The sequence below is a fragment of the Staurois parvus genome, unplaced genomic scaffold (genome assembly GCF_062004578.1).
Source record: "Staurois parvus isolate SC_StPar_1 unplaced genomic scaffold, SC_StPar_1.0 ptg000548l, whole genome shotgun sequence".
NCBI classification, from domain to species: Eukaryota; Metazoa; Chordata; class Amphibia; order Anura; family Ranidae; genus Staurois; species Staurois parvus.
In genome coordinates, this window is record NW_028318344.1 from 9,920,027 (window position 1) to 10,039,541 (window position 119,515).

The 119,515-nt window shown below is 42.4% G+C and overlaps 2 protein-coding genes across 2 annotated transcripts in view; one reads left to right on the forward strand and one right to left on the reverse strand.

The window, feature by feature from the left end:
- LOC149451163 (neuronal pentraxin-1-like) overlaps window positions 1-12,976 on the forward strand; it is a 35,620-nt gene extending 22,644 nt beyond the window's left edge. The window contains exons 3-5 of the mRNA XM_089690998.1: window positions 2,531-2,778; window positions 4,968-5,147; window positions 8,023-12,976. Of these exons, the coding sequence (XP_089547124.1) occupies window positions 2,531-2,778; window positions 4,968-5,147; window positions 8,023-8,232 (638 nt within the window). The 3' untranslated portion in view covers window positions 8,233-12,976. The remainder of the gene's footprint in view (window positions 1-2,530; window positions 2,779-4,967; window positions 5,148-8,022) is intronic.
- Window positions 12,977-40,620: 27,644 nt separating this feature from the next.
- On the reverse strand, window positions 40,621-108,099 carry CYTH2 (cytohesin 2). The gene is made up of 12 exons (XM_089690999.1): window positions 107,900-108,099; window positions 79,375-79,522; window positions 77,018-77,084; window positions 71,097-71,215; window positions 69,366-69,446; window positions 65,243-65,355; window positions 64,539-64,687; window positions 55,739-55,850; window positions 50,912-50,988; window positions 46,870-46,941; window positions 46,603-46,757; window positions 40,621-41,470 (listed from the first exon to the last, which is right to left on the reverse strand). The coding sequence occupies exons 1-12, from the start codon at window positions 107,916-107,918 to the stop codon at window positions 41,362-41,364; spliced, it is 1,221 nt and encodes a 406-aa protein (XP_089547125.1). The 5' UTR covers window positions 107,919-108,099; the 3' UTR covers window positions 40,621-41,361.
- Window positions 108,100-119,515: the final 11,416 nt, after the last annotated feature.

A 119,515-nucleotide genomic window follows, 5' to 3' on the forward strand; every position in this document is an offset into this window, starting at 1 on the left:
GTTTGCAGTTATCCCATTTAACCAGGTGTGTCAAATAAACTGAGGTTGTTCGGGAGCAGAACAGTGAACTCAAAATTATCAAGTGGCTCCCGAGGGGGTAGCGCTACACAGATATTCAATAATTTATGTTTACCTGACCAAAAAAGAGAACTAATAAAACAGTATGTAATAGTCCTATTTGTGACCATAAAGAAAGAGGATATGAACAAAACTGCTACATACACTATATTGCCAAAAGTATTGGGACACCTTCCTTTACACGCACATGAACTTTAATGGCATCCCAGTCTTAGTTTACAGGGTTCAGTATTGAGTTGGCCCACCCTTTGCAGCTATAACAGCTTCAACTCTTCTGGGAAGGCTGTCCACAAGGTTTAGGAGTGTGTCTATGGGAATGTTTAACCATTCTTCCAGATGTGCATTTGTGAAGTCAGGCACTGATGTCGGACGAGAAGGCCTTGCTCTCACAAAGTTTGGAGCAAGAAATTGTACAAAATGTCTTGGTATGCTGACACCTTAAAGCAAAGTTACACCTAAAAAAAATAAAATAAAAGTCAGCAGCTACAAAAATTTTAGCTGCTGACTTTTAAAATATAGTCAATTTCCTGTCCCTCGGTCCAGCGGTGTCTTCATCACCGCTGATTTCACCAGCCGTCTTCTCTCCCTGGCTCTGGCATCTTCAGTGTGGGCACCTGGCTGTGACAGCTTGCAGCTTGGGTGCCCACTGTGCATTTACGAGAAGCGCTGTGCTTTGCGAATGGCCCCGTAGCTTTCTGGGACCTGTCTCGTGTCCCAGAAGACTACAGGGAGGGAAGGGAGGAGGACAACTTACACTTCAGATCACCTAGGCAATCGTAGCGGAAGTTGGAGCAGGTACCTGTCAAATTCGGGTACCTGCTCCCCCTCCCCCCACTCCCCAAAGGTGTCAATCCTTAATGAGGAGAGGGGGACAAAGGCTTAAAGAGGAACTTCCCCTATTGGGTGGAGCGTCGCTTTAAGAGTTTCCTTCACTGGAACTAAGGGGCCAAGCCCAGCCCCTGAAAAACAACATCACACAATAATCCCCCCTCCACCAAACTTTACACTTGGCTCAATGGAGTCAGGCAAGTACTGTTATCCTTGAATCCACCAATCTCAGACACATCCATCAGATTGCTAGACAAGGAAGCGTGATTTGTCACACTCGTTGTGGTGTGCTTTACACCATTGCATCTTATGCTTTTCATTGCACTTGGTGATGTAAAGTTTGGATGCAGCTGCTCAACCATGGAAACTCATTCCATGAAGCTCTCTATGCACTGTTGTTGTGCTAATCTGAAGACCACACAAAGTTAGGAGGTCTTTAGCTATTGACTCTGCAGACAGTTGGTGACTTCTGCGCACTGTGTGCTTCAGCATGCGCTGACCCTGCTCTGTCATTTTACGTGGCCTACCACTATGTGGCTGAGTTGCTGTTGTTCCCAGTTGCTTCCACTTTGTTATAATACCACCAACAGTTGACCGTGGAATATTTAGTAGCAAGGAAATCTCACGGATGGATTTATTGCACAGGTGGCAACCTATCATGGTACCACGCTTGAATTCACCGAGCTCCTGAGAGCAACCCATTCTTTCACAAATGTTTGTAGAAGCAGTCTGCATGCCTAGGTGCTTGATTTTATATACCTGTGGCCATGGAGGTGATTGGAATACCTGAATACATCGAAGGGGTGTCTCAATACTTTTGGCAATATAGTATATATACTTTCAGTAATAAAGATATGAACCTAAAAGAAAGAGAACCACCTATCTGTCATTGTTGCCCTTCTATTAGCCTATACAGAAAATTATTCAGCCTTAAATTCTAACAAGTTTTAGGTTTAGATAGAGTGGGGTGGGGTTAGAACACCTGTCAGGTTATTGTTACTGTCTGTGCCTCCATTAGGAAGATTTATCCTCTCTATTTGTCCTGTTTACCTTTATTACCGAGAGTGAAAGTGAAAGGAAATTCCAAATTTTGGTTTGTCACCAGAACAAGAATAGTGTGGAAAACTTCCAATGGGGACTCTAGCTATAGCTATGGTGACCCTGGTGACAACCAGGAATTCCCTCACTTTGGAGGATTTCCTCCCACTCTCTGTATTAATTATGGGACAGGAAGGGAAAGCTTCTGTGACAAACACATATCCTTAATGTGACAAATATAGCATAACAAAACCTGGGGGTTACAACTCTCCCTTACTCTATCCAAAATTAAAGCAGCTTTGCCTATAGGTCTACTTTAATTCCAACTTAGTATTGGATATTTTTGTTAAATAACAGGTAAATATTCATACATTTTCTGCACAGTAGTATCCAGTGCAGTTCTGTGTCATTTACAAAAGGTTAATTATCCACCACAAGAGTTTAACTATTAACTAGACTACAATTCATAGTTAATCACTCAACAAAGAGTTAGCAATGGTTTTATGGATTGTAGTATTTGATGATGATATTTGTTTAAGGGTGAATAACAAATGTGTTCTTCCTTATTCTCTATTCCATCCAACAGGACATAAATCAGACAAGAAGTCCAATGACTTTAGAGTCAGTTTCCCTCTCAGAACAAATTACATGTATGCCAAGGTCAAAAGGACTCTTCATCATGAGATTTTTGCATTCACCATTTGCTTGTGGATAAAGTCTAATTCATCACCTGGTGTGGGCACACCCTTCTCATACTCCGTTCCAGGCCAAGCCAATGAGGTGGTGCTTATTGAATGGGGTAACAACCCAATGGAATTGCTTATTAATGACAAGGTAAAACTCTATGTAGCTTTGATAAACTATTCACAACAAGATAGAGATGGACATTTAAACACTTGAAAAACTTCTACTCTATTTGCCAAGGCCTGTGCAGGATTTTTGGTAGACTTGTTCAATCTGAAAGGTGAACTACATCCTAGGGTGTCCACAGAGACCTTACTGAGATGGGAGGTGATGGGAGACATGTTCACATGTGCAGTATGACTTGGAATAATAGGAAAGAAAGCATGTCTGATGTCCAAAAGAATGCAAGTTCAATGGTAAATTAAGAGGCATTTATTGAGACTAGCGACAAGAATATCAAGGCAACACATTTTGGGACAAAAAGGCTCTCCCTTCTTCAGGGCTGCACACTATTAAATGGGAATAATTCCTACGCCAGTTATATACAGTATTTGCAAAGTATTTGCAACGTTTCGGAAGTGACAGCTGAGTTTCCAGGGGCAGCAAACCCATTTAACAGCGTGCAGTAACAGCCCTGAAGAAGGGAGAGCCCTTTTTTCCTGAAATATGTTGACTTGATATACTTGTCGCTATTCTCAATAAACTCCTTTTAATTTACCATCAAACTTGCAAGTTGACTGATAGGTCGACTTTTGTCCAAACGGGGTGCCCAAACATGGATCAAAATTCAGCCGGTACCTGCTCTTCTGGCCAAATTTCTATCCATGTAGGGCTGGCTTTAGGGGTTGATTTATAAATATCTTCTCACCCAAAATTTACACATTTTTCTAAATTGATGCAATTGCTTTTCTTTGGTTCAGTGTTATCCTATCTACGAACCTGACCCTGGATCACAGGTCCAGACTGTTTACAAGACCCTTATCTTCTCTCAAAGTTGACATTTTCACTGCACCTTCAACTGGTTCTAAATCCTAAACACTTTTTACCTTAATTCATTCCTTGCTGTCTGCGTCAATGGACACAGCAGTGGGGCTCAGCAGCAAGCACGCATGAGTGCTCCATGGAAAGCAACTTCTCATGGGGGCACTGGACAGAGAGGAGGAGCCAGAAGCACCGGTGGGGAGCCCAAGAAGAGGAGGTTCAAGTCCGTTCTGTGCAATTCCATTGCACAGAGCAGGTAAGTATAGAGATGCTTGTTATTTAAAAATTAAAAAAAAAATCCTTTAGAATCACTTTCAGGCACATTTCCGACACTAAGCCTCATTCAGCTTTCAAAATTTTAAAGCATCTATTGGTCACCACCGTTAGGACAGATTTACTGAGGGCATAAAGTAAAGCTGGATATACACATATCGATTTCTTTAATTCAGAGTGCGGGATGGACAAAAGAAATCTAACAGATTCCTCCATCCATGCTTACAGCACAGATTGACGGATCCCCTCTGCTGGGTTTCCCTGCCAAAATACCTGAATAGTGCCTGCATCTGATTGGATGTATGCACTGTTCAGTCAACAGTTTTCTGACAGGCTCTTGAGACAAAAGTTTATTGAACAATTGACTTTTGTTGAATGGAGCAGTGCCGGAAGGACCATACGGTGCTCAAATTTCAGCTGAACCAAAATTAGCCAAAATTCAAACAGTATATGGCCAGCTTAAGTGTTTTTTAATGTTAAAGCTAACGCCGGCCATAGAAAATGCAATTTTCTTTCCTGCAACCACTGACTGTGTTGGTGGGGGAGTCCCTCCTGCAGAGCTATTGCGTTTCTCCTGGCAGGGGGGCATGGAGGGGGAACCATCTCATCTGGGAGAACACAGTAATTGCTGCTAGAGGCAATAAATCACATGAGAAATCTGACAGCCTGGTTTTACCGAAATCAGCTTCTGTTGGAAAACCAGCATCTGATCAGTGCTGGCAGCCAATGGCTGACGTGTGTTCTGGGGGGGGGGGGTTCCCCCTGTCAGAACACAATAGCTCAGCAGGGAGATCACTGTACTAATATTGTACAGTTAGTACAGCGAGGTCTTCCCGAGCTCTTAATTTTTTTTTGTTCAGCCTGCTGAGTTGAACGAAAAAAGATTGATAGTATGTACCAGGCTTAAGAATATTTGTTACCTAGCACTATGTTGAGCTGCCTAATAATAAAATAGTAGACATACTGTATGTTACAAAAATGTATTGAAGTATTTTCCAGGATCCTGCTTTTTGTAATATGTTTTGAAAAATCCATATGTACAACTTATAACACCCAATCTTTCAATTTGTACATGTTATTTACAGGCTGCCACGCTACCACTGGCCATCAATGATGCTAAGTGGCATCACGTATGTGTCACTTGGTCAACCAGAGATGGTGTATGGGAATCCTACCTGGATGGTGTGAGGCGAGGAAATGGAGAAAACCTGGCAGCTTGGCATCCAATAAAACCTGGTGGAGTTTTTGTCTTGGGACAGGAACAGGTATTAATAGTAAATTAAAATTTATAAAGCTGCTCATAGACTTGAGATGACAGATGTCCATTTCATTGGCTCAGACAATGATTAAATGGCTGCTATCTTAGGGAGACATTGGTAATAGAACTACAGTATGTTAACATTGTTAGACAGAGACTGATATACCTAAAGAGTATAGTCGGCCATACATGGATCAAAATTTGTCTGGGTCAGCAGGGCCCAGTCAAACTTGATCCATGTATAAGCACTGTGGTTGTACAGAAGTTGATCAACTTCTGTACAACCGCCCTGGCAGATTTTCCTTACTTGATCAGCACTGCAGGCTATAGTGTTTTACTAAAGGAGTGGAACTTTAGAAATTTTCAAGTGAAATTGCACTTATCTTAGTAAATCAAGAGAAGCCAAGTGAAAATCAAAGCGTCATTAATCACTTTCCAACTGCACTATAGCCGAATGATGGCTACAGCATAGTCATCCAGTTCTGGGAGGATGTCTATAATAGGTCCGGCACACACCAGACGCTCTCTGTGATCGCTGTGTTCTTTGGACACAGCTGATCACAAATCATAGTACAGGGCCAATCACAGTGGCAGTTTACTATGTGTGTAGCACTACCCCTTAGGCATTTCTGGAGTTTTGGGTCTCCCTATAGTCCTCAGCCAAGCAACATGCATTTTCTCATCCAGACCTTCATCCAGGAGACAGTAACCAGTCTTTTAATAGGGGATTAGAACTTGGGTATGGAAAAGGGCTGTATGGGATGTCCAAGGGTAATGGCAACAGAGGACAATCTTCCTGAACTATGTACAAGTCTCTTTAACAACAAAGAACAGATCCTTCTTCTTGGAGAGCTAACCAGCATCTCCTGTAGTACCACCCTAGACCCTAGACACTCCTTATACAGCTGTTCTGGGTGAGTCCTTAGGTAGGGGATACAGTGCCTATCCAGTAAGCTAATCCAGATTCCCACTAGAGTGCTCCTTCCCCTTACTGGCCCAGGGGGTGCAGGCCTACTCACTCAGTCCTATGAGCGGATGGATCGGTGGCTGCTACCAGGCCTTCTAGCTGGGCTGCTGCTTCTCAGCTGCATAAGTGGTCCTTGTTCTGGGAGCCAATGAATTCCCAAGATTTCTTCCTTCCAAGCTTCCCTGCCTGTAGGTGAGCCCCTTCTCATCTGGGCTCCCTCCCAGGCTCCTGTTCTCCAGCCTTACTCCTCCATCTTCCACCCGAAATCTTCCTGCTACTGAGCAGACTCAAACACTTTTAAGAGCTGGCCTGGCTACTTGCCAAGCCTCCTGTTGGGGATTGGCCAGGATCCCTTGAGAATGCAGACCAGCCACTCCTCAACTCTGCCCACTGCTTCTAGATCTTTCTCCAAAGTTTTAGTGCAGGTGGAAGTTCCAGAAAGCTGGTCTGCAGAGCCTTTCAGCCCTGACCACAATTTGACCTCCTGACTACAACACCTGGGCTGCTATTCAGCCCCTAGCTATAAATTAGAGCCTAGCTCCCCCTAGCTGTCTAGGAGGGTGATACATGTGATCAGCTGTGCCCAATCACAGCTGATCACGATGTAAACCGACTTGCTGGTTTATCGGCAGTACTTTCATCATGCTGTCACAGTCGGCTGTGACAGCGTGAGGAAAGTATTGCCAATAACCGGCAAGTGTGAAAGGAGACATCTACACTGATAATCAGGACAATGATTATCAGTGCCCTGATTATCAGTGCAGCCCAACAGTTCCCATCAGTGCTGCCTATTAAATGCCAAACAGTTTCCATCACTGCTGCCAGTCAGTGTCCGTCAGTGCTGCCAATCAATGCCCATAAGTGCATCCAATCAGTGCCAATCAGTAATACCAGTCAGTGCCACCCATCAGTGCTGCCTATCAGTGCCTTTCAGTGCTGCCTATAAGTGCTCTTCAGTGTTTCCAATTAGTGTCCATCAGTGCCGCCTATCAGTGCCGCCTATCCGTCCCCGTCATTGCTTCTTATCAGTGCCCATCAGTGCCACATATCAGTGCCCACCAGTGCCACCTCATCAGTGCCCATCAGTGCAACCTCATCAGCGGACATCATTGAAGGAGAAAAAGTACCTGTTTGCAAAATATTATGATAGAAACTAAGAAAAACAATTTTTGATCTTTTTTAGTTTGTTTAGCAAAATATAAAATACCTCGATGGTGATTAAATACAGTACCACCAAAAGAAAGCTCTATTTGTGTGTAGAAAAATTATAAAAATGTCATATGAGTACAGTGTTGCATGACCGCACAATTGTCAGAGTGCGACAGCGCTGAAAGCTGAAAATTGGCCTGGGCAGGAAGGGGGTAAAGGGCAGGAAGGGGGTAGAAGTGGTTAAACCCAAAACCAAAGATGTATTATATTGAAGCTTACCAATTATTAAATGTAGTGGCTGCATTCGTTTTCTTTTTTTAAGCCTTTTCCCCTCAGGTTTTCACCTGGTGATCTGCCCAGTATCTCCATGAACATCAGAGTTAGAGTGCCCCCGCTCTGGACAATTGAGCACAAGGGGGAACAGCAGACAGCAGCATTGTCAGTATGGAGGGAGGGGAGTATTAGATGAACTAGCAGATTTAGTTACACTAACAAATTAAATCAGTTTATAATTTGTTAGATATGCATTTCTTTTGAATTTTTTGTTGCTATTCTGTCTCTCAGTGTTACAATACACCTACCATTCGATTTTTAGACTGATCATTTCTTTGTGAGTGGGCAAACATTCAAAATCAGCAGGGGATCAAATACTTCTTTCCTTCACTGTATATACCATGACAATAATCCAGGCATTGTTACACTGTTAAGTAGATATTGTACAATGAGTTTATCTTGCCAATAACCAAACTGTCCTTTTAATAATTAGGACACATTGGGAGGAAGGTTTGATGCCACACAAGCCTTTGTGGGTGAAATTTCTGACTTTAATATGTGGAGCCACATCCTAACTGCAGGTGAGATCTACAAGCTGGCCACATGTGCAGCCCATTCCACCGGCGATGTCATAGAGTGGGCGGAGTCTTCAATGGAGCTCCACGGGGGTGTATCCAAACTCCCATTTAATTCTTGCCATTGACATGAGGAGTCCCTCCACATACAGCAAGCTCTGATAGGGGGCCCAGACATGGAAGGGGCTCCCGCCACCCAAAAGACTATTGCTTCAATTGGAGTAGTAACCTTTGTATGTCCTATTTTTCCTATTATATCACTGTTTTCATTGTTTTTGTGATTCGGCCTACAAATATGTTTTTTTTAATAGGCTTTTATAATAAGGTAAGGCAATACAAAGTGCAGTAACCCAAGTACACTAATTAGGTTCTCAGTGTGATCAAAGTAGATCAATAAAAGAGCAATATTGATTAGTTGTTATTGGATGCAGCACTTTGAAAATTGCATTTTTGTCTTATTAAATCAGCCCAATAAAGTGTAATATATTGTAGATAAAAGGCAGAAGCTGGCTTAGAAGTGTTGTCATTAACCATTGTAGATCTGCTGTTCCAAATCAGTGGATGTTGGTGTCTGTACAAATGCTTAGGGAAAAAAGAATAGGCACCCAGGTTTATCCCTTCAAGGAACAAGCCTGTCTTGGAGCTCTTAGGTGTTACCAGACAAGTTATAGACTTTTCCTAAAAGGTCACCTGTTGGTAAAATCTATACCTGAAACTTGACTATTCATGTCTCTTTCAGATGGGTGGTCGAGGAATGGTAAAAACGGGCAGCTGAGCCGTGGTTTTATAATCCTCTGGTCACCAACCTGGACTGTAAAATGACAGACAGTTGGGTCTGTTCACATATTGTGGCTGTGATGCTTTGCTTTGTGGGCATGGCATTTCTAATTCGGAGTGCAGAATTTGACAAGCAATACCGCCATTCAGCTCAATTAGGCAGCACCACAACTGTGTGCAATGCATGTTTGCGGTGTGGTAGTGCCACGTTATAAGGTTAAATCAGGCATTGAGGAGGTGTTATATAATACCTCCTCACCACCTGTCAAATGCCCTCTGAAAAGTGATCCAAATGCAGATTGCTCTTCAAAGGGTATTGCACTCCACTGCGAGTGTGAAAGAGCCCTAAAATAAAATGGGGCTCGATATACTAAAGCTTCAGCTGTAAACTTTAGTGTATCAATAGTTATAAGAGGTGAGGACGCCAATTAGAATGGGTTTATATTTTCCCAGGTAACCTCCTAATCTCAATGTACACTTATTGCACTGACAACATTTGGTGCACATTTATCATGACAGAGATCAATCTTATGTATGATTTATTTGTACTATATTGCCAAAAGAATTGGGGCCCCTACCTTTACACACATATGAACTTTAATGGCATCCCAGTCTTAGTCCGTAGGGTTCAGTATTGAGTTGGCCCACCCTTTGCAGCTATAGCAGCTTCAACTCTTCTGGGAAGGCTGTCCACAAGGTTTAGGAGTGTATCTATGGGAATGTTTGACCATTCTTCTACAAGCGCATTTGTGAGGTCAGGTACTAATGTCAGACAAGAAGGCCTGGCTCGCAGTCTCCACTCTAATTCATGCCAAAGGTGTTCTTTTGGGTTGAGGTCAGGACTCTGTGCAGGCCCTCCACCCCAAATTCGCTCATCCATATATTTATGGATCTTGCTTTGTGCACTGGAGCGCAGTCATGTTGGAACAGGAAGAGGCCATCCCCAAACTGTTCCCACAAAGTTTGGAGCATGAAATTGTCCAAAAGGTCTTTGCATGCTGACCCCTTAAGAGTTCCCTTCACTGGAACTAGGGGGCCAAGCCCAACCCCTGAAAAACAACCCCACACCAGAATCCCCCCTCCACCAAACTTTACACTTGGCACAATGCAGTCAGGCAAGTACCGTTCTCCTGGCAACTGCCAAATCCAGACATGTCTATCAGATTGCCAGACAGGGAAGCGTGATTTGTCACTCCAGAGAACACGTCTCCACTGCATCTGATGCTTTGCATTGCACTTGGTGATGTAAGGCTTGGATGCAGCTGCTCGGCCATGGAAACCCATTCCATGAAGCTCTCTACACACTGTTGCTGTGCTAATCTGAAGGCCACACAAAGTTTGGAGGTCTTTAGATATTGACTCTGCAGAAAGTTGGCGACTTCTGTTCACTGTGCGTTTCAGCATGCGCTGACCCCGCTCTGTCATTTTACGTGGCCTACCACTTTGTAGCTGAGTTGCTGTTTTCCCTGTTGCTTCCACTTTGCTATAATGCTACTAATAGCTGACAGTGGAATATTTAGTAGCAAGGAAATTTCATGGATGGACTTATTGCACAGGTGGCAACCTATCACGGTACCACATTGGAATTCACGGAGCTCCTCAGAGTGACCCATTCTTTCACAAATGTTTGTAGAAGCAGTCTGCATGCCTAGGTGCTTGATTTTATACATCTGTGGCCATGGAGATGATTGGAACACCTGAATCCAATGATTTGGAGGGGTGTCCCAATACTTTTGGCAATATAGTATATATATATATATATTAAAAAATGATGTTGGGTAGGAAAATGTTAATGAGGGACTGTCCAGGGCATGGACTAGAAGAAGCGGCTGTTTTCACCAGCTGGTATGGAAGCATTTGAAGTGCCAAGCTTGTACACAGGTACTGGGAGTAGGGGTTCGGGGACATATTTTTCTTCTGCTCCAGGAAAAAAAACGCATGAGGAGGTTGTTACTGCACAGGTGGCAACCTATCACGGTACCACACTTGAATTCACTGAGCTCCTGAGAGCGACCCATTCTTTCACAAATGTTTGTAGAAGCAGTCTGCATGCCTAGGGTTGATTTTATACACCTGTGGCCATGGAGGTGATTGGAACACCTGAATCTAAAGATTTGGAGGGCTGCCCCAATACTTTTGGAAATGTAGTGTATGGGAATACATAGTGAACTGCTTTATATTCACATAAAAACTGGCATAATCTTGGGCTGGCCAAGTATGGGGGTTCCTTAATGATGTTGGGAAAAATCAGAGATCCGCACATGTTCTACACTGTACTGGAATCTGCTTCTACTTCTTGAGATTCTCTGCCACTGACTTTTGATTCATGATTATTATTCATTTATTAACCATTATTACACATTTATAATACAGCCATCTATGTTTTGATCAGTTGCAAAACTGGGTATGGCATATGTGTACATATGGCCATCATTACTGTATTTAATTAGGTGTGGTACTGGAATAAAGTAAATATCTGGTGATACAGGGTGCACGGTTTTTCTTCCATTACAAGACTAAATGTGATCTGTACTGCCATAGTGTTGCAACTGCTGTGGAGAATTGCCACCTGTACACTATTCTAAAGTTGGCCTTAGTTGGCCCTGCTGAACCAGCTGAATTTCGATCCATCTATGGCCATTCCTATTTGAGAGGAGTTGATTTAATGACTGACTCCTCTCGTGTTGGTAAATGTTTGTTCAATCAGTGCCTGCAGCCGGTCGGCTGCAGTGCTGATCAGTATATTCTGACAGTGGAGCTGTCCCCACTGCACTATAGAATAGCGCAGCGTGAAGGATTCCTCCATCCACCTCAAATAAGTGTATGAGGAAGTCAGTTTTTCTTTTTGGATCAGCCTTCTGGCTGTTCAAAAAAAAAAATGATCCACGTATGGCCAGCTTAGGACATGGCACAGATAAAGTGCCGGTACAATCCTGTCTCAATGCAAAATGTACATCATTGTCAGTTTGAATTTATATTTGTGTTCAATGAACCTGGACAGAAAAATGGGAGAAGGCTTGTTGATTATTTTTATAGTACAGACTCTGGAGATTTCAACTTGATTCTAGTTCAGTTCCTAGATGGTCACTGACCCCAAAACAAGATTTTGCTGACAGCATGCTTATTCCAGGTCAGTGACTTGAAAGTGAAGCTAGGATGAGAGTGGCAGTTCTGGAGCTTGCTACCATAAAAAACAACCATCAGCTATAGCTTTCATATTCCTGTCCTCACAGGTTCTTTAAGGAAAATCATTGTAAATAATTATTATTGTAATAATGCTTATTTACACGGTTGGCCAAGAAGAGGCCATTTAGACCTGGTTCACACTAATGCGTTTTTTTAGCGCTTTTTGCAGAAACGCACTACAATCCATTTAACATGGTTTCCTATGGGACATGTTTACATCTATGTGTTTTTAAGCTGCTGCATTTTTGCAAAGGGTCAGGGACTTTTTTTTAATGCAAGAAGCTGCTGAAACGCATGTCGTTTTTGCCATGTTTTTTTTCTCCATTTTTACCATTTTATGTGTTTTTTTTCTACCCAGCAACAAAAAAATTCCAATTAAAAAAAAAAAGCTGGAAAAAATGCAAAAAGCAGTATAAATGTGTGAAAAACACACATGTAAAAATGCAAAGCACAATGCAAAAAGCATTATAAAAGCATTATAAAACATATCAAAAGCAAAAAGCATAGGTGTAAACCAGGCCTTAAACCTTGGCGGTTGGTGTATGGTGATGAAGTATATATTCCGCCTGTACATAAATGCTGCAGCATAGTTTGCACTTTACATTTACTGAGATGTTTTGATGTGGATATATATTTTGGTAGATTATTTTGGTAGATATTATATACAATCTGATGTGTTGTGTGTCTCTTGTATTTTGGGGTCGACTCAGAGCATTTTTAAATTCAAACCACTATTTCCAGTGCTACATCTGCAGGCCACCATCTTCCAGTATGCGCTGTATGGTGGAGGATTGTCCATGTACTGTATATTGTGCATATTGACTGCATTAATTGATGTTTTTGTGTGTTTTATTACTGTGCTTTAGCAACCTGTATTGCTGTTTACATAATACATGTGGATAACTTCTATCATTGTGCCTTTCTTAGAATTTGATTAGAAAGTGTGCTATTTCAGATGGGTTCACTGTTTACTTGCAAGAACTCCAGACCAGTTCCTGGCATCATACTGGTCGCCAGTGTCCCAATCTCTGCACTGGGCATAAAAACATGCATGATGGCATGATTCAACAACACATGTAAATGCAATTATTCCTTTGGGAACAGAATACCTAATTGTTGGAAGGAGAAATTTCTGAACATTTCAGCAGAAGAAAATTGGACACCATGCAGACTTGCCAAGATAGGCAACATTTCCACCTATTTTGACTAATTTAATACACCATAGCAAAAGGCAGTGGTTAATAGTAACAAACTGGATTTCAAGTAACCATGACTAAATGAGGATAGTGCTGAAATCTGATTAGCTGCAAAGGGTTATGGTCCTAAGCACTGACTTAAAGTAACACTAAACTCTGGTTTAATATATTCTATTCAGGTATTCTTAACTTACAAATGTCCCTTTTATTGATATCAGCTGCCTCCAAATCTCCAGATTTCTTTGCTGCTGTGATCTGACTCCCAGATAGAGAGTGGCTAAGTTCATTCTCCATGTTCCCACTATATTAAAAAATCCTCTATCTGATGTGTTTGAAATTTTGACTCGAACCTTACAGAAACGTAAGCAAAGGCACAAAGGATACAGTAATAACATTTGGATGAGTTGCACCATGTTCACTAGGCCTAAGCTGCTTGTGCCATGTGGTGTAACTGTTCAGCTTTCAATAATACGAGCCATATATTATTCAATTTTCTTTATTTCCGCCATGGGTGGAAGGAAAGAAAATGACTTGATTTCCCTATCAACACAGTCAGTGGTGATGGGGGATTGTATTCTGCTGGCAGGGGGGGCGTGGGGAGCTGCATGCAGAAAAAGCTTGCCCATACATGGATCAAAATTTGGTTGGTCCCTGCTGAAGAGGGGCAAAGTTCGATCCATGTATGGCCAACTTAAGAGTGCTTTCACACTGATGCAGCATGGCTTTCCAACAGAGCGAGTGCATGGTTTTTGTGCAAGTTATTGGCACTTTGCCATAGACTTCTTTTAGATTGGGCTGTTTGGGTGCTTTTTCTGACAGCGCACCAAAAGTCCTCAATGCAGGAACATGCAGATACAAGCTGCTGAATCTGTGCTGCATGAAAACCCACACCACATCAGTGTGAATGCGCTCTAATTGATGTTTAATAATTTCTAGTTAAAATATAAAGTGTCTATTTCACTGGGTTAAAATATGTTCAAAGCACAACTTACAAGAAAAGATGGTTTATACTTTCCTGTCCTGCCATCTGTCACGATCGCAGTGTCAGACCCCAGACCTTCTCACCAAACTCGTGACCGAAGGACTAGCCAATCTAAAACCGCGATGTCACGTGCGTAACAATGCCACACCCAGCTGCACCCTGCACAACGATTTTCCAGCTAATTGGACCACAATCGATGTACCGGCAGCCTAAGCGATTGTTACTGGGTCAGGTTAATTATGCAATTAACCCTTCACACTGCCACCACCTCCTTTTTGTACAGAGAAAGAGGAAACTCGGCAATCTCAGCAATAACACTATAATGGTTGAGGTAATCGTCTGCATAACACGGTTATACAGAAGGTTAAACAAACACAGTAGCGTTCTCTTTAGAAGTAAGAATTCGTAAATTGCAATAAAGCGCTATAGAAACAGTTCAACACTTTCAGAAGGAAAGATTTATTATTAAAAGGTCAAACGGGTGCAATAAAAATATTTACAGAAAAGAGGTAACTAAGATATATACAGTATATAAACCTAGAGAGATCAACAGCACAGCAAAGAGATATCAGTGAGAGGTGAAAGGTTTAAGGTACTTGCCAAAGACCTGGGTTAGCAGATCCAAGTTTCAGAGCGAAAGGGCACGGGTCTCCCCAGGTGGTATTGATGTTAAAATGGGAGACGTCTTCAACTCTTCTCTTAGGCCTGACAGCCCAATTTGTAGTTCCCCAGCAGGGGGTGTCTCTGACGTCAAGGACCAATACCCCGTGTAGGGCGTGGAAGTCTGGGTGTCGACCTAAACTAGAGCCAAAATCTCGTTTAGTTCATATTTGGGCTCATAACTTTTCCTATGCACAAGTGACATTCCACCCGCAGGTAGATTATTATGCAGACACGTCTGAGGATTGATTAGACATGAAATATGTAATTCTATACTGAACGGTTCACGAGATCTATTTTTCTGCTTTCCTATGTATTTGAGACAAGGCAAGTGACCTATCAAACTGTTCGCCTTCTCGTGGCAGATATGCCCAATTTTTATGTAAGTCTCTCATATTTCAAGATATATGAGAAGACATATTTCAAGACATAGGGGAAAAGTGGATTTTAACAAAGGTTATCTGATTCTGTCACCTACGCTGAATTAGCTTTATTAGGTTGGAATCTCTTTCAACTCCTTGTAAAGCTTGCCTTATCTCTTACGAAGTGTTACAATTTGCAGGTTTTTCGGACAGGGAGGCCCCCGCTCCCTTGGGGGGCTTTATAGCTCCTATGACCCTTCTGTGACACACATACACACTGGCCAAATGTCACTGGGCCTCTCAGAAAGGGAGAGGGGAAGAATGAGGGAGAAATATATTTGTCAGGATAGTTAATCCCTTTGCCAAGATGGAGGTTGAAGCCATCTCTGGGTATACGCTGTTACACCATCTCTTCCCCTAATATTTGTTCTCAAGAGGTAAATGTGCTTGAAAAATATTCTTGTTGAAGCCTTTTGAGAATACCCCACAATGCCCTGTGGTTTCTTCTTACTCTCCATATTACTGCAGGTCACAATAGTAACCTACGTTTCAGCAGAAGAAAGCACAGCACACAGCCGGGACACAGGTATCCGAAACTCCCAGAAATGTTTAAAGTGCAGATTCTTCAGGCTACCTTTGCTCTGGAACAGTTAAAGTGTTACTAAACCCACAACCGTAAAATCGGTCTGTATATGCAGTAAAGCATGCTTGGTATACTCACTGTGGAATCTAAGGGGTTAATCCTCCACATTGTGTAAACAGGATGTTTGATTCTGTCTTCACTGATCCTCCCCTTCTTCCAGTGTTCCCAATTCATCTGTTGATAGAACAGAACTTTGGGGGCAAGCTGCACATGCTCAGTTTGGTGTGTATTGCTAGAGAGGTTTTTTTTTTTTCTTAAGAGAGTGTGTGTGATCAGCTCAGGGTCAACCAGTGCTGTCTAGGCAGAGGATCGGGGGTCCTGCAGCCTCATAAGGCAGTCAGGGGAGAATGAAAACTCCTTCTACCAGTACTCTGCTGGACATTGATAGAAGTCACAAGACTTATATACTGTATACTGCTGATGAGAAAAGGTATTTAGCAGTTTATATTTACTAACATATTTGCTTTTCCATGTTGTGTGTACTGTGGGAGACCAGATAAAGTGTTATTAAACCCAGGACCCTACATTCACTATAAGTATAAATCCTTTTCTTTTTAGGAGGGGATTGCATATCTTCTAAACAGTTAAAGATGCTGGTAATGATAATGAATTATCATAGTCATAACATAGTACAATTGAAAGGTTACATTACATCAAATAAAAAATGCTAAATTGTAATTAATTTATACAAGTTTTCTCCTTGGAGTGGGCATCACGTTGCTGAGCATGGTGGATTACATCGATTGGAACACATACGGAAGAGGGCAGAACCTTTCCATCCTCACGTTGTGCTTTCAAACCACAATTTTACATAATGTTCTTCAAGGCCGTTTGTGATGGAAAATTAGAATAGTTGTGCCTATGAGATTTTACAAGTTTTTAATACTGAATTGCCATTGAATTGTACATGTTAATTCTATAGATGTCAACATACCTTACAATCATATCATAGGAAAACTGGTTTGGATTGTAAGGTGTTTGGAACGATAAAGGTTTTGTTTTCAGATGATTTTGTAAATCCAAATTTATCTAAAAAACAAAAAAAAAAAGTTAAAAATGGTCATAATTTGATTCAACACTGTTTCTTACAATGAAAATATATACATATATTATCTAAGTATCGTTTTTTTTTCCTCAAGACTGTGGTTAGGAAAAAATACCAATTTGTGGTTTCCGGATTCTATACTGAGAATGGAGGTCTATAAATAATGCCTGTTACCCTGTGTAAATACCGTTCAAAACTAAGTACGTAAAAGGCCCTGTATCTGTAAATATTATGCGCTATTAGTTTTATTTTGTTATGAGCAAAATCTAGTTTCAGTTAAAAGTGACCCCCCCCACACACACACACACGTAAGAGAAGGTTTAGGCTTATGCAGCTCTGGACACTGTTGATTTTCCAAGTATGTGTTGGGCTGCTGAACGTATAAGTAATAACCTTCTTTTACAGGGGCTACTGGTTTAACATTTGGCACCTACAGTTGAAAGAAAAAGTATGTGAACCCCTTGGGATTACGTGGAGTTTTGCATGAATTGGGCATAAAATGTACTCTGAACGTCATCTAAGTCACAACAATAGAAGAACACAGTCTGCTGAACATAATACTACACAAACATTAGATGTTGCCATGGTTTAATTGCACATAACATGTAAACATTCACAGTGCAGGGAGGAAAAAGTATGTGAACCTTTGGACTTAATAACTGGTTGACCCTCCTTTGGCAGCAATAACCTCAACCAAACGTTTCCTGTAGTTGCAGATCAGACCTGCACAACGATCTGGAGTAATTTTGGACCACTCCTCTTCACAAAACCATTTCAGTGTAGCAATATTCTTGGGATGTCTGGTGTGAATCGCTCTCTTAAGGTCATGCCACAGCATTTCAATCAGGTTGAGGTCAGGACTCTGACTGGGCCACTCCAGAAGGCGTATTCTATGCTGTTGCAGCCATTGTTTTGTTGAATTACTTGTATGCTTTGGGTCATTGTCCTGTTGCATCACCCATCCTCTGCGAAGCTTCAGTTGGCGGACAGATGGTCGTACGTTTTCCTGAAAAATGTCTTGATAAACTCTGGAATTCATTTTCCCATCAATGACAACAATCCGTCCAGGCCCTGAGGCAGCAAAGCAGCCCCAAACCATGATGCTCCCTCTGCCATGTTTTACAGTGGGGAGTGAAGTTTTGATGTTGGTGTGCTGTGCCTTTTTTTCTACACACATAGTGTTGTGTGTTCTTCCCAAACAACTCAATCTCGGTTTCATCCGTCCACAGTATATTTTGCCAGTAGTGCTGTGGAACATCCGGGTGCTCTTTTGCAAACTTCAAACGTGCCGCAATATTCTTTTTGGACAGCAATGGCTTCCTCCGTGGTGTCCTCCCATGTACTCCATTCTTGTTTAATGTTTTCCTTATTGTAGATGTGTCAACAAAAATGTTAGCATGTGCCAGAGATTTCTGTAGGTCTTTAGCTGACACTCTGGGATTCTTCTTTACCTCATGCAGCATTCTGCGCTGTGCTCTTGCAGTCATTTTTACAGGACGACCACGCCTAGGGAGAGTAGCAACAGTGCTAAACTTTCTCCATTTGTAGACAGTCTGTCTTACCGTGGACACATGAACATCAAGGCTTTTGAAGATACTTTTGTAACCCTTTCCAGCTTCATGCAAGTCAACAATTCTTGATCGTAGGTCTTCTGAGAGTTCTTTTCTACAAGGCATGGTTCACATCAGACAGTGCTTCTTGAAACCAGTAAACCCAAAACAGGTGTGTGTTTTTTAAGGGCAGGACAGCTGTCAGCAACACATCCAATATCCTCACACTGATTGGAGTCAAGGTTGGCTCACTCCTGGCTCCAATTAGCTCTGGGAGAAGTCATTAGGCTAGGGCCTCACATACTTTTTCCTCCCTGCACTGTGAATGTTTACATGTTATGTGCAATTAAACCATGGCAACATCTAATGTTTGTGTAGTATTATGTTCAGCAGACTTTGTTCTTCTATTGTTGTGACTTAGATGACGTTCAGAGCACACTTTATGCCCAATTCATGCAAAACTCCACGTAATCCCAAGGGGTTCACATACTTTTTCTTGCAACTGTAGTTGCAGCATAGCTCTAAAGCTAGCATCCTACGGGGCAAACTTGAAAAGCAGTTCTAACATTCCCAAAGCTACCATTATACTTTTGCATTTTTCATACAGTGCATAGAGCTTAAGCCCAGACCTTTGTTTCAGGGGGAATGCAGTTCTAGCACCTCCAGCATTGAATGTATGTACTGGCATGGGGTGGTGGGGTGTACTGGAGGGTCTATTCATGCTGGCTTCTGGGGGATCGATTATTGCTGGGGGGGCTTATTACTGCTCTGAGGGTCTTCTGTTGCTTGGAGGGATCTACCGTTGAGGGAAACATACTGTATATTGTTGGGAGATCTATTGCTGCTGGTGGGGGTCTATTGTTGCTGGGGTGGATCTATTGTTGATGGAGGGATCTACTGTTTCTGGCTGCAAGGGGTTCTATATGACTTCTTTTCTTGTTATCATTAACACATTCCATACACGTTACTTAGCACCACAAAATGAATGGTCAAAATGAATGGCTGGGAGGTGGATAGGGGGTGGAATCAAGAAAGAATGCTCAGAGGTGGGTAGGGGGTGGAGACAGAGAATGACTTGGAGGAAGGGGGAAGTACCTGCACCTATTCTCTGAGAGAAAAAAAGCAGAGCTCCACTCAAAACAGGAAGCTACTCTTGTTTGCACCCCCCCCCCCACATTTTAACTTTTTTGGGGGGGAACGGGTACCTGGTTTTTAGCCCCCTCCTTCCCCCCGAAGTCTTCAGGAACACTTCACAAATCCCAGAAGACTACAGAACCAATCACAAGGCCCATCACAAGTCACACATGTGCAGTAGAAAACTGGCTGTGAAGCTGCAAGGCTTCCCTTCCGGCTTCCCTTACTTGCAATATCGGCAGCGGGAACCCAGAGGTCAGTGAAGAACTAGCCCAGATGAAGACGGCCATGGACCCCTGGACAGGTTTAGTGTCCTTATACTAAAAGTTAGCAGCTACAGTACTTGTAGCTGCTGACTTTTTTTTTTTTTTTCTGGGGAGCCTGGAACTCTTCTTTATGCCACATTTTTAATGTATTTTACGTTACCATTCTTTGCTATGGAAGGTACATTTTGCTGGTAAATGCGTTATATATGCAGCAAGCATTAAAATGTAGAGATTGAAACATACCCTTATATATACCAAGCACGCATGCATGCTTAGTGCATATTTATATTCAGCCAAAATGGCTCTGTGGGCCTATGCAAAATGTTTGCCTGGTAGTTTATACGAATGAATGAGGGCTCTGATTCACATTTCGCCACTCATTAAAGTGTATTTCCACTTTTGCAGTCAAATAACACCTACTTTATATTTGTTACATGTTCCCATTAACAATATAACATTAAAAATATTTATAAATTGCAGGTTACCTTTTTAAGTGCTTTTTTACTTAAAAATCCTTAGATATGCACCCTGCTTTGCAATGTTTAGGAGGGGGCCATGGAGTAATGTTTAACATAACTAACCCTGTCTTAACTGCGTTCGCAGCTTTTTATTATCAGCTGTAAACTAGATTTGAACACTGTCTATATCCCATCAAAAGATTCAAAATTTAGAAACCACCATCCTTCATTGAATGTTAATGTTGAGTGTGAATGTCCCCACGATCTGTGTGGGTACAAAGACACCGGCCGACTATCCCTAAATTCTTAGAAACAGCCATAGCACCTTCTCTTTAGAAACATCTAAAACAGTGTTTCTCAAGTACTGGGTCGTGACCAGGGGCGGACTGGGCTGTGGGGCAAGTGCCCCCCAGGCTTCCCTAATGCCCCTACCATCACCCCAGACTTTGAAACACTTATCCGGAGCAAGAAGAGTCCCCAGTTTTCCCATAAGTTCTAATTAATTTCATATGTTTCAATTGCCGTTTATTTTATTGTGTCTTTACCTCAACAGCACTTTCATTTTCTGTGCTGTGATTACGGCACTGTCCACTTTTGAAGGAAGCCGTTTGTTTACGGTTGAAAAAAGTGCATATACATTGTAGAATACTGCACAAGTTGTTTTGTGGAATAAAATATAATGTTTCGGAAATTAAATTAGTTTTGGGTCACAACTTGACCAAGGACAAATGTGAGTCCTGACGTTCCACAGGTTGAGAACCACTGATTTAAAAAAGGTAGGAAATTATTATTATTTTGTTTTTTTTTAGGTATGCTGTATGAATGGAAACAATGAAATGGGTGTTCCTCAAATTTGACTGTAAAAGTGGAAATAAGTTTTCTTGGTTTTCCCGAGCCATCACCATGTTTAGAACATTGGTTCTTTTTATTTTAAAGCTGAACTTTAGTAAGACAGCTAAATATACCGTTGAAATACATTCATGAAAACCTTTTATCTGCAAAGGATGTGCAATTCTGTTCAGCCAGTCTTTAGATCCAGACATCATTACCACTTTGAAGAGCTCTATTCGCTGTAAGGCGAGTAAATGACTTTAATGACACAGTGTAATTCAGTACACACAGAAGGCAATTCCTGCAATTTCTGTTCACTGAGGATTGGGTTTATAGTAATACTGTCATTGTTATATGCAGATCTTCCTTTTACCATACAGGCAGACATAGTGCTCTTGACTCCTGGAAAACTGGCCAATGTTTATATGTATGGCACTCACAAAGTATCATGTACTGTAAGTGTTTGAAGTCTTACCTAACCTTCAGTAGGATCCACTGACCCAATTACTGCACTTAGTTCAAACTATTTTAATACAAAGTTCAGAAAGATACTATTTTGTAACTCACTAAAGAGATCAGGCATCGCCCTTGCAGAATAATGTGCGTGTATAAAAACAGGTTTTTCTGGTTGTCAGACAATCTCTATTCATTCAATATACTGTACTTCCAGAAGCATACAAAATATAGATATATAGAAACAGAGAATTGTATGTGGGCCTCACCATGACTGACCAGAGAGAATGTTCTGATATTTGACTTTATTTTACATTGCAACCCAACCAATAAACCCTCAGCTATTAAAATTGAAAGGTGTCTGCTTATTCCAGATGGCCATGAACACCTTCACAATCAAAATCACAATGGTATGTACATTCGGGAGTAACCATTGACAAGACAGTAAAACTGGCCATAGATTGTTTTCATTTAGCCAGTGGGCTGAACAAAACAAACCGAATGGATTCCTCCATCCACACAAGTGAAGTAAATGGAAGAATCCCCCTTGGTGGGACTTTTTATTCTGATAGCAGGACTCTGCTGTCAGAATACATTGAGTAGGCTGCAGCAGCTGATTGACAAACGTTTCCAACATTACCTTTTGACAGAAGTTGATCGAGCGATTGACTTCTGTCAAGCAGGAGAGGTCAAACATGTATCAAAATTTGACCAGTCCCTGCTAAACCGGCCAAATTTCAATCCATTTATGGCCAGCTTTAGACTCTATGTGGCTGACATGCTAAAGATGTTAAAGCAGGGCTCCAGTCTCATATGAAAAAAAATAAAAGTCAGCAGCTACAAAAACTGTAGCTGCTGACTTTTAAAAACCAGCCACGCACCTGTCCTATGATCCAGCAGTGTGTTCACTCCAGCTGTCCTCTGTCCCCGCTGCTGGCAGCTTAAGTGTGAGTACCCGGCTGTGACAGCTGCAGCTTCAGAGCTGGGTGCCCAATGTGTATGTGCAAGTAACGCTGCGCATTGTGAATGGTAACACGACAGATCCCAGAAGACTACAGGGAGAGAGGGGGTAGGACAACTTCCGCTCTGATTGCCTAGGCGGTCGGAGCAGAGGTGGGAGCAGGTACCTGTCAAAATTGGGTACCTGTTCCCCAAAAGGTGCTAATTCCTCACGGGGAGCAGGATTATTTAAAGTGGGGCTTCCCCTTTTGAGTGGATCTTCACTGAAAAGCTGTGAGAACACTCAGCAATCTGATTAGGTGTTCAAAGTGAAGTGAAAATTCTCATTTAGTAAATCAGTCCAAATAATTCTGAACATTAAATTAATTTAAAAACTATTTTTCATTCTAGGCCATTCCCTGGGCCAGATCTCAAATATATTAAATAGAAACTTCTTAAAAATATTATTTATCACTGAATAGCGGTAAGCAAATACAAGCAAATCATGTATTTATTACCAGGTCAACAGAAACAATTTACTTTTTTAAAACTGATTTTTCTGCATTTTACATGCGAATACATTTACAAATGTATGGAAAACTATTTTAAACATCCTTCCAAGAATATAAGGGATAAAAGATCTGATATCTCAACACCAGACATTGAAGGATTAATCACTTGTATTGCCAAAGAAAACATTTTTCTAAACCCAGCTCCAGTCATCCTCCCACCCTTCTTCCCCTCATCATCTTTGGAGCTCCTGTAGTACTCTTTGCAGAAAAATTAAATCGATAGAATTACCGTACTTTTTAGACAGATATCTTTGCTCCAGTCACAGGCCCTTTTCTTCCAGCAGTGAGCAGATCCTTAATGCAGAAGCATTCTCCTACGAAGATGAGGAGGACCCTTGATGCCATCGGTTCAGAAGATATTGACTTAACGCTGGGTATTGAGTCTGTAAAAGGACACTGATGTAGGCTAGGTGAGTATAGCAGCCAGAGCAACTTTTTTTATTTTTAAAATGCTGTAGGGAATTCATTCTTCACTTTTGCCCAATCTGGAAATGGGCTTTACCAATGCAGATTAAAGTTAAATGTGGCAGGTAGGGAAAATTATAAAAAAAAAAACAACTTAATCAAGTGTATGCAAATCTTCATCTAGAACGTTGTTATGTAGTCCCGCTTCCCTTTCCTCAGAGGTCTCTCTATTGGGTCATTACCGCAATGGGCAGTCTCATAGTCCAAGAAGTTCAGGGGGTGAGGGGGTATGGTCAAACGTCAACATACATGGAGGAGAGATCAATAGTAGGGTGCCTTTGGTTTCAGGCTTCTAAGAGCTCTATAGATGTTTACAGATGTGCATGCACCTTTGAGACTCCACAGTCATTGTAAAAATCTTCAGTGTGGTAAGTCATTACATAATTTACAAGCATTAATAGTTTTTAAACATAAGCCTACTATAGTCATATGGTTTAGTTGTCTTTTAACAGAAAGTTGCAATCTGGCTATGTTGGAACCCCTTTGGATGTATTCCTGTTTTGGCAGCTGTAAAGCTGAGGGAATCAAACTGTAGGATCAACGTCTACTTAAGATTTTGGCTTTATCCTTCACTGAAAGCAAAACCTTGTGCTGATTATCTCATTTGCAAGAGGATCAGTGCTGATGTCATCCCATGACAAAGACAAGGTCAAGACAATATATCCATGTAAGCTATTCTGCATTTTTCAAACTCCATTTGTTGCAGCTAGAAGAATTTACCTGGCGTTGCACAAAATAAATGGAAAATTGAATCTTTTATGCGGCTAAACAGTAAAAAAACATCTTAAAGTTGAAGTGAGCATGTCAGCACAACATAAAATAAACCTTGCCTCTGTAAAAAAAAAAAAAAAAAAAGGAAAAGGAAAAGAAAAGAAAATATCTGCTGCCTGTGCCAAGGAGTGACGCTTTGATCAAGCAAAATTGCCAGTTAAAATCTGTGCAGAAACCATCATTCCAGGAGTGTCAACATCCTCTACCCTTACACTGCGCTCAGTGGTTCATTCCACTGGCCCCTATATCACTACTCTGGCATGTCCTGATGACAGGGTTGGTTTAATATGGACAATACTTTGACATAGAAAAAAAAGGGGTGTTCAGACTTCTTCATAGATACAGTGAGCAAGTGTTGTTACCTTGGGACAAGCTGGGGGATGGCAGTCATCATCTAGCTCTTTTACTCCTAGCCTTACTGTCCCTCGCCCGCTCCTTTCATTCGTTGGATTTCAATTCTTGTGAGCATTACCTAAGACTGTCTGCAAAATCAGCCTGCCAAAGAAGTGTGTTACTGATAGGATCACTCTGTGAAAAGGATTAAAATAAAAAATAATAATAATGCAGCCACCAAATTTAAGGACTGATAAGCTGCAAAATATGATTTTTGACTTACTGTAAAAAATACTTGTCTTGGAGTACATTACAGGACACATAATAAATATTCAGGTACATAGCGTTATCCCGCTGCCTTTAGGAGATTGGATATTGGCAAATATGAGGACATCCCAGTAGAACCCCTCTCACTCCCAGCATGGCTTCATTTTGCAGCAACAGTAGGAGTGGATCACAAAAAAAGGGGAGGGACCTGTGTTCTGTAATGTACTCCAAGTAAAGTATTTTAAGGCAAATCAAAACTAATATTTACTTAGTCCTACATTACAGGTCACAGAAAGCTTATTCAGGTACATAGGGACTTCAAAAAGCAGTCCACCTGAGGTGTGAGCAAGACAGCAAATGAAGCCAACAGGTCTATAAGAAGTATAATGGTAATAAAGGGAGCTCAACAGCCAACAGGGGCACCTGGAGGGCCAACACCAACTGAGACCTGAACTTCTACCTGGTAAAACTAACACATTTCTAACTTGTAGCCTCTGGGTACAATGTTCTAGATCCAAATGTACAAAATGTCCCATTACCAGATGGCAAAGCATAGCAGATACCCCCCCTCATTTAGACTAGGACTTGTTTGTGGAGCTGGAAAACTTGGGGGTACAGGACTTATGGTAAAACTGAGTTCCAGGCTTTGCGTTGGATGCTGTGAGAAACGAAAAGGAAATCTTAGGATCAGAAGCCGAGTTTCCAAAAAGAGAGTTTTGCTTTCCTCTCCTTGGGCAAAAGGGTACCTTGCCTTTTGTTGACCTCCTTGATAAAATGGTCTAAGGATTTGCCAAAAAGGTATGCCGCAGCAAAGGGCATACACACAGAAGCTTTGCAGAGCAACATTTGAGCCATAGGGTCCCTTGCAAGAGCATCAAAATAAAGCCCGTTCTGGATATTTGGTGAAGTGTATCAGCTAGTCTGTCAACCTACAAAATCAGGGCCACAGGCAAAAGCTCCATTTGTTGGAGGGCAATCAGGAGAGAATCAAGATACCAAGCCACATCCGTGGACCAGACAGCTAAGACCTGGAAAAAGACAAAGTTTGCAATGGCAGGTTGCAGGGCAGGGTCTACAAGGAAGAACAATGTCTTTGAAAGAGTTTTCTGCCTCTTATCCAAAGGGTCTTGGAACACTGGGATGTCTTTTACAGCAGGAAAATAAAGTCCTGGTGCTACAAAGCACCTTCCACAGCTTTATAACATAGTGACTTGGTGATATATTGCTGAACTTGACAAGAATTGGTGATGTGTGCCGTCACTCATGCTCTCCCTTCAGAATCTCACCACAAGATGCTGACCCCCTATGTTTAGGTAGGTCAAAAGCGCTTTTGGGTGCTTTTTTTTTTTTCATCAAGCCCCTGCAATGTACCAACTTCCTATGATCTCTTAAGTCCGCTGAACCAGTCACTATGTTATAAAGCTGTGGAAGGTGCTTTGTAGTGCCAGGACTTTATAATATGAACTGGCACATTCACCGTATTAATTTTTTTTTTTTTTTTAAGGTCACTTTCATTCATAAGGATTGTTTCAGCACCATTCATATAGTGTGGCACTTTCAGGGAAGGTGTTCTGTAGTCCCCACCACATTGTTATTTTGATTTTTAGGTTTCACTTCAAGGTATATGTCATATTTCCAGTCCCATTAAGGACACATTTTATTTGCACTGTTAACTTAGTGTGTCAGCTATAGAGGGAAAGTGTGTTGTAGTCCCCTTATTATTCACTGCTTGCAATAGAGGGGTTTTCATTTATGGGGACAATTCATATCCCAAGTACACCATTTACTATAGAGTATCACACAAATATCTTTATTTAAAGGGGAAGTGCATTGTAGTAGTTTGCAGCATCACATTTATTTAGAAGACAGGTGCATTGCATATGCTACACCCCATTGGTATTCTTGTTTATTTTCAGAGTTGAGTTTACACACCACAGAGGGGAGGTGCTTTGTAGCACTACACCCTTACCCAATCACTGGTTTTTCAAACCACACACAATTATTTCTCTCACCTGTGTCCCACTGTTGTAGGATTGGCAGCGCAGCATGCCAGTTGCCTATTAAGGACTTTGTGTCAAGACTTCAAGGAGGTGTGCTGCAACCCTTCCCCTCGCATTGTTAGATCGTAAACTGGTAAGGCCTACAATGCTGCCCTCTTAAACATAGGATCTAGAATAGGCACTGCTAGAGCAGAAAGGATTAATGCAGTTTGTGACTAGTCACTTCAGGCAGGAAGGAGCCCGACCATGTCTTAAAGGATTCGGGCATAAGAGTAGCTGAAAAGATGGTGGAAGAGAGTGAGTTAGCCCACACGTTTGTTTATTTAAATAAATAAATAAAAAAAAGGGGCATACACCGTATAACCAGATGGCGGCACACAGGTTGTTAACCCCTCCAATGATGATAAATAAAATAAAAAAAAAAAGAAATGAAGGCATCCTCTCCTGCCACCAACAAAAAAAAAAAAAGGGTTGCAGCCAATAACCCTGAGCGTAACCCCTTAGGGGATTAGGAGACTCAAGCCCAGCACATCCAGGCTCACAAAAAGGCTGAAGCCCTGACTTACCGCAGCAGTGGTTTTAAGACTTTGTGCAATCCCCACCATGTAGGGAGCATGTCCCTTACAACAACCTTGACCCTCATGGTGGATATACTCCCCAAGTCTGGAAGGGCAGGGTTCCCTTGGATAGGTGGACAGTGTCCCAGGTAAAGCATCTTGTGTCTAACTAAGTTTGCCTAAGTGAATGCCTAAGCCAATGTAGAGTGCAGAGGGAACATTACAGGCAGGCACTACTTCTTCACAGCAGGGTCTAGGTATGCTCCTCAAGCTAAGATGAAGAATAGCCAATCCAGGAGCTGCAAATATGAACTCAAATGGTCCTGCAGCAACTCTAGAAACTTGCTATTAGAGGTTTTTATATTTAAAAAAAAAAAAAAAAAAAGGATGTAGGGTACAACCCAGGGGCAGCCTGTTGGTAACCAAACCATCCCTCTGCAACACAGATTCAGTTAGTAGCCATCAGTATCATATAGAAAACCAAGATAAGAACCCATTTTAAAAGGGCATGTGCTGTTTCTTTCTCGGAGAAAAGGATGTCAAGTACAATATTTTAATTTTCTTTTTCGTTCATTGAAGGACACTGCAAGATAAGTAGATATTGACCATTTGGATGTCCCCCAAACATTGCGAGATTAGGGTGAGGACAGAGATAAAACAAAAAGAATCAGAACTAATCCACAGCAGTTAAAGAGATTGTAAAAGTATGCCTATTCTAAAAAAGAAAACCACCTTCTGCTTGCCCTGCCACCTTTTCCTAATGAAGAAACAACAACTGGCAGCCAGCTCAGAGACCCTGTGCACAGAAGTTACTAAAAAGGCCACCTTTTGTGAAAAGTGTCAGACTTAATTCCCCAGTGTTCTCAAAAGGGAGGTTTCTGGAGGATAAAAAGAACAAAAATCAGGTACCATGGCATGGATGGAGGCCTAGGAAGGGGATGGGGACAACACAAGTAACACTTTGAAGGAAGGTGTGGATCAAGGAATAAGACCAAAAGGGCGTTGAAATAGAAAAGACATGGCAGAACCCTGGGCCTTCACGGTACGGAGGGCCATCCATCAGTCCAGACCAAAATAGGAGCCACAGAAAATCTGCAAGGATGCAAACCAAGCAATTCAAACCAAGGGAAATAGGCCTTCCAGGTACAGTAGTAAATTAATTAAAAAGTGAACTACCTAGTTCATAGCATAGTGAAATGTCAGCCAAGGAAAGACCTCTAGCATTCAACTCTGCCAATAAAGCCAATGACTGTAAAACAGGGTAGAATATTGTACCTTAAGATAAAAGATCTTGGTGAAGTGGAAAACACCAAGGCACGCCAGAAAGCAGCCAAGTCAGGTCTGCAAACCAAGCCTCGCTTGGCCAATCCAGAGCTACCAGGAACACAGGAATGCCCTGTCACTCTATCCTCTACAATAATCACTAAAAACCTTTGCAGCACAATCTCAGCGTGTCTGCAAAGAAATTTATTAGGGTGTACTTGCCCCAGGGGGCCACTAGAGCATCTGCCACATAGGCCCAAGGATCCTCTGTTCTGACCACACATTTGGAAACTTGCAGATTACGTTTGGGCACAAGTAGGTCTACATCTGATGGCAATCTGAGGAAAGACATCTGGCTGGAGAAACCATTCCTCTTAATCTAGGCACTGATGAATGAGATCATGCACCTGACAACTGTCCACTCCCAGGTTGTGAACTGTGGAAAATGCTGGAACATGACATTCCACCTAAATCAAGCATTCAGGCAACCTTTAGAGCAGCTGTCAAGATCTTCGTAGCGCTTGGCGATTGATGCAGACCATGGCCACAGCATTGTCCAAAGGTATCCAGATTGGGCAGTTTTCAAGGAGAGACATCCAAGGACGGAGAGAGAGAAAGACTGCTCTGAGTTCCAACACATTGATGGAAAGTTTAGTCTCTTCTTATTGGCCCTAAACCAACAGCTGACTTAGTACTCCTCCCAAGCTGAACAAACTGGCATCCATGGTGAGGATCTTCCATTGGAGTGGGAAAAAGGATTTCCCAAACAATAGCAGAGGGGAGCAAAGCTACCAGATCAAGAATGGCTTCTGCTTGGTGAGAAAGGCGATTGGTCCTGCCCTGAGTTCGATCCTTGTTCCTTTTTGTCAGAGTCTCTTTCTGTAGAGTTGGTGTGATGTTGCACATAAGCGACTGCCTCTAAGAAAGCGACCATGTGACCCAAGACTCTCATGCAACAAAGAATGAACACTGTCAAAGGAAAGGCAAAAGTTGTGAAGATGGAGTTTTTGAGGCTTCTCCAGGGGGAAGAAATGCCTTGGTATCCAGAATAAGTTCTGGGGGGGGGGGGGTTGGGGGGAAGGCAGACTTTAGCAGTTCAGGATCCATCCGAAATCCTCCAGTATCTGGATTGTGATTGAGATATCAACAGGTCTGACACAGGCTTGGCTCATGGCAGCAAATCATCTAGACAGCCCACAATTCAGATCCCTTGGGTTTGCAGCAGTGCCAGCACTGATATCAGAAACTTTCTGAACGTGCAAGATGCAAACACCAGGCCCAAGGGAAGAGCCATGAACTGTAGCAGGGCAACCCCACTGCAAACTGAGCAATTGATAGATGTGGGAAATGGGGACATGGAGGTAAGCATTCTTGATGTTGATTGAGGCTAGAAAGTCTCACTGATACAGAGGTCACAAAGCACTGCATTGACGCCATGCGAAACCTTCACACTTCTACAAAAGCATTAAAGACTTTCATATCCAGGATTGGTCATACTGCAAATTTTTGGCATTATGAAGTTTGGCATAAAAAAAAAGTCTCTGAGCCTTTCAGATGACAGCACCAGAACTATCACCCCTTGTTCTTAAATTGCTGAATGCAGATCGTTCAAACTTGCAGCTTTCTCCTTTTAGCATTTAAAGGAGAAAAAAAACATTCCAGAAGAAAAGACTGGAACTATATTGTAGCTGGAAGCATTACACCAGGACCAATTTGTCTAAAATAAGCTAGAGACAGCCACCTATCCACAAAGGATAGACGAGTTGATGGAGTGGGGGAGCACTTTCATGTAGAAGCCAGGGTTTATGCATAGAGGAAGGGCCAGTCTTTGTTGCGATTCCTTCCTCTTGGACTGCAGCAGAAAGGTGCTCTTACCATTTGTGATTCTTAATCTCTTGGAAAGAATCACCAAAAAGGCATGCACCAATAAAAGGCATTTCTGTCAAGGCTTTTTTGGATGTCTGAACTGCAGACAAGCACTTAACCCAGAATAGACATCAACAATACAATCAAAACAGATAAGCAAGAAACCATCTGCCCTGAGTTCAAGGTCGCATTGCAAAGATATTGCAGTCCCTGAACTAATTGATTTGCCAATCCAACATAAGAAGGGGAACCTTCTTCAGTAGCCAAGACTTGGCATAACAATTTTGCACACATTATGTCAGGGTCTGAGACACTTGGGCAAAAGCTAGAACCAGACAAATCAAGGCTTCGGTGCATGAATACAGGGAACGAGCGGTGCTCTCCAACTCCCTATCTAATGGGTCACTGGAAGACTCCTCAACCAGAATAATGATGGCTTTATTAAGTCTATTAAAAATTGGTCTAATCCCCTAGTGGTCGACCATCAAATTTCTAAACACCTCTTCAAAAGGGTCGTATACAGCAAAGCATTTAGGGAAGGTAAAATGCTTGGCCAGACAAGTCCACTCCTCATATAAAATAATAAAGGAACCACGGGGGGGGCGGGGGGACATTTTTTAGATTGCCAGTGCTTGTGGGTCCCATAGGGGCAGTGGAATCCCTGGATGTGGAAGGAGACTTTAGTTAAGGTCTCCCTAACAGCTTTAATGAGATCCACCTCCAGTTCATTTCCACGTACTAGTTTAGCTACTGGCAACCCTTTCTCACAATCAGAGCAGAAATAAGGAGAGGGAGGTTTATAGTTCAAGAAAGACGCAGACAAGTGGTGGAGGGTGTGCTTGTTTTTTCTTAGTGGCCTTTTGTAAAAAGTCTCTCTCCATGGGGGAACCAAAACCTTCCATAACAGTGGCAAAGTTATCAAAAGTTAAAAGGCGCTCAAAGGACCGTGATGCTACTTGGACTAGAGCAGAGGCTTCAAGGACAGATGGGCATTGAGGGCCAATGCAGAGAAGATCTAGAAGGAAAGGTCCCAGCCACACCACAACTTGAACGAGAGGGAAGTCTCTTTCAATAGTGTGCACAGTCACCTGTTGTGACTTGGCCATTGCAATACAGAAAGTAAAAAGGTCTGCAGACAGGGATAGTTCACCCCCAGCAGGTAACACTTGCCCTCTGGTTGCAGCACCCAGGAGTCAGCAGCAGTGGTACATCCTCTTTCAGTTCCAGCTGTGTCTGCACAATAAAGGGCCATCCTACTAGCTCCCCAAGATGCAATACTCCCAGCAGGAAGTAGCGAGATGGCACACCCTCAAGTAAGATGGCTGCTGAAAGAAATCCTGCCCAAATGTTCTGGCACAGGAGCCTTGCGGGCCTGTCTCCAGAGCATTCCCTGGTTGACGCACTGGAACTGCAGCTATGTCTAGCTAGCACCTTGTAATATTGATACAATATTACAAGGTGCATAGTTTGCATCCACGGAGTACACACTCTCTGAGCACTAAACGCAGTGTAAATGGTCACAGAGATGTTGCACCCAGTCCGCCAGGGCAGGGAACTGCATGTGTTGGGAAGCAGGGCTGGGGAGACTACCAGGTTCTATATATCTGGCCTGTCACCCAGCACCACAGTTTATCAAAGACAAAAATCCATTGATAGGAACAAAACCTGAAAAGAAGAGCATAAACTTTTTTAGGTCCTAACTTCTAAAGGCTCTCGACCATTCACAAAGCGCAGCACTTCTCACGCATGTGCAGTGGGCACCCGGCTGTCACAGAAGCCAGCGCAGGAAGAAGGAAGGAAGGACAAGTCCGCGGAAGAGAGCGGGTACCCGCTCCCTCTCCCTCCCAAAAGATTTGCAGTCTCTGGTCACCCCTGTACCGTGTCCGCAGTCTCTGGTCATCCCCTGTACCGTGTCCGCAGTCTCTGGTCATCCCCTGTACCGTGTCCGCAGTCTCTGGTCATCTCCTGTACCGTGTCCGCAGTCTCTGGTCATCCCCTGTACCGTGTCCGCAGTCTCTGGTCATCCCCTGTACCGTGTCCACAGTCTCTGGTCATCCCCTGTACCGTGTCCGCAGTCCATTGGTTCAGAATATTTTTTTCTTGTTTTTCTCCTCTAAAACCTAGGCGCGTCTTATGGAGCGAAAAATACGGTAAATGGTTAAATGGCCAATTTGGTTGTTTTGCAGGCTGGCAAGTGAGATGGGAAATCCTTTTATATGTGTTCTACCAGCAGGGGCTTCCCCTAGGTGGTTTCTTCTTCTGGTAATATCTAGCATCCTACTCCTACAGGTGGCAGAGTACCCAATGGTCACAATCTACTGATCCAGCTGTGCCCTCCAGTGAATAAAAGACAACAGAAGTTTGCATCAGAGGAGAGAAGACATCGGTTTTCCAAAAACACTAGCAAAAACATCTGGAGGCATGCTGGAAGTGGAAAAGGTTATACTTGGCTGTTCTTACACCTCTTGTTTGATAGTGTCCAATCTCCTACAGGCAGCAGAACAACTTAATAAAAAGGTTAAACCAAAAAAAAAAAAGGGACTACATAAAATGACCTCACAGACAGCAGAGCACATATGTGCAGTGTTGGTCAGCCTTGCAGTCCAACCATGTAAGTTAGATCACTGCTGTTTCACCCCCTCCCCTTTCCACTTGGACCGCACCTGCAGAGGGCCCCATCCCAAAGCTCACCTGAAGCTGCCGGTAGTCTCACAGCTTCAAGTGAGCTCCAGTGTGAAGTCCACTGCAGGTGCGGTCTTATCCAAGCCACCCGGCTGTTAGCTTTCCTGAAAGTGGAGGGGGAGAAACAGCATAGCTCAGCACAGCAAACCTGCAGCTCTTGCCGCTAGCTATAGGGTTTAGCTTACACTCTGGAGTGCATGGCTGTCCAAGACTGCACCCATGGTTCCTTTGAGTGCATTTTATGTAGTCTTTTAGTGACATTTATTAAGTTATTTTATTGTGCAAGACCTTTGTGCTCCTATCTTTCATTATTATTAATATATCACCAACAGTTTGCTCAGCGCTTTACAATATAACGGGAGACAATACAGCAACAATACAGTTCAATACAAGAGGGTTAGGAGGGCCCTGCTCCTCGGAGCTTACAATCTAGGAGGGCTTTCATAACCGTATATACCTGAATACTTCTCCTGCGTCCTGTAATGTACAAATAAGAAATTTTCGGTTTGCTCTTGGGTTTAGATACACTTGAAATTTTTTTTTACCTTTAGTTATATTTTAGTTTTGGACAGAGTAGAGATGGATTAGAAAACCTATTAGGTTTTAATGCAGTCTGTGCCCCCATTAGGGAGATTAACCATCTATTTCTCGTTTATCATGATCATCAAAAGTGAAAGGAAAGAAAACCCCAAATTTTGAGTGGTCTACAGAAAAATAATAATTTTGAAATTTTCCAGTGGGGGTTCTGGTGATCCCCAAAGAATTCCCTTAATTTGCGTGGATTTTCTCTCACTTCCTGTTGTGGCTATGGGACAGGATGTGAATGTAAAGCTCCACAATGGGACATAGATGGCAAACAAACTAATAAGGGTCATAACCCTCCCTTACTCTATCCAAAATGGGGGGGGGGGGGGGGGGGAGAGAAAAAGAATTTCGGTTGGGTTTTAAAGGAAAAAAAAAAAAGACCCTTTATTTATTCACCCAAGCTTCACCAAGTTAGAATTTACTATTTGAATCCTCCTAAGATATGCAGGTGCTAGGGCACACTCGCTTCAGAAATTGGTAATTTCAGATTAGGTTATTTGGATTTGCTCTTTCATAAGCATCAATGTAAACACATGACAAACATTTAAAAAGTTTGAGTATGCTAGACCCTACATTGATTGTTTTGGGTACACTTTAAGGCCTCATTCAGACGGGCGTACGTCATCTGTACACCTACATGAAGTGCCATATCTATTGGGATGCAGCAGGTACGTGGATACAGCTCCTGGTCCCAATTTGACAGCCGTGTGGGTGTGTTCAGAGACACGCACCCGCACAGCTGTGTCTGTGCAGTCGTTGCATCCCAAATGACATGAATGGATGTGCCTTCACGTGGATGCGAACAACATGTGTGCATCCCAAGTGGGCAAAGACAGCCCTTTGCATGGCTGTACAGATGGGTAAATGAGGCCTAAAATGTAAAGTGTATCCACTTAAAAGTTATTGTTGCAGCTAAAAATGTAAATTACCAAGGCCTGCTGCTTTGGTCTAAAAAAAATGCAGTACTTCCAGCTATGGCTACATTTGACATTCCAACCAGCTTGCCAGTCAACATGGGGCAGGGGGAATATTCTGAATTTCATGCAGGTTTAAAATTCCAGAAAAAGAATTAGGACAGGTAGGGAATATGGGAAAGGCTATACAAGCAGGTTTATGATGCCCAGTAAAAAAAAAAACTGTACTGTTTACTTCATGCTATGTTTTCCCTTTACACAGTGACTCAACATTTTTCTTCAATACAATTCATTGTGCACATTGTGAATTGTGGGCCCTGGAGAGGAACTTGGCAAGTTCCATTCACTTTGACTTGTTATAAAGCTGGTTGCAGGGGAGAAGAGCTGCATCCTGGTGACACAAATGTTCTGGATGAGGATCAGAGTGGTATAATTAGTAACAGACTTCATAGTGAAGTTTGAAAGTTTTTATTAACTCAAACTGTGTACATTATAATATTAAATAGAAAAAAATACAACAAAAACCAACCCAATAATACCCAGTCTTACCCCGTACAAGGAAGAGGAGGTATTCAGTTCTGAATCATTTTCACAGTACTTCCTTTTAGAAGGTAACAGACAGGCACAGTGCGGTGGGGTCTTCCCCCACTTTGGCACAACAATTTACAAAACCTGCCAGACATACCACGCTACAAAACTCAAAACAGTTTAAAGTTAATGCCCTATAGCTTACATATTCAAAAAGATGTGCTTTAGATTCCATTCGATTGTCGCACTGGGATAAGCGAAGAGTGCATTATCAGTGTTTGATCAAGTCTAACCACCTTTTTATCAGCCGTAGTGTTTTATTGCCATTTAAAAACTGACAGTCTGAGAGCTCTGTATGGGGTATTAATATCCCCGAAGCAAATCCAGCACACCAATAATATCCTCAGAAGAAAAATTTGGCTCTCTGGTCTGGTGGGCCCAGTCGCAGTAGTGCATTGCATTAACGCATGCATGTTACCTGCATGTGTGCAAATCGGTGCTATTCATTTCGAATTACACCCAAACACACGATGTATATAGACATGTGTTGTGCTGCCAGAAATGCTACCTGCACCTCTGCCAATACAAAGCAATATTGTGAATGAGCCTAAAACGCTGGTCTCATATGAAAGATTTGATTTACAGCAACAAATTATTAAAATTTTTAACAAAAACCGCTATTTTGTAACCAAACTGCTGTTATTGCTCGGGAATAGCAGGATAATAGACACAAACAGTCTTACTGAATAAACAGTGCAAAGAACAAAGCCCTAATGCAAATCACAGTAACCCTCCAGAATTCAATCTACTGAAGTCACACCAGTACAACATGGATTCTGACTGACTGCTGCGAGTACTGCATGGATCAATAAACCCAATACAGACCTTAAACACACAGTGGGGATTAGAAGCATAGAAAATCACAGCAACCAGATTTCACCTATTTAAAAGCAAATTAGGATACTTTTTATTGGTTGCCATGGGCTAACCAAGCTGCTATAAAACATACCTGTACATTACTGCAGGGACCGGGCAAATTTCAATCAGGGTGTGGTCATCCTTGCTCCACAGAAGCCAATTGTTTGATTGACCTTTGTTGAAAGGACATGCTGAAATCATTGTGTCAATCAGTGACTGCAACTGCTCATCAGTGCCATTCTATCAGCGGCAAGTTTTGCTGTCAGAATTCAATCACCAGGAGGGGGGGGGTTATATATAATAATATGGGCAGCTTTAGCTCAGTTACAAAGAAAAAAAAAAAAATAATCAAGAAGGTGACACCTTATTTGCAGTACAGCAAGAATACAGTGCCTATGGATATTTGGCATGGAGGCAAATTACCGTGTAACACAAATTATTCAAAAACAGTAGTGCAAACATCTCAGTGTATGGAGTGAAGATGGTCATAGCACAACTCAGGTAATTCTTTATTGAGCATGGCAGGAAAATTTTCAGCTACTTTTCTGTGGCGACAAGACAAAGCAAATCCAGACCACTATGGAGTGTCTGAAATGTCCTACTTCCATGTAGGTATTTGGTGGGTGCAAAATAAGGATCTTCTAAAGGTCTGATTAGTCACACAGGAGGAAAGTAGCTTCTAGGAGTGTGGGTACCTTAAAGAAGATTTGAAGTGCATCCTCCATGTACCAGCACAGAACCCCACATCACCCTTAAAAAGCCCTTGCCGCACTAGTATCTATATTAGTGGAAAGTCTAAAAAGGCACAACTTTCAGATACAGAGGTATGAATGGTCAGATGTCCAGTGGCACTGAAACTCTACCTTCTGATCCAGGTAAAACCAGCAGCTGTGAGGTAGAGGTTTCTGTTTTTTTACATGGAGGACACACAGTTATAAAAAGGGAAATTTCTATTTAAAGTACATGAAAAGAAATTAAAATACACCTGGTGCCTATGCACAATAGACGGACATTTTGGAATAGCAAAACATTCCTAAAGGATTGCTGGAATAAATATTTTTTTCAGCCTAAAAACACCTCTTTGTGCAGGGTTAACACATGTTCACTTCAACCAACCAATCTTGTGAAGGAAGAAATATGGTTTATTAAATTCTACTTCACATGATTGGGGTTTTACAAGAACACTGGGGCACTTCTCTTTGCCCTAGCACAGTTCATCACATAAATCCCCATCAGTATACAACCACCCCCCAAATCAACAAAGAATGGTTTCGTTTCTGAAACTGCAGACTTCATGTTTTGGTGGCTAAGGCGAATTCCCCATTGGACCTGCTGCCACCACATACAGCTGGTCACTGATATGCATTGGAAAGGGTAACCCAGATAGTGTGCGTTCAGAGCATAAATTAGTGCACTTGTGAAAGCCTTAGACAAACCCCGATGCACAGCTGCCTCTTCTAATGCATCTCAATGGCCAACTGTACATGGTGGTAGCAGGTCCCAGGTAACTCATTATGCAGACTCTGCCTGCTCTACAGCTCCTGTAAGGCAGTGAGCATGAAGTTAGAACGTTATAAAAAGGTATCTCACTTCCCACTTGGATTTTATAATCAAGTTGCAGGCATTAAAGCTGGACAACGAAGACTCCTCCTGAAGTGCCACAGTTGGATTTGCAAAGCCAAATTCTCTAGTGATGAATTCTAACCAGACGCATACGAAGCCAAAGGGCAATTCAACACACTGATATGTTTAGAAAGCTCTTGATTGCATTACTTTACCCTTTAAGTTGCACCAGAAATTGAGTTTCTGTGACAGATTTTGTAATATTTTCATATCAAAATGGAACATCAACCAAACATTTGGATCGTGGTGGATGCAAGTGTGTTGCACCCACTAGTATTTTAGATCTCTAGCTGAACTCTCCAGTAAAGTCCCTGAACCAACTACTTCCCAATGGTCCTGACTACACCCCTCCAGAGGTACAATCTCCCCATTGGGGTTCCTGGCTCCACCTCTGCAGAGGCAATAACTTTCCAGCAAACCTTCCGCCAATTAATCTGTAACCAATGAATTTTAACTTACCCATTGAAAACTAACTAGAGAACCCAGCTGAGAGAGTCCCCACAAAATGACAAGGTAGGCGGTGCAGAGATCTTGCTACCAATGTCCTTGAGAAAAAGCTTTAGAATACCTTTAGTATTTGTGTTTGCAATAAAAGTATCTAAAACCAACCTTTAGGCTTTGGAACAGAGCAGGGAATGGTTAAATCCCTGTAAGTATGTGCTGTCTGGTTCCCACTGTGAATATTTTCCTTCAATTCTTCTCCCGAAGACACAACAAATGAGATGGAAATGGAAAAAGTACAAATAGCAACATACCATTATTGACATGATGCAAGCGATTGAATTAAAAGTGTTTTGTAACATACAAATATAACAGAGTGGAAGATATTTCAATGTAGATGAGAGGTTGGTCACATCTGGCAGTGCATTGTGTTATATCTGACCACACTAATTATTCTCATTGAATCAGATGTCGGTCTTGCATGTTATCCTAACATACATAAATAAATTTGGCAGAGGCCTAGCTGCTAGATTAAATTTATAGAGCAGCTCATGTGTGGCCAGCTGTACTCTATACAGTGTCGAGTTGTTACACCTCCGTGACACCACTCTGATCCGGCTGTGCATCCAACTGTGCTCAAAAAGCATTTAGCATGGACAACTACATTAACACTTTAAACAGGAGCCAGGCGCTGTGTAGTTTTGTGATAAAAATAATACACCTTGTATGGAGGTGTGACTTTAATAATTCACATGGTAAAAAAATAACCAGCCTGTGGCTTTAGGAAGCCAGGTTCCAAGATGGACGGCCCGTCCGCTCAGAGGGAAGCAGTGGAGTAGAATGCCTGTCAGTGCAGGGACCACGTGTACCTGACGTCCCAGCGTCCTGGATGACGTCACCACGATGTGGAGAGACGGAGGGGGGGAACTCTTGCTGGAGCCGCAGCTTTAGAAGGAAGAGGCCGGTTGCCGGGACAACATGTTTCGCACGCAAGTCTCTTGAGATTTGACAAAGCGCATGTGCGCGAAACATGTTGTCCCAGCAACCGGCCTCTTCCTTCTAAAGCTGCGGCTCCAGCAAGAGTTCCCCCCCTCTGTCTCTCCACATCGTGGTGACGTCATCCAGGACGCTGGGACGTCGGGTAAACGTGGTCCCTGCACTGACAGGCATTCTACTCCACTGCTTCCCTCTGAGCGGACGGGCCGTCCATCTTGGAACCTGGCTTCCTAAAGCCACAGGCTGGTTATTTATTTTTTTACCATATGAATTATTAAAGGCACACCTCCATACAAGGTGTATTATTTTTATCACAAAACTACACAGCGCCTGGCTCCTGTTTATACCTCCCACAAACCGATGTGTTTTAACCATGGCAGCAGTGAGTTTTTTCTCCACCAATCATAGTTGACATATACCATTCACTTATTTCCTTTGGGACACATCTGTGCGCTTTTATCCAGACCGTTCTTACATTTTACTCAGCTCAACCACATTATGTGGGAAGGGGGAGGAAAATCTGGCATTACTATGATCTCTCTGAGTAAATATTTAGACCGGCTTTGAAGAAAAAAAAAAAATGCTGTAAAGCAATCATATAAGTTCCTCTACACACTATACACATATAGGGGAACAAAACCAAAAACTGCTGCAGGTATGGGTGTCTGCCAAGCCAACCAAACCCTCTCATCACACTAAAATAACAGGCTGTTTTGATGGGAAAAGCTTAGCACTCCTGGCAACGTTGTAGCTTGTCTGATCCTTCCGACCTCCTTTGCATTCCTATTGGCCACTGAGGTCTTCAGATTTAAAGCATTCTTTGGATTATTGATACCCAGTTTGCTGATTTCAGAAGGAATGACTAGAATGTCTATAGGTATTCTCAAACCAATATTTACGCATACTTTAAAAAGAAACCTATACTGAAAGAAATTTGTAGGCTGCCATTGCTGACCTGATAAAAAAAAGGCTGCCATTGCTGACCTGATAAAAAAAAAAAAAAAAAAAACAAACAAACACACACACACACCTGCACAGTGGCCATAAACTGCTTTCCAGAGCAGTAATATAGCTGGTACTGTGTAGAAGTAATCCTGCTCCTGGCCAGTGGCAAGACTAATACAGCCCGGACCTGGTCCACACACATTGTGTCACGGCTTTCCATCAGCTGTTTAGATATCCAGCCTATCCACCCCCAGTATAGGTTTCCTGGACCCATAAAACACCTAAGAGTCAGAAAAAGAATCAGGAGATTTGGGCTGCATGGTGTCTTGAAATGAAAAACGTTTGGACCTCCAGGAGCTACAGTGCTCTACCAGCTCACATATAAAGCAATCAAGGTTGTTAAGAACATTTCTGCAGCAATTGTTCTATGACCTTAACACCAAAATTTTCTATATGCATACAAGCGGTTTCTATAAATACTAAACAAAAGATATTGTAGGGTAGAATGACAACTGTCTTTCGGAACCTTCAAGCACCATCAGTGATGAGTGGTAAGAGTTCAAATGTTTTTTTGTTTTTTTTTGGAAGAACAGAATATTGTTTTAACAAAAACTGTGGAGTTACAGTCCTTAACATTTTGTGCTGTTGAAATGCTTAGGTTGTGGGTTGTATTGCTCTTCCATGCAGACTTTTTTTTTTTTTTTTTTTTAATTTATCACAAAAAACTAACTTGCCAACGTGGCTTCGAGTCCTAGTGAACCAAAATATTTTACACAGAGAGAAATGGCAGACGCCCAAATACCACAAAACTCTGTGGCTATCACTGCTAAACACAGAACTGGATCCTTGAACGAGAAAACTGTTAGGATCTTGAAAGTTGCATCACTTGCAGCCACAAAGATCCTGTGTCTGATGCCATAGCCCTCCTGGTTTTCACATTACACAGCCAATGGAATACCATGCTCATCACTGTCCTCATCTTTCCAAAGAGTGCCCAGAAGTGGCTGCAGGCCACAAAAGGCAAAACTGCTCCAATATCATATCTGCCTTTAAGACTGTTCTTGTTGCTGCTGCTGCATCTGTTGCTTTTTCTTGACAGAGATCCGTTTTTTCCTGGCAGCCAGCATTTCATAGAAGGGATCCACGCTTACAGCCGCTCTAAACACAGAAATAGAAAAGATATAAAGTCATTGCATTTACTGTATTATAAAAAAGGTATTAGGATCATAACACATTGTTACACAATATTTTATGTGCCTCTTGGTGAAATACAAGTATAACCTCAGAAATGGCTTAAAATGAATTCTAGTATATAAGATTAGGGATGCATCAAATTCCGGTGGCCAAAACGTTTCGCCTTTCGGCTGTCGGTTGAAAATGAAAAAAAAAAAGCACTGATACAGATGCCGAAAAAACCTGCCCCTCAAAGCCGCCGGCCGCTTGGTAATTCAGTCTTACCTAAGAAACCATCAATCCCAGCGCAGGGCATAGAGATGGGTGAAGAAAAGATGGCCACCACACATTTCTATACCCTTGGAGGACAGAAGCGATGTCACTTCCGTTTATTTAATTTTTTAAAGCACTAGATCAATGCTTTTTTGATCCAATGCTTTACATTGCAGAGGAGAGATGTGGGGTCTTATTGACCCCACATCTCTCCATAAAGAGGACCTGTCACTAATTATTCCCATCACAAATGATGCATGAATTTCTTGTGATAAGAATAAAAATGTGTTTAATTTTTTTTTGCACTGTTCCTTTAAAAAAAAAAAACAAAATTGTAAACACATTTTTAAAAAAAAGTTTAAAGTGCCCCGGGTCCCCCTATTAGCACATAGTGGTGAACACATACATAGGCCATGCCCACATATGTAAATGGTGTTCAAATCACACGCGAGGTTATCGCCACGAATGTCAGAGCAAGAGCAATAATTCTTGCACTAGACCTCCTCTGCAACATTACACTAACCTGTAGGAATTTTTAAAGCATCACCCATGGAGATTTAAGTACAGCAGTTTCATGCCATTCTACGAGTGTGCGAAATTTTAAAGCGTGACATGTTGGGTATCTAGTTTAACGTAACATCCTCTTACATATTTTACAAAACAATTGGGGTATATATTGTTTTTTTTAATCAACGTGTATTTTTTCCAAAAAAAAATATTCTTTTTTTAAAAACTGCACATTTCGGTTTTCGGCCAAGTGCATTTTGAATTTTCGTTTTCGGCACCAGAATTTCCATTTCGATGCACCACTATATAAAATGTGTCTTCTAAAGAATGATCATGCATAAACAGAGGATACAGATCTCTGAAAAACCATAATCGATAACGTGTTGCATTCAATCTGTCCAGCACTAATAGAAGAAACAAAAAAAAGTGGAAGAGAAAGGGGGAAAATGCACCTCCATTAGTTCAAAGCTGGCCATAGATGGATAGATTCTTTTTGATCAGCCAGCGGATTTCCCTCATACAATCAAGGTGTATAGGGGAATCCTCCCCACTGATCTATTGAATTATGACAGGGGTCTCCTCTGTCAGAATATACTGATCAACATTGCAGCACTAACCGAACAAAAGATTTCCAAAATCCCCATTCTAATGATAGACTTCTCCCGAGCAGAAATGTCCAAAGATGGTTCAAAATTCAGCCAGTTCCTGTTGAACCAGCTGAATATTGATCCATCTATGGCCAGCTTAAGTGATCACATGAAAACCTGAATGCATGACAAAACTGTGTAACTTCATCTTGTAACTAACACAAGCAAATTCATAAATGAAGCAGAAAACCCAGTAAATATACAGCAAATTTTCCCATTCCAAATCCTTATCACTGAATGCCTATTGTAAGTAAGTTTAACCACCTCACTTCCTGCCCAGGTCAACTTTCAGCTTTCAGGACTGTCGCATTTTGAATAACTACTCAGTCATGCAACACTGTACCCATATGAAATTATTTTTTTGAGACAGAGCTTTCTTTTGGTGGTATTTAATCACCCCTCGCTTTTTGCAAATTTGGGGAAAAAAGTATTAGTTTTGGTTATAAAATTTTGCAAATAAGTTATTTTCTAAAATTTATACTGCTACATTTCTTTGGTAAAGAATAACACAAATCGGTGTATACTACAGTATTTGGTCTGTGGGAATGTTATAGAGTCTACTAGCTCCCCTCTGTCATTCCCTCCACTGGTTCCCGGTTGCCCAACGCATCAAATTCAAACTACTCACTCTGACCTACAAAGCCATTCACAACACTGCCCCTAACTACCTCACCAACCTGATTCCCAAGTACCACCCTACCCGTACCCTTCGCTCCTCACAGGACCTCCTATCTTGCTCCCTGGTCTCCTCATCCCACGCACGACTGCAAGACTTCTCCAGGTCCTCCCCCATCCTATGGAACTCACTGCCCCAATCCATCAGATTGTCGCCTTCCCTCCTCACCTTCAGGCGCTCCCTGAAAACCCACCTCTTCAGGGAAGCATACCCCACCCTCCCCTAACAGCCGTCCTTCATTTCTCCAACTCCATCCCCCACAGCCACTTCCTCCTGTGCCACTACCCCCTCCCTCCTAGATTGTAAGCTCGAAAGAGTAGGGCCCTCGAACCCCTCGTGTGCTGTTTGTTGTTGCTGTGCTGTTTCATGTATTGTCCCCCCCTCTATTGTACAGCGCTGAGCAAACCCTTTGGCGCTATATAAATTCGATGTAATAATAATAATACTACAAGCTATGGTACCAATCATTGAAAATTGATCACGCCTGATGTACTGACAGCCTCTCTCTCATTTCTTGAGGCCCTAACATGCCAGGACAGTACAAGTACCTCCCAAATTACCCCTTTTTGGAAAGTAGACAGTGCAAGGTATTTAGTAAGAGGCATGGGGAGTTGTAATTTTTTTTTTAAGAGATCGCAGCAGAAGTGGGAGCGGGTACCTGTCAAATTCGGATACCCACTCTCCCCATCCCCAAGAGTCCGCAGTCTCTGGTCACCTCCTGTACTATGTCCGCAGTCTCTGGTCATCTCCTGTACTGTGTCCGCAGTCTCTGGTCATCTCCTGTACTGTGTCCGCAGTCTCTGGTCATCCCTGTACTGTCCGCAGTCTCTGGTCATCTCCTGTACTATGTCCGCAGTCTCTGGTCATCTCCTGTACTATGTCCGCAGTCTCTGGTCATCTCCTGTACTATGTCCGCAGTCTCTGGTCATCTCCTGTACTATGTCCGCAGTCTCTGGTCATCTCCTGTACTGTGTCCGCAGTCTCTGGTCATCTCCTGTACTGTGTCCGCAGTCTCTGGTCATCTCCTGTACTGTGTCCGCAGTCCATTGATTCAGAATATTTTTTCTGGTTTTCCTCCTCTAAAATCTAGGTGCGTCTTATGGTCAGGTGCATCTTATGGAGCAAAAAAAATAAGGTAAATAAAATGTGTTTGTTTTTTTCCACAAAAATGTCATAAGTTATTTCTCACACACGGCATAGTCATACTTGCAGCTGCACTCCAAAACACATTCTGCAAATCCTCCTGAGTTTGGGGATACCCCATGTGTGACTTTTTCACAGCCTCAGGCATTATCCACCAGGTTGCCTTCTGACACTTTTTATTTACAAGTAAAAATCAGTACTTTTTTCTAGAACTTAGAACCCTCAAAAACATTATATGTTTTTTTAGCAGAGGTCATAGAGAATAAAATAGTGGGTTTTGCAAATTTCAAAGTCACACTGTATTTGCGCAGTGGTTTTTCGAATGCAATTTTACACACCAATGAAAAAATACACTTTGTATACATTAAAATATACTAAACAATATAATACCACTTTTTTTGTAAAATAGAAAATATAGTGTCTCACAAAGTAAATAGATATCAAACACGCCACGGTTTAAAATTGTGCTTGTGAAATGGCGCCAAACTTCGGTAATTAAAAGTCTCTATAGACGTTTTACAAGCCTTTACAGGTTACCAGTTTAGAGTTACAGAGGAGGTCTGTTGCTAGAGTTATTGCTCTCGCTCTGATGTTCGTAGTAATCCCACACGTGTGGCACAATCACAGTTTACATGAGTACAGGACCAACATGCACGTGCGCCTTTGCACGGGAGAGTATGGGGGGTCTTGGCGGGGGTACTTTACATTTATTTATTAGTGGGAAACTGGTACACCGACAGATGTTTTTGTGCATTTGTACATTGTGACAGATGTTGATCGCCCACCAGCAGGCACCGACAGATGTTGATGTTGCAATGGGAACACTATTGCAGTTGTTTTGTGAACCGGTATACTGTGACAGATGTTGATGTGACACTGGCACAGATGTCAGCTATGCAGAGAGCATAGTCACAGGCTTACAGCATCCCCCTTCTCCCTTACACCCCCCACACTGAGCTTGGCGGGTAAAGCTGACACAGAGGCAAATGTCTCTGCTTATACTGAATGATGGCTGTGATTGGACACAGCCATCACATGATTGGGTCAATTACAGCACCCATATCTCGATCTGTGATGTGCTGTGTCCGGACGAACACAGCCATCACAGGAACGCACCCTGAGGCCCGCAAGGCACATGTTCTGAAAGGACATTCAGGAACGTCCTCTCAGAATGGGAAAGCTCCCACCAAGCTGTTTATGTGAAGTTTTCGGGTGGGAAGCAGTTAAAGTAATCTTGTTATGATACATACATAGGAGGCTGCCATTTTTGGACTTCGGAAAATAATATTTACCTGGCTCTATGTAGCATCAATACTTTTTAAATTACTGTACGCACATCATGAAAGTCTGATAAAGTCAGGACTACTAATCATGCTTGTCCTGGGTCAGTGGCTCAAAGTACTAAAGCAAGAGGGTCAGCATGACTGGCAGGAAGCTAGTAGTTTCAGAAGAGGTCAGTAATGGCAGCCCCCACGTCCCTTTAGCAATAGGTTTCTTTTAAGTCATTTCTAACACTATTAAATAGACAGGTCTTGGGAAGCAGGGCTCCAAGGGACAACTAAAGACCAGGCAATGATTAAAAAAAATTGAACACATACTTCTCATTCTTGAAAAGCAAAATTTCAGCGTTAAGCTGCAAATTTGTAAAAGCCACATAGTTCACTTTTTAAGCAGATAGCATGTAAAGGGAAGGTTTAGAGATGCTCCGATCATCTGACAGATTTACGCTCTGCTCATACATCCTAGGTGGGGCTGCAAAACACATACTAGATGAGCAGACGACTTCTATTGCACAGAGAGCCAGCCAGAAGTAATGTTTCAGTACTGTGCAGTCAATTTAAACCACAGGATGGCAGTACAGGACATCTTACTTTATAGATTTGATCCACTCCTCTTTCTCTTCTGGGGTTGGTGCGGAAATTCGGTAGACATTATGGTTGCCCTCCACCACTCTCCCATCAGCCTCTGTTTTGCAAGCTTTGATCAACTGTCCCTTATTGTTAGGTATGTACAGCTCAAAGCAGTTCTGTGAGAGATAAAAACTGATCAGTAACTTAGAATACAAGCCACTGGAATTTATAGCATTCGGGAAATATATCCATGTCAAGCCAAGCAGCTCAAAATGCAGTAAGATTTACCGGTTTCCTGGGATCCTCAACTTCCCGGATACTGAGATTCTCCAAAGGTATGATCCCTCGAGGCTCTTTATCCTGAAAAAGTGCAGAAACTTGTTAAGAGGCTTGTTAGATAAAGGATATATTTTAATGCTGAATTCCTGCTATGGCTGTTTTTGCAGTTACATTGGCCCAGCTTGTACCCAAGCTACTTTGCATGTGTCATACATGGCCAATCCCCATGTGGAAAGCTGGAAAATCACTGCAGTTGACACAGTTACTACAGTGATTGTTGCTAGCTTCCAAGTCCTCTTTTGAGTGGCTGCCCTGGTGCTTCGTAACACAGGAGGTTGCTCGCCCGGCATGGCGCCATTCAGAGAACACTTTGGGGTTGATTTGCTAAAACTGGAGAGTGCAAAATCTTGTGCAGCTGTGCATGGTAACAAATCAGCTTCTAACTTCAGCTTGTTCAATTAAGCTTTGACAAAAAAAACTTGGCAATTGATTTCTAGGCAGAACTGCACCAGATTTTGCATTCTCCATCTTTACTAAATCAACCCCCTTGAATTTTCTGCATGAATGCAAAGCATGCTCAGATTGGACAAGATTAAGATAGTGATATCACTGCCCTGCCTCTCAACCTCGTCCAATTGGAGAACACTTTGCATTCCTTGAGAAAATGCAACATGTTCTATGAAGGACACCTGTACTGAATAAGCAACTCCCTACTCCTGACTTTCCAGTTGTGACCTCATTTTCACTTTGTGGAACACATGCTGGCTCTAGGACTCGACCAGCCGAATACTCAAGTATAGGAAATGCCGATGCTGTACCATTTCGGGCGCCGGAGGGGCACCATTATTGAAGAGGAGGGATAAATTATGTTTGGAGTTATCAATTACTGGAGCTTTCATAACACAAGCGCAATTTGACCTGCTTATGTAATATAAGGGGTCAACATGATCTGGTGAGTGAGCACTCCTAAAGGGCACTCCAGAGCACATACAATCATCATCAGAGGTGGTGAATAGTTGGCACCATGAATCCACCAGAGTGGATGTACTTTTTGGCACTTTAAATTTACATACTGGTCACTTTCTCATAACTTTTCATGCACTTTAGGAGGATATGTTGATTTTACTGATTCATGGAAAACATGGGTGTTAACAATGCACATTAGTATATTTGTGATTTATCCAGTTCATTCATCAAGTTATTTTTTAGCATCACATGGGTTGTCAGCACCTGGCGCAAGGCTATTTTCGGCGACAAGTTTTACACAATGTGATTTGCCGCACAATAATCACAGAAAAACTGCACCACGTTTTAGGCACCATTGAAAATAATGGCACCTGATCACAGTGATTCTGCCACAATCCAAAAATGCCCAGGTGTGAATGGAGCTGCCCTGGTTCAAACAAATGCAATTCTGGATGCATTTCCAAACTCAGATTCGCATGACAGGCTAGATATTATGGGGTTTATTTACTAAACCTGGTTGACTCAGAATCTTGTCCACTTCTGCATAAAAACCAATCAGCTTCCAGGTTTTATTGCTGAAGCTTAACTAAACATGCTGAGGTTAGAAGCTGATTGGCTACCATGCACAGGTGTCCAAGATTCTGAGTCAACCAGGTTTAGTAAATAAACCCCTATGTGTCAAGTGATAGAGTACAGTGGCATGCAGAGATAAGTGTTCACACAGGATTGCTATTGGAGTTTTTGCATTGACGTCAATGGGACATATTTTTACATTGACATCAATGGGAGGCAGTGTGTGAACCCAGGCACCAGGACGCAATTTCTAGTCACCATGGCAACCTGGCACCTATGATTTGTCAGGCCCTGAATGTAACTATGCAAAAATAGCCATAGCTGGAATTTAGCATTAAAAATATGCAATTGTTACGGAAAAAACCCAGGTATAAAATCACATTAACCAGTGAATTTACATTAAGTAATTTTAGAAATTAAAAATTAATTTCAGGCAACTCCAACTTGTGAAGCCATGTATTAAAAAATAAAAATAAAATAGATGCAGCAATGTAAACACAAGAAGCGGTCATCCTCCTGTACCAGGTACGGAGTGGAAGTAATCCCACTAGCAGCAATCTGGCTTTGCAGCATTACACATTGGCTGTCAAACCTGAGCAGAGCTAGCATAGGGATGATCTCATAAGTGAGCTGCTACTCGTTTATGGTCCAATCAGCAAGCTGGTCATGGGTCTGGGTCCTGCTGTGGTTCTAAAAGCTACAGATGCAGACCCTCCTGTCCTGTATGGCACAGACGTCTGAGACACAAGCCAGGCTATACAGAAGTAGCAGGTAAAATAGGACACATGTTTTTAAGTATTTGCCTTGGGTTCAGCTTTAAGAGACCTGAACTACAGTCACAAATAAAGACAAAGCACAGGAGCACAGACGCACAAACCTGTAGAAGAGGGAGGATTCACAGTCAAATGATTTATGGCATATGCCATATTATGCTCACAGTATACAAAACCATACCACACAGGATATTGCTGCAAGCCCACAACTTTGACATGCATTACTTTCAGCAATTTGTGCACCAAAATAAAAGGACACCAGTAAACATTTACATAGCATATTCATGACGGAATTCTGGGTTTAGTCCTGACTTCTCCTAACTGTGGCTTCTCTAGCACCAATCTGTTCAAATATTTGTATGCAGGCTTGTTTGAGGTACATGGCTTTGGCTATGCAGAGAAGGCAATTAGTATGGTAATGGCAGTCAGTCTACTGTTTGTCTCACACAGAGTAATATAGGCTGTAAACCATGCACAACACATTCCAATTATACTAAACCAGGGCTTGACAAATTTGCTTTGCATCTAGGAACCAGCTAAAAAAAAGTTAGAACCCAGTTTTTTATTAGCATAGCGTGGGATGTCAGCGCCTAGGGCAAGGCAAGTAATTTGCGCACCCTAACTTACTTAGGGCAGAGCGGCCAGCCAATAACCCCAATGCTACTTCAGGGTTATAAGGATGGCCGGAAAGAATGACAATAAAAATCTGTTAAGGGGGAAACATTATGCCAATTGTAAATTATTTGCAGTTTCAGTATTATAATTATGCCGATTTCACAACCCCCCCTCCAGCTCTCACCTCTTCACAAAATCCCCCCCCCCCCACATCTTCACAAATGCCAACCCCCACTACTAGTGTTGCTCAGTGTCCATGGCTCGCTCTCCTAGGACATGGAAGTTGGCTGGCTGTTAACTTCTGCCTCCTGCCAGATCGACCGGCACCACACACAAACACCCCGATCTCTGACTCAGATCAAATCCCTGATGGGTGACAGCAGGAATGGAACAAGTGTCTGGGCACACCCTGTAAGGAGAATGGAGGGAGGCCAGAGCCTGCACTCTTCTCTCATTGCCCAGTCGCGGCTCTGGCAGAGTTGGGAGCCAGCAGTCTTATCCTTTCATCCGCCATGTTCACTGTCCTGTTACATCTCTGTCATCCCCCCAGCCCAGAGTGGTGCTCAGAGATCAGCTGATGGATAGGTGGCAGCCTATGTATATATTCTCAACATGTGTAGGCCCGTTCACTGTGGGCCTTCATGAAAATTCTCCTTGAATATATTATACATTTAGATGTAGCTCACTCATCTGTCATGCATTAATTTTTTTTTTTGCAGAATGAGATGCTCTAAAGCAATTAAACTCACTCTTGCCCAAAACCTTGAATAATCACTGGACCAAGAGAGGTTAAAGAACCAAAGACTACACTGTACCTGTGCTTTGCCCATGCAGGGCAAAACCATCAGCCTGGCTGGAATGCTGACTCACTGAATTATAATATACTTATGCCAATATTTTCTGAGTGACTGTCCAGTTCAACTATGCCGATAAGGAAAGTCACGGAAGTCCTGATCTGCATATTTTCGGTGTGTTAAGAGGCCAAAAGGTTCAATATGACCGTTAGGCAAGGGAATCCTTCATTTATCTCTCAAGAAAGGTTTCCTACAACAATATACACTGTATTTATATTCTAGAAGCACCTTATCAATGAAAACCAAAATTTAAAAAAACAATGTACTTACTGTAGTATATTCAAAATAGTACAAGCAGTTGTCAGTCAAGATAAACCAGCGCCGTTTCCATGTCTTCACACGCCCACCTGTCAAGACAACAGGAAATATAGGGAGGATAGAAGAAGGGTCAACGCTTATTTACAGAAGTGCAAGATTTGCTGTGATCTAACATCTTATGTTTCAATCCGCTGCAACTTAGATGAACATCCACATATATAAACACCATGTGTGGTGACCCAAACCAAACCAAAACAGTGAGTTCACAATTTTCTAAATGGACTGATGAATACAAAGTGAAAGACTGTTATTGACCTTCCTTCAAATCAGTGCAATGTTACACATGTTACACACATACAAACACATGAACTACCTAAAATGATGATACTAATTTCTGGAATTAGTCATTCTGCAATGAAGCAAAGGCTTTACACTATAAAGCAAACATAACTACTGGCAGAGGAGGGATCCATCATTAAAACTGGAGGATTATGGTGCAACGGAAAATGATCACTTGAGATTTAATAGTCTGAGAGCAGCCTTCAACTTATACCAGTGTAGGAAAGCAAAGAAGTTCAATATGACACTAGGGCCCCTTTCACATGGGCGTTCCATTTGTCTGTTTTTCATCCATCCTCGGTGGACGCAAAACGGACATCAATGCATTTCTATAGAAAAACAGATGATCATCCACTTACATCAGCGTCCAGTTTTTGGAACGGATCAACACTTTTATTCCATTAAAAAATATAACGGACCAAAAAAACAGAAGTAAAATAGACAAAAATTCATTTTTTGCATTGGTAGTGGATGTAAAAAACAGATGTAAAAATTGACCCATTTTTTCTTTGAAAAAAAGGGACTGGGCTGATGGGAAAAAAAAATGGGACTGAACAGATGGGGGAAAACAAAACAAAAAAAAAAAAAAACGGGCCGCCTGTGTGAAAGGACCCCAAGTGAAATACATTTTGTTGTCTGCTCTGTGCAAAACCCTTCCACGTGCACATTACTCTAAAAGTTAGTTACAAATTGGGGTGGCTTTTTGTTTAGCTTTCTGTAATTGGCATGGAGACACACTGGAAGCTTCCAGATGGTTTCTAGTGTGTCACTGTGCCTTTAAAGTGTTACTGAGCCCACAACAATAAAAACAGTCTGTATATGCAGTAAAGCATGCTTGTTATACTCACTGTGGAACTTAAGGGGTTAATCCCCTGCAAAGAGGATGTTTGATCCTGTCTTCTCTGATTCTCCCCTTCCTCCATGTTCCCAATTTCATCTCCTGATAGAATAGAGCCTCAGGGACACTCTGCACATGCTCAGTTTGATGTGTACTGCTACAGCGTTTTGTTCTTTTTCTTGGGATGGTGCATGTGATTAGCACAGGGCCAATCAGCACTGTCCAGACAGAGGATCAGGGTTTATGCAATCTCATAGGGCTGGGAGAGGAGAATGAAAACTTCTCCTACAAGCTTTAACCAGTGCTCAGCTGGACACTGATAGAAGTCACAAGACTGCTCTAACTGCTGATGAGAAAAGGTATTTTGCAGTTTATTTTCACTAAAATAAATGCATTTCCATGTTCTGTGTACTGTGGGAGACCAGATATAGTGAATGCAGAGTCCTGGGTTTAGTAACACTTAACGGAAGAATGGGTTGCCTCTAGGCATACCTGACCTTAATTTATATATTGCTATATATGCTCCAACATGAAGACTCCAACAGCTTGCACTTCACAGAAGAGCCCTGACAATGCAGTACGGCTTCTACATATATTTGGAGTCTGTGCACAGGACTTTGATTTCTAGCCAAATCAACCCTAAAGCACCATCTTCTGCCATTAGGATTGCCAAATTACAGAGCTTTAGGGGCAAAAAAGGTTCTGAAAGCTAAACAACAAACACAATGGCTTGTAGTCATGTGAAACACCCACAGGTATTGTGGTAGCCAGGGACTATGATCAAGGCTGCCTAAGCTTTAGGTCATATTAGGGAGTTCAAGAACAAACATTTTTTAAATATTATTGGCATTAAAAAAAAAAAAAAAAAAAAGGCTAATATTTTGCAATTGTGACCTAGTAACGCTCATAAGTGCCCTACAGATTTAGGCCAGGTGTGAAATTTAAGGATAGTTCCAAGTTAATAAATAAAAAAAAAAACACAAACACATTTATGAAGATTTGGACTCTTTCATATAATCCAATTTTATACATGGCTCTTCAAAATTCCAATAAATCACATATTAAAGCAAACCTGTCAGAGTGAAAAATAATCCACAAAATGAGTCATGCAAGAGTTCGCCTCATACGTCCCTTTGTGTCAGGCCTGTTCTTTCTTTTCATTGCAGCACTGCTGCCTCCATCAGTCCCTTCGGCATTTGACATTTCCAAAGGGGTCAGATGCCTTTACTGCTGTATGTGATGGATCCTTCTAACAACCACTATGTCGCTACAGGACTCTGTTATTTAGCAGGTTGGAGGAAGAAACCACAGCATGTGGCAGGAAAACACAGGCAGCCAACACTCCCGGAAGTGTCAAAAGCCAAAGAAACTGACAAAAGCTGAGGGGAGATAGGATAGATGGGCCACCAATGAGGGGATTGTATTTATAGAGTATATTTGGATTACTTTTACCCTAGCAGGGTTGCTGTCATTTTAGGTCAATCTGTAGTGCATTTTAGATTAAAATGTGTATGTTATATCAAAACACCAAAGCATAATACTTTCAGGACTAAATCAGGTGCCCCAAGACTCCTAGTTAACCATTTCATACATAAAAAAAACCACAGTGCATATAGCTGGGCAGCTATAAAGGAACATAACCCCAGGCTACTATGCAACAAAGGTGTGGTAGAATCTATTTTCCAGCAGTTGAAATGATGGATCCCATTACTACATATAAAACCTGACATATGATTGCAATCCACAGATCACTGGACAAAATGTGCACTGTGTTATTACATGAAAACTAGGATGAGGGTCGACTGTAACACCTACCTCCTGAGCAATTATTGTGAGCAGACGGAAGAGCAAATGTCATCAGCGGCGGAGCACACAAGGTATGAAAAACAAAGTCAGGGAAAAGAAAGAAAGAAGGTGCACACAAGATAGGAAGGGCAGGCAGGCAAGTGAGGATAAAGAGAAAAAAAAAAAAATAAGTCACATAAACAAAAGGTGGAAATCAAGGTTCATACACATCCTCTAGGCACAGTGCACTTTTAGCGCATTCAAGTACTAAACAAGAGAATCAGCAGAGCAAAAATAAGGCAGGAGCCATGTACAGGACATGGAGGGAAAGCAGTCTTTCCTTTGCTACAAAAGTGGAGGTATTGCTAAAATGCCAGATATTACATTAAAGTGCATCAACACACCAATTGTCGGGACAGCTAACATTTTTTCAATACACTCAATTAGCATATCTGTGCAACATACTTCAGGGTGTGTTTACATCCAAATCGCCTGTAAAGATACCACTGGTCATCACACTTTGTATCCCAAATGACATGCAGATGAGCTAAGAAGTTACAAGAAAGCATGTCCTGAGAGCCCCTTAGCTTTTCTACCCACCTGAGATTTTTTACCCAGCCCAGTCCCATTCGGGTAACAGAATAGCAAACTGCAAGCTAAAGAGACATATGGAAGACTTTTCACTGCAAACAATAAATGTGTGTATAGTAGAGAAAGTACAAGGGGTAAGGGGGGTTAAAGCCCAAGTCATTCCTGAACATGTCATTATGGATAGAGCAGAGAAGGGTCAGAACCTCAGTCAGATTTTTTTATTGCCATTTACATCTCCATTTGGAAGAACTCCCTTCTCTTTCTGTTCTACTGCCACCTGGTACAGGATTTGAATTAAAATCTCACACAAAAAAAAAAAAAAAAAGGGAAGAAGGAGGGACAAAATGGGTGCTCACAAACGTGGAAGGTATGAAGGTATTAAAACCATGGAATATAATCCAGCACAGGACTCTTGTATCTTAAATGATACTGTTGTGCTGACGAGCTTAGCTCGGAGGAAGGGGGTGCGCCCCTGCAAGTGCGTCAGTTTGCCAGTACGCCAGCACAACGGTATCATGTGTTAGAACATGATCTAGAGCAAAACTTGTATAGCCTATGGGTTGATGCCTTCATTCCTTCCACTTTTCTGACTACCCATTCGGTCTACATTTTCGTCTTTTTCAATAAACCTCTGGTAACACACCAGGCATTTGCACCCTCCTGTGTGTATTTTTTCTGGTTTGCATTGGATTCCCTGATCTGAGGAGAGCTGCATCGGCTAAGCATTCTTGACGGAGGATATCCTTGCCTTCCATGTTTTTCTGTTTAAGCTGTCTATTGGTAGACTTCTGAGCGCTGGAAGTGACTGTGTGTTTATAGGAAAACATAAGTGTAAATCAGCAAATCTGGAGTTAACCTGGAACCTTTCAGCTTCAGGAACAAGAACCGTAATCTATAAAGATCAGCTCCAGACATGTGTTGCACATAATCTAACATAGGACAATGGAGGGACCACATTTCAGAACCCTGGGGAGATTATCGGTCTCAAAAAGCAAGGGAGCACAGAAATCAATTTCTCTTTGTTTGTAACATTCTATTTCAAAGCCTAAATATTAAAAAGATGAATGGAAACTGTATTCCATCACCAAGCAAATCTCCATTGGTCAACACATTATTGCCTTAAAAAGTTTTCAAGATTATAAAATGTTACTTGTGGGGCTCAACTGAACAGCATCGTACATGGCTCCAGAGCAATGTGGGGGGATTGCAAGAGAAGAGAAGCTGAAACAGAAGACTGCAAGACTAGATCGTGTCTGTTATACCCAAACCATGGCAGCAAGACTTACCAAGTTTGAGGAGCCAACCTTCTCTATCCGGATTAAAGAAAGTATGTGTAAGGTCATTCCCATCATCCTCTGGGATCTTAAATGGCTCATTCCTTATACTGTCATAGAGGTTCTGCAATAAAACAGGAAAACATCTTACAGGCTAATTCTAGGGAAAAAAAAAACAATTAGTTGGCTAATAGTGCTTTCCAGCAAACACTGCAATTGTGCTAAAACCATAAAGTTCCTCAAATGTACCTTTATCTGCATTCTTGGTTATTCTTTGCATCCAGAGAATGCCAACAAGTCACTGAAAGTGTACTTCCTGAAGCCTGGTCAGTTTAACTTTCCCTTTCTCTCTGCTTCCTTTATCACTCATATTTAAAAAAATTTCCAACGCAGTTCTGAATCTAATTGGGGCCTAGTGACAAATTCCGTATAGATTTTGTGAGAGATAGCATGGAGCCTGTAGTGGATGTGTTTGTGCTCTCTCTCATCACAACAAATAAAATCTGTGCTCAGACCAAAACAAAATCTGTAAGAGTGGTGTCAACACCTACCACACATCAAATATGCATCCTAGAATTACCTTTCATTAATGCTCCTTTAAAATAAGATAATATTTATGGATATGTGTGATGTATCATACTGCTCATTTGGTCACACCCCTACAGTACCTTTTAGGTTGCTTGAATCAAGAGAATATGTTCCTATTAATTTCTGGTCAGTGATCAGACTATCTCTGGCTCTATATCGGTCCCACAGACAGGGTTGTGAATAAAATAAAGGGGGGGTATCGCCAGTCCTCCCGTGTGGGGCCCAGGCAGCTGGGTGAAACAGATGTGGCCAGGGAGGGTGATCGGCACAGTGGGGAGGGGGCAATTACTGGAACTCTGTATAGCTCTTTCTGCAGCTTCTTCGCTCCCTCTGCTGCAGAGAACCATACAGGGTATCGGTTCAACTAATTGCCCCCCACCGTACCCATCACCCTTTCTGTGCACAATACATTTCCCCCTGCTGCTCAGGCCCCTTTGTGTACTCCCACAGTGCTGCTGACTTCCCTGCTCTCATGTTACTGGCAGTTGCAAGGACACAACAGGATCCTTCAGGATGGAAAGCGGGGGAAGGGTGCAGTAAACATGTCACATTTACTAGCCCATTTCTTTCCTGCATGAACACAATAAGTGATCATTCACTGTGTTCATTCATAAGTGAAGCAGAGTAAACTGTTTTTATTTTTGGGAGGTGGGGTATTGGATGTATGGGGCCCTGTGGTTCTAACAACAGCCCTGCCAATTGAGTACCGTGTCCAATTTAAAACAGCATGCCACTTATGTATTTGGCCTTTCTCTACTCAACAAGCAAAATGCCAGAGGGGCATCAACCCCTTCCGAAAATACTAGGTGCCTGGCAATCAAGCTTAGCCAGTGGCTTCAGTACTTTCCATCACTGATCACCAGACTGCAGAGTAGAACGGACTTTATTTTGAGTTTTTCTATTTTTATGTTCCAGGTTGGGGTGTCAGAAAATATTGAAGCCAGAAGCAGTCAAGACATTCCTCTTGCATCAACAGTTTGTTCAGTGACCTGGAAATATACAAATTGGACATCATAACAGTCAAGGCAACTAGCATTTTCAGAATGAGGTTAGCAAAGGCAGCCTCCATAAGCCTCTTTGTACAGATTTTTTATTAAACATGCATTTATAGATCTGTGAACCAAGAACCCCCCCTTTTATTACAAAGTTACGGATAATAATACTGGAGTCACATGCTTAAAAGGTATTTTCGGCATCACCAGCAGGTGTTCTCAGATCAGATTACCAGAAAAACAGGGGTATAGCTTAGCGATGGGGACATAAGGATCTCTTATGCAGAGCTCCGTAACTTCTACCCATATGTCACCTTTCAGATAATTATCACTCAGTGGTCACGATTAAAAAAAAGCTCTTGTTCACTACTCCAACAAGCTCACAACCCCCCCAGCAAAAAACAAAAAATAGCACTGGTTACAGACACACTGCATCAATGTCCTTGGAAGGTTCCTCCTCAATACATAGCTCACCCATTTCTGCCTCCAAGCAGAGCAGTAGGGTCTGGCACACCCGGATCACAAACAGACTCCTCCACAAGACCCTTAGAGAACAGTAAATTTTAGCAACACAGTCGCCAGACAGACCCAACACAGAACTGAAGACCTCTCAAACAGACTAGACTTCCTAGCTCCTTTTAGTAAATCAGCTGTAAAGAAAAACAACAACAAAACCCCACTGCACAGGATACTGGCTCTGCATCAAAATGTTTGAACTTTTTTAGTCATTATGTATTGCAGCATTTTACACCGATTCTTGTGCAAGTCAAGCTCTGACCAAGATTGCACATGAAGCCTACTGAATCAATAATAGTAATCCTCTTATGTGGTTATATACAAAATGGTCTGATCAGTAGGCATTTCAGCATTGTCCATATGTTGCCAGAGAGGAATTGCCAGTTTGTCCCCAACTGCACTTATTAACTACAATATTAAGAGGACCAAGAAGAACTGGCAGCAAAAAGGTACTATAAGAATAGGTGGCAGGGAGTCCACTCACATCCATGGACTCCGTGACCCAAGAATATACACAAAAAAAAATCCAAGTGCTAAAATCCCAAATTGTTAGAAGCCAACCAATCCCTCAGCTGCTGATGTCACACTAAAAAGCAGTGATAAACAGAGTCCAGAGGAACAGCGCTCAAGGACATAGGCTTGTAGTTGTAATGACCCAGCAGTGTACCCCAATAAAACATTTATTTATTAATTTATTTCAGGTACTTATACAGCGCCGTCAATTTACGCAGCGCTTTACATATATATTGTATATTCACATCAGTCCCTAACCCTCAAGGGGCGTACAATCTAAGGTCCCTAACTTACATCCATACACATACTAGGGCCAATTTAGACAGGAGCCAATTAACCTACCAGCATGTCTTTGGAGTGTGGGAGGAAACCGAAGAACCCGTAGGAAACCCACGCAGGCACGGGCAGAACATGCAAACTCCAGGCAGGTGGTACTGTGGTTGGGATTCGAACCAACGACCCTAGTACTGCCAGGCGGAAGTGCTAACCATTTAGCCACTGAGATATACATTTATTCCAATAAAAGAACAATATAGTCATCCAACAGCAGCAGTATTTAATGCCCAATTGTGGCCATGATGGAATATCCGCTCACCTAGGCAGCACGAGCCCCCGAACCGGAATGAATGGTAATTGTAAAGGTGATTCCTTGATGGATGGAAACAAGCTGGCTTTATCGAGTCATCACTTGACTTGATAAAGCGTATGCACACGAAACACGGTGTCGTGGCAACTAGCTTGATTGCGGTTCAGCCTGGTTCTTAGTGGCCAACTTCCGCTTCCTCCCGTGACGTCAGTTCGGGTGCGCCGAGGTCCCCAGTCCGGCCAGACTGTTTCCATCCATCAAGGAATCACCTTTGCAATTACCTTTCACTCTGGTTCAGGGGCTCCTGCTGCCTAGGTGAGCGGATATTCCATCATGGACACAATTGGGCATTAAATACTGCTGCTGTTGGATGACTATACTGTTCTTTTATTGGAATAAATGTATATCTTTTATTGGAGTACACGACTTGGTTATTACAACTACAAGCCTATGTCCTTGAGTGCGATTCCTCTGGACTCTATAACCCAAGAATAGCCTGTACAATTACAATCAAATATAAATCGTTTAAGAAAATAGGAGCAGGATACCAAAAGCTGTGATCCCATTTATACCAATTCTGGTTGTTTACAGATATCCAATAACATGATGAGGGTTGGTTCTCCTTAAAGTATAACTAAACCTTAAACTATTTCCTAATAAAAAAAATGATATTAAATAAAATTAAATAATTCAGCCAGTCCAGGAAAACCCCTCACACTTTCAGAATGCCTCATGTTTTTGCCAGTGTCCAGGGAAAATGAATGTCTTTTCTCCACTCTGCTGAGTAAAGTAGCTTTTTTTGCCAGTTACCCCTTTTTTTCGAAGATTGAATCCTCTGCTCTATGCACTAATGATTGTGGCTGACTGCAGAAGCCATAAGCATACTCCCACACCTTTTCCTGCACAATCTCCATCGGATCTTCCCACAGCATTAGCAGCCGCTAAGCCTTCAGCCACTGAGACACTGGTGTTTATTTACTAAAGCTGGCTCACTCAGAATTTTGTGACCTTTTGCATAAAAACCAATCAGCTTCTAGGTTTTATTGCTAAAGCTTAATTGAACTAGTTGAGGTTAGAAGCTGATTGAGATTCTCATGCAGAATCTCATGCACACAAGTGCATGAGATTCTGAGTGAACCAGTTTTAGTAAATCAACCCTACTGTCTGCTACGGAGTCTCTCCAATCCTGATGAACAATCCTATTCCTAAGGAGTTGCAGTCTTCTGCCATTGCCCCAAATCTCATTGACCAACTTGGCCATTATTGATGCAGTGCTCACCACCCTGAAACTCAAGGAAAAACCTATATTCTCTACCAGTCCTGACCCCAGTCTAAGCTTCTTTAGGGCTCCTAAGAGGGTCAATGTATTTTTAATGCACTCACTGTTTATAGTCTTCCCTGTTGGAGACTAAATACTTAGCATGAAGGGGCGCCTCCACTTTTCAAAGTGGAGAGACATCGTTTAGCCTTTGTGGATACTTACATCCAGGGTGGATTTGATTTAAATCAAACTGATTTAAATCACAATTTAAATCACGATTTAACTCAGTAGTCAGTAAGGCTTGATTTAAATCATAATTTTCTACATAAAGACTAATTCTTGCTGGTATAACTTTAATATGCAAGTAGATGAAGATTTTTAGAATAACAACTTTTCATATTATAGCAAAGAAATACTTAGCGAGCGCTACCTTTTATACTAAAGAAAGTATATAATCCAGCCACTAGAACACCTAAAAGGTAACCAAAAAAAAAAACCTCCAGAAAAGTAAATGTAAAGATAAACAGGTGCAGCGCTAGGTGATAGTAGATGCAATATCATACGGTTTCAATCATTGGAGAGTTTGCTGAACCCCCAGCCGCGATTTTGGGATCCCGAGGATGATGGGGATGAAGTGCCCATTTAGAAAAGAGAGGACCCCAGATGGTGATACACGATAATGACCAGGGAATCTTTATGCTGATGAGCCTGGATGGTGATCCGTGACGTGACCTGACTTGGGAACGGATGATCTATTTACTACCTGGTGATGCAGGATTTTACATTGCGTATTTTAAACGCACTTCTGGTGAGTGCGCATTTCATTCGTTTGAATCACATCATCTGTCACTCCCGGCTCAGGATACCCACACACCTGGAATTGTGATCCTTCATGATCCACACTATTTTATTACTCTGAACTACTTAACCACTAATGATCACCATATGGTGATATTATTTGTTTGCACTTGCTGAAACCGTATGATATTGCATCTACTATCACCTAGCGCTGCACCTGTTTAATTTTTCATATTAGGTTTTTTATCCCCAGTTTAATAGGTTAAACATTCATATTTGAACAACTTTTCTGCTGTACTTAGGAAGGAGAAAAAAAATCATTACCTTAATAACAATTTAAATAGATTTATTCAACTGAAACAATAACATTCCAGCATATGTTATTTGCTTAAACAAACATCCATGTTTGTTAACTAATTTGGCTAAACAAAATATATATATATTTTAAGAAACTTAGACTGTCGGCCCCTTCCTCCTCACACTTAGTTTCACTTTCTTCTTGTGCAGATCTATTCCACTCCAAACAATCAGAAAAATATTGTTTCTATTCTATTCACTGAACTTCTTGAAACTTAGCACTGAAGGGGTGGATTCTGTATTCATAGGTTTGTAGAAGTTAGGATTAAGGTCTTTTTCTTAACTCTGTTCATGTTATAACATTTTTGCTGTGAAGAAGAGGCATGTGATCTCCGCTGAGTCAAATTCAGTTTTGAGAACTGCAAAAGTAAACCAAGCATCTGTGATAATATCTTGTAGGCAGAGAAACTGCCCATAATCTTACAAAAACCTCTGGAAGAGCATGACATTGTGAATGGATTCATGGAATTTATTTACCAAAAAAATTAAACATATACAGCCTTATCCTAAATAATTAAAAAACTAATCTTTATTTCATGATGGAATAACCTCTGGATGGTAATATATTTTCCTCAAAAAGCATTTTATTTAAAAAAATCCAATTTAAATAAAAAAAATCTGATTTTTTTTATTTATTTTTTTAAAAATCATTGATTTTTATCCACCCTGCTTACATCTCAAATACTTTGGTGCAGGAGACTATTTCCAGGGGCTAAAAACTGTTTCACTTCAAGCATGATCCCGTCACTGCACGAAGTAGCAGATATCTATACAACTCTGGCAGGTCTTCTGAAGCAGGATGTCCTGAACTTTCAGAAGCAAGTGCTAGAAATGACTTGTCACTTGGAATATCTACAGTTGTGTCCAAAATTATTCAACCCCCACTGAAATTGAGTGTTTTGGCCAGTTTGACATTGCTTTTGATCATTCAGTCATCTTGCTTACATTTACATTAAAGAGGCACTTGTAGGTCAGACAAATATAACATAACAGTTATAATGAAATAACCACAAATGTCTTTTCTGTGCTCACAGCATTATCAGTTTTATTCAACCCCCAAGTGACATTCAATCTTAGTACTTAGTACAGCATCCTTTTACAGTTATAACAGCTTTTAAACGTGAAGCATAGCTTGACACAAGTGTCTTGCAGCGATCTACGGGTATCTTCGCCCATTCTTCATGGGCAAAGGCCTCCAGTTCAGTCACATTCTTAGGCTTGCGCACTGCAACTGCTTTCTTTAAGTCCCACCAGAGGTTCTCAATCGGATTTAAGTCTGGTGACTGCGATGGCCACTCCAAAATGTTCCAGCCTTTCCTCTGCAACCATGCTCTAGTGGACTTGGAGGTATGCTTGGGATCATTGTCCTGTTGAAAGGTCCAACGTCTCCCAAGCCTCAGGTGTGTGACGGACTGCATCACGTTTCCATCCAATATCTCCTGGTACTGAAGAGAATTCATGGTACCTTGCACACGCTGAAGCTTCCCTGTACCTGCAGAAGCAAAACAGCCCCAAAGCATGATTGACCCTCCACCATGCTTCACAGTAGGCAAGGTGTTCTTTTCATCATAGGCCTTGTTCTTCCTCCTCCAAACATAGCGTTGATCCATGGGCCCAAACAGTTCTAATTTTGTTTCATCAGTCCACAGAACACTATCCCACAACTTTTGTGGTTTGTCCACATGGCTTTTGGCATACTGCAGTCGACTCTTCTTATTCTTTGGAGACAGCAAGGGGGTACGCCTGGGAGTTCTGGCACGGAGGCCTTCATTACGCAGTGTGCGTCTTATTGTCTGGGCTGAAACTTCTGTACCCACATCTGACAAATCTTTTCTCAGTTCCTCAGCAGTCACACGGGGACTTCTCTCCACTCTACGCTTCAGGTAGCGCACAGCAGTCGAAGTCAGCATCTTCTTTCTGCCACGACCAGGTAGCGTTTCAACAGTGCCCTTTGCCTTGAATTTGCGAATGATGCTTCCTAAGGTGTCTCTTGGTATGTTTAACATCTTTGCAATCTTCTTATAGCCATTGCCCTTCCTGTGAAGAGAAATCACCTCTTCTCTTGTCTTCCTGGACCATTCTCTTGCCTTCACCATGTTTGTAACCACACCAGTAAATGTCTAGAAGGAGCTGAGTATCACAGTCATTTTAAAGCTGCCTAATTGGTGCTTATTATGCTTGATTGCTGCTCGGTGACATCCACAGGTGTTTTCAATACCTGATGGAAAGCACCTGTATGAACCTCTGTTCTTCAGAGTGGTAGTCTTTAAGGGGTTGAATAATTGTGGCAATGAAGAAACCACATAAGAACCATTTACTACTGTATTACATAAACAATTGATGTCATTTTAGTTGCATTTGGGTAGTTACAACGTCCTTGTAGGATTTGATTCTGAATACAATTCCAAATGTACACTATAGTCCCTAAACCCCTTTACAGCATTGGGGGTTGAATAATTTTGGACACAACTGTAGGTGTAATCCTAGACACAGGCCAGAGTTTCTTCCCCAGGAAAAATTATAAGCTCTCCACTCCCAGACTGACTCTTCAGTCTAGAACTTGACCGACTGTTGCTTCTCCATGAGAGTCCAGGGACTGATTGTAGCTTCCTTCCAAGCAGCTCTGTTTGCAGAGTTCCACTCTAGACCCCTACAGGTTAACATCCTGTCGTAGGACAAGTCACTCCATTCCTTGGAGAGACCTGATTCATCTAGCACTGGAGACCAGGCTTTCCCTGACTTAGTGTCAAGAAAGTACTTTCTTCAGATCTTCTGAAACATCCCCGGGACAGATACCAGCTGTTAGGCTGGGGAGTCCTGGGCTGCTTGTCGATGCAGGAGATTTTGGCATTGGAAGAATCTTGTTCCCTGATCAACACTCTGAAGCTTTGGGTGATTTGGTTGTCCCTGTAACACTGGACCTCTCAGTAGGATTTTCCTCACTTTGGAGAGTTTTTTTCTCCTATTGTGTTTACATGACAAGAAGTGAAGGGGAATCTCTTATATTGTAAAGAGCTGAGTAAACTGTTGGTACTATATAAATCCTGTATAATAATCTCCCAACTGGGATACAGAGGGCCAAAAAAGGATTACATTTTAAATAAACAAAAGTGGATTGAACTCTTATCTAATGTTTGTTTTAGAAATACTTTAGAAGAGGGAAAAATTCAATTTCCAAATAAGTTAGAATTTTTTTTTTACCCGTAGAAGCTCCTCAGGTAGGTCACCGCCATCATTAATTCCTCTATTCATTGAGATGAACCGTTCCACACTTGGCTTGTCACGGACATTTGGATTGTGCAGACTGGTGTTCAGCATGATGACCGCAAAGGACAAGACATAACACGTATCTGTGTAGAAAGATGAAGCAAATTTTTCTGAAGTAGAGGTTGCATGTTGGTATAAGGAAAACTTCAAAACAAGCTTAAAAGCTCTGGTGAGGCAGCTCCCATACAGCAAGGCGTACTGCGATGCGCACCAAACAGTAGTTCAAACCACACAAAATACAGAAAAGAATATCAGGCCAAAATCAGAGTAAAAAGTCCCAAGATAATTGTTGGTAAAAAAAAAAATTAAATGTAAAAAACATCCAACACCTTTCGGGGCAACACTGCTCCCACTTGCTGAGGGCTCAATACAGGATAAAACCTAAATGGACTTTATATTAGAACCTGTAATAAACACTCTACTTGGAGTAACAGCTTGACAGCAGCTGCTGATCAGCAATGCTGCACCAAAACGCATTGGATATTTTTAGGACATTTTTTCTACTAACAAAGTTATCTTGCATCGTTTTATTCAATTAATTTCTCGTGCTCCTTTCTGTATTTCTATGGCATGGCGTAAAGCAGCTTATGAAAACATACAAACAGTGTGCATATGAGTGATTTTGATGTAATGAATACCTGTAGACTGGAACACTCCTGGATTGCACATACAATATCTCTGAGCAAACGCCTCCATCATGCGGTCAATTTTCTGGGCTTCACCTGGTAGACGAAAACTCCACAAAAACTGTCTGTTGAACAAAAGAGCATAAAATAAGCATCTACCAAACATCACAGGTCAAAAGAGAAAACAAGTCAGTATATACTAATGCTTAATACATGCAGAAATTATAGCTTTCTTACAAGGCTTCATATACACGTGTATTTTACTTTGTTACATCCATAGAAAATAAGCTTCTCTCATAAACCAGAACATGAATTCTATTGGAAAACGCTCAAAGGCAAAAAAAAAAAAAAAAAACCACACCATCACCCTAATCCTGTTACATCTTCTTGGATAGACAAAGCCCAACTTTGTAATGACACCAGGAGAGTCAGTAATTTGCTGGTAAAATAGCAGGTTTTCCCAAAAACAAAAATCCTGGCAGACATCTTCAAAATAAATGTCTTTCTAGCAAGGAGCTCATTTCAGATTTATGTTTAATATCTCTATATACAGGGTTGTGAGTCATTTAAAGCAGCATTTCTCAACTTTTTTTAATCACGACACCCTTTAAAAGTAAGCAAAATCTGAAAAGCACCCACAGTGAATTATAACTTGCTTTTTTTCAGAACAAATTAGTCCTTCATTTGGTGTTAATTATTGTACAGTATATATCCTGATTTTTGTTAATAAGAAAACTGGCGCAAAATAAAAAAAAAAAATATTTAAGAATCAAAACCATAGCTGTATATTTAAAGTGGTTGTAAAGGCACAAGGTTTTTACCTTCATGCATACTATCCAAGAAGGTAAAAAACTTTCTCTGTGCAGCAGCTGCCCCAGCGCCCCCTACTACTTAAGCCCCCTCCTCCATCCAGCAGCGTGAACTGGAGTCTCGGCTATCCAGGGACTCCCTCTCCTTATTGGCTGACACAATGTCAATCACAGCCAGTGAGCCAATGAGAGAAGAGAGGGGGCAGAGCCAAGCCGCAGCTCTGTGTGTGAATGGACACACGGAGAAGCGGGTGCCCCCTATAGCAAGCTGCTTGCTGTGGTGGCACCCGACAGGAGGGAGGGGCCAGGAGTGCCGACGGGTGACCCAAGAAATGGAGGATCGGGACTGCTCTGTGCAAAACCCCTGCACACAGCAGGCAAGTATGATTTGTTTGTTTATTTTTAGAAAAAAAATGTACAGCCTTGAATATCACCTTAATGTCATAACAATGATGCAACCGACATGCATGAGGATACCATATTTGTGTGCATTATTTGTTGTTCCAGTAGTAAGGTCAAGAAACAACAGTACCAACAACACACCTACACTAACCTACATCAAGCCCTGATCTAACTATTTTACCTTCCCCACTGCAGGATTTATCCAGAAAAAAATGCAATGGGAAAATTCATGGTTATTCTAAATTACCCACTGGCTTCTTTTTGGGGCTCAAGTAGAAAATCTTCACACTAAAATTTCCTTCCTATACCATGGAATGCAAAAAAAAACAAGCATTCACCAAAATAATTTCAGCTGGAAAAACACTATATAGTGTACTACATGAGCAAAACTTGCAGTGGTTGTGATTACACTGATGGTCTCCTTGTGTTGAATGGCAAATACAGGCTTCTCTACTCAGTATCAAATATTGATGCCAAAGAAAGGATCACTTGTTCAAAATGCCAGGTTGTATGCATGTACATCATGGCAAGTAATGCTTTTGTTTAAAGCTCACACAGCTGGTTGCCATTAAGCATGGACGGTAAAAACACAAGGCGTTCTTTGGTGTGGAGTACAAGCATACTACTCATGTACAGATAAGTCCTCCCTTTAGGTGAGTCTTTCCCTTGCATCAATGTTTGCTAAACACTGAATGGGTAGATGCACTTTGAGGATCCCGTATTTGTATTTCAGAGATAAATCCATCAAATTGGGGGAGACCATCAACCTAATCATGATCTTTACATGCTTGTTTACCATTGTACACTATATAGTGCTTTGCTGATAGATAATCTAGGTAGGACTATACCATTAAGTGTCCCACACTGCACCAAAATGATCCTCTTAGTATTTTCTGTAGTCTAAAAATGTTATGGTGGGATCAAAGTTTACTGTTGCAAGCATTTTTTCAACAATTTTGGAGAAGGCGCCCGGATTTTGGCAACATTTGTCCAAGCGTGCCTTTGGAGAACCTGGAAGTAATTTTCAATGGAATTCCCAGGAGATGAAAAAATGTGTGTGTGATTTTACTTGGCAGCAGCCAACTAAAAAAGTGACTAAAGTCATAAGACGTGTTGGCCTTTAACCACTTGCCGCCCTGCCACTGCATATATACGTGTGCAGGGCGGCACTGGGGCGCAAAAGCACGTTTTAAAATGCGCGCCCCCGACATTTTCGCGGGCAGGGGGCGCGCGCTCCCGCCGACGACACCATTTGATCCCGGAGGGATCAATCATTCGATTTCAGCCAGTGATGTCTGGCTGAAATCAGATGATCGGTCCCTGTCCTATCCTGTCCTGTGTTGACAGGACACATTCCGTTCCAGACAGAGAAGACATACAAATTGTGAGTAAAACAGCACAAACCCACAGTTAGAACACTCCAGGACACATTTAACCCCCTGATCGCCCCCCCCCTGTTAACCCCTTCACTGCCCTGTCACCAGCGTCACTGATCAGTGAACCGATTTTTACTGATCACTGTATCAGTGTCGCTGGCAACTTCCGATAGTGTTAGCGCCCCTCCCAGATAGCGCCAGTTTGCCCGCCAGTACACCAGTAATCCCGTTTAACCCCTTGATCACTCTCCCCCCCCCCCCCATTAACCCCTTCACTGCCCTGTCACCAGTGTCACTGATTAGTGAACCGATTTTTATTGATCACTGTATCAGTGTCATTGGTGACTTCCGACAGTGTTAGCGCCCCTCCCAGATAGCGCCAGTTTGCCCACTAGTACACCAGTAATCCCATTTAACCCCTTAATCTCCCCCCCCCCAGTTAACCCCTTCACTGCCCTGTCACCAGTGTCATTGACCAGATTTTTGCTGATCACTGTATCAGTGTCGCTGGCGACTTCCAATAGTGTTAGCGCCCCTCCCAGATAGCACCAGTTTGCCCGCCAGTACACCAGTAATCCCATTTAACCCCTTGATCGCCCCCCACCCCCAGTTAACCCCTTCACTGCCCTGTCACCAGTGTCATTGATTACAGTGAACAGATTTTTACTGATCACTGTATTAGTGTCACTGGTGACTTCCGCTAGTGTTAGCGCCCCTCCCAGATAGCGCCAGTTTGCCCGCTAATGCACGGGATTTTTTTTTACCAAAAACATGTAGCAGAATACATTTTGGCTTAAATCTATGACTAACTTTGAGTTTACGATATATTTTTTATAGCTGAATTTTCGGGTTTTTTGTTTATAGCGCAAAAAATAAAAAGCGCACAGGTGATCAAATACCACCAAAAGACAGCTCTATTTATGTGAAAAAAAGGACGTACATTTAGTTTGGGTACAGCATTGCATGACTGCGCAATTATTATTTGAATTAGTGCAGCGCCAAACAGCAAAAAAAGGCCTGGTCATTAAGGGGGATAAATCCTCAGGAGCTCAAGTGGTTAATAAACGTTTAATAGTCATCCAATGTGAATGGGCACTGCTTGTTTTGAAAGACTATCTAGCAGATAAGCTTCAAGTAAAATGAAGTTGCTTGATTACACAGAAGTACAGACTACCGCATGTAGATGTAAATAAACAAACAGTCAAGACACTTTCAAACATTATGTATAATTGCAAGATAAAGTCTACTCAGGGTTTGTAGACAAACTTACTGTATAAGCCTTGCATTGTGTCTATACTGTAACTATATATGAAGTATTACACAGTACACCATATCTACATTTCAGATCATTTTAAGCAGAATGGTTCCTCATCGCCACCACTTGTTTTAGTTTCCTGAATAGACTCTGGCTTATTCTGTCCGGTAAAACCGACCACTTCCTCTTTTAGATTAGCCTTCCTGTTTCTTTGCACATAAGCAAGACAAAAAAAAAAAAAAAAAAACCTGCCAGTGGTTTTACAGCAGAATCTATAGAAACAAGCAGCTGACCTGAGAGCTTGAACAAGATTCAGGTCTGTAAACTCATGAAGGTCCACAAAAGCATGAAGAACAGAAATGTTGAAGTCCTCCCTAAAAAAAATAAAAAAATATAAAAATTAATTTTCGAACGTGTGTATAAAATACACACACACACTTTCTGTACCAGCATACATATAAAAACAATTTGATACATATAAAAGACATGCCTTTTATACTCTGAACTTTAAACAGATCTGAATATCTTGTTAACCAAACTATACAAGTTAAAAATTCAGCAACAACAACTTTTTCAATTGAGTGATGACCTGTGATTGGCTTTTATTGCTTCTTGTGTCTCAGTGACACATAGGATGTCAGAGTAAATTTCCCAGCAGGGACACTGACAGTAATAGAAACCTGATAGAATTTCTAACTCTCCCTTATTAGAAGAGCTTTATGGCCATCTGTGTTTAATGTTTAGGTAACCACAGAGGAAATGAGTAATGATTGCCATAACTGGAACACAGAGAGGATCAACTGAAGAGGGATTATAACATTTCCCCAGTATATCCCAAAAATATTAGGCTGGAATTTTTTTTCCCCACAATGAAATAGCAATTTAAAATAACTAAATAAATATTATAAGCATTTGCTTAAAGGTTTAGGAAAATGTACATAACTGGTTAAAATTTGAGTTGTTTTTGCATTCACATTGGCTTGTAAGTGGAAGAAAAGTAAATACCTCAATTCTAATATAATACAATAACATGGCCAGCAGTAAAGGGAGTCCAGGGACATATATATTTCTTTAAATTAAAGTATTGGTCTGGGCAAAGCAAACATACACAGTGAAACAGTACCAATCTTCTCCCAACTTTCTGTAGTCTTGCTGCACGGATATCCCTTAGCAGTCTTTTCAGTCCTGCCCAAGTTCTCCTCTAGTACAGAACTCTGCCTTCTAATGTTCCAGAGATAAGGAGACTGGAGGTGATCTGTAGTCCAGTAAGTGAAAAGTGGGCAGGGATTCCCGTATGATCAACCTGAAGCAACAACTGCACAATGATACAAAAGCAATAGTGCACTTGGCCTAACATGGAAAAAAGTAAGGCATCTGAAATGCCCATAGTTTCCAGCTGTCATTGTTCTACTGCTGATAGCTGGGTGCCCACTGCACATGCGCGAGAAGTGCTGCGCTTTGTGATTGGTCCGGCGTCTTCTGGGACCTGTCATGTGTTCTAGAAGACGCCTTACCATTCACAAAGCGCAGTGCTTCTCGTGCATGCGCACTGGGCACCCGGCTGTCACAGCCGAGAGCCCACACTAAAGATACCAGCGCGGGAAGACTACAGTGCTGGACCTGGGAACAGGCAAGGTTCTACTGCAGAGAAAAGACTAGCGGCTGGCCTGGTATTCTGACACGGCGGCAGCAATACCGGACCGGCCGCTCCATAAGACGCACTGACATTTCCTCCTTTTTTTGGGGGGAAAAAAGTTTGGCAATATATGAAAAGCAATATTGATACTGATATTACCGTATTTTTCGCTCCATAAGATGGAGTTTTTTATTTTGCACTATTTATGTGCAGTCCATAGGGTATTCAGTTATGATGTGGTGTGTATTAGTTCACAATTAGGACTGCTGCAAATGGTTCTTTGTTAATATTGATTATACCCATAAGCACAATAGTACCTTTTTTCATTTCTCAAATAAACTTTTTCCTGTTGGAACTCAAATATTCTTATGTACAAAAGTGAGTGTACCTCTCTCCTAAATAGTCTCCAATGGCAGTCTTATTCAGGCCTTCGCCTTTGTATAAAAAGCGAGCTATATCCTCTGGAGTGTTTCTTAGCAGATCATTCTCTTGAAGATACAGGATCCCCTGGAATCAAATGAGGAAAAAAAAAAAAAGTGTTGGACAGTTTTTTTTTTTTTTACATTTTATTTATAAGCATATTACAAATTTTCTGTCAACTTACTAATTGAAAGGGATTACATCACCCTTTATTTGAAAGGCATGCAAGTTTTAAGACTTCCTTCCTGCACAGCACATTAGAGGTCACCGTGCGGGAGAACATAAGCACTCCATAAAGCCAGTGCCAAGGCCAGGTAACAGGAGGCAGTTTCATATTGTTCGCTTGCTACATATTTCTTTGTGCATTTATTTCTTTGTCCCCATTGAAGAAATATGTGTACAGTTGTGTCCAAAATTATTCAACCCCCAATGCTGTAAAGGGGTTTAGGGACTATAGTGTACATTTGGAATTGTATTCAGAATCAAATCCTACAAGGACGTTGTAACTACCCAAATGCAACTAAAATGACATCAATTGTTTATGTAATACAGTAGTAAATGGTTCTTATGTGGTTTCTTCATTGCCACAATTATTCAACCCCTTAAAGACTACCACTCTGAAGAACAGAGGTTCATACAGGTGCTTTCCATCAGGTATTGAAAACACCTGTGGATGTCACCGAGCAGCAATCAAGCATAATAAGCACCAATTAGGCAGCTTTAAAATGACTGTGATACTCAGCTCCTTCTAGACATTTACTGGTGTGGTTACAAACATGGTGAAGGCAAGAGAATGGTCCAGGAAGACAAGAGAAGAGGTGATTTCTCTTCACAGGAAGGGCAATGGCTATAAGAAGATTGCAAAGATGTTAAACATACCAAGAGACACCTTAGGAAGCATCATTCGCAAATTCAAGGCAAAGGGCACTGTTGAAACGCTACCTGGTCGTGGCAGAAAGAAGATGCTGACTTCGACTGCTGTGCGCTACCTGAAGCGTAGAGTGGAGAGAAGTCCCCGTGTGACTGCTGAGGAACTGAGAAAAGATTTGTCAGATGTGGGTACAGAAGTTTCAGCCCAGACAATAAGACGCACACTGCGTAATGAAGGCCTCCGTGCCAGAACTCCCAGGCGTACCCCCTTGCTGTCTCCAAAGAATAAGAAGAGTCGACTGCAGTATGCCAAAAGCCATGTGGACAAACCACAAAAGTTGTGGGATAGTGTTCTGTGGACTGATGAAACAAAATTAGAACTGTTTGGGCCCATGGATCAACGCTATGTTTGGAGGAGGAAGAACAAGGCCTATGATGAAAAGAACACCTTGCCTACTGTGAAGCATGGTGGAGGGTCAATCATGCTTTGGGGCTGTTTTGCTTCTGCAGGTACAGGGAAGCTTCAGCGTGTGCAAGGTACCATGAATTCTCTTCAGTACCAGGAGATATTGGATGGAAACGTGATGCAGTCCGTCACACACCTGAGGCTTGGGAGACGTTGGACCTTTCAACAGGACAATGATCCCAAGCATACCTCCAAGTCCACTAGAGCATGGTTGCAGAGGAAAGGCTGGAACATTTTGGAGTGGCCATCGCAGTCACCAGACTTAAATCCGATTGAGAACCTCTGGTGGGACTTAAAGAAAGCAGTTGCAGTGCGCAAGCCTAAGAATGTGACTGAACTGGAGGCCTTTGCCCATGAAGAATGGGCGAAGATACCCGTAGATCGCTGCAAGACACTTGTGTCAAGCTATGCTTCACGTTTAAAAGCTGTTATAACTGTAAAAGGATGCTGTACTAAGTACTAAGATTGAATGTCACTTGGGGGTTGAATAAAACTGATAATGCTGTGAGCACAGAAAAGACATTTGTGGTTATTTCATTATAACTGTTATGTTATATTTGTCTGACCTACAAGTGCCTCTTTAATGTAAATGTAAGCAAGATGACTGAATGATCAAAAGCAATGTCAAACTGGCCAAAACACTCAATTTCAGTGGGGGTTGAATAATTTTGGACACAACTGTATATAAAAGAAAACATACATACTCACGTCCATGTTGCATCATCTGACGCTTCAGCTGTCCCCCGCTGGAACTAAACCCAAGAACTGAGAGATTTCATGACTGCTGGATGCTCAGTTCTCTGTCAGCTCAGAGCAGAAAGCAGTCACTGCTCTGCCCTCCAGCACTCACTGGACCACCAGGCAGAAGAGGGGGTTGGCACAGCTTGCCAAGAGCTGAAGCCAACTGTCAATCACACAGATGGGTAGATCTCAGCAACATGGGCAGGATCCTTCTAGAGCCTGGAGAAGCTCTGTGACGTTAGCCGATAGCAGCCAATAGCTCACAATAGCCCGCTCTTAGTCCTGGGTCACAGGATACCAAAAGTGCACTCCTGTGACCCACAAAACACCCCACTCTCTAGCAATACACACCAAACTGAGCATGGGCAGCTTGCCCCAAGGCTCTGTTCTATCAGCAGATGGATTGGGAATGGTAAAAGAGGAGGATCAGAATAGACAAGACCAAACATCCTTTTTACACAATGTGGAGGATGAACCCGTTAGGTTCCACATCGAGTATAACAAGCATGCTTTACTGCATATACAGACTAATTTTACTGTTGTGTGTTTAGTAACACTTTAAGGTGTGAGCTCTGTATGAATTTATTTCACTCTTTATTAGATATTAGAACAATAATAATAATGGGGGATTTTAACTACCCAGAAATTGACTGGAGTAATGACACTGCAGGAACAGTTAAAGGGCAAACATTTATAAACCTACTACAGGACAATTTTATGGTACAGTTCATAGAGGCCCCAACGAGGAATGATGCTCTGCTGGACTTGGTAATCTCAAACCATGCAGAGCTTATTACTAATGTCCATATAAAAGAACAACATCTGGGTAGCAGTGACCATAACATGATTTCATTTATTGTTAGCTGTAAACAACAAGCACATAGGGGAAAAACAAAAAGAGCTAATTTTCTAAGACTTAGACTGGGTGGGAATATTGGCATAAAAAAAAAAAAACCATGACACCTTTCAAAAGATAGCAGGACAAACCCCCAAAAATTCTTCAAATAGATTAGTAAAAAGGTGAGCTCTGAGCATGTAGGCCCTTTACAAAATAATGTAGAGTGGGTAACTGGGGACAAAGAAGGTACGTATATTAAATACCTTCTTTAGCTTTGTGTATACAAAAAGGAGCATGGGGGAGCTCTTGTCCATAATGGGCATGGTTATGACACAGCTCCAGATGATCCACATTAGCTAACAACTGATACGATCCAGAAATATTTAGACAGAATAAAGGTGAATAAAGCACCTGGACGGCATACACCCACGGGTCCTTAAAGAATTGAGCTCTGTCATTTCAAAGCCATTGTTTCTAATTTTTAGGAACTTATTAATGACTGCCATAGTACCACTGGATTGGCAGAAGGCCGATGTGGTGCCTATATTTAAAAAGGGATCAAAATCTTTACCAAGTAATTATAGACCTGTTAGTTTAACATTTATAGTTGGGAAGATACTGGAGAGTTTAATAAAAAAGACCACATAGATGAGTTCTTGCTGGAAAAAAAAACATTTTAAGCAACAGACAGCATGGATTCATGAAAGACAGAAGTTGTCAAACAAATCTAATTTTTTTTTAATGAGAAATGAGAAAAACCTTGGACAGAGGGGTGGTGGTGGACGAGGTATACTTGGATTTTGCAAAAGCGTTTGACACAGTTCCCCACACATGGCTAATGTGTAAGGTAAAGTCTACAGGCTTGACAAAATGCATATATAAATGGATAGAAAACTGGCAAAAAGACCAGTTTAAAAATTAACCACCTCCCACCTGCCATATAGTACAACGATGGGCGCAAGGCGGTTCTCTCGGTCTGGGAGAATGTCATATGACATCCTCCCATTCTAACCACGCATGCGCGGCTCCGGGAGCGCGCAGCATGGCGATCTGCAGTGGGCTATGTCCATCGGACACAGCGGATCACCGATCAACAGAAAGAGCCGAAGATGTCGGCTCGGTGATGTGATCAGCTGTGTCCAATCACAGCTGATCACATGTAAACAGGGAAATGCCGGTTATCAGCATTTCTCTCCTCACGAGCTGTCACACTAACAGCTCAAGAGGAGAGCCGGTAGCCAGCATTCCTCAGAGGGGACATGTACACAGATCATCAGAGCACTGATGATCAATGTGCCCTGATGATCTGTGTAGCCCCAACAGTGCCACCTGTCAGTGTCTATCAGTGCCAGCTCTCAGTGCTCATCAATGCCACCTGCCAGTGCCCATCAGTGCCACATTTCAGTACCTACCAGTGCACATCAATGCCACATATCAGTGCCCACCAGTACACATCACTGCCACATATCAGTGCCCATCTGAGCTGCCTTTTAGTGTCACCCATCAATGCCAGTCAGTGCCGCCTATCAGTGCCACCTACCAGTGCCCATATCTGCAGCCTCATTAGCGCACATCAGTCAAGGAGAAAAATCACTTATTTACAGAATTTATAACAAAAACTAAGAAAAAACTTTTTTTCCCCAAAAATTTTCAGTGGTTTTTGGTTTAAGAAAAAATAAAACCCAGAGGTGATTAAATACCACGAAAATAAAGCTTTGTCACAAAAAAGTGATAAAAATTTCATATGGGTACAGTGTTGCATGACCACGTAATTGTCAAAGTGTGACAGCGCTGAAAGCTGGAAATTGGCCTGGGCAGGAAGGGGGTATAAGTGCCCTGTAGACTAGTGGTTAAGAGAGTAGTGGTTAATGGTCTAGGGCTACAGGAGGTCTCCAACTTGCAAACTGACCTCAATGCACTGTGTAATTGGGCAACTATGTGGCAAATGAGATTTAATGTTGATAAATGTAAGGTTATGCACGCATCATACATACTAGGGGGGTACAACTGAGAGAATCAATGGTGGAGAAGGATCTGGGGGTTCTGGTAGATCACAAGCTTAATAATGGCATGCAATGCCAAGCTGCGGTTTCTAAAGCGAGCAAAATCCTCGGAGAGGAGAGGGATCATTTTACCCCGGTACAAATCATTAGTAATACCTCATCTGGAATATGCAGTTCAGTTTTGGGCACCAATTTACAAAAAGAACATTGGGGAACTGGGAAGTGCACAGAAGGGCAACCAAACTGATAAGAGGCATGGAGGAGATCAGCTATGAGGAAAGAGAGGAACTGAATTTCTTCTCTCTTGAGAAGAGGAGATTAAGGGGGGATATGATCAACATGTATAAATACATCAGTGGTTCATATAGTGAACTCGGTGTAGAGTTATTCACCCTGAGGCCTTCACAGAGGACAAGGGGGCACTCTTTACGTCTAGAGGAAAAGAGATTTAATCTCCAAACACGGAAAGGTTTCTTCAGAGTAAGAGCTGTGAAAATGTGGAATAGACTCCCTCAAGAGTTGGTTCTGGCCAACTCAGTGGATTGCTTTAAAAAAAAGGCCTGGATCCTTTCTTGGATACACAGAATATAACCGGATACTAACATGTATAGGTAAAGGTGATCCAGGGAATATCCGATCGCCTCTCAAGGGATCAGGAAGGAATTTTTTCCCCTGCAGGACCAAAATTAGTTCATGCTTTGCTGAATTTTTTTGCTTTCCTCTGGATCAACTGTGGGTATAGGAATATAACTTTTTTTTATGGTTGAACTGGATGGACTTTAGTCTTTTTTTCAGCCAAACTAACCATGTAACAATGAGCTGGTCCTCAACTTTTGCATTTTTCTTCAAACGGTTAATCTGATTTGCCCAGGTCTACGACAGATTTACTTGTACACTAAAATCAGTGCTTATGGAGTAAAGCCTAATTATAGCTATTATAAACTTGTTCCCCCACCAAAACGATTAAATACCTTTTTAGGATCCATATTGAACTTCTTTCTGCCCATTCCAATTTTACGATTCCTTTGCAAAGTTTTACTGCCAAGAAAAAAAAAAGAAAAATGCAAATGACCATATATCTGCAAGTAACAAAACAGCACAAAACCTGATAACTTCTTGTTACGACAAAACAATAATATTCTAGTATCAGTAATATTTCGTATTTGTGGTTTTAGTGCTGCTCTTATTACTCATTACAAGTCCCAATATCTATATGACTATTGTAACTACTTTCCATGTCCTGCCACTAAAAACTATACACCCTGGCTACATGTATAATAGAATATGAATGGCAGTGACATTATAAAGATGCATCAGTTATTCAGACTACAAATGATAAACAGGACGGACGAAGGGGGATAATAAAAAGGGACTTTTGTACTTGCTGTAAAATCCTTTTGTCCAGTGGTTAAAGCAGTTCTAATTTTAAAAGGTTTTTTTTTACCTTAATGCATTCTCTGCATTAAAGCAGAGTTCCAGCTGAAAAAAATAAAAGGCAGCAGCTACAAAAACTGTAGCTGCTGACTTTTAAAATACAGACACTTACCTGTCCCTCGGTCCAGAGGTGTCCTCACCATGGCTGGCTTCACCGACTGTCATCTCTCCCTGGCACCGGCAACTTTAGTGTGGGCACCCAGTTGTGACAGCTTGCGGCTTCACAGCCTGGTGCCCACTGCGCATGCGTGAGAGGCGCTGCGCTTTGTGAATGGCCCCGTAGTCTTCTGGGACCTGTCACATGTCCCAGAAAACTATGGGGAGAAAGTGGTTGAAGACAACTTCTGCTTATGATCACCTAGGCGATCGCAGCGGAAGTGGGAACCTGTCAAATTCGGGTACCCACTCCCCAAAGGTGCCAATTCTTAATGGGGAGTGGGGGACAAAGCATTAAAGTGGAACTTCTTTTGGGTGGAGCTCCGCTTTAAGGGAAATAACCTTCCAACTTTCCTCCCTCACCCCCATTCCTAACCACTTACCTCTTCCAATCCAGCATTGTACCCCCTCTACAGAGCCGCTGCTCTCTCTACCTGGTCTCGTAGGGGACTCGGAGGGCAGTGGGAGTTATCAACAAAAACCAATGCAAAGGAGTAAATTTCCCACTGACCTAGAGAAAACGGCCCTATTTACCCACTTCCCTCAAATGGTCGTACCCATAATGTTGTTACGTTTCAGTGGTTATTCCAGGGCCAAGGCAGCTGCAGTCATGACCCCAGTATCAATCTTTTCAGCCAGTGATACTGATTAGTTTAAAAGCAATCCAAGCATGCTTTTACATGCAGTTGACAGGGGTGTCGTCATCCCCCACCCCTCACAGATCTACCATCCAACCAAGGAGGCCGGGACTCAAGTCGGTGCTTCTGCCGTTTTACCATGCAGATGACCCAAGGACCCCCGATCATCTCTATGGTCTAAGAAACCAGAAGTGATTGAAGTCACTTTTGGCTAGTAAACAGGCCATTATCGGTCTGTGAAAGCATCTAATCTGGTGACGACTGTCCAAGAGGGGTTATATGCTCACTTTGGACAAATTCTCCAACTTCCTGTTGTATTTATTGGACAAAAAGTGAAGGGAAAATTCTCCCAACAGTAACAGCGTTAAAAAAAAACTTATGGTATGGAATGGATAAGACCTCCTATTAACTTTAAAAAATATAAATAACGTGAATTGAAGAGCGTATTATTTAAATGCTATTCAGAAATGAAAGAAATGCTGGTTGCTATAGGTTATTGCACACTGTAAAAGTGAAACTCAAACTAAATTCTTAGATTTTCAGAATGGGAAAAAATGAGACCCTCTGATGTTTAATTAGCCTGGCCCCTTTAGGAATGTCAGTCTCTCTTCCTCTCCAAAAGGATAACATAAAAGAAACATTCTAAATGATGACACTTCTATCAGTAAGAACTATTAGGGCCTGTTTACATTTTTGCAATGCATCAGCTGGGGTTTGCCTTGTGTAAGGGTGTGTTGCGTTAAGGCAGCCCACTAAAAATAATGGGGCCGCCAACATACCAAAATGATTCGTTCTATTTTTTCCAATGCAATTGATGTTAAAAAATTAATGGTTTCCATATTCTCTTTCTGGTGCAAGAGACTGCTCCTTGACCAATGGGGTGTTCTTACTGCTGAAGTTTACAGAAAGAAAACAGAAGCTTTACTGTTACAGAAGATCTTAAAGCAAGTGATAGCATGAAAACCTGTATCTTGCAGGACTCAACACCTATTAGAACAAGGTGCTTAGATGAATGTACAAGAGCTTGGTATCTGCACTACTAAGATTTGACATGTTTATAAATAAAGTACAATATGTCCACTTGGATGATGAAGTCATACCTTCCTTCGTTGGCCTCAAGGCCTTCCACTTCATTCATGGCCTCACTCAGCTCATCCCGGAGCCTCTGGATCTCCACCAGCAGTTCCTGTTTCCTGCGGCGGATATTCTCCAACTCGATGCGCTCTTCGGGAGTCAGATCAGCAGGGACTGCGAAGGAAGCAACAAAACAAACATTCTCAAGGCTTCGCATAGTCGGCAGCGTATTACTCATGGTGAAAGAACAAACTTGACGAAATTTCTGTGCTACTTCAGCAAGTCCTGCAAAACCACCCCCTTGACATGCAGCCCTTCCACAGGAGGATCAGACCACTCTGTGCGAACGAATATTATTTCCATTCGGAATAAAAGCTGTAAATCATTCTGTAGAACAGTGACAGTTATTCCAGACTTAACATCTGCCACACTGAGGAACGCTGGAGTTGTAAACCATTGTGAAGGATTTCTAAGAGCTTATTAGAAATTGTTTCATACATAACCCTAGTCAAAAAGAAATCACGCTTTGTTTAACTAGATACAAAATTTGCAGCTGCTGCTGGAAACAAACAAGCCATTGTAACTTCCCAACAGAGAGACCTTTACTGTACAAATAACACCGGACAGTGGACGTCATTGGTTGGCCTATACTGTCCAATTGATTTCATGAAATCATTATCTCCTCAGAGGTTATGGCATTTTGGGGGTTACCTATGAGAATAAGCAGTCATAAAAAGTGGCCACTTCCTAAAAAGCCATGGTACACTGCATCAAATGAGGAGCTGAACAACCTCATCAAGAAAAGGCATTTGGATGTTACCTATGAAAAATAGCACCAGTGCTCATATGTAATTGTAGGAGCACAGCTCTTAGGGCGCATTCACAGGTAAACCCCCAACCATGTTATCGGCCGTCCCAGATATCCAACGCTAACCACAAATCAACTCCCCTATGCTGTACATAACGTTAAGGAAAGGGTGAGGTATTGTAGGTTACTCGAGAGAGCAGCCTAGGGCAGGGGTAGGCAACCTGCGGCTCTCTAGCTGTTGTGGAACTACATTTCCCATGAGACATTACAAAATTGACAGTTACAGCTATGACTTGCAGAGGAATGATGGAACTTGTAGTCCTGCAACAGCTGGAGAGCCGCAGGTTGCCTACCCCTGGCCTAGGGTGACAATTCTGTCCCTCCTCACCTGCATCTCTGCATGTCACAGACCCTTTTTTTCCTTTTTAAAGTGATCACATACTCTGTTCTCAGCTGCATAAGAGCTAGGAGAGGAGAAACAGCAGGACACTGATCTTCCTAGTGAAAGGCTGTGTGGGAGAAGGAGGGTGTCAGGACATGCCTGATCATTGAAGGAGAGCAGGCTCAGTTCCCAGCACAACTAGAGAACTGACCATGCTGTGCTCTCCTGCTTAGTGTGGTCTGTTTTTAACAGGAAAGCAGAGGGACTGTCATGAACACCAGGGATTTCACACCAGGGATTTCACACAAAGAAAGCAATATAAAAGGGAACAGGACACTTTTTCACAAAAGTACATGGTACAGCAGGCACAGATCAGATATACGACATGCTGGGTTTACATATTCTTTAAAGGAAGTTGAAAAATGAACTTACTAGTCAGATGTCATTTAGATGTATTCGTTTTCTTTCCTTTTCCTTTTATTTGGGGATCTAAGAGTTGGTAAGCCACAAAAGAGAACTTTTTTTGCTTTGGGGTTTAAGTCTCCATGCACACTATGTTCTTCTTAGGGCTCGTTCACACTTGACTTTATTTCTAACTCTTGCCAAAACACCCCTATAGCGTTTGACAAGGGTTAGACAGGCGTTTGTAAAGCGTTTTTAACGCTCCAAAACCGCCCTATGCGCGGTTTTTGCGGCAGTTGGTAGGTGTTTGCCAAGCGTTAAAACCGCACCACAAATGCTTATAATGAAGTTTAAATGGTGTTAACGCTCCGCAAACGCTGGCTAGACGTTTGTGGAGCGGCACCATAGACTTGAATTGGAGGCTTCAACTCCTCCTGACTTGACCAGAGGCATCCGTTTTGCCACGATGCGACGCGAACGTTTCCGTGTGAACAGCACCGTGTGTTGCCATGTGCAGAATTTTCAGAGGCGTTAGAGAAGCATTAAAAACGCTTCCCAAACTCCTGTCTGACGCCTGCTAACAGAGCTAGTGTGAATGTAGCCTAAAGCTCCAAGAAGCTGTTATTAGCATTTTTTTTTCTGCTCCTAAAAGCCAAATAGTGTTATCCTATGTGCTCATGAACACGACTTTAGGCCAGCAGCGGTTTTTTGTGCTTCAGCTTCTAGGAGCAGAAAATAAAAAATGAGTTTTTGTAGAGTTTTGTGGACAGTTTTTTCAGCAGAAAAAACACTGAATGCACCCAAATGCTACTAAAACACTCCTAACAGTTTTTTTCCCCATCATGTGCTGTAAAAACACTAAAGCTAATAAATAGTTTTTGTGCTGCAAGCTGGCACAAAAACACTGTTATTCCAATTGCGCAACGGATCAAATTCAAAATCCTAACGCTGACGTACAAAGCCGTCCACCACACTGCCCCGAACTACATCACTGACCTAATATCCAAGTACCGCCCAACACGCACACTCCGCTTCTCACAAGACCTCCTTCTCTCTAGTTCCCTGGTCTCCTCCTCCCATGACCGTCTCCAGGACTTCTCCAGGGTGTCACCCATCCTCTGGAACTCCCTGCCCCAACCCATCAGATTATCACCTACTCTCCTCTCCTTTAGGCGCACCCTGAAAACCCATCTCTTCAGGGAAGCCTACCCCACCCCCTGCTAACCTGCCGACCTCCTCCACTCTTCCTACCACTCCATCCCCCACAGCTATCTCCTCCTGTGCCACCATCCCCTCCCTCCTAGATTGTAAGCTCCAAAGAGCAGGGCCCTCGATCCCCTCATGTTTTGCATTGTATTGTTATTGTTCTGTCACATGTTCTGTCCCCCTTTGTAATGTACAGCGCTGGGCGAACTATTGGCGCTTTATAAATACTGTATAATAATAATAATATCAGAGTTTTTCATCCAGCAGTTTTTGATCTAATAAAAACAAAATGTGCATGGAGCCTAATGCTGCTTTAAAGGAAACCAATGCTGCCACCACACAAGTAATATATTACACTGCACCCCACAGTCTGATTTCCAATTTTATTGGTTTTAAAATGTTACTAAACCCACAACAGTAAAATCAGCCTGTAAAAGCATGCTTGTCATACTCTCTGTGGAACATAAGAAGTTAATCCTCTGCATTGCGTAAAAAGGCAGTTTGATCCTTTCTTCTATGTTCCTCCCCTTTTTCAAGCGATCACCTCTTATCTCCTGATAACAGACTGAACCATAAGCATTTTGCACATGCTCAGTTTGTCTGACCAGTGCTGATTAGCAATACACACCAGAGGTCAGGGGTTTTACATCCTCCTAGAGCAGAAGGAAAACTCCTCCTACAAGCTTTAGCTAGTGCTTGGCTGAACACTGATAGAAGCCAGAAGACTGCTCTAACTTCTAATGAGAAAAGGTATTTAGCCGTTTATATTTACTTAAAAAATTGCATTTCCATGTTGTGTGTACTGTGGGAGACCAGATATAGTGCATTCAGGGTCCTGGGTTTAGTAACACTAAGGTTTATATATATATATATATATATATATATATATATATATTTATGTAAGGGCCTAGATTTTCAATACAATTGTAACTAAAAAATGTAAAGCCCCCCCCCCCATTTTAAGTTCAGCATAGGGAGGGTTAAAACCCCCTGTATTTTTTAAATATCTGTCACATTGGGGAGATTTCCCTTCACTTATTGTCCAACATCCAAAACAGGAAGAAGTGAGAGGAGATCCCTGCAAAGTGAGAGAATCCTGGTGCAACACCAGGGCCACCACAACTAGTGTTCCCATTGGAAGATTTCGCCTCTATTAGTGTTCTGATATAAACCCAAAACATGGGATTTTCCTTTACTTTCAAAGATAATAGTAAACAGGAGAAATAGAGGATGCATCTCCCGAACAGGGACACAAACAGCAATAAAAAACTGACAGATGTTGTAATCCCCCTGCACTCCATTAAAAAAAAAAAAACTTTTACGGTTAGAGTATTTAAAGTTCTAAATCTGTCGATTACTCTGATGTCTATTGTGCAAAATTATTTGGTATTCATCTAAATCTTCAAAAAATGATTCATTGCATCTGTTATGTACAGTAATTAACCACAATGAAGCTGATATTTGTTTCCATTCCAGTGCAAATGCTGCTTGGTTAAATGTCATTTTCATTGTACTGCTTGCACAGCATGTATTTGTCTATGGCACAGCTGTGAAGAACGAGGAAATCACTGGGATGTATTGATCAGTTTACTGGATAATTTGTTCATGTGTTATCCAGCATAATGACTTTTCTGACTGCTCTAACAGAAGGTGTAAATCAAAATTAAGTAGTTAAAAGGAATCATTTAGGCTGGATTCACACCTGTTGTGTTTTCCATGATGCATTTTCTAATAAAAAACAAATTTTATTTTTTATTAGCACAGTGGCTAAATGGTTAGCACTTCCGCCTGGCAGTACTAGGGTCCTTGGTTCGAATTCCAACCACGCACCACCTGCCTGGAGTTTGCATGTTCTCCCTGTGCCTGTGTGAGTTTCCTCCGGGTACTCCAGTTTCCCCCCACACTGCAATGACATGCTGGTAGGTGAATTGGCTCCTATCTAGTATGTGTATGTATGTTAGTAAGTTAGGGATCTTAGATTGTACGCTCCTTGAGGGTTAGGGACTGATGTGAATGTACAAAATATATGTAAATTGATGGCGCTATATATACCTTATATAACACACATCACCACGTTTTGACACATCAAAGCCTTTTATGACACACGGTGACATTTAATGCAAAGTGTGTTACAACGCACCCTGTGCGATAATGTGCATCAGCATGCATTTCCTTTCATTTAAAAAAAAGAAAAAAAGCTGCAAGAGGAAAAACACCTTGACATGAATATGACCTAAACCTATAGATAGTGCTAAAAAAATGGATGGATTGAAATTTAGTCAGTTCAGCAAAGACCGTCCAAATTTCCATCAGGGGGTGGCTGTCCTTGTTTGACAGAAGTTGATCATTAGACTGTATTCCAACAGTGCCGAGTCCCGCTGTCAAATGACAATGTCCTGACAGGGAAGGATTTCTCCAACCACCTTGTTCGTGTGGATGGAGGAATCTGCTCTTTTTTTATGCTGGCTGCATAAAAAGAAAAAAAAAAAAATATATAATAATAATAATAATAATAATATAGGGTCCTACTAAACCCAGGACCCTGCATTCACTATATCTGGTCTCCCACAGTACACGGAAATGCAATTATTTTAGTAAATATAAACTGCTAAATACCTTTTCTCATCAGCAGTTTGTGCAGTCTTGTCACTTCTATCAGTGTTCAGCACAGCACTAGTTAAAGCTTGTAGGAGCTCTCTTTCTGTTCTAGGATACAGAACCTCTGACCGGATAGCACTGATTGGCCCTGTGCTAATTACATGCACTCTCCCAAGAAAAAAAAAGAAATCTCTAGCAATACACATCAAACTGATCATGTGCAGAGTGTCTCCAAACGATATGTCTTATCAGGAGATAAGAGGGGGGAACTGGGAGAAGGGGAGGATCAGAGAAGTCAGGATCAAACAGCGTTTTTACACAATGCAGAGGATTTACCCCTTATGCAGGCCATAGACAGGTCGTTTATCGGCCGAATTTTTGTCCAAATAAAAAAAAAAAAAAAAAAAAAAAAACACAACGGCTGATATTCACACCGTTAGTGGGGCAATGCAGTCGGCCGTTTTTCGTGGATCTTCTTGTTTCTTTTTATTGGTCATGCTGGAAAATCCACGAAAAACCACCGTTTTTCGTGAGCATTGGTGGCAGCATCCATGGCAGCAACGACCGATTTTTCATTTATTCGGCCAATAAATGGCCCATCTATTGCCAGCCTTAGGTTCCACAGTGAGTAGAACAAGCATGGTTACTGCACATACAGACTGATTTTATTGTTGTGGGTTTAGTAACACTTTAAACTATATACTGGCAGCTAATTTTCTTGCTCATCCAGTCAGAAAGGTATTTCTGCCAATCAGTACACATTAGGTAGCAACTAAAAAAAGAGCTAAAATAGCAAAACAATTAAAAGTAGGGTTATATTTCAGTGGGACTGCAAACTGTGTGGTGTAGTCTATTGCTTTTTGCTGCTGGGGGATCGGTTCTCACTATGGGAGGGGGATTTGTCCTGGGGGTGGGGTCTATTGTTGCTGGCGATCTATTTTATGGCTTTTCTTGTTCATCTTTAACAAATTCCATACAAATGCACCACAAAATGATACTTGGTTCTGCAATGTCTATAAGGGACAGTACAGGGAGGTGGTTAGAAGGTGAAACCAAGGGATGGTGCTCAGAGGTGGGTAGGTTGTGGAGACCAGGGGTGACCTCGGTAGGGAGGAGGGGGGAGTACCTGCACCTAATCTGAGAAAAAAAAAAAAGCTCAGATTAAAAAGGAATGTATAGTTCTTTTGTTTTGTAAACACATGTAAACAAACAAACAAACAATCTGCTTGATGGGATTATCAGTATGATTTACATTTCAAAAGTCTTGCTTCCATGTAGAACTCTGAAGAATATACATGTACAGTATAGGGACAGCCAAACTTGCACATCACATACAGAGGCTTGGGTACGGCTTTGCAGTTCTACACAGAGGTTTAAGCGCCGTTCACACCAAACGTGCAGAAAAACAGATGGAAACTGACAAGCAGATTTCACTTGCAGGGACATTAGTTTACATCAGTTTTCAATGAGTTTTATACATATTACAGATTCCTAAGCTGAAAAAAATCTGCATGTGATACCAGCGTTATGGTGTGAACAGGGTACACATATGATACCAGCGTTATGGTGTGAACAGGGTACACATGTGATACCAGCGTTATGGTGTGAACAGGGTACACATGTGATACCAGCGTTATGGTGTGAACAGGGTACACATGTGATACCAGCGTTATGGTGTGAACAGGGTACACAGAGAACAATTACGCCCTTGCAGAACACATTCAGAAAAACTGATGTCTCTGCACCATGGTGTGAATCAGCCCTTCGTTTTATTGCTCCTCTTCACAAACAAGTCTAAAGCTGACCAAACACCAGTACAGAAACTACACAAAATACAGAAATACTAAACAATCCTTTATCAAGAGTATTTGCTAGTATCATTAGGGACACAAATTTGAGATGAAACCCCTAAAAAAATTCAACTGCCATGCCAATGTTTTAAAAAACCACCTTAGAGTTCGGGAACCACATGCACTTTACCAGAAGTAGGATTTTCCCCAAAAGAGAACCACATTCACATTTAGTTTTTTGCTTATTCCATATTGTTTGTCACAAGAAAATCAAATGCATGTGCCAAAAACAAACTTCTTACAAATTAAATCCTACTGGTGTATGGCCAGCCTGAACTGGAGGTTCACTGTGGTTTAAGTTGACCTGGTGTAGTCCTAATAGCAAGAACTTTTTCCCAAAATTGGTAAGCCCAACAAAAAAAAAAATTATATTTTGGATAGTTTTAATCCACTCTCCAGTTTCTTACACCTATCAAGACCTGTATCCAGGAAATATCATCAATGTTCCCAGTCCCATCCACCAGTGTTGGCCATTACAAGAAAATCTCACTGTTGGATTTTTCATTTGTACATACTACACAAGGACTGATCCTCCTCTTGCTTCATCAGGAGCAATGAGACTGTCATAGGGTCTGATGGTAAAGCAGGATACCTTGGAAGGAAATTCATACCAGTGTATAGAGGTAGAGAAGCCCAGGAACTACTTCCAACTACCAGCATCAATACATAACCAAAATAACAGCTGTGGATAGAGAAGACTGGTCAGATAACCAACACAGTTTGTATACAGTCCTTTTTAGAGTCCCAGAGCCATTTAGTCACTTTAGCATAAAACAAACCATAGCTGAAGAAATGTGCTGGTCTTGTAAAGTACTAAAAACTTCCCAATGCAGGACATTTCAGCAGTGGCGCCAAGAGTCAGACCATTTATCCCTCAGAAGTTTGGCAGACAACAAAGCCGCATGAGAGACTTCATTGTTATAAATATCTAAAGTACGTTATCACAAATCAAAATGCAAATTAGCAGCAGCCTCAGATACTCCAAATACCAGCCTAATAAAATCCTTCCACAAAGCCATCTTTATCATGGTGTAAACAGATCTCCAGCCTGATATGCTTACATTTACTGAACAATTCTGGAGATCGGGCACAAGTCACATGAAATAATGAGACCTTTTGTATCTAGGGGCATTTCTCCATTACATGAGCAGTAAAATAAATACACCCCATTCTGCATCCATAAAATGCCAGCTTTGACATCCACCAAGGATACAGGGGTTGTTGCTGCTGATTAGGGCTGTATGGAATTAGTCATTGGCAGCATTTCCAACCTACCAGTCACACTCCAAGCAACCTCTTCCTCATGTAGGTCTACTACTGAAGTCACATCTTGTGGTGCACCACCCATACCATCTTCTACTTGCAGCATAGGAGAACTATGAAATCAGGAAAGATGCTGGAGGCTTTGCATGAAGGTAAAATAAGGTGTCATTCCCAAACCTCCTCAGTCACAGAAAGAAAAGGAACGTTGATAAAGCTTTTTACTGGACAGTATAGAAAACACACTGGATGAAGGAACAAGGGGTGTGTGTCCCAGCTGTCCTGGAAGATGATTTGAGAGACAAGTGTATTCCCTTGAAAGTGAAAAGCTCCACTCTCAGCCATCATACCTACCTAATGTGCAAGCTAAGATGTATACCCAGGGGCGGACTGACCATTTGGAAACTCGGGCACTCCCCCGAGGGCCTGGGGTCAGTAGGGGGCCCCATGTGTTGCCCCTGGTACCTTTTTCATAGGCTTTTTTGAATTTGGGCAAGGACACAGGGGCCCCCATGATCCCCTATTGCCCGGGGGCCCCATGAGTTGTCAGTCCGCCCCTGTGTATACCCATTAAGCTTCATGTGCATGGGCAGTTTTAGGGTCCTTTCACATGGGCGTTCCTTTTTTTTTTTCTTCAGTTCAGTCACGTTTTTTCAAAGTTTACATCCGGTCGACATCCGGTCCAGTGTTTTTGCAGAACAAAAATAGGGGTTTCTTCCTTTCAAAAAAACGGATGTTAACGGTTGCGAAAATTAACGGATATAAAAAGATGTTTATCAGTTTACATCCGTAAGTCCATAAAAATACATGGGGTCCATTTTTCATCTGTAAACGGATGAAAAACAAACATACAGAACACCCGTGTGAAAGAGGCCTTAGACGTATGTTCTTCTGTAAAATGTAGATGGGTCTCCCAGCCCAGGGAGCTCTAGGTGCACATACAGCCGGTCATAGAAGTGAATAGCTGCACAAGGCCATACTTGGTTATAAAGCAGGTTGAGTATTTGCATACCTACATAAACGTGCAAGACATATTCCCCAAGCGTAGAAATTCTGAAAGCATCAACATATACCCGAGTACAGCCACATACAGCTATTCATTTTTATGGCCGCTTGCATCTCCCCAAGCAGTGAAAACTTCAAGCCTCCAACCATTCATGTGTATGAGGCCTCAGGCTTATGTAAAGGTTAACCCACTCAGATGCTTTTGTCTCAGGAACTCATGGTGAGATCTTCATGATGATTTCTAGGCTTGCCTGATTTACACAACCCTTTATATGGTCATAGTCAAAAGAAACTACTACATATTTCTGCATGCTCCATCCTAAGAGAATATAACCAAGATATTGCTCTTCATGCCCCCAAGTCAGACATCAGATTAACATTGTGACTAATACAGAACACACTGTACAGTACTAAAGAGCAGGCTGCCACATGCTTGCTCTGATACAGCAATAAAATATCTGTCATGCTTACAGCCTTTGCTTTTTAGAAAGAAAAAAAAAAAAAAAAAATCACAGCAATCTAGTTTAATAAAGCATCACAGTTCAGGAATGACTGAAAAGTCCAAGTTACACAAGATATCATCTAGCAACACCCATCAAATAGGTTAAAGGTTCTGCCTGCTCTTTAATAGGGCGCTCCGTACATTATCAGTGCTGATTTAACCAGCTGCTCAGTGCGGATACACTGCCTCTCATAGGCTTCTTCAGTAAATGCAAAATGCAGTCATTAAGCAGCAATGCTACAAGTAATCATCTCTTACCTGAACGTCGCGCAACACATACATTTACACAGAATGAGTGCCAATTCAATTCAAATGGGACTTAACTTCACCAAAAATTAAAGTTTAATATCCCTGACACTTGATTGTGTATAGTAAAAAAAAAAAAAATCAAAAAAATCAAACCACACACATACTGTACTTAGTAGTTCATGGTGTTCAGCATTCTCTGCCTTGCAGAGAAATTTACATCTGCCCGCTCTGCTCCCGTGCCACCATCTTGAGAGGATATCCTGCGTGTGTGCACGGTTCAGAGGAAGAGAAAGGAAAGATTTTATAACGGAGGAAGCAGAGATCTTGGCAGAAGAGCCCAGCACAAGAAGAGGCAAAAAGAGGACCAGGGATGAGAAGCCAGCTGACAACACTTCCCAGGGCCCCGGCCAATATGGCACCCTGCTACCCAAGAAATGTGCCAAACAGAATGATTGGGAGAGTCATCTGAAATGCAGGAAAGATGACGCAGGTAAGGATTTTTTATGATGAATATCCATATAGGACATTTGTGGGGGAAAAAAGTCCTCATAACTATGTCTGCGGTGTGAGATCTAAGGCACTGCTACCTCTGAGACACCAGATTTGGGGAGAGATTTGTTGATGCTACTTTGATGCTGCTCACTGTTCTCTCTGCTGCAGGCTCTGACATGAGGAAGCAAAGCTCTACTTTTACCAAGCTGGCCCTTTCCACACTGAGACAGTACAGAATGAGGACCGGCAAGTCAGTAATGGAGAAAAGATCAGTTGTAGGGATCCTATACACTAGGCATGTTAAAGTGAAACAGTGAGACACAAGTGACATAATGCTTTAACCACATCCCCGCCGCCCTATAGCATATACAGGTGAAACTCTAGAAAAATTAGAGCATCGTGCAAAAGTTCATTTATTTCAGTAATGCAACTTAAAAGGTGAAACTAATATATGAGATAGACTCATTACATGCAAAGCAAGATAGTTCAAGCCGTGATTTGTCATAATTGTGATGATTATGGCTTACAGCTCATGAAAACCCCAAATCCACAATCTCAGAAAATTATTACATGCAATCAATAAAACAAGGATTGTACATAGAACAATATCGGACCTCTAAAAAGTATAAGCATGCATATGTACTCAGTACTTGGTTTGGGCCCCTTTTGCAGCAATTACTGCCTCAATGCGGTGTGGCATGGAAGCTATCAGCCTGTGATACTGCTGAGGTGTTATGGAAGACCAGGATGCTTCAATAGTGGCCTTCAGCTCTTCTGCATTGTTCGGTCTCATGTCTCTCATCTTTCTCTTGGCAATGCCCCATAGATTTTCTATGGGGTTCAGGTCAGGAGAGTTTGCTGGCCAATCAAGCACAGTAATCCCACAATCATTGATCCAGGTTTTGGTGCTTTTGGCAGTGTGGGCAGGTGCCAGGTCCTGCTGGAAAATGAAGTCAGCATCCCCATAAAGCTCGTCTGCGGAAGGAAGCATGAAGTGCTCCAAAATCTCCTGGTAGACGTCTGCGTTGACCTTGAACTTAATGAAGCACAGTGGACCAACACCAGCAGATGACATGGCTCCCCAAATCAACACAGACTGTGGAAACTTCACACTGGACTTCAAGCATCTTGCAGTGTGTGCCTCTCCATTCTTCCTCCATACTCTGGGTCCTTGGTTTCCAAATGAGATGCAAAAGTTGCTCTCATCAGAAAAGAGGACTTTGGACCACTGAGCAATAGACCAGGTCTGTTTTTCTTTAGCCCAGGTAAGACGCTTCTGACGTTGTTTGTTGTTCAGACCGGCTTGACAAGAGGAATACGACATTTGAAACCCATGTCCAGGGTCCGTCTGTGTGTGGTGGCTCTTGATGCACGGACTCCAGCCTCAGTCCACTCCTTGTGAAAGTCCCCAACACTTTTGAATGGCCTTTTCCTGATAATCCTCTCCAGGCTGCGGTCATCCCTACTGCTTGTGCACCTTTTTCTTCCACATAACTTTCTATTAATGTGCTTTGATACAGCACTTTGGGAACATCCAACTTCTTTTGCAATTACCTTTTGAGGCTTTCCCTCCTTATGGAGGATGTCAATGATGGTTTTCTGCACAACTGTCAGGTCAGCAGTCTTTCCCATGATTGCGATTCCTACTGAACCAGACTGAGAGACCATTTAAAGGCTCAGGAACCCTTTGCAGGTGTTATGGCTTAATTAGCTGATTAGAGTGGGACACTTTGAGCCGAGAATATTGCAGCTTTTCACAATATTCTCATTTTCTGACATTGTGGATTTGGGGTTTTCATGAGCTGTAAGCCATAATCATCACAATTATGACAAATCACGGCTTGAACTATCTTGCTTTGCATGTAATGAGTCTATCTCATATATTAGTTTCACCTTTTAAGTTACATTACTGAAATAAATGAACTTTTGCACAATATTCAAATTTTTTGAGTTTCACCTGTATACATGATTTGGCTTTTCCGGGTAGGGGGCGTGCGCAAGCCGCGCATGAGCCCTACCCGCGCCGTTATTAGCAGCTGTCAATCACTGGGTCCTGGCTGGTGATTACCGAGGATCTCCAACGGGGAGGAGGGCTGCTTTGTTTACTAACAGTCCTCCTCCCTGACGGCTCGGGCACACTGCTCTGGATGGCTATGCACAGCACAGCCATCCAAAGCAGTGTGCTTACAGTGAAGCACCAACACACCGCCCCCAAGTAAAACACTCCCAGCACACAGTTAACCCTTTGATTGCCCCTCATGTTAACCCCTTGCTGCCCAGTGTCATTAGTACAGGGTCAGTGCTTTTAATTAGCACTGATCACTGTATTGGTGTCACTAGGGATGTCAGCGACACCAAGTCAGTCAGTTCCCCCCCCCCTCCCCCCCAGTGTTGGAATGCCCGCCACAGTCCCGCTATAAGTCGCTGATCACCACCATTACTAGTAAAAAAAACAAAAAAAAAAAACAATTCCAGTATCAATACCGCAATTTGTAAACACTATAAAACTTTCACGTAAACCAAAATTAATTTACACTTACGGGATTTTTTTTTTTAGCAAAGACATGTAGCAGAATACATTTTGGCCTAAATTTATGACGAAATTAGATTTTAGTTCTTTTACTGGACATGTTTAATAGCAACAATCTTGTTTTTTCCCTCAAAATTGTTTTCTTTTTATATAGCACAAAACAAAAACAAAAAAATAAATGCACAGGCTACCAAATACCACTGAAAGAAAGCTCAATTTGTGGGGAAAAAAAAAAAAAGGGCGTAAATTTGCAAATGTGTTTTTTTTGTGTGTTTTCTCTCAGAAAATAAACAATATGAAGCAGAAAAATGAGGAAGGAAGTGTGGCCTTTATCATTTGGGGAACAGCTGAGGTCTGGTTCAATTTAAGCCCTTAAAACTACAAAGTCCTGCGTCATTCAACCATCAGGTTGAATGAAGAAAAAGTACTCGATTCTCCCATCCATACATTTGAGGTGGATGTGGGAATCCTCCTGGCTGAGGAGTATTCTGACAGTGGGGAGGCTTCCCCGCCATCAGAATGCACTGATCAACACTGCTGTGTATAGCTGACAGCACTGATTGTGCTGCAAAAACTCAACGTGGTGGTTGTACAAAAGTTTAATCGGTAGGACTTCTGCATGACCATCCTGCCCATACATGGATTGAAATTCGGCCAGTCCCTACTGAACCAGCTGCATTTTGATCTGTGTATGGCTGAAGACTTTCTGCATGGGAAAAAAAAAAAAAAGTCCTCCTCCAAAAACAACTGAATCTTTGGGGCCCATTCACACCTTTCTAGTAAAGTGCGTCACTGCAATGTACATTACATGCCAGTTTTGAAAGCTACCCCAACATACTATGGCAATACAGCTCCAGCACACATGCAGTCCAGCACACCTGTTACCAAAACTCCTGTCACTGTTGTCAAAAATGGCGATCCCCCCCCCAAAAAATAAATAGGCTGCGCTAACACTTTGCACATTAACCTTTGAAACAAATAAATAAATAAACTACATTACCACAACGGACCAGGACTCTATGGTCTCAAGAAGCTCCAAGCATGGACTAGAGAGAAAATGTGGCAAACTTGTTTTAAAAGAGTAAGTGTTGATTCACACATGTGCAGTGCGGATTGAAGCTCAGGTTTCACAGCAAATTGATACTAGTTGTTCAGCGCTTCAGGTCAGGTTTACATCAGGTTCAGGTCAGGATATTATCCTGTTCACTACTGATGACATTCAGTTTAGGAACGATTCCCATATAAGCCAATAGCCTGTAATCTGCACCCGAACTGGACTGCACTGCTCAGAAATCGAACATAACTTTCAATCCGTACTGAATCCACACCACCTGTGCACCGGACATATGTGAACAGGCACCATAGGAAGCAATGTTATTTCACGTCATGTGGATTGGATGTGCTTCAAACCACATCCAAGCCACATATACAGTCATGGCCGAAATTGTTGGCACCCTTGATATTTCTCCAGGAAATCATGTATTTCTCACGAAACGTATTGCATTAACACATGTTTTGCTATACACATGTTTATTCCCTTTGTGTGTATTGGGACAAAACAAAAAAAGGGAGGAAAGAAAGCAAATTCGACATAATGTCACACAAACCTCCAAAAATGGGCTGGACAAAAGTATTGGCACCCTTTCACAACTGCGGATAAATAAGAATGTTACAAGCATGTGATGCTCCTGTAAACTCACCTGGGGCAAGTAACAGGTGTGGGCAATATAGAAATCACACCTGAAAGCAGATAAAAAGGAGAGACGTTCACTTAACCTTTGCATTGTGTGTCTGTCTGTGCCACACTAAGCATGGACAACAGAAAGAGGAGACGAGAACTGTCTGAGGACCTGAGAACCAAAATTGTGGCAAAATATCAACAATCTCAAGGTTACAAGTCCATCTCCAGAGAACTAGATTTGCCTTTGTCCACAGTGCGCAACATTATCAAGAAGTTTGCAACCCATGGCACTGTAGCTAATCTCCCTGGTCGTGGACGGATGAGGAAAATTGATGAAAGATTGCAACGCAGAATAGTCCGGATGGTGGATAAGCAGCCCCAAACATGTTCCAAAGACATTCAAGCTGTCCTGCAGGCTCAGGGAGCATCAGTGTCAGCGCGAACTATCCGTCGACATTTAAATGAAATGAAACGCTATGGCAGGAGACCCAGGAGGACCCCACTGCTGACACAGAGACATAAAAAAGCAAGACTACAGTTTGCCAAAATGTACTTGAGTAAGCCAAAAGCCTTCTGGGAAAACGTCTTGTGGACAGATGAGACCAAGATAGAGCTTTTCGGTAAAGCACATCATTCTACTGTTTACCGAAAACGGAATGAGGCCTACAAAGAACAAAACACAGTACCTACGGTAAAATATGGTGGAGGTTCAATGATGTTTTGGGGTTGTTTTGCTGCCTCTGGCACTGGGTGCCTTGACTGTGTGCAAGGCATCATGAAATCTGAGGATTACCAAAGGATTTTGGGTCGCACTGTAGGGCCCAGTGTCAGAAAGCTGGGTTTGCGTCCAAGATCCTGGGTCTTCCAGCAGGACAATGACCCCAAACATACGTCAAAAAGCACTCAGAAATGGATGGCAAAGAAGCGCTGGAGAGTTCTGAAGTGGCCAGCAATGAGCCCAGATCTAAATCCCATTGAACACCTGTGGAGAGATCTTAAAATTGCTGTTGGGAAAAGGTGTCCTTCCAATAAGAGAGACCTGGAGCTGTTTGCAAAGGAAGAGTGGTCCAAAATTCCGGGTGAGAGGTGTCAGAAGCTTATTGATGGTTATAGGAAGCGACTGATTTCAGTTATGTTTTCCAAAGGGTGTGCAACCAAATATTAAGTTAAGGGTGCCAATACTTTTGTCCAGCCCATTTTTGGGGTTTTGTGTGACATTATGTCATATTTGCTTTTCTGCCTCTGTTTTATATTTGTTCCAATACATACAAAGGGAATAAACATGTGTATAGCAAAACATGTGTTAATGCAATACCTTTTTTGTGTGAAATACTTGATTTTCAGGAAAAATATCAAGGGTGCCAACAATTTCGGCCATGACTGTATGTGAACCTGCACTAAATCATAATTTTTTTTTGCGCGTAAATATTTATAAACTAGCATGCCATTTGTTTATCAATATTTCACTATCATCCTCAACTTTTTATGAGGATGGCCTAATTCAAATGTAATATCCATTCAAGATATTTACAACATAGCTCAACAACTGATGACTACAAATAGAAGAATTGCAACATTCCTTTTCACCAACGAGCCTTTTTAAATAGGCCAAAGATGTTCTGTCTTAATTTACATCTTCCGAAACTGTCTGAGAAGCAATCCAAGTTTCAAACTGCCTTTGTTTCTGAAAGGATTCATAGAGTGGGGAAAAAATTCTACAGTGTCATTTACTGGCAAAAGAATGACAGAAAGGATTTAGACAGGAAGTGCAAGGAACTTGCTCATTTAAAAGCACAGGAACTACTCCTAGTCAAACATCTCGAAGGTCAAGTCAAGAATAATATACACATTGATAGTAATTATAAGGACGACACATTTCATAGGGCAGCCCTATAGCTTAGAGGTTAGCATTTCTGCTTTATGGCACTGGGATAGCGTCCTGGCTGAGATTCAGACTATCTGCATGTTATACTCTTCCTGGCTGAGATTCAGACTATCTGCATGTTATACTCTTCCTGTATTGGTTTCCTCTGGCTATTTCACTTTATTCTTCTATTCCAAAAACATGCTGCTAGGTTAATTGGATTCTAACCAAATCTACTTCATGCTGCATCTCAGTAACAAGGGAAAGATCTCCAAAGTGGCACACAAAAAAGAAAATGGACAGGTGCTGAGCCATTCCCTTCTCCATCCCTCTTTCATGCCATGGCTCTTTATAGACTATTTAGACGGCAGACATAAAAATTAATTTGACATTTTATTCTACATTCCTTCAATTCTCCCTTTGGCTGGATTTTTTTCATCTTTGTCAACTAGCTGACCTTAATTTTCACTTGGTAATAATTCCAGGCAAACTGGAGAGGATGATGATGAGACAAAAGTCTCTGTACCATGGCAGATTGAAAAACACTTTCAAGGTAAAATCACTATCTAGGAATTGCTGAAGAGCTGGGACATGAGACAAAGCAATAAGGAGTGTTCAATCCTATACTCCGCTTTCCTCCAGCTTCCACCTACAACACCTAGGCAAGGTCGATTACATTCACCAGATCTTGGCATAAGGAGAATGAGGAGTAGCCCAGAACCTACTGAGATGTTCCTGGAACTGTGTTGCATCAATGTCACCATCTGCACCACAAAAACTGGGAGGTAAGACAAGTAGAATACCCTTTATCCCTATACAGATGCCTTTAGTCAGAATTTCTACATGGGCAGGGAGGCACATTTAAAAAGCGAACCTTACATTTAGTGCAAGGTCCATTTTAAAGGTAAATGTCACCAATCGCTCTGTATCCACCTCCCCCCTCTGCCAATCCCTCCACTGGCTTCCGATTGCCCAACGCATAAAAATCAAATTACTAGCATTGACGTACAAAGCCATTCACAACGCTGCCCCAAACTACATCACCGACCTGATATCCATCTACCACCCAAAACGCACTCTCCGCTCCTCACAAGACCTCCTACTCTCCAGTTCCCTGGTCTACTCCTCCCATGCCCGTCTCCAGGGCTTCCCCCATCCTCTGGAACTCGCTACCCCAATCCATCAGACTGTCACCTACCCTCCTCCCCTTTAGGCGCAACCTGAAAACACATCTCTTCGGAGAAGCTTACCCAGCCCTCACCTAATTGCTGATCTCCTCCGCTCTTCCCACCACTCCATCCCCCACAGCTATTTCCTCCTGTACCACTCTCCCCTCCCTCCTAGATTGTAAGCTCCAAGGAGCAGGGCCCTCGAACCCCTCGTGTATCGCATTGTATTGTTACTGTACTGTCTCCCACTACAATGTACAGCACTGCGCAAACTATTGGCGCTATATAAATACTGTATAATAATAATAACCACAAAAGTAGAACTTACTGAATATATAGCTGTATCCTTTAAAAAAGTAAATTTCCACATGTCTAACTTGACCTAAAATAGGAATTACACATAAAAACAAAAGATCTAATCTGTAGAAGCTGTACGGGTAAGAGCTTTATATAATACCTATTATGCAAAGCATTATGCTGCCCAAAACATCAAAAGCAATGTTTTCCTGAGCAAAAGACAAAACAATACCTGCATGACCCGAGCTGTGGGTGTAGCCATCAGATCACTGTTACAGAAGCAGTAGGAATCCCATCTCATGACTCATGGACACAGGTCTGTTTAGCATTAGATACTACATCCCTACCTGAAATAATCCACACATCAATGACCAAAAAACACAATAGTGGCCTGAAAGAGAACACCACCTTGACCCTTAAGGGCAAACAGACGAAAGAACAAGCCTCAACCCGCTGACATGCTCCACTGCTCTATCAGATCCCTCAGGAAATACCCAGTTTCTCGATATGGTGGGCACATGGACTTGGTCCCTTTCTTCCAGCATGCAATGCTCAGGCCTCAAGCACATGATCCTTCTGCATCTATGGCCAGTTCATTATAGTAGAGTTACAGGGTTTACATTAATGCTTCTTTCACACCATGGCAATACGTTGTGGTGCATTTATCACACACACATTAAAGTGCACTGCATTAATGCACGTTCGTTTGAAATGGCTGCCAACGCGCCACAACTAACCAAGAAAAAAAAAAAAAAAAAAATCCCATCCGTGCCAGGTTCTGTTATGCAGCATGCCACAACACACAGCAGTTCATTACCATGCATTGTGGGGAGCTGCAATGCAGATGCCTTGGGGGGCAAATCACCAGCTGCAAAGCATGAACTAAGCCATCTGCCTGTATACTTGTTTTCAGAGCTGACATTTGCAGGGCACTTGGGAGGGGTCAGAAATGCCTGCACTCAGAAGTGGTCAGATAAAGGCTACAATGGCTGTGAATGAGCCCCAGAGCTGAACACGCGTCTAGCAGCTAATCCTTGTCTGGTATCCCACAGTCCAGACAACATTTGGTCATATGGTGGTTACAGACCACCCACAGACAAAATAATAGTCTTATGAGTAAACTTTCTGAAATCCTTTCGGACTACATGTATAATAGGTCTTACATCAAGGCATCACACCATATGTGCAGTAAAACGGATGGAAATTGACAAGCAGATTTCACTTGCAGAGACATCAGTTTTCTTGAACGCTTCAAGGAGTTTTATACACATTGCAGATTTCTGTGCAGAAAAAAATCCGCACGCGACACTGGTGTTGTGGTGTGAACAGGATACATAGAAAACAATTGATTTTGCTGTGCCCTTTGCAGAACATGTGCAGAAAAACTGAAGCCTCTGCACCATGGTATGAACGAGCCCTAATGCCCCGTACACACGATAAGAAAATCGTACGAAAAATTTTGCGGAACCACTGATTGAACAATTTTCTCTTAGTTGATGAGCAGGATGTTTTAACTAATAACAATATTGTGAATGAAAAATGTTGTTTTACATACGAACGACTGATTTTCTATGTGGTGGTATGACGGTCAGAGGAAAAAAAAAAAAGTCTATTAAGTGCTATCACACATGAGCGGAAACAGAAGATGACTCGGATGTTTATGTCCAACGAATCTTCGTAAACACGAACAAAAAATCCAAAATGTTAAAAGTAGATTGGCCTAATGAGATAATGAAACCAGAATTCTGCATATTATATGTATCCCTATTTATGTATATAGGTAATGTAAACTATATTATACTCATTGCTGTTAATTGTTGTGTATATCGCGCGTTCTGGCCGGAAGGGCGTGGCTACAAGGTCACACGCGCACTGCATCACTTCCACTTGTATGGAAGACGCCAACACCATGTATTGCCCGAACGATATTTTTAGATTGGTTAACGTGGGCCATGATTTCGACCAACCAACGAACGCCGATCAGTCGATTTTCTAATCTTGTATCCCCACCTTAACACTACCAGGAAATAAATCAATCATCTTTAGTTTTGGAGCCCAGCAAAAAATAATCTACTTGTCCACTGCTGCATATTACATCCACACAAAACCTTTTTTCCTTACACTGGCCATACACTAGAATTTTGTTTGAAATGTTTTGTTTTAAGAATGTCCTTTCAATGTTCTAATTGGTAGTGAGGTCAAATCAACATTAATTTTTGGCCACAGTGATGGGAAGACCGGAAGGAACAGGATGGAAAATTGTTCTTGAACAAATCCCTTACAGTGTTTGTGGTTTTCAATCAGGAAGTTACATCCACTGCAAAATCTGGCACACACGCCCTCATATCTATGGATATCCTCAGACATGGAACAGATCCCTCAGACAATGTCAGAAGACTAAGTTGAAATCCTATTAAGAGGCAGCTGTCAGAAAAATTGGGAAGATGCTGGTGTTTAACCAGCTATAACCACTTTGCTGTGAAGAGCAAGATTACATAATCCCATGTCAGGAATATTACGTGTATCCATTGCAGTTCACCACATCCTACCCGGGAGCACACGGCATGTGAGTACAATCTGGTTGGGTCATGCTTCCAGATACTGACACAGCTCCTTGGGTGCCAATAAACAACTCCGTTTTCTGAATCACTATGGATTCTTTTGTAATACTGTTTATTTTACACAGCCTCGGGGTATATTATACATCTATTACGATTGCATGAATTGTACACAGCTGCACCTTTTCTCCCCAGAGTGATAGGGAAGGTAAAAAACAAACTGCCGAAAGGGACGAGCAAAGGATAATACCGGGCTGCAAGGTAAACTAATCCATGAGGAGGCAAGGTATGAAGAAGTTATGGTCATTAAGGTGGCTCATTGCTGCACCACTGTCTCACAGAACGCATACATTGGGCAATAGCGGTCCACAACCTAGCATACGGCATTTCAACTATCCAAGCAAAAAGTACAAATCTATGTACTAACCATAAGCCACGCACCCTTATTTTATCGTCACACCAAGGACTTATCCAATGTACACTGTTCAAAGACCATGTGCCAAGAGTAACTATACTGTGCAAAGTGCAGTACAGCTGGCCATAGATGGATTGAAATGTGGCTGCTTCAGCAGAGACCAGAGGAATTTCACCCCATAAATGGGGACTGTGCTTTTACAGAAGTTAGTCTACCGATCGACTTCTCATCAACTGCCCTGTTGGATGTTACTTTCTTGATCAGTGCCGCAGTCCATAGCCTATGGTGCTGATCAGTGCATTCTGGGGGCAGCGAAGTCTCCTCACAGTCAAAATACAATAGATCAGAGGAAGGATGTACCATCCATCTTGAATGTGTGGATGGGGAAAGCTGGTCAGTTTTTTTCTGTTCAATAGGAAAAAAAAAATTACTAATGTATGGGCTGCCTAACCCCCAATGGGGTCAGGCATTAATCCTACGTTGCCTGGCAACTAAAAAGCCCCAAGAATATTTTGGTACAACAAAAAAGTGTTCTGCTGGGAGTCCTTGCGGCCTTTTCAATTACTTTATTGATTTATTGGGTATGGCTTGTGTTAAGCCCCTTCAGTTTCAGTGAAAACACATTGCTACCAGCAAGTCTTCCACTATGTAGCATGTTTGCCATACCTTGTCCACAGGTACTGAACTTACGAGATAGATTTAAATTCCAAGTCCACCTTCCACAGTGTGTTTAACCGCTTGGTAACCGTGCTATAACTGAATGACGGCTACAACGCGGTTACCCAGTTCAGGGAGGGCGTCATATGAAGTCCAAGTCCACCTTCCACAGTGTGTTTAACCGCTTGGTAACCGTGCTATAACTGAATGACGGCTACAACGCGGTTACCCAGTTCTGGGAGGGCGTCATATGAAGTCCAAGTCCACCTTCCACAGTGTGTTTAACCACTTGGTAACCGTGCTATAACTGAATGACGGCTACAACGCGGTTACCCAGTTCTGGGAGGGCGTCATATGAAGTCCTCCCAGAAAGTGCCCACTTGGTGATCTCCGCGATTGCTGTGTCCTACGGACACAGCTGATCATATGATGAGGTAAAAGGCCAATCCCAGCGGCCTTTTACCAAGTGATCAGCTGTGTCCAATACCACAGCAGATCACGGAGTAAATACAGTTAGCAGTTATCAGGGCAGCAATTTCCTCATGGTGTCTCCAGAAATGTCAGAGGGGAAATCTTTCAACTGGGACACTGGTTCCTATAGCTCTACTTTAACATGACAAGCTCATCTGAAACCACAATACTCAACAAGCAGCAAGCATTCTATAGAAAACAGGATTTTTAATTTATACAGACAATATTGTCACCAATGTTGACCTCCGAGTGGGGCCATTAATACAAAGCCCTGCACCAGATTTAGAACCACCTCTCTGGGGTAGACATTGATAGACTGGTGGTGTCGCTCTTCACACAAGGTATTCCTACAAGCTGAATTGCACAGGTCCCATAGTGCAGCATCTACCACTGTAGAGAATCTTGTTGCAAAAGCAGCAACAACAACAAATTAAAGCCTGAATTCACACATCGTAGGAAGGACTTAAAGACCATTTATATCTACGCGTTTTAATGTCAATGCACACAAAGTTTAGACATCTTTTTAAATGGTTCTAGTTCACATCTGTGCGATACGCTGACACAGGTCGTGCATTGATGTACTGACCTATGTAGTAGAGCCTACGGATGACAATGACAGGACATGAAAAGGCAAGATTGTTGCGGGTGCACATTAAAACTTGTGAAAAAGTGCACAAAAGCAGGGACAATTTTAATTATCGGAGCCTGTAGGTTTTCAACTTCTGGCCCCACAAATAACATCCCTCTTCTGGGATCATCTAAGCTAAGGGGTCTCCAACCTTCTACAGAAAGGACCAGTTTACTATCCTTCAGACTTTAACCACTTGCCCTCCAACCTATAGTAGAAGTACTGCTACAGGGTGGCAGGGCTGTGCAAAATCACGTATATATACGCGATTTGCATTTCAGGGTAGGGGGCGCGATTGCCGCCCTACCCATGCCACTATTGGTGACTAGAGATGTCAATCACAGAGTCTGACCGAATAATTCCCAGCCGGCGATCGTCGAGGAAAACTGACAGGGGAGACACCTGTGTGTAAACAACACAGATCTCTGTCCTGTCAGCATGGACATGCTGTTTTATGTCTCTCTGCACAGCAGAACAAAACAAACAGCATGTCTCCCTAGTAAAACACAACACACAGTTAACCCTTTGATCACCCCAGATATTTCTCTAAATCAGCCTCTCTCAACTGAGGTGCCGCCAGAGGTCTTCCGGGGTGCCGTGGGGAGCATGGCTGTCACTTGAGCCCGAACTCCTGATCCCCAGCTGCACTGTACGCCGGCACCAAGAGCCGACAGACCACTGAGCAAAGTGAAAGCAAAGGGAAGGGGAATGTCTTGTGCTCTCTGCTTCTTCCTAGAGTGCAGTACCCAGCTCTGTGATGGAAGCTAATGTACTGCAACTTTTCATAATGCTGTACACATGTGCCTGTGTACATGTATGTGTGCGTACATGCTTGTGTTTTTATATGTGTGTATATATATTATTTTACTTTTAACATTTGACTCCCTATTACTGTCCTATCAGAACTGTGTTTTTAAGACTTGTTCATAATAGCAGCAAGGACTGCTGCTTCTCTGAAAAGCAATCCATACTCAGATCGCTTTTCAGAGGCATTTGACAGGTGGTAAAGAGGATGTTTAACCCCAGCATCAATCACCACACTTCAATTGCATGAATGCACACAGTTGCAGGGTGGTTGTAGTTCAACTCCATTCACCTGGAGGTATGCTTCCAGCTGTGGCAACAGCATGTGTATACCCCCAGCTGCTGTCCCTGCAGCTAAAGAGGGAGCAGTTGGGGGTAGTAAAAGCAGCTCAATTGCGTGGTTTACCGCCCTCCAACCTCACAGGTGAACAGGCCCTTGGTTCACATCTGTGTGGCTGTGTGTAGGGTAGCCCATTCATTTCAATGGTCTGCCTTACCTGCAGGAATGCAGGGAAAGTCGTCCCTAATCTTAGTTTAGAAATTGCACCACACCAAAAACAACCCGCATTCGCCAATGTATGGGGTAACCCTAAAGAGCAAAGCATTTGTCTGCATGTCAGGAATGAGCGCGATTTCACATGCGTTCCGCGACACACAGTAACGTGAACCAAGCCTTGGACAGGGGTGCCTCGTGACTGAAAATACTTTTCAAGGGCGCCCGACTGGAAAAAGGTTGAGAAACACTGCTCTAAATTATTGATAAAGATGGTAGTGAAACCTGACAGGGACCCATCTCCACTCAACCCCCCAAAATATATTTTCTCCCTATTAACCGCTTCCTGACCGACCTATAGCAGAACTACTGCTACAGGGGGGCAGGGCTGCACAAAATCACGTATATATATGCGTGATTTTGCATTTGCAAGCCAGAGATTCCCCGCTGGCACCCGGTGATCGCCAACAAACACTGACAGGGGAGAGGTCTGTATGTAAACAATACAGATCTCTCCCATCAGCACCAGCATGCTGCGTTGTATTGCCCTGCAAAGCAGCATGCTTACACAGTAAAACACACAGCACAGTTAGTAAAACAGCACACAGTTAACCCTTTGATCACCCTAGATGTTAACCCCTTCCTGCCCAGTGCCATTAGTAGAGTGTCAGTGCTTTTTATTAGAAATGATCACTGTATTAGTGTCACTAGGAATTTCAGTGGCAGTTAATTTTCCCCAGTGTCAGAATGCTCACCGCAGTCCAGCTATAAGTCGCTGATTGCTGCCATTACTAGTACAAAAAAAGAACATTTAAATTCCAGTATATATATATATATATATATATATCAATCACCATTTGTAGATGCTATAACTTTCACATAAACCAAATTAAATTACGCATGTTGTGATTTTATTTTTTTTTCTTCAGCAAAGACATGTAGCAAAATACATTTTGGCTTAAATTTATGAAGAAATTTTATTTTTTTTACTGGACATGTTTTATAGCAAAATGTCAAAAATATTGGGCTTTTTTTTCAAAATTGTTGGTCTTTTTTTGTTTATAGCACAAAAATAAAAAATGCAGAGGTGACCAAATACCACCAAAAGAAAGCTCTATTTGTGGGGAAAAAAAAGGGGACATGTCATTTATGTACAGCATTGCATGAACACGCAATTGTCAGTTAAAGTAACGCAGCGCTGTATCACAAAAAAATGGCTTGGTCAGGAAGGGGGGTAAATCCTCTGGAGGGGCAAATGTATAAAGAGGTCAGACTGTGGCCAGTGGGAGTAGAAAATGTCCTGGTGTCAGTAATAACACCCTATCACTGGTGTCAGGGAGAGGAATAGTGGCCTATTGTTGGTGTCAATGTCGGAATAGTACCCCAGTACTGGTGTCTGTGGGAGCAATAGTGTCCCAACATTGGTGTCGCTGGGAGGAATAGCGCCCCACCGCTGGGAGGAATAGCGCCCCACCGCTGGGAGGAATAGCGCCCCACCGCTGGGAGGAATAGCGCCCCACCGCTGGGAGGAATAGCGCCTCAAGGGTTGGATAAAGGCTAACAAAAGCCGCAGTTTGGAGATGACAAATCTAGCTAAAAATTATACATGAAAAAGCCACCGCATCCTCATCTCTGCCACCCAAAGACATGTGGCTACTGAGTCTAATTGTGTGGAAAGGCATCCACCTCAATCAACCAGAGCAGATCCTGATAACGCCTGACCCTACACCGCATAAGAGTCCTTGCACACAATACTGAAGTAACAGCGCTGGATCTTCCTGGCAGAAAGTCGATGCGTATACCTGGAAAACGTCCAAAACACATATGCCCAGAAAAACTCCTGAAGGAATTATCTATCTCCTAGAACTAAAGGGAGGTGTCATTTCCATGTGTAAAATACTGACTAGTAATGCAGATTTTTGCAATGCACTGAATTCAGATCAGTAAAAAAAAAGAAAAAACAAAAAAACCTAAGAACGGGAGATTTTTGCAGCTTGGGCAAGAGCCCATAAAGCACATAGAAATGTGAACCACTGTGACCAGCAGACAAGACTCGGGGTAGGTCCCACTATTCTGCAGGAAGAATTGGGCAATAGGCATCCATCTCCCAGCCTACTGATCTCTGCCCATATACTGAGCTTTCATTTCTACACACACCCCCCAGTTGAACATCCTCAGCAGAAACATCCATTGTGGTCTCCCAGCCATTCTGTACAATTCCCCTCAAAGTCTGAAGGAGGTAAGTGATCAGCCATCTATAGTCTATGCAGCCATTCCCAACCTTGACACAGAGGAACCTCAGAAATAACCTTCAGGTCTCAGGAAGTCCAGCTAATCACTTTCTATCTATAACTCCCAGTGTGAGGAGGAAGTAGAAATAGGAGGCGGTATGCAGTGCGCTCTGTATGATTGACACCTCTATAGCAATGTACCACAATAAGGGCGAAAACCCCACAAAAACCACCTTCTGGCTACCTTCACATCCATCCGCTTTTCTTCCATTTTGCATTTAAAAAAGTGAAAAAAAAAACAAAAAAAAAAAACATGAAAATTAAATCCTATGGAACTCTTCACACTGGTCAGTTGCGGATGCGTTGCATTTTTCAAAGTTCTCCTTGCCACATTTTAGGTACGGTAAAGAAAAAACCCACACCAAAAACGCACCTCCCCATTGAAATGAATTGAAAATGCGTCCAAAACACACCCACAGCATAAACGCACCTCCAAAAATGCACCCACAGTTGTGTTTCTGGTGCGTTTGAGTCACATGTCAGGTGAAAAAAACGCATCAAAACCACACATACCACATTTCTGCAACTGAGCAGTGTGAAAGTAGCCTTAAAGCAGAGCTCCACCCAAAAGGGGAAGTTCCGCTTTAAGGACTGCTCCCCCGCTCCCCATTAAGGATTGGCACCTTTGTGGGGAGCGGGTACGCGAATTTGACAGGTACCCACTCCTACTTCCGGTCCGATCGCCAGGGGTAGGCAACCTGTGGTTCTCTAGCTGTTGTGGAACTACATTTCCCATGAGCCATTGCAAAGATTACAAAACTGACAGTTACAGCTATGACTTGCAGAGGCATGATGGAACTTGTAGTCCTGCAGCTCTCAGGTTGCCTAACCCTGGCCTAGGATATGAGAAGTGGAAGGTGTCCTCCCTCCCTGTAGTCTTTTGGGACACTTGACAAGTCCCAGAAGACTACAGGACCAATCATGAAGCGCAACACTACTCGCGCATGCGCAATGGGTACCCGGCTGTGAAGCCGCAAGCTATCACACCCAGGTGCCTACACTGAAGATGCCGGCCTCCTGGAATACAGGACAGCCAGTGAAACGGGCTGCGGGGGACACAAAGTCAGCAGCTACAGTTTTTGGAGCTGCTGACTTATTTTTTGACAGGTGAGTGGAACTCCGCTTTAACAGATACGCAGATGGTGGGGTTTGCCGGTCTCCAGGAGATGCCACGGCGCTCCTCGGGAGACAGGGCCCCCCCACCAACCACGCCGCTCCTCAGGAGACGGGGCCCCCCCCCCACCTCGGAAGACAGGGACCCCTCTGCTCCTCGGGAGACATGAGGCCCCCTGCCACGGAGCTCCATGGGAGCTGGGCCCCCCAAATCGCCACGGCGCTCCTCGGGAGTTGCGCCCCCCAAATCGCCACGGCGCTCCGCGGGAGATGCACCCCCCAAATCCCCACAGCGCTCCTCGGGAGATGGGCCCCCCACATCGCTCCTCGGGAGATGGGCCCCCCACATCGCTCCTCGGGAGATGGGCCCCCCATCCTAACTGATGAAGAGGTCTGGGGTTAGCAGTAATCAGAGAGGTCGGACTGTGTAGTCTGACAGCAGTTATCTATGGACACAGCGGACAATCCGTACAGCAGCCATGACCACACAGCGATCGCCAGGACCGGATGGGCTCAGGAATACACTGATAGGAGGACTCTCCCGCTCTATGCTCCGGGTTCCCGATCCCCCTCCTCCCCCCCCCCCATCAGGTGCGATATCCATCTACAGCGCTCAGCCTCCCCCACCACACCAGGGCTGCACCATTCCGCCCCCCCAACATGAACAAATGGCACCTCCTCCACACACAATAGTAGCACCCGGCACCAACACGGAGCACCCTGCCTTCTTCCCGGGATCCGGGCCCATACACGGACACCTGACCATTCACCTCACCGCAGACACCCCCCAACCCCGTTTTGTTAGTACGCTCCGCAGCCCACTTACTGTAAACGGTATCGTCCATGTTGAAGGAAATGGGGGCCGATGACTCGACAATCACACTCCGCCGTCAGCTATCCCCCTCACTAATATCCCCTCAAGCACAACGGCTGTGATATTGCTCAAAGCGGCCAACATTCATCAAGCAACACACCCAGCTCCCCGTTCACCCATATCCCACCCACTGGCTTCTAAGCAGCCACTCTCCAATCCCTCCCACTGCCCTGACCGACAGCGGCGTCCACCAATCCAGAGTCCGGTCATAGAAAAGGCCAGGCGGAATGTGGGCGGCCCTCAAGGACCCCTTTGTTTCGAGGCTGTGCTTTGGTTGGTGATGGACAGGCATAGCGTCCTATTACAGGCGGGATTCCTTATCACAGGACTTGAAGGAGAGGAGACTGGCCAATCATATTCCCTGATAGGCTTGAGGGCGGGGCGCACTCCGGGCGATAGTGAAAGGAAATGCTGTTGGAATTAGTCAGGAATAGTTGTGTGTTGAGGCGGATGTCAGTGTCATGTGGGAAGGCCTGTGTTCAGGTGTCATCACTACACAGAGAGCTGACACTGCTGCCTTCCCTTCCACAAATACCAGGCCTGATATTGATGGCTGACCCAGCCAGGGATTGAGCATTTTCAGAAGGAAGGTTGCTGCACCTGCCTCTGGATTTCTCTTAGTACTGGTTTCCTGAAGGAGAAGTAGAGCTCTGCAGATTATGTCCGGTTCTGCCCTCACATCCTACAGCGCCTTGAATAGTATTCATACCCCTTGAAATGTTCCACATTTTGTCATGTTACAGCCAAAAACATAAATGTATTTTATATGATGGACCAACACAAAGTGTCAAATAATTGTGAGGTGGAAGGAAAATGATAAATGGTTTTAAAAAGTTTTTACAAATAAATCTTAGAAAAGTGTGACATGCATTTGTAGTGAGTCCCCCAGAAGCCCATTGGTTCCCACTGCTGTCAATCACAGCCAGTGAGCCAATGAGGGGGGCCAAGCCATGGCTCTATGCATCTTATGGATGCATAGAGCAGTGGCTCAGGGATGAGCATGAAGAAGTACCCCCTGAGCGTGCAGCTTTCCCTTGGGGCACTGCTTGAGGGGGAGGAACCGGGACCCAAAAAGAAGAGGATCAGGGATGCTCTGTGCAAAATCACTGCACAGAGCAGGTAAGTATAGACATGTTTATTATTTCTTTTTTAAAAGAAGCTTTAGTGTCACTTTAACCGCCTCCCGCCCTCCATATAAGGAATGACGGGAGGGCTGCAGTTCTGGGAGGACATCATATGACGTCCTCCCACTCCAGCTGCTCATGCATGTCCCCAGGGGTGCGCAGCGATCGGTAGTGCGCCATGTCCCTGGGACAGCGGATCACCGATCCCAGCAAAGAACCGATGAGATCGGCTCTATCATATGATCAGCTGTGTTGACAGCACATGAGAAGAGGAGAGCCGGTAATAGCATTCCTCAGAGGGGACATCTACACTGATCATCAGTGCCCTGATCATCAGTGTAGCCCCATCAGTGCCACCTGTCAGTTCCCATCAATGCCACATAGCAGTGCCCATCAGAGCTGCCTTTCAGTGCCAGTCAGTGCTGCCTATCAGTGCCGCCTATCAGTGTTCATCAGTGCAACCTATCAACTATCAATGCCCATCAGTGCTGCCTAACAGTTCTAATCAGTGCCAGTCAGTGCTGCCTATCAGTGCCATTTATGCATGCTGCCTTTCAGTGCCCATCAGTGATGCCGATCAAAGCCTCATTAGCGCACATCAGTGAAGGAGAAAAATTACTTATTTACAAAATGTTATACCAGAAACAGAAAAACATTTTTCCCAGAAATTTTCAGTCTTTTTTAGTTTGTTTAGCAAAAAATAAAAAACCACGTGGTGATTAAATACCTCCAAAAGAAAGCTCTATTGGTCTCACAAAAAATGCTAAAAATTTTGTTTGGGTACAGTGTTGCATGACCGCACAATTTTTCATTCAATGTGCGACAGCGCTGACAGCTGAAAATTGGCCTTGGCAGGAAGGGGTAAAATTGCCCGGTAGGCTAGTGGTTAAAGTGGAATTTTGCTCTCTCAATCAACATGGACTATTTTTAATCCTTATGCTGCTAACAATATTATTATACAGAATTTATATAGTGCCAACATCTTACTCAGTGCTTTACAATATAAATGGGGGGCAGTACAATTACAACACACATCAATACAGAAGGAATAGGAGGGCCCTGCTCATGAAGCTTACAATCTAAAGCAGTGGTTCTCAACCTGTGGGTCGCGACCCCTTTGGGGGTCGAACGACCCTTTCACAGGGGTCGCCTAAGAACATTAAAAAACACATATTTCCGATGTGTAAAGAGCAGCTACTGTGTAGAAAGTAGCTGCTGTGTTGAAAGCGGCTACTCTGTTAAAAGCAGCTACTGTGTTGAAAGCAGCAGTATTGGAGGTAAAACGACACTCATGAATTATAATTACTGGGTAAATAATTTTATGGTTGGGGGTCACCACAACATGAGGAACTGTATTAAAGGGTCGCGGCATTAGGAAGGTTGAGAACCACTGATATAAAGGGAGGGGTGGTACAAAAGGTAATAGCTGCAGCGGATGATCTGATGGAGATGACTCAAGTACAGTATTTAGGTGGAGATGGGTTAGGCTTCCCTGAATAAATGAGTTTTCAAGTAAATAGATAGGAAAGTATATCATATTTACTTGTTTTAGGGCTAGTTTGCAAAAAAGTAGAACATGCTGCATTTTTTCTGCACAAAACTATACTGGAACATAGCAAATTGCATCGAAACTGCACTGGGACAGAGTGTGGTGTAAACTGTGAGCAAAATCGTATCTGGAATGCATCCGGAGTGCGTTTTTGTGGTGTAAACTGGCCCTTAAAATGCTAAATGAATCATCTGCCCTTACTCAAGATGACTACTGCCAGAAATACCAGGAGATGTTTTTCAAACTGATTTCTCAGCAATATAAAAGCATGGAGACATGGATGGATGGATGAGTGAGTTTGTTTTGAATATTAACAATTAATTAACCACTTGACCTCCAGAGGATTTACCCCCCTTAATGACCAGGCCTCTTTTTGCTACTCGGCGCTGCACTAATTCAACTGATAATTGCGCAGTCATGCAATGCTGCACCCAAACGAAACTTACGTCCTTTTTTCACACAAATAGAGCTTTCTTTCGGTGGTATTTAATCATCTGTGCGCTTTTTATTTTTCACGCTATAAACAAAAAAAGGCCAAAAATTTTGAAGAAAAACGATATTTTTTACTTTCAGCTATAAAAAATTTATAGTAAACTCAAAGTTGGTTATAAATTTAGGCCAAAATGTATTCTGCTACATGTTTTTGGTAAAAAAAATCCCAATAAGTGTATATCGATTGCTTTTTGTGGAAGTTATAGCGTCTACAAACTATGGTATAGATACTGCAATTTACGCCATTTTTTTGCTATACAGCGCTGCACTAGTTTAATGGACAATTGCGCGGTCATGCAATACGGTACATAAATGAAATTTACATCCTTTTTTTTCCCCCACATTGAGCTTTCTTTTGGTGGTATTTGATCGCCTGTGCGGTTTTTATTTTTTGTGCTATAAAAAAAAAGCCTGACAATTTTGAGGAAAAAAAACAATATTTTGGACTTTTTGCTATAAAACATGTCCAGTAAAAAAAAATAAAAAAATCAAATTTAGTCATAAATTTCTGCCAAAATGCATTCTGCAACATGTCTTTGCTAAAAGAAAAACCCAATACGTGTAAATTAATTGGTTTACGTGAAAGTTATAGCGTTTACAAATGGCGGGAAAGATACTGGGATTTTTAGGTTTTTTTTATACTAATAATGGCGGTAATCAGCGAATTAGTGCGGCGATCAGGGACTTATGGTGGCGATCAGCGACTTATGGCGGGACTGCAGCGGACATTCTGACATTGGGGGGTACTGACTTGGGGTCACTGACATCCCCAGTGACACCAATACAGTGATCAGTGCAAAAAAAAAACCACTGACACTGTACTAATGGCACTGGGGAGGAAGGGGTTAAGTTTATTATTCAGGGAAAGGGTTAACTGTGTGAGGGGAGTGTTATACTAGGGGGCGGGGGTGTGTACTGCAGGGAACACCGCTGATCCGGAGAGAGAAACTCTTCTATCCCGATCAGCGTGTCCTGGAGCTGTCATGGAACTGACAGAAAGCACAGCTACTGCAGCTGTACTCTCTGTCAGCGATTGCCGCTGATAGCCGGGACATAGCCGGTAACGACCGACTGTGACCCGGCGACTGACATCCGCGGCTGTGATCGGCGGGACAGGTAGGGCGGCGGCGCGCCTTACGCGCGCCCCCTACCTGTTTTAAAAACACACGTTTTAAAGCATGCTTTTGCCCAGCCGTGCCGCCCTGCCACCTTATTTCTACAGTGGCTGGGCAGCATTGGGGTAAATAGCATTTTTGGTTTGTGGTGCTCAAATGCAGTAAAGTTCCACTTTATAACTAAAGGAAAAACTTTGTTTTTAGTTTTGGATAGTGAGGGTATTAGAATACCTATTAGGTTTTTATTGCTGTCTGTCCCCATTAGAGAGGTTCATCCTCTCTATTTGTCCTGTTTACCATTATCATTGAAAATTAAATTAATAGAAAATCCCAAATTTTGGGCTGTTCCCAGAAAAGTAATACAGGGGAAATGTTCCAGTGGGGACACTCGTTCTGGTGACCTGGGGGGTGTCCCCTTAATTTGATTTGATGAGATTTCCTCTCAAGTCCTGTTTTGGCAATCTCCCCAGTGGGACACGGCAAAAAAAAAACTTACAGGGGTACTAACCCTCCATTAATCTAACCAAAATGAGAAAGTTGTCTTTACACTTTCAAGCATTCTTTCTCAACCTTTTCAACACAGAGGAACCCTTGAAATAACTTTTCAGTCTCAGGGAACCCCTACTAAATTACTATATCTATAACTCATGATACATTAGTGTGATGATCAGTGGGAAGAATGTTCCTTACACTTGTGGTTACTTATAGATAGCTATAAAGATCAATGATGTCAGTGGAAAGATATCTGTAAAAATAATTGTTAAAAATTAAACTATACCCACTACATATAACATCTACACTATATTGCCAAAAGTATTGGGACGCCTGCCTTTACACGCACATGAACTTTAATGGCATCCACTTCTTAGTCCGTAGGGTTCAATATTGAGTTGGCCCGCCCTTTGCAACTACAACATCTTCAACTCTTCTGGGAAGGCTGTCCACAATGTTTAGGAGTGTGTCTATGGGAATGTTTGACCATTTTTCCAGAAGCACATTTGTGAGGTCAGACACTGATGTTGGACAAGAAGGCCTGGCTCACAGTCTCCACTCTGATTCATCCCAAAGGTGTTCTATCGAGTTGAGGTCAGGACTCTGTGCAGGCCAGTCAAGTTCTTCCACCCCATGCTCATCCATATCTTTATGGACCTTGCTTTATGCACTGGTGCGCAGTCATGTTGGAACTGGAAGGGGCCATCCCCAAACTGTTCCCACAAAATTGGGAGCATGAAATTGTCCAAAATATCTTGGTATACTGACGCCTTAAGACTTTCCTTCACTGAAACTAAAAGGCCAAGCCCAGCCCCTGAAAAACAACCCCACACCATAATCCCCCCTCCACCAAACTTGACACTTGGCACAATGCAGTCAGGCAAGTACCGTTCTGGCAACTTCCAAACCCAGACAAATCCATCGGATTACCAGACAGAGAAGCGTGATTTGTCACTCCAGAGAACGTCTCCACTGCTCTAGAGTCCAGTGGCGGCGTGCTTTACACCATTGCATCCGTTGCTTTGCATTGTACTTGGTGATGTAAAGCTTGGATGCAGCTGCTCGGCCATGGAAACCCATTCCATGAAACTCTCTACGCACTGTTGATATGCTAATCTGAAAGTTTGGAGGACTTTAGCTATTGACTTTGCAGACAGTTGGCGACTTCTGCGCACTGTGAGCTTCAGCATTCGCTGACCCCGCTCTGTCATTTTATCTAGCCTACCACTTCATGGCTGAGTTGCTGTTGTTCCCAGTTGTTTCCACTTTGTTATAATACCACTAACAGCTGACTGTGGAATATTTAGTAGGAAGGAAATCTCACGGATGGACTTACTGCACAGGTGGCAACCTATCGCGGTACCACGCTTGAATTCACTGATCTCCTGAGAGTGACCCATTCTTTCACAAATGTTTGTAGAAGATGTCTGCATGCCTAGGTGCTTGATTTTATACAGAGAGAGAAAAAACAGGTGGCGCACACACCTAGTGCATTATCCAAGGTTTATTGAAAGGAGTGAAAAATAAAAACATACTCACAGACGAAGCATATATCTAAAAATAATTTGCATAATGACGATGGCCACAACGGCAAGCAAGGTGTTCCAACTGTCAGTGCAGTCAAATGGCTGACGCGTTTCGGGGACAAATCCCTTTCCTCAGAGCTACTGACCAGCCTCTGATGCAGATGTGTAATGGATGGATGATGGGAGCCTTGCTGGTGAGGCGCTGGAGAGTACATACGATATCCGGTTTGCTTGATTTTATACACCCGTGGCCATGGAGGTGACTGAAACACCTGAATCCAATGATTTGGAGGGGTGTCCCAATACTTTTGGCAATACAGTGCATGTTCTAACAAGGGATTAGACCATTGTGATATGCATGTACATTGTATTATGTTTGGAGTGATTGAGAGTTTTTTCTTGCAGCAAATTATGTATATGCTTTGTATATTCACAAAAGGTCTCTGAAAATCTGTCGAAATGACAGAAGACAATAGATTTTACTACATGTAATGGGGTGGATTTACTAAAGGCACTTAGACTGAGCACATTGCATGTGAACATGCTCCAGAGCTTAGTAAAAGAGGTGAAGTTCTGCTGATTTCCATCAAGCAATCACGAACAAGCAAAAATTTTTTTTTTCCTTGCATGTGATTGGGTATTTTTTGTGAAAGTGAAACTTTACCTCATTTACTAAGCTCTGGAGCAACTTGCAAAGTGTTCAGTCTATTTGCTCTAAAGTAGAACTATATGCAAAACTTCTTTCTTTCATTTTGGATAGAGTAATGGATTATTATAACCCCTGTAGGTTATTTTTTTTAATTGTTTGCCATCTGTGTCCCGATGGAGAGGTTTCACTTCCTGTCCCATAGCCTAAACAGGAAGTGAGAGACAATACCTACCGATTTAATGAATCCTATGGGGCCCCACCAAGTCACCAGAGCCATTGTCCCTATTGGAAACTTTCCTCTCTGTTTCTGTTCTGAAGGCAACCCAAAATGTAGGATTTTCTTTTACTTTCACTTTCAATGGTAATGATAAACAGAACAAACAGAGAGGGTGAATCTCTCTAACGGGGTACAGGCAACAATAAAAACCTGACAGGGGTTCCAATCCTTCTCCACTCTATCCAAAATAAACAAAGGTTTCTTCTTTAGTTATACCTTAACCTTTTCGCCGCCAGGTCCAAAAGCCGTATGGACCTGACAGCAAAGGGTATTATACACAATCTGATGACTGCAACCACTGGGATTGTGTTTAATAATGATATGCAGACACCTGCCTCTCAGGTGGAAGGAGTTGGTCGGCTGCTGTCCGATCAATTTCACAGCTCTGGTACGGGTGCCAGTATGCGCCCATGCTTCCGCCATGTATCCCTTGCCCATCTGCGGGCCCAGGGAGCACCATGGCAAGTGCCGGCGGGTGGAGGGGAAAGAGGAGAGCAGCTGAAGCTGCCCTTCTTTCTGTGACCCAGAAAGTGACTTGTATGACGTTACTTCCAGGTCACGGCTGTTACTTTCCCGGCTAGAATAGCTGGGTATACATGTATTGCAATGCGATCTGCATTGCAATACATCTAGTGGAGACCAGAGGAAACATGCAGGGCCTTTTAGACTCTTCTTGTCTCACTAAAGAGAACCTGTCACCTTTGTGTCCCTTATGTGATGAAGAAAAAAACGTTAAGTAAAAAAAATTTTTTGTATTGCAAAAAATACAAATAAAGTTACACCCAAGCACATAGCACCCCACCCCATCGCCACATAAACGCACGTACGAACGCACTCGTCGGGGCACCTACGAATTAAAACGTCTATAGCGATACAAGTTACATATTGCCACGCATGAGTGAGAACAATCATTCTAGCACAAGACCCTTGGGCATCAATTTTTTGGTGGTTTCATGAACATAAGGAGATACAGAAATGCCAACTTTGTGCATGAGAGCACACGTGGTATACATAGTCGTTATTGTTCACATTCACCATCATCAAACTGTGAGCTCAGAGTTACTGCATCAGTGGAGAGAAAGTTCATGTGAGGAGACTTGAACCAGAGAATAAGCTCACGCCTGTGATGGTGGAGGTGAGCAGTGACACTAGGCTTCTCTTAGCAAAGTCCTGGGAGTTTTCCAGTCAGGCTTCATGAGGTATGGGAAAAGGCCTACACCTATGGAAAGGGAATAATTCAACTTTAGTCAGAGCTGCACAGTTTGTTTTCATCTACCATTATCCCTCATCTGCATAGGGAGTTTTTTGATAAAGGTGAACTAACCCTTTAACTTCTTGCCACCGGCAGGAGCCGGCATTTTAAGTTGGGTGTGATGTCAAGGCCGATAGGAGGGGCTCCTGTTCATTTGTTCACTTTGATTGGCTGCGCTGTAATAATGTAATCAAGAGCCCATCCTCCTGATCATTGGTAGTTGAAAAAGAGTTATCAGTTATAACTCATTCACAGTTCTGGGGTGGCTGATTGAGGGCACCCCAGAGCAGCACAGTGGCTAAATGGTTAGCACTTCTGCCTGGCAGTACTAGCGTCGTTGGTTCAAATCCTAACCATGGCACCACCTGCCTGGAGTTTGCATGTTCTCTCTGTGCCTGTGTGAGGTTCCTCCGGGTACTCTGGTTTCTTCATACACTCCAAAGACATGCTGGTAGGTTAATTGGATCTTGTCTAGATTGGTCCTAGTATGTGTATGTATGAATGTGAGTTAGGGACCTTAGATTGTACGCCCCTTGAGGGTTAGGGACTGATGTGAATGTACAATATATATGTAAAGTGCTGTATAAATTGATGGCATTATATAAGTACCTATAATATATAATAACCCCAGCAACACATACTTGTAACTCTATAATAAAGAGGTTAACGCTGGACTCCAGGAAAAATAAATATTGTCTAAACACAAGAGTCCTATGTATTCTTCCTTAAATTACTAAAACCGGTACACTCAGAATCTTTAGCAGCTGTGCAAGGTAGCCAAGCAGCATCTAACTTCAGCTTAAGCTTAGGTAATAAAACCATACTGATTGGTTTCTATGCCGAGCTGCACTAGATAATGCACTTTCCAGTTTTAGTAAATAACCCATTGGTATGCTTCATTTACTTTTTCAAGATCTGTGCAGCAATCCAGTGTGAATCTTTTTTCCTCTGTGCAGGAGCTTCCTGTAATAAAGACCAGTCACTGCTGCTCTCTCTTCTTGTGCAGGGTGGCTTGGTCTTGTCTCCGCCCTCTCCAGTAGTTTTCTGCAGGCAGCCTGTAGTGGAAGAAGCTCTGGGCCCCTCCTTCAGCACTCTGCACAGGGTATGTACAGCACAATGATGATGTCACTGCTACTTTTAACCGTATCCCCACCGCCCTATAGCAGAAATACTGTTACAGGGCGACACGCGTGCACAAAATCACATGTATATATACGTGATTTTGCATTTCCGGGTAGGGGGCATGCGCGCTCATTAGCAGCCGAGGCTGTCGATCTCTGGGTCCCGCCTAGTGATTACTCTCCAGCGCCTGTTGATTTCCAATGATCACCGATGGGGAGGAGGACTGTTTTGTTTACTAACAGTCAAAGGGTAAACTGTGTGCTGTGTGTGTTTTACTGTGTGCTGTGCTTTACTGTGCAAGCACACTGCTATGCAGAGCAATACAAAGCAGCGTGCTGGAGCTGACAGAGGAGAGATCTGTATTGTTTACATCTCCCATTAGTGATACTCGGCAATCGCCAGGTGCCGGCGGGGAATCATCATCAGGGACCTGGTGGTTGACAGCTGAGGCTGCAATGGCGGCATGCACCCCCTACCTGGAAATACAAAATCTCGTATATATACGTGATTTTGTGCAGCCCTGACGCCCTGTAGCAGTAGTTCTGCTATAGGGTGGACGGGATGTGGTGACTGTACTATCAACTGAACCCACTGTTTTGTTTATAGGTGGCACAGCCTGTTAAACTCAGCCAGTGAAGTCAATGGTAATGCCCTACAACTGCAAGCCAAATTCTTGGCTAGCAATTTGACGCATTAAAAAAAAAAAGTGTTCAGGAGGTGGCAAGATTGCTTAACTGGCCTTTGAAAAGCAATTCACAGTGTGTATGTAAACTTACCCTTAAACTGGCCACAAATGATTTTTTTTTTTTTAACAGCTAACAGATTCTTCCATCCATACAAGCAAAGTGGTTGGTGGAATCCCACCCCTGCCAGGATATTGTGTTTTTTTTTATTTTGACAGCGGCACCTGCAACTGTCAGAATACACTGATTAGTAGCTGACAGATGTTGATCAAAATTGACTTCTGTCAAGCAGGTACAACCACACACTGATCAAAATCCATCCAGCTGAGTCAGCTGAATTTCAATCAGTCTATGGCCAGCTTAAATGCGCAGCTAGTTACAAATTGCCAGAAAAAGCAAAGATTTGTAGTTGCTACAAATCTGTGCTACAAATTGTGCCATGGACCTGGTGGCAAGGAGAAAGAGGAAACAAGAAAAAGGCCCAAAGGCACTTCACCAGCTGGCCAGATAAAAGACTACATATTATATGTATATGCAATATTTCATATCTCCTGCTAAATATTCTGAATGATAACAGCTGTGGCACTGTGTCATATGAGGGATACACACTATCAGAAAATCAAACAAACATTTCCATATACAGACAGATCGTTCGATCTTTGCACAGTATGTATACAACTTTAGACATCCAAATCAGACCTCCCAAACGAAAAATTCCGAAGGGACAAATGCAAAAATTTTTCTCGTATGTGAATACAACTAACAATTTAAATGTGTACTGTTTTCGTGCGAAAGAAATTGGATATTAAAGACAGTGCATGATTGGGTGCTGCTTGTGACCCAGAAGAACCTGAAGAAAATAAACACAAAGGAAAAATTGTATGCATAATAGACAATAAAAAGACATTAATCTCAGTAAACAGTGGTGTTCACCCCCCTCATAAAAAAACACTCATATATATTAAAAAATATATAGATATATATCTACTGTATATGCGTATATATGTCACTATGTATCACAATGTAGTGTGTGTATGTGTGTCATTGTAAATAAAAAACACAAATACACTTTAAAATGTGTTTTTTAAAAAAAAAAATATTAAAATGATATAACAAGTAAAAAACATAATCATCAAACTAGTGTCAGATGCAAATCTGGCAACTGCTGCATTTTGAGAGCCGTCAGAAATGGGATCCATTGATATTTCCGTAAGAAAAATCATTTCAAAAGTTCCGTCGATGGAGAGGTAACAAAGAATCCGAAAGACTCTGAAATTATGGCACTGA

What these genes read in the sequence shown, in the direction of transcription:
- CYTH2 (XM_089690999.1), bottom strand. An exon ending in GGAGACTATTTAGGAGAGAG is followed by an intron (nt 69,447 to 71,096) that starts GTACACTCACTT and finishes TATTTTTTTTAG; the next exon opens with GGAGGACTTCAACATTTCTG. An exon ending in ACTATTTTGAATATACTACA is followed by an intron (nt 46,942 to 50,911) that starts GTAAGTACATTG and finishes GCACTTTTTCAG; the next exon opens with GATAAAGAGCCTCGAGGGAT.